Source organism: Vanacampus margaritifer, chromosome 2, assembly GCF_051991255.1.
Source record: "Vanacampus margaritifer isolate UIUO_Vmar chromosome 2, RoL_Vmar_1.0, whole genome shotgun sequence".
Classification (NCBI taxonomy): Eukaryota; Metazoa; Chordata; class Actinopteri; order Syngnathiformes; family Syngnathidae; genus Vanacampus; species Vanacampus margaritifer.
In genome coordinates, this window is record NC_135433.1 from 52293831 (window position 1) to 52415726 (window position 121896).

At 40.4% G+C, this 121896-nt stretch overlaps 8 protein-coding genes and 1 long non-coding RNA gene across 19 annotated transcripts in view; 5 read left to right on the plus strand and 4 right to left on the minus strand.

Moving 5' to 3' along the window:
• The window catches only part of LOC144042969 (uncharacterized), a 20209-nt gene extending 417 nt beyond the window's left edge, over positions 1–19792 (plus strand). Inside the window, 21 exon segments of the mRNA XM_077556115.1 lie at positions 1–34; positions 141–289; positions 1834–1962; positions 2049–2210; positions 3127–3262; positions 3344–3477; positions 4301–4460; positions 4533–4636; positions 4722–4817; positions 5265–5316; positions 7978–7994; positions 13843–13871; positions 14684–14937; positions 15581–15729; positions 15800–15925; positions 16024–16185; positions 17061–17241; positions 17378–17508; positions 17629–17788; positions 17889–17992; positions 18078–19792. The exon segment at positions 1–34 is cut by the window's left edge and continues 214 nt beyond it. Of these exon segments, the coding sequence (XP_077412241.1) occupies positions 1–34; positions 141–289; positions 1834–1962; positions 2049–2210; positions 3127–3262; positions 3344–3477; positions 4301–4460; positions 4533–4636; positions 4722–4817; positions 5265–5316; positions 7978–7994; positions 13843–13871; positions 14684–14937; positions 15581–15729; positions 15800–15925; positions 16024–16185; positions 17061–17241; positions 17378–17508; positions 17629–17788; positions 17889–17992; positions 18078–18181 (2573 nt within the window). The 3' untranslated portion in view covers positions 18182–19792.
• LOC144044835 (uncharacterized) lies at positions 9955–13325 on the minus strand. The gene is made up of 3 exons (XM_077559487.1): positions 12986–13325; positions 12746–12868; positions 9955–12586 (listed from the first exon to the last, which is right to left on the minus strand). The coding sequence occupies exon 3, from the start codon at positions 11005–11007 to the stop codon at positions 9955–9957; it is 1053 nt and encodes a 350-aa protein (XP_077415613.1). The 5' UTR covers positions 11008–12586; positions 12746–12868; positions 12986–13325.
• A 15964-nt stretch (positions 19793–35756) lies between the features above and the next one.
• LOC144042962 (E3 SUMO-protein ligase ZBED1-like) lies at positions 35757–43443 on the minus strand. Of its 6 annotated transcripts, none has more exons than XM_077556103.1 (7): positions 42901–43431; positions 42326–42381; positions 42108–42225; positions 41884–42020; positions 41326–41799; positions 40657–41248; positions 40260–40590 (listed from the first exon to the last, which is right to left on the minus strand). In XM_077556103.1, the coding sequence occupies exons 1-7, from the start codon at positions 43022–43024 to the stop codon at positions 40268–40270; spliced, it is 1824 nt and encodes a 607-aa protein (XP_077412229.1). In that variant the 5' UTR covers positions 43025–43431; the 3' UTR covers positions 40260–40267. The 6 variants fall into 6 exon arrangements, with proteins under 6 accessions (XP_077412233.1, XP_077412231.1, XP_077412232.1 ...); XM_077556102.1 differs by having other exon boundaries at positions 42326–42384; XM_077556104.1 differs by having other exon boundaries at positions 40439–41248; positions 42326–42384; positions 42901–43428.
• A 635-nt stretch (positions 43444–44078) lies between these two features.
• On the minus strand, positions 44079–46318 carry LOC144042966 (ATPase SWSAP1-like). Its single transcript, XM_077556112.1, has 2 exons — positions 45962–46318; positions 44079–45587 (listed from the first exon to the last, which is right to left on the minus strand). The coding sequence occupies exons 1-2, from the start codon at positions 46229–46231 to the stop codon at positions 45027–45029; spliced, it is 831 nt and encodes a 276-aa protein (XP_077412238.1). The 5' UTR covers positions 46232–46318; the 3' UTR covers positions 44079–45026.
• Positions 46319–46328: 10 nt separating this feature from the next.
• LOC144042970 (uncharacterized) lies at positions 46329–63113 on the plus strand. 2 transcript variants are annotated; one of them, XR_013291026.1, is made up of 3 exons: positions 46329–46749; positions 52227–52594; positions 62527–63113. It is a non-coding gene; the product is annotated as an uncharacterized LOC144042970 (long non-coding RNA). The 2 variants fall into 2 exon arrangements; XR_013291027.1 differs by lacking the exon at positions 46329–46749 and adding an exon at positions 46927–47002.
• A 2860-nt stretch (positions 63114–65973) lies between these two features.
• Positions 65974–77409, plus strand: znf653 (zinc finger protein 653). 2 transcript variants are annotated; one of them, XM_077556100.1, is made up of 10 exons: positions 65974–66304; positions 66460–66509; positions 67693–68004; positions 68089–68597; positions 70375–70552; positions 72449–72533; positions 72640–72751; positions 72818–72932; positions 73036–73135; positions 76533–77409. In XM_077556100.1, the coding sequence occupies exons 1-10, from the start codon at positions 66009–66011 to the stop codon at positions 76708–76710; spliced, it is 1935 nt and encodes a 644-aa protein (XP_077412226.1). In that variant the 5' UTR covers positions 65974–66008; the 3' UTR covers positions 76711–77409. The 2 variants fall into 2 exon arrangements, with proteins under 2 accessions (XP_077412226.1, XP_077412227.1); XM_077556101.1 differs by having other exon boundaries at positions 72482–72533.
• A 3417-nt stretch (positions 77410–80826) lies between these two features.
• tspan34b (tetraspanin 34b) lies at positions 80827–88548 on the plus strand. Of its 2 annotated transcripts, XM_077558374.1 has the most exons (9): positions 80858–80970; positions 82121–82203; positions 84297–84465; positions 85573–85788; positions 87050–87124; positions 87206–87313; positions 87385–87525; positions 87608–87700; positions 88078–88548. In XM_077558374.1, the coding sequence occupies exons 2-9, from the start codon at positions 82190–82192 to the stop codon at positions 88135–88137; spliced, it is 876 nt and encodes a 291-aa protein (XP_077414500.1). In that variant the 5' UTR covers positions 80858–80970; positions 82121–82189; the 3' UTR covers positions 88138–88548. The 2 variants fall into 2 exon arrangements, with proteins under 2 accessions (XP_077414501.1, XP_077414500.1); XM_077558375.1 differs by lacking the exon at positions 84297–84465 and having other exon boundaries at positions 80827–80970.
• Positions 88549–92595: 4047 nt separating this feature from the next.
• LOC144044190 (tetratricopeptide repeat protein 39A) lies at positions 92596–107344 on the plus strand. 2 transcript variants are annotated; one of them, XM_077558442.1, is made up of 18 exons: positions 92597–92981; positions 94805–94912; positions 97581–97712; positions 97989–98044; positions 98556–98623; positions 98697–98761; positions 99005–99104; positions 99188–99253; positions 99361–99469; positions 99571–99638; positions 102015–102074; positions 102605–102766; positions 103057–103148; positions 104956–105076; positions 105149–105260; positions 105353–105467; positions 105729–105845; positions 106914–107344. In XM_077558442.1, the coding sequence occupies exons 1-18, from the start codon at positions 92947–92949 to the stop codon at positions 107020–107022; spliced, it is 1695 nt and encodes a 564-aa protein (XP_077414568.1). In that variant the 5' UTR covers positions 92597–92946; the 3' UTR covers positions 107023–107344. The 2 variants fall into 2 exon arrangements, with proteins under 2 accessions (XP_077414569.1, XP_077414568.1); XM_077558443.1 differs by lacking the exon at positions 102015–102074 and having other exon boundaries at positions 92596–92981.
• Positions 107345–107466: 122 nt separating this feature from the next.
• Positions 107467–110292, minus strand: gadd45gip1 (growth arrest and DNA-damage-inducible, gamma interacting protein 1). Of its 2 annotated transcripts, XM_077558445.1 has the most exons (3): positions 109881–110292; positions 108379–108547; positions 107789–108013 (listed from the first exon to the last, which is right to left on the minus strand). In XM_077558445.1, the coding sequence occupies exons 1-3, from the start codon at positions 110279–110281 to the stop codon at positions 107936–107938; spliced, it is 648 nt and encodes a 215-aa protein (XP_077414571.1). In that variant the 5' UTR covers positions 110282–110292; the 3' UTR covers positions 107789–107935. The 2 variants fall into 2 exon arrangements, with proteins under 2 accessions (XP_077414570.1, XP_077414571.1); XM_077558444.1 differs by lacking the exon at positions 108379–108547 and having other exon boundaries at positions 107467–108013.
• Between the last annotated feature and the right edge of the window lie 11604 nt (positions 110293–121896).

The following is a 121896-nucleotide window of genomic DNA, read 5'->3' on the forward strand; positions in this document are numbered from 1 at the left end:
GCTACCAGTGGCAGAAAAACAGTCTGACGTACAGGTAAATCATTTTCTGGAGTACAACAGTGACCAACTGAATGTTGTGTTTCGTCAGATCGGATAAATTAATATAGTATATTTTTCATATTCTGTTTTTCAATCTGCAGGATAGAGAACTACACACCAGACATGTCCCGGTCAGAAGTCGATGACTCCATAATAAGAGCCCTGGACGTTTGGGCTCAAGTTACTCCTCTTAGATTCACGAGAATCTACAGTGGCACAGCCGACATCATGATCTCGTTTGGTCGCCTGTGTAAGTACAGAATCCTCATTTCAAAAGGGCTGCTTATTAAACTCAATTTGTTTTTAAGTAGACTGAATTAAAATATCAGTCTCAGTTTGAGCCATTCTGTGTTGAAACAAAAAAACTAATATTTTCGTTGGCAAAATTAAAATGTGAATGCTTAAAAAAATTAAATAAAAACATTCTGAAACTACATTTTACACTTAAAAAACTAACTTGTAGCAAAAATGTCTTATGTTTTCGTCTCTGTCACTTAATTTCATCCGTGAGCTATCAGGGTTAGTTTTAAACGTAATTATTTCTCTATTACTGTTTCGGTGTACAGAAGAAGGAAAGCCGAACAGTCGTTTGGGAATTGTAGTTTACATTATCATACAATTCTTATTGTGATCTTGCAGTCAACAAATACTGTGTAAAAAACTAAAACTAATACTAAAGCAAATAAAAACCAAATTAAAACAAAGCATTTAAAAAAAAAACTAATAAAAATCCACTCAAAAACAAAAATTAAAACAAACTGAATTAAAAAAAACTGTCAAAATGAAATAAAAAATAATAATTATAATGAAAAACCCAAAACTATTATAAACCTAACATGGATCACTTTTTCCAAGACACAATTTACTGAATATGTAATATACAGTACATATAGCAAAAAGACTATAGCCAGTCTACCTTTAGTGTGGTGTGATGTGAACATTATAAAGTTTTGTGCTTTGCCAAGACAATATTTGTTCCAAAATGTCAGTAGTAATTGTCGTTAAATTACTAGATACATACGGTACATCTATATAGTGTGATATCTAGGGTGAGCAGATTTTCAAAAAAAACGAAAAAACGGACACTACAATTTTGCTGAAAATCAAATACATGTATGCAATAAATTCTCACCAGGAACTATTTATAACAAATTGAATCCCTAGTCATCTGGTTGTCCCATCTTTTTTTTTTCTGGTTGTGCCATCTTGGTTGACAATTCAACAGCTGTAAATAAGTTAAAGCACTCGCCATTATCCAACCTTTATCCACGCCCGCTATATAACTATATACAGTATAAATATATAACTGTTAAATGCCTTTTCAATTATTTTCATATGAATCGCTATGACAACGGTGTGATTGACATGCACATGGGCCAAACAATGAGCTTGCTGATTGGACTAAAAAGCAAAGAACGGTCAGCGGGACGGGACTTAAAACTGTCTCATTTAAAACGGGATGCCTGGTTGGTTACCATAGTGATACAAGTATGTCATATGAGAGCAGTATTTTGATCAGCATTACCTAAAAAACTGTTGACTTGTCTTATAAGGCCAGGTGCATATTTAAATGACAGTTGTGTTTTCAAAGCATCACACCAATTAAACACTGTTACATAACACATTGGTTCACTCAACAAAAAGACAACAAGCTGGTGGCAAGTTCGTGCAGGCATTATCTGAAAGCAATTTCCCATGTTATACAAAAAGGTCGCACGGTGAATTTAGGAGATTGCGCAGTCAGTCAGTGTGTAGGTTTGTCACCTCTGTTCTAAATACATTAATTATTATCAGCACATGGTGATTATTACCCCTTTGATGGCCCTGATGGAACTCTGGCCCACGCCTTTCCTCCATCTGCTGGCATTGGGGGAGATGCTCACTTTGACGAGGATGAGACCTTCACTTTTCGTTCAATATCCGGTGAGTTTTTGAAGGTTGGGTTCATTCCAAAAATGCTTTGCTAATACAGTATATTAATGTCTCCCAATATGTTTGCTTTTGTGCAGGTTATGTTCTTTTTCTGGTGGCAGCTCATGAGTTTGGTCATTCGTTGGGACTAACTCATTCTAATGACCCTGGTGCCCTCATGTACCCTGTATACTCATACACAAACCCTTCTAACTTCCGTCTGCCGCAAGATGATGTCAATGGCATCCAGTCTCTTTATGGTATGTGACTTCGCAATAGTGTTAATTTTAGCCACCATTTTTAAATGTAGTCTTAGTTTTAGTCCAGTTTCAATCACGCTTGTTAGTTTTTATCATAATTAGTCAGCTTCATCCGGTTTTATTTAGTGAATTTTTTGTCGACTATATATCTAGCATTTTAGTCTTTATTTTAGTCCAAGAAAACATAATTTTATTCATCTAGTTTTAGTCAAAAACTGTCAACGTTTTAGTTTAGTTTTAGTCAGGAAAATCATTTTTACCCCTGTATATTTTTTTTTCAGCAGATTATGTTGAACGTTTCGGATCTAAAACTATTTCATATCATTTTTCTCTCTCATCTTTTTGATGAAAAACAACTTCACACACAATTACAGTGTATCAACAAGTGACTACTATTGCTACATGCTATGAGCTAGTAAATTAGCTAGCATTAGTTAGCGGTAACATTAACATTATTGTTGGAACGTTATAAACGTTGGATTAATGTTTTGTTATAACTATAATTTTTATTTTTTTTTAACATTCCTCCGTGAATCCGCCTCGTGTCTGTCCCATGTCTTTGTGCATGTTGCACATGCTAGCTGCAGATTTGAAAGGGGGTGTGTCACTGTGTGTCACATGACAGATTAGCAGAGACAAGATTTTACCTAAATAATTTTCGTCTCGTTTTTGTTCATGAACTAAAATGTACATAGATTTTAGTCCAGTTTTATTAAGTAAAGTACATTTTCGTCTCGTTTTCATTAGTCAATGAAAATGCACACTGATTTAGTCCCAGTTATTGTTTATTAATGAGGGTTTTAGTCTCGTTTTAGTCTGGTGAAAATGTAAAAATTAACATTACTTGGTTAAAAGTCATGCGCAGTCTGATATTTCTCTGAAAACCATCAAGTAATAGCACATATTTAATTCTCAGGTCCCAATCCTGATACGGATCCTGATACAAATCCTGATAAGCCTCAGCCACCCACTACTCCTGATGCTTGTGACTCAAACATGGTGTTGGATGCTGTGACCACTCTGCGAGGAGAGATGCTCTTCTTCAAAGACAGGTATCGCAGCAATCAAAAACAAATCATCAAACTAAAAACACAACCTATTCTGTAGTCAATTCATGTATTGTGCGGTTTTAGGTTCTTTTGGCGAGTCTACCCTCAGAGCAGGACACCTCAGCAAAGTTTCATCACAAACCTGTGGCCCAATGCCCCCAGTAAAATTGATGCTGCTTATGAAAGCCAACAGTCAGGAAATGTTTTTCTCTTTAAAGGTAAAGTATATGCCATTGGTCTAGTGAGATTATACCACTTTCTTGACAATAATATGTAGTAGATATGGTATTATGGTTAACTCATTTGCTCCCAAAAACATATAAAAAGGTTCTAATTTTAAATATTTCCACAGGCCCAAAAACGTATTTATAGGTTTTTGTTTTGTTTTGTTTTTTAAATGTTTTTTTTTTTATGCTAGAGCATACAGAAAGCTTTGATACAGCCTCTGACCTAAAGGGGTCGCTTAAAGCAATGGTAGTTATTACAAAAAATGGCCAGCAGGTCGCAGCAGAGTATAAGAGTTCAGGCAGGGCCATGTTACAACAAGCTCTTTTCCCCAGTGTTTTCAACAGGTTTGTGAATAATGATGAAACTTAGGTATAGTCTAATGCTAATTGCTGCTACTTTTTTCCTGATGAAAGAAGAGACTCTAATCTTTCATTTGGTAGGATCCATGTTTTTTTTTTTTTTTTAAGCAATAGAACACAATAATCTGTGGGCCTTGCAATATCAGTCAAAAATCCATTAAAACAGCCGGGAGTGAAGGGGGTTGCTTCAGTGAAAATGGCTGGGAGTGAATGAGTTAATATTGATTAGTGGAATATGAGTTAAGCAGCACAATCCAGTAGTTTTTATCCAAAACGGCTGGATTTTGTTCCATAACTCATATTCCGCAAATGTAATATTAAACAGAATGTCATGTTTAGACTAGTGAGGTCACATATAACAAATTATTGTTAAGAAATGTTTAAGGTTGACTTCCCCTTTAAAACAAAATATCATCTCCACCGTACATCTACTAAAAGGCTTTTCGTGTTGCAGGTCGTAATGTTTGGGTTTTCCGTGGCTATGATCTTGTTCAAGGATATCCTAAGCCAATAAAAACATTTGGTCTTCCCATAAAAGTGAACAAAATTGACGCCGCTTTGTATGATGTGGAATCAGGGAAGACGCTATTCTTTGTTGGCAAAACTTACTACAGGTAAGTTTTAATGATACGATCAGAATGAGGTGACTGTTTACAAATCGATCTAATTATTCTTTTTGTTTAAAGCTATGATGAAGTCAGTAAGAAAATGGACCAGGGATTCCCTAAACGTGTTGATGAGACATTTTCTGGCCTAACCGGAGAGGTGACAGCAGCTTTCCAGTACAAAGGTGAGTAAACACTCAATCAGTGTAAGCTGTTGTGTGTAACTCCAGTATTTTTATTTATTTATTAAAATGAGCTTCTGTTTTCTAGGTTTTACCTACATCTACAGTGGACCTCAAATGTTTGAGTACAGCCTGAGCACCGGAAGGTTTTTCCGTGTGTTGGGAAATAACTACTTCTTGCCCTGCTCTAACTTCTAGATCATCTTACTTTGTGTGAAGGAACTGAGGATCAAAATGAGTGTTGTATATGTTCTTTAACTATCCATATTTTTTTATAATATTATTATATATAATATTATTTTTCATAATATTTTTAAAATATTTTGTAACTTTTGTTTTTTATGAAGTTAAGTTAAAAAGTGGCACACAGAAGGTTGTATTGTTTTCATTGTACATGTATTTGTATGCCACACTATAGTGACCACACATTTGAATGTACTATGTAAATGCAAACACTGTGTCAACATAAGCAGAAAAAGAATACATATAATTATAGTAATTAATTTGCTGTCATCTCATTTTTAGCACATTATAGGACATTGTGTGGAGTAAATGCAGTCCCCTTGAAGTGATCTTTATTGCTATGTCTGTCTTTATCATTAAAAATTTGGGTCCCTATTTGCTGATGCAGATAGAGGTTTCTTGTTAGTGGCAGTCCTAATTTCTAATTAAATAGATCATATGCTCACAGTTAAATTTAGCATCCAAGAAGACAAACTTGCCAGAAATCTTTAGCCTATACAGTGCCTTGCAAAAATATTAGCCCCCCTCAAACAGGCTAACTTGTGGAGCCAATTGGTTGCACTGAGAGAAAAGGGGGTGCATAATTTTGCAGACCCTACTTTTAGTTCATATTCGTTTAAATTGCTCCTGGGCCTATCAGCGTGATGTTACGCCATCGTCAGCAAGTGTGGGCTTTCTCTGGCTATACTCTGGTTCGTGGCTATCCCCAAAAACTCACGACATTCGGCCTGCCCAGAAGTGTGAGGAAAATTTATGCAGCTTTCCAGGATGTGGAATCAAGAAAGACTCTGATTTTTGTGGGCAGTTTCTACTACAGGTCATTAAAAACCATAAGGTTGTTTTTTAACCAAACATTATACAATGAGCTTCTGTTTACAAAGGAGGAAATCAAGCAAGGAGCGGCACCGAGAACACAGAAACATAACATTTTCTGGTTTGAGTAAAGTGACGGCAGCTTTCCAGTACGTAAAGTGCATAAGTAAAACAAATGGATTTTACCAACAACAACAAACCAGATAAAATGATTCATGATAGAAATCACAAAAAGAAGCATTAATGATGGCATTTTGCATTTTTCCTTTATGAACAAGAGGAAATGGGGAAACTTAACTTTACAGACTGGAATTGGTGAGCAGATGTTTGACCCCAATTTTTTGTCATGCTACGAGTGTGTCAAAAAGGTTTCAGGATTGTTGTCACAAAAGATTAATCTAGACTCTAAATAAGATTTCCCCTTCAAACAAATCCCCTTGGTAGAATTTAACGCAGTTTCCGAGCCTTTTCAGCCACGCCTTTATGCACTCTTGAAATAATTCTTCCAGGATCCTCCACAACTCAACATTATGTTGTCCACATATTCAAAATGGGTCCCATTGTGGACTCCCTTGAGCTTGTGAAATAGAGGAAAAATTGTTATCATGGTGAAGTAGCCATGAGTTGATTATCGCAGTGAACGAAGATGTGCTTGGTCGCCTACATTGAAGGGCAAAACTCATTTGTGTTTGAAATGTATCTTTTGTGGCACCAGTCTTGGAACTTTTCTGAAACACCTTATTTGAATTAAGAAAGAGGGTGAATTATACATTTAAACAACACAATATGTTGCTTCATAAAACTTTTTTAGATTAATTCACTGTATGAATACATTTATGCATTACTGTATTTGTATTCCTGTCTTTATTTTTAGGTCACTTGTTGCAAATATTTTGGAGCTACTGAAACCCGAATGGATGTGCAGGAGATCTTTGTATACAACAGTGTTACAAGTTTCCAACATAAATTGAATTTGTATGTAAATCAAAAATTAAACTGAAGACCGTATCCCACTGAACGGCGAAGGATTTGCGAGGGTGGCGGATGTTGATTTTTCATCAGGGTTTGTTGTGGAGGCTATGTCGATAGCTGATTAGAACCGAGACTGTAAATCCGGTGGTTCAAATTTCTATTTCACCAAGCTGGGGGCGCTGGCCAGAATGCTTGGGAGGCACGTAAGGTAAGATGGCGGAATAAGGAGGAGGCAGGTATGTGTACACTTTTATCCAACAGCATGTGCATTTAACATTCCAAGTCCATTTGTGTTTATCCTTAATCAGTCCACACTCAGTCAGGAAAGCACAGAAAAAACGTGGAAGACTTAACACAATGCAGAAAAAATCTCAACTACGGCACGCTTCAACTGCTAAACGACGTGCTCGTTGCGGTGGCCCCATTTTCTCTCTCTCTCTCTTTCTCTCTCTCTCTCCCTAACCCCCTCCCTCCCTCCCTCACTCACTCACTCTCTCTCCGTCTCTCTGTCTCTGTCTCTGTCTCTGTCTCTGTCTCTGTCTCTGTCTCTCTCTCTCTCTCTCTCTCTCTCTCTCTCTCTCACCCGCAACGGCAAACTCACGAGGACCCAAACTTATATGCGCAAACAGTGCCTGCCAAATAAAACAAATTCTCTCTCTCTCTCTCTCCCTCCCTCTCTCTCCCTCCTTCTCTCTCTTGCTCTCTCTCCATCCCTCTCCCCCTCTCTTTCTCTCTCTCTCTCTCTCTCTCTCTCTCTCGCCCGCAACGGCAAACTCACAGGACCAAAATAGTGCCTGCCAAATAAAACAAATACTTGAGTCTTTTGTACAGGGTTAGTTCAAGGTCGCAAACGATTAGTCAGATGTTCACCAACAGTTTTAATGGTCGCAAGGAAGTTTTGAACAAAATACTAAATCATGTGTGACATTAACTGAGCATGCCTTCTTGTGCCACAGGACGTAACGATACATTTCTACACCAGTGGCGGAGCGATTCAGGAAATGAAAGGATTATAGCACACAGGAGATTTTTGCCCATAATGTGCTGGACAAAATGTACAATATTCGAACAATAAACAGTGTTTAACATGAATGAAATTTCCAATTTGTTTGAAATTAGAATTTTTTTTGTTTAAGGAACAAGTCATATTTTCTTGTTTAATTTTCCACACACCCTATGAAAAAAAAATGTTACTCCAAGCACTTTATTTACAACCACATAATGTTACTAATGTTATTATTTAATAATAATGTTATTACATCTTGCTATTAAACCCCCCACTTCTAGACTAAAAACATGGGGGCATATATACTAAGTGAGTACGTGCTAAGCTGTATTCTTCACTCTTCGCACCATTCGTAACCTTACTGTATATTTGTAAACTGAGAACCCATGTAATCTGCATAACATTGTTATGTTACTGGGCTCTCAGTGTGTTTTTTCCTATGTCTCGCAGTGCCTGGTTAACAAGGGGGGCGTGTCCCCTTGCACCGCACCCGTTTCGCATCAGCCACTACAGACTATAAGAGGACTGGTTTTCCAAGCTGCCACTGTCGGATTGTTACTCCGCTTGCTCACAGCCACAGTTTCTTTGTTTCTCATTGTCAGAGTTACATTTAAATCTTCCTCAAATGATGCAACTCCGTGAGACAGGAATAAAGGACCACACCCAAGTTTGTCTTTCTGGAGAAAGAAGGAAATGGATGGTCTCAGCACCAAAGGACTTCCTGCCTCCACCTGCTTGTTTAGAAGGCGGAACAAAAGGCGGTACTAAACTCACAATGATAAAAAAAAACATGCATCTGGAGTGTGTGTGGGTGTAGCATTTCAATTGCAGCAAACAGTAAAGTGCTTATCCATGTGATAACTTATTATACAAATTTTCCAACACTCGTCTTGTGACTCTAAAGCTCTCATTTTGGTATACGCAAGTTTTGCTACGTCTCTTTTTGTTCCCACCTTGTGTGGCGCGTTTTAATAGCTATAGTATTTGTGTTGATTTCTTGTTTTTGCAGTTTATAGCCTTTGGGTATTTTGTGTTTGTGTTATTTCCCTTACATACATTTTGCAAGCACCTTTTGTTAATCTTTTGTCCTGGCTTTCGACCAGCACTTTGTGTTATTATTCACGTGTTTTGGTGAATAAACGACAGTTACACGAGGGATCTGAGTGACAAGCAATGCTGGCGGTCGTTCGGGACTCATAGAACCGTAGTTAGTCGTTCTATTTCATCCCTCCCGACCGCCAGGTGGCGGTGCTGAAACAGCACGGAACGCGGAATACCAGCAATGTCACGAAGACCCAAGGAACTGTACCTCACAGAGGGGCCTCCGCAGGACCGCAAACCACATTCAGTGGATGAGGACAGATAAAATCCAAACTGTAGAATCTGGAGAACGTGCAAGGCGACGACCAGGAAGCAGCCGCAAAGACATCTTCCAAGGACACTCCTTTCAGAACAGCCCATGAGGTAGACACACCCCTGGTGGAGTGACTGCACACCCCAGGAGGAGGGGGACGACCGGAGACCCGATACGACTGCTGAATCTCCTCCCCGATCCAATGGGAGAGGCGTTGCTTGGACACAACAGCTCCTTTATTCGGGGCGTCGTAAGACACAAAAAGTTGGGTGGATGTACGAAAACCTGACGTAGCATCCAAATAAGAACGGAGCGCCCTCACAGGACAGCAAAGACCTGGAGCATCATCCCCATACATCGACATCGGCGCAAAACAAGCGAGACGAATAAGATGGTTGGCTTGAGAGCCAGACAAAACTTTGGGCACAAAAGCAGCATTTAGCCACATTGTGACCGCTGCCCCGTTGGGATGCCAACGAAGGCATTCGGGGCTAACAGACAGGGTGTGGAGATCCCCCACCCGCTTAGCGGATGCTATCGCAAGTAGAAACGCCGTTTTGCAAGACAGCCAGCGAAGTTCCCCTTCCGTCAACGGCTCAAAAGGGGACCCACACAGTGCGTCGAGCACTAGACGAAGGTCCCAGTCGGGGACTTGAGGCGGATTCCTAAAACAAAGGCAAGGGCACCCCTGAGGACGGAGGCCACTAGGCTATGGCAACCCACAGACTTGCCATCCACTGCAACATGGCATGCCGAAATGGCCGCCACGTAGGCCTTGATCGTAGAAGGGGAACACCCCTTATCGTAAACAGATTGGAGGAACTCCAGAACAGTGGCAATAGGGCACGTCATGGGATCCCTCCTGCAAATTTCACGCCACTCCGTAAACAACGATCCTTAATGCCAGGGCTCCGTCCACTTGTTCGCTGTATGCTAACAGGTGGACGGAGCCCTGGCATTAAGGATCGTATGCTGAACAGAAGACGAGCACTCGGGTCTCGACCCTTCGCGGCCAGAGACACAGATGGAGCCAAATCTGAGCCTGCTGTTGGGACAGTAGATCCAACCAACTGGGCAGGATCTACGGTTCGGAGGAGCAGACTGCAAAGGAGAGGGAACCAAGTCTGGGCTGGCCAAAGAGGGGCCACCAGCAACAATGTGTGACCCTCCAGAAGGACCCTCTGAAGGGTCAGATGAATGAGGGGGAGATGTGGAAAGGCATATAGCAGGCCCCTTGGCCAGGGGTGTTCCAGAGCATCTTGGCCTAGCGGGCTGCTCTGAGGAAAACCAGAGGGGACAGTGAGTGGACTCCTCGGAGGCAAAAAGATCCACTGTCGCCTTTCCGAAGCGACTCCAAATGGTGCTCACCACCTGCAGGTGGAGACGCCAATCCCACTGAAGCGGACTACGGCGGGAGAGGGAATCTGCCGACTGGTTGACAATGCCCGGGAGAAATATGGCCCGCAGGCTGGCAATGCGTGGGGCGGCCAATCTGAGAAGCCTCCGTGAGGCCCGTAGCAGCTGGGCAGACCTTGTCCCGCCATGATGATTGATTGGATACACAGTGGAGGGGTTGTCCGATCGGACCAGGACATGGCGCCCTGCCACGAAGAGCAGAAAATGAATGAGGGCCAGATGCACAGCCCCCAGATGCCAAACTGCACTCCATCTACTCAGGCTGGCATCGGTGGTGACCACTTCGTGACGTGAGGGTACCACCCGCAAAGGGACTCCCGTTGATAGAACAGACCGGTGACCCCAAGATGCGAGAGCACCCATGAACTGACTGGACACTCGGAGACGCTTTCGACGGTCCAGCAGCGGGTAGAGCCGGAAGTGGAGCAGCCACCATTGTAATGGTCGCAGCGACAGCAGGCCCAATGGCACAAGTGCCGTCAGGGACGTTAACTTGCCCAGCAGAAGCAAAAAAAAGGACATACGGCAGCATCCCATTGGCACGGAAGCGAGAGATGAGACGTAGCACATCGTCGACCCTCCGTGGGGACGGTCGAGCAGTCATGGAGGTGGTGTCCAATGACATCTTGATGAACAGAGTCCGCTGAGAGGGAACAAGAGAGGACTTCTCCAGGTTGACCTTGAGCCCAAGTCGTGACACATGCTGTCTCGGATTGCCTGATCCTTGGATGTAGCGCATATCAGCTAGTCGTCCTAGTAAGGGAGCACCTTTTATGCCTCTCAACTGCAGGGGTGCAAGTGCCGCCTTCACTACATGTGTGAACACTCTGGGAGAGAGTGACAGCCCAAATGGGAGTACTCTGAACTGCCAGTGGCGACCCCTGTACGCAAAGCGGAGAAACTTCCTGTGCTGAGGAGCAAAGAGGGATGTGGAAGTAAGCGTACTTCAGATCGATTGGCGTGAACCATTACCCTTGGGTAATCGTCCAACACGGCCGACGTAGTTAGCATACGGAAAGGCAACACCCTGAGGTAACGGTTGAAACCTCTCAGATCTAAGATAGGGCGTAGTCCGCCTGTCTTTTTTGGAATGAGGATGTAGGGGAAGTGGAATTCCCCCTGGATGAGCCAAGGGATCCACTGCTTCGATAGGGGACTTTGCGAGGAGGGTCACTAGCTCTTGATCCAGAGCTAGTGCCTTCTCTGGGTCGCTGATGACAGTCTCTCTGACTTGGATGGAGAGAGGGGGCTGGCGTCGGAACTGGATCTTGTAACCATGAGACAAGGTTGAAAGCAGCCATGGGTCCGAAGCAAGGGCAGCCCATTAGTTGAGCTGGCGACAGGAAAAGTAACTTGATTGCCGACCCCTCGGGCTCAATCCCTGGCCCTCCCGGATTTAGAGGTCCGAGAGGGATGGGGCGTGGTGCGTAAAACTCGGGGCTGACCAAGGGGCCCTCGGCCAGAGGGGCGAACCCCACGGGCGTCCGTGACATGGCCTCGTGTGGGATGACAAGGCCTGTATTCCCCGGTAGGCCGAAAGGATTGCCCAGTACGTGAAAGAGGGGCGGGCGGGAAAGCGGCTCCCCCCAAGTTTGACGGAGCATAGGGCCTGGCAAGGCTAGCAAATTTACGCCTTGAGTCATTAGCACGCACTGTGCGTTCCAGCGCTTCTGTCGCTGTCGAACCGAAAATTTGACCCGGCACCACAGGGAGGTGACGTAGTTCCTTCCGGGAGGGCTCTCGCAAGGGAGATTGATCGAACCACACCTAGAAGGTGGTAAAATGTAAGGAGGAATAATCCCTCAGCGCCATGTTACAGAACAATGTAACCTCATCTACTTCGTTGTCTCTCAAAGCTGCGGCGAGAGCAAGTAGGAGATGTGCCTGGGCGTTGGCCAAGCGTGCTACCACCGTCGCCGCGTTGTATGATTTAGTGACCACTTCGTCCATCAAGCGCCTCTGAAGGCTAGGGCATCTCACAGCTCTCTAAGGGCCTCCTCCGGGGAGACGATGAGTGAAGCCACAGAATACTCTATATTAGGCATACAGTCCAAACCAATAAGATTCAGAAACCGCATATTTGCCAGGGCACGGGCGTCCGCCAGGAGCCGAGGATAAACACTAGAATTGGACCAGCAGGAATGAAGGTCTGTCAAAAAAAGACGAGAATCAGGGATCCAAAAATACTCAGAGGCTCAGAAAAGCAAGATGTGTCCAACTTTAAACGTTGGAAGGCACTAAGCATAACAATGCGCACCAAAACATTCAGAAGGAGAAGAAGACGGGGCAGTGAAAACAGAGTCCTTACCCATGCCACAGAATCCCGGACGGAGACGTCATCCTCTGCAACGTCGTCTGCTTGGGAGGGCAATTGGAGTGTTGCATCCGGCATATCCACCAATGCATAATAAGGCAACTCCACTGCAGAGGCCTGAGAAACAGAAGGGTTTCAATCACACTCGCCTGCAAACGGCTCAACTGCAAGGCAAACTGAGAGTTCGCTCGACTTTATTTACTCCGATAGTCAAGGGCAGCAGGAGAAGCAGACCTGCGTTTTGACCGACCCCCGCGAGGGGAGGGGGAGGGGGGCCCATTGCCACCGCCGACGATGACCGCCCCCTGGAGAGCCGTGTTAAGCCTGGTGAGTCGCAACATCAGTTGTGTTCACGGGAGTGTGGTCCGCGACAGTCGAGACAGCAGTCAGTGGGTCCATCTTCGGGCAAGAAGGAACCGCCACAGTGCTTGCAGCGAGCGTCGTCGTCCATAGCAGCCGCAGATTGACGAGCAATGAGTGTGCGCAAGTCAACAGGCTGCTATCTTCATTTGGGAGGGGATGCAAAAAAAACGGCCTCTTCACCAACAGAACAAACAAATTCACAAGTGCTCACAGCAACGCCTAAGTGAACGTCTGTGTCGTCATAAGCTAGCAGAAGTCATGACAGAAAATATCAAAGCCATCAAACAACATCAAGGCGGCTGACGACCTCACGGATGGAGCAAGTTGCAAGGCAATACAAGCTAGGAAAGGATCCAAAATAACTGTACCAACACTAGCGAGTTGTAGTCAAAACAAGTCAAAGTAACCGTAGGCAAGATGTCAACAGTCGCTAACATCCACCAGGCATACTCATAAACTTGAAGCTGCACTCAGCGATGAGGAGCGGAGATCATGAAAAGATGGAAGGGGAGCTCCAATGTCCATACATAAATTCCAAAAGTCCAAATACATCGAGCCGTCGAAGCCAAGGGGGGCGGGGAACCCCGTTGCCCCGATCAACAAGGCCACCAGGGATGGCGACGTAGAATGGCGGTAAACGCCGTGAGTGACCGCGCGAGAAAGTCAAGGAGACTCGGTTCCGGCTACGATATATATATGCTCTAATTTATTTATTTTTATTTTTGCAGTTTTGGTCCTCCATACCTGCTATTTTTTTGTTTTGGAATCCAAATTCCCAATTCATTGAATTTCATGTAAATAAATGCCCCAAGTGGAATGGGTGTCAGATAGTTATAAAGCAACCAAAGGAGGTGGCCTGTTATCACTTATGTCAAAACACGTTTCCCTCCCTTATGTTCTCATTACAAGCACGAGCTTGTCAGGTAATTAACCCCATCTTAAAAATGTGTTTCCAAAGACAGATAGAAACTGTTGTGTTGAGGTATCAATTTCAAAGCTCCACACTTATACAAAGGGGCCTGTTGAGACAGTCACTGGAATGCTTCACTGCCCAGTCTTGCATTTTTCTCTGCTCTTAACCGCATATCCCAAACACCATCCCAGGAATTAACCAAGGGCTTTACGAGTGTGCAGAGCACGAGAAGAGGAATTGTTACACGCACTTAAGTCTTTAGTGTAGGATAATAATTATGGAAGGTCCATCGGTTGTCAAAGTTGTGTTGATTATGATGACGACAGTTGCGCTCAGCGGATCTGTGCCAACCATCCTAACCAGCGAAGAAGATCGCTCTAAAGCTCAGGTAAACACCACTGCAACTGAGAGAGTCAATTGTGATCGTATACTGAGATTCTGTACAAAACTTGTGTGGCCCAGAGTGTGACTTTGTCGCTTATGACAAGACCATTGATAGGGGTTTTAAGCTCTTAAAGATGATATCCCAATGAGAATCTGCATTCTACTACCTTTTCTAATTAACTAACTCATTGAAGATTGAAAAGGCTCATTTGAACAAAAAAATAATTTACAAGTTTTGGTTAAGAACTCCTGTGTGTGTTTCTTTTGTCTAGGACTACCTTTCTCACTATTTCTCTGAAGTGGGCGTCACCACTAGTAGCGAGACATGGCGTGCCGGCCTTGACTCCTTCACAGACACTCTCAAACTAATGCAAGAGTTCTTTGGCCTGGAAGTGACAGGACAGTTGGACACCAACACCATGGAAGTGATGTCGCAACCTCGCTGTGGTTTCACAGACTTGAATACATTCAAGTATGCCCACTTTGACGGGGAACCGAAGTGGGAGAAGAATGTGATCACATACAGGTTAGACAATTTTATATTGAAACTAGGGGTGTCAGGCGGTTAAAATTTATATTCGTAATTAATTGCATGACTTCAATAGTTAACTCACAATTAATCGCAAATGTTATATCTGTTCTAAATGTACAATGAGGTTTTCATACTTTTGTTAACATGAAAGTGGAATTAAATGTTAAATAGAAATATGGCTGCATCTTTTAGTCATTGATACAGTAATTTCAGAATAATTCAAACAAATTAGTTAAAATTAAAAAGATGTATTGTACTGTAAAAAACGAGTGTGATATTGATTTGTGTTGGTCATTTTATGCCACTAGATGGCATAATTGCATTTGTAAGACGGTGACAGCTCAGTGCATTTTTCTTTTTATATTCACACAAATATCTGCATTACTAATTTATTATCAAATTTATTACTGCTAAATTTTGACATGTACGTTTCTGCTGCGTTGAGACTGGAATCCCCCCAGTACATGCTATCCAAGTAAGGGGCGGTCATTAATCGCGCATTAAAAAAAATGGTGGTGTTAAAAGAACTTTAAATTAACTCAAAATGAATGCACTAATTTTGACACCCCTAATTGAAAACTGCAGTGACCCAACACTGAAGCCTGCAATTAGTTCAGTATGTGTTCAATGTTTCTAGGATAACTGAATATACACCGGACTTGAGTCAAAGTTTTGTGGATACCACACTTGCCAAGGCCCTACAGATCTACAGTGATGTGGTTCCTTTGGATTTCAAGCAGATTCAAAGCGGCACCGCAGACATAATGATCAAGTTCAAAGCTCATGGTTAGTTCCCCCTCTCACTCCGACAAACATTTTATTACATATATTAACTTGATGTCTCTTTCAAAACCAGATCATGGAGACTTTGCGCCCTTTGATGGGGAAGGTGGGGTCCTGGCTCATGCCTTTTCCCCTGGTGGGGGCAAAGGAGGTGACACCCATTTTGATGAAGATGAAACCTGGAGTCTTACTTCAACAGGTGGCACAATCAATGAATCATTACAATGCTAATCATAATGTTACAAAAGTAAGCATGCATGTACCCATTGTTTCCATATTAACTTCCACTGTTCACAGGAACCAACTTGTTCTTGGTGGCTGCCCATGAGTTTGGACATGCACTCGGATTATCCCATTCTAAGGTTCGAGCAGCCCTAATGTACCCCACATACCAGTACGTTAACACAGAGGGCTATGTGTTACCAGACGATGACCGAAATGGAGTGCAGGCACTATACGGTAAGAGTTTAGCCACATGGCTGCAATAAAATAATCGCACAATGTTTGATACATCTGGATAAAATCATGAGCTCTATTATTGTGAACGGCGTACTGCATATCCCGAAACTTCTACAAAGAGGCGGGTTAGAACCAGTACTGGTATTTTCGTAGATGAGTACAGGCTGGCGAAAATAGGTTTTGGACCCTATTGGATCTGGCAGCACCCTGCGTGGCAGCAGCCGACCAATGGTGTCAGAATGTGAATAGGTGAATGTCAGGCATTGTAAAGCGCGTTGGGCACCGTATGTTGTAGTTAAAGCGCTATATCAAATACACCAAAATCACGTTAGACCAACTGTCTACCCTGCAACGGCACTTGGACGTGGTCTGAGCAGACGTAAGTTTAGATCAACTTTCTGCTTGGCACATCTCAAATGACACACCCTAGGATCCGTAGGCATTTGCAGATGTGCTTTCTATGAAAATAGAGCCCGATGAGATTAACATTTTCTTCAAAATTTCTGGTCAACTGTTTTGTACAAACAGAACATGACCGCTATAAATAACGTTTCGTAATTGCACATACAACATACTGTACTGTTAAACTGATACATATGAATACACTTATCACTTATTCAGATTTTTTAAGCTATTGTTTAGTGCGTACATTGTGTGTTGTCCATTTTAGAGACCATTGCCAAGTAACATTATACACTAACAGTTTTGTTTCAGCTATGTTCTTCCATCAACTGAACAGGATAAACATTCTAGAAACTGAATGTCGTATTTTTCTTTTCTTTCATTTACATTTGTGTCAAATGCATTTTAGAGAAGCATCCTTGGGTTTGGTAACTCAGAAGGTGCAATATAAATAGAAGCTATTATTTCTATAGGAGTCCGATCATCAACTAAACCAACAATTAACCCTGCACCAAAACCACAACCTGAACCAGAACCTGGACCTACGAAAGGACCAGAGGCTGGACCTGCACAAGAGCCAGACAGGTGTAGCCGCAATCTCATTTTTGATGCTGCAACCTCCATTCAAGGTCAACTTTATTTCTTCAAGGACAGGTAAAAAATAAAATAAAATAAAAAGTATATTTAGGTTTCCTCTTCCCCTCTCCCCTCCCACAAAAATAAATAAATACTTTTACCAGAAAGTGTGATCAGTACCTCATGTATGGTAAATGTTCCATTTGTTTTCAAGACATTTTTGGAAGAGGAGCAGAAACTGGGATGGTGTCACTACAAGGACAATTAATTATGTCTGGTCTGGAATCAACAATGTTGATGCTGCCTATGAGAATAAGGCACGCAACACCGTTGTTTTAATTGAAGGTACACATGAGATGTATCTGCAGAGGCTGTATTTACACTCAAGTGATTTACAATTCGATAAGCATCTGAAGTAGAAACCAGTTTACAATTACAACATAAGTCGATGTTTTCTTGGCAAAGGGGACCACTACTGGCAAGTCAAAAGAAACACCGTCTTACCTGGCTTTCCCAAACCTATCAGCGACTTCGGCCTGCCTTCATCTGTCACCAAAGTTGATGCTGCCGTCCATGTTCCATTCGTAGGAAGAACCCTCTTCTTTGTAAACAACAAATACTGGAGGTGAGTAATCTGGATAATGGTGTGCCCAAAGAGGTACACTTTAAAGCACAATGACGATGATACTAGTCGGATTTTAATGTTGGTCATTACACATCCTTAGCTACAATGAACGGAGGGGCAGAATGGACCGTAGGAACCCAAGATTGATTCGCACAGAGCTCCCCGGCATTGGCTACAGAGTTGATGCTGCTTTTGAGTACAGAGGTAGGTCCTGTTCAAAGATAATCCTCTCTGCAACATTATGTTGTCTGGATGTATATGCAAATGAGACACCCACCCCCTTTTGCAGGATACCTGTTCTTTTCGTACGGATCCAGGCAGACACAATACAGTTACATTAGAAGAAGAGTGATTCGCACCCTGATGAGCAGTGACTGGATGGACTGTGACTGAAAAGTCACCCAAGTCTCTCCCTCTTCTATAAGCATTGACTTACAATATTCATCTATGGTTCATACGGCTTCTCATTCAATAGGTCATAAGGGATTTAGTAGAGTTGGAAACTTCTGTCTGTCTGTCAGCCCCCTCTTTTACGCACACCCACATTTTCGCCGAGTGCTGGATGGACGAACAAAAACATTCTTCAGTTGGTGCTCAGTCCGTGCATTTTTTTCAAGACTTTGCATCATAAAGCACTTGCCGAAAATGTGAGCATCCGTCAACGACGTGGCCGACGGCGAGACGGAAGTGCCCACCTTTGGGATTTAGCTTCTTAAAAACATATAATCAGATAGCAGTTATCAGCATGGGCTTAAATAATGCCAGCAAATGGCAGAACCAGTGTTATGTAAACTTTAACTCATTCAAACCCAAAACATACGTTTTTGAATACTTTGTTCTTCCCTCCCAAAAACATATTTACAGTATACGTTTTTTTGTTGTTGTTGTTTTTTTAATGTTTTTTTATGCTAGAGCATACAGAAGGCTTTGATACAGCTTCTGACATGAAGAGGTCACTTAAAGCAATGGTAGTTATTACAAAAAAACGGTCTGCAGGTGGCAGCAAAGTATAAGAGATCAGCAAGGCCCATGTTGCAACAAGCTCTTTTTGCCAATGTTTTCAACAGGTTTGTGAATAATGATGAAACTTAGCTATATTCTAATGCTAATTGCTACAAAATGAAAACAACAAATATATACTTTTTTTCCTGATAAAAGAAGACACTCTCATCTTTCTTTTGGTAGATTCCATGTTTTATAGCAATAGAACAAAATATTCTGTGGGCCTTGCAAAATCAGTCAAAATCCAGTAAAACAGCTGGGAGCGAAGGGGTTTGCTTCAGCGAAAATAGCTGGGAGTGAATAAGTTAATAAAGCGTTGGAAGAAAATGAAAACATTTAGGTGGTCAAATTATTTTCCTTCAGCAGCAAAAAGGCATCCGTAAATTCTGTGCTACACTGTCATTGATTCTTTAGCTCAGCATTGCAGCAAAAGGTAAAAAAGGTCAATTATTTTTGTCTACAGAGGAGTTTAAAGGAAGTTACAGAATACATATATTAGCTTATCTTTTGTAAATATGATTCAGCTTTTTGAATCGTTTAGTTCACTATGCAAATGATTATAAAGCCTAAAAAATATGTTTTGTTGTTGACGATGTAGAATCAGGAATTACATCTGCCAACTTGAAGAGGATGCCAAGGACAAGTAACAAGCTACTGCAAAGGCGGATTAAAAGTTTTGCGACCAAGTTGCTCTACCCTTGTTTATATTTTTTTCTCTCATTAAGTTAAGTTAATTCTGTCATTATGTTTTATTTCTTTTGATGCTCAAGGTTTAAGAGACCATTTTTTATAAAGTTTACTTGGACAGTATTGATAATAAAGCACTCCTTTCGTCTTTGACTCAAGGTTTAAATACGCTAACTTCAAAGCCACAGAAATTTTATTTTATTTTACTGTTGCACAATTGGAGGCCAATAACATTTCTAAATAATGATTATAAAATGTTGGCAATTTGTTTAGTTAAAAAATTAAAGGAAACATTAAATGACATTATTGACGAAACTCAGTCTGGTTTTATGACTGGCAGACATATTACAAACAATATAATGTTGGTACTTAAATTTTAGATTATTCGGACCTAGTAACACCACCAAACATTCGCACCTTCCATACACCAGTGTGAGTAGCGCTGGAGGCAATGTGTGTGAAGTGTCCAAGGACACAACGTCACATGAATTGGGGAGAGCAGGGATCGAACAACCAACCTTGTGGTTACTGAACGACCGTTTCGTCACCACGGTCGTCACACATGATTAATTGACAACTTTGTTCACTTAAAAAAATTATAAATTCGGTTCAACAGGGGTTTAATCTGGCTCCAGAGAGACTTATCCATAACCAGTAGAGTATTAGTTGCTAAGGTTAAAGGCCTCTCTAGGTTAATCTATAAAGCTTGGCTCTTAATGCATCAAATGACAAATACGTTAAGATAGATAACATTTTGTTAAACTTCATTTGGAAAAGTAAAATACACTACATCAAGAAGAATGTTATGAGAAAATACTTTATCCTGTGGTGGATTTAATGCTTTCGATTTTTCCTCTTTAAATGCTTCATTTAAATCAAATGGATCAAGTTAGATTTAAAGAACCCCAATTCAATATGGAACGTTTTCAAGTCAGTGGGAGGTTTAGATTTTTTGCTGAGATGTAATCATAATATTTCAAAATTATCAATTAAACTAGCAAATTTTCATAGTCAGCTTCTTTTGTCTTAGTCGCTGATATACAAATACAATTCTCTCCCCATAGATATTACATTTGGAACAACCAAGATATTAGGTATTGAAGGAATATTAAATTACTATATTAAGTGTAATCTTTGCGTGTCCAAATAATTGTATTCAGGATCTGATGAAGAAGTTTTCTTGCAAGAATTTATTTAGAGGCCTCTAAAGACACAGTCAGGACACCACATCAGAATGCAACGTGGATCCCCCCAAGTGTGTGACAATTTACAGAACATCCACTCATTTATAACCAAAGGATAAAAGGATCCTCCTCCCGGCTCTTGATTGAACAAAGGACTGACATGTCATCTTCTAGATTGAACAAAGGTATAATGTTGATGGTAAACAGACATCTTTATACAGTTCCCCTTCTTGATTGGGGGAACAGAAGTAATCAAAATCTGACCCCAGACCTTCAGTCCCTAAATGACAAGAGACTCTGACACATCATGCACATTGCCCCTCCAACAGCATTGAGGGTACGAAGATCAAATAAAGTTCACAAAATCACCATCCCACTGTATTCTTTTTAAACACTCATGATTATATCACATTGATATGCCTATAAGTAAATTCAAAAACAGTAAAACATCAAATTGAAAATGTTAAATGTCTTCAGTATAAAAACAAATCTTTATATATTAACAGGTGGGTTGATAATGGTATTTCTTTCGCTAGTCAGTTATGTCAATTATTTACATGTGGAGAAGTTTGCTCTGGGATACAGTACTTGTACCTGTCATGCCTCGTGAATACATTGTTTTTGATGCTTTATCTGAGGGTTCTTGACGGTAACTACTTTCTGCTCCTAAAGGTCTGAAATGTACTGCTCCAAACAACAAGACGTCACTCCTCAAGACAATTACCATTTATTGACATGAAGGAGCCCTGCAGAGGTGCAAACATATGATGGCTATAAACTCCAATAGAACAGATAGACAACATCAAGAATAACTACCCAACTAATAATAATATATGAAACATGTAGAGTTACATGAATAACGTCAGCAGCTTGGTATAAACTGCGAGTAGCACTGTGGCAATATGTCCCGTAGGCAACACAACAAAATGGTGAACTGCTACGAGTGACAGTGTTCTAAATCTAATACTCTAGTGACCCCTAGTGGCCAGAGGAAACCTCTACAACTTTATTCATTGGTAATACCTGCTTACTTTTAAGTGATTAAGCTTCGAATCATTGTATGAGGGCAATATTTCAAAGGGATATTGTTCCAAACCTGCAGCAGTTTTTACTGGAACAATTTACATAGATACAAGATATAGATTGGAAAAATACAAGGTTTTTGCCTAAAAAAATATCTGCTTCGAAATAAAGTGAGAGAAGTCACATTAAAGATAATTCACAGGTGCTACCCTGTAAAGACTATGATGCTAAAATACAAGGTTAACATTAACACTCACACGCTCATTTTGTACTAATTCAAAAGAAACAATATCTCATTTGTTTTGGGATTGTACTTAGTCTCATATTTTTTGGATTGTTTTAAATAATTTTATTAAAGGGGTTTTCCTGGCTCAAAATGAGGCAGAGGTGGTATCATCCTGACTATAATGGATGACAACCGATACCAAGTATCGGTATCGGTGCCAAATTATACCAGCCTTATTTTAAGGTATCGGTACTCACGCCGGTGACCTATTATCGGTCACCCTCCTGCAGCCATTTTATGATCAGGGACTAGAAATAAGAAATTATATGAATACAAAAATGCCATTGATTTTTGCCATTTTGTAACTACAATCATTAAAAAAAATCCTCCACTAGCACATATTAAATTGTAAATATAGTTCAGCATTGTTGTGAAACACTATTATGTTTATTGTATATACTGTGTGTAATGGCTGGAGCGCGCCATCTCTGCCTCACAACCAGGAAATGGGCATGTGCATTTCTTCTTCGGTACATTAAAGTTTAAAAAAAGAAGAAGAAAAAAGAATGCTGTTTCTTCTTTGGTTGTTGCTTCAGGTCTTTTCGGTGCACTGCTGTTGATATAGCGCCTCCATAATGGCGCAACACTTCAACTGCAGTTAAAATGCGTCGCTGCCAAGCTCAATCAACACAGCTGGAGTGCTGTGTTGAGGGATATCAGTGGCTCAGGCTGCAGATCTTGGAGTATTCCATGGGTTCACCTTTCTGTTGATACTGGCTATCTGCGACGTAATCACTCATTTAGAGAAATCACCTTCATGTGCTCGGATCTTTGGAATGGAATAGAATCCCAATGTACGCAATCCGTCAGCTTTCTTAGTACAACCATGTACCCAAAACGAAACAACCATATTGGTCACGAAAAGGAACACTTGTTTGCGGAAACTCACTAGCGTGCAGCGGAGCCGGCCGCGCCTTCTGCTAGGAAATCCAAATAATATGGTGGACGCACGACGCGGTGATGTCACACGAGAATCATCTATTATGGCGGCCTTGTGGCTTCAAAAGTCTTGGCCTATCGAATGTTGCCGGGTATACGGTAGTTATCGTATTTGATAATTTGTCCCTCAATGTACAATGTACGATCAATAATCCTACAAAATGGCAAATGTACAATAATTTGCCGTTTTTTGCGAACCCTGAAGGTCTCTGTTCTTATGTGACAATACCAGCCAATCGCGCTTTGCTGAGCTTGAGAAATGAGTGACGTCCAAGCATTGATTGGCTGAATGGTAAGCGCCCGCCCCAGAAGAACGCTCCCCAGACAGGAAGTCGAGCAAGATTCAAACGTGAATGAGCGGCAAAAGCAGAAGACAGAAGAAGGAGAAATTAACAGAAGCAAAATGAATGGCATTGAAGGGGATAGTGAGGAGGGACGAGAGGAGAAATCAGAAGCATCACATCCACAAACTTACAGAAAAGAGTGGAAAAGCCAGGCCCACTTTGTCGGTTGGCTGAAACCTGTTGCGGGCTCAGACGGTAAGGCCGTTTGCCGTTAATCAGCCAACACCAAGCTGCTGGCTGAATTAACGGGTTTAAAATTAAATCAAAAAGGCACATTGTAAAAATTAAAAAAATTGGTGCCTCCAGCTCTCACGATTAGCTCATTATAAAAAAAAAAAAGGGCATTTAAGAACCAGGACAGAGCCCAGCTCAAACTGGTTCAAAAAGAACTCAAACATATGCTTAAAGAAGCAAAAATGAAGCACAAAGAGACTATAGAACAACACTTTGCTGCTAACAACTCCAAGGAAATGTGGGACACCATGAGGAGGATCACCAATTTGACTCCTGCTCAAAAAGGTCTCAGCACCCTAAATGACCTCCAGAAGGCAAGGGAGCTGAATGACTTTTATTTAAGATTCGAAACCCAGGACTTCTCCTCTGAATGTGGGGAGGTCCTAAGGTCCATTTCAGTGAATGAGCAGGACTCAAGGCTGGTGATTCATTCCCATGATGTCCAATCTGCTTTTAGGTCTGTCTGCACAAAAAAGGCCTCAGGACCGGATGGGATATCTGCCCTTCTGCTAAAATCCTGTGCAGAGGAGCGCACAGCGGCATGGCAGCCCATCTTCCAGAGATCTGTGGACTCACACTCCATTCTCAGTCTCTGGAAAAAATCAGTAATCACCCCGGTTCCTAAAAAACAATGTCCTGTGGTCAATAATGACTTCAGGCCTGTGGCTCTAACTTCCATTGTCATGAAGTGTTTCGAGAGGCTGATGGTGACTCTACTCAGGGGGGAGGTGGATGCACACTTAGACTCCCTTCAGTTTGCCTACAAGCGGCACTGACGATGCTATCAACAGCATCACACATCTGGTCAACAAACACCTAGACGGCCCTAAAGCTTATGCACGTGTGTTGTTCATTGACTTTAGCTCAGCGTTCAACACAATGCAGCCGCACCTGCTTTTGGGTAAACTGAAGGAGATGAATGTGAACCCGTACAACTCGAGGTGGTATCACTCCTTCCTGACACAGCGCACACAGCAAGTCAGGGTCAACAGCTCCCTCTCGGAACCCAGATTGATAAGCACAGGCGCCCCACAGGGCTGCGTCAGCTCCCCGGTCCTCTTCACGTTGTACACAAATAATTGTGTGACATCACACGCAGAGAACTTTAGCATTAAGTTCTCTGATGACACAGCTATCGTCAGCTTGCTGCAGGCCGGCGGTAGCCCACTGGACTATTTCTCAGAAATAGAGAAATTTGTCCAGTGGTGTGACCAGAATCATCTTGTGCTCAATGTGGGGAAGACAGAGGAGGTGATATTTGATCCAAAAACTGTTGGTGACCACAGGCCAGTCGTCATTAAAAGCAACCACATCAGCCAGGTGGGTTCATACAGGTATCTGGGGGTCCACATCGACAACATACTCAGCTGGAGGGTACATGTTGGAAGTCTCTGCTCCAAACTCCAACAGTGTCTCTATTTCCTACGCAGACTTAGGGTCTATGGAGTGGAGCAGAGGATCATGCTGTTGTTCTACCGAGCTGCATTGGAAAGTATCATCAGATACAGCATTGCAACCTGACTGTGCAGTCAAGGTCACAGATTGCCGGTCTGGTGCGGACTGCCATGAAGATCATGGGGGTCAGGAATCATCCTTCCCTACAGATGCTTTATGAGCGGTCCGTCACCGGACTGGCACAGAAAATTGTTAATGACCCGACTCACATTCTGCATCATGAGTTCCAGCTACTGCCCTCCGGCAGGAGATTCAGGGCCTCCAGAACCAGGCTGAACCGCAACAAAAACTCATTCCTGCCGACATCCATCAAACTGCTTAACAACCAACATTAACTCAGTGCAATAAGATATATATATATATATGGTGCAATGTTGTGTACATACTCATGTGTGTGTATATATATATATATATATATATATATATATATATATATATATATGTATATATATATATAGGAGTGTGTGTGTGTGTATATGGGTGTGTGCAATGTACTTCTCTACACATGTATACTTCTGTGAAGACTTCTGGGAAGTCTTCTACTTATTGCTGCACTTCTTATTTAATTTTAATTTTATCTCTTTCTATTCTGTTGTTTTTTTCTTTACTGTAAACTGCAGCTGGACGGAGTCCATGAAAAAGTTCCCCACGGGGAAAATAAAAGTATATCGTATCGTATCGTATTGTGTTAGTTGTCACCAGTCATTTATTTGTGGGGGACAAATTAGTCTACACAGCTGTGAATTCACGTTAACACATTCTCTACTGACGCAACGAAGCCCTGAGTGCCTGTGAGCGGCGAGCACTATTAAACACTAGAACATCTACAGTATATTTGACTGTCGCGAATCAGTGGGCTTGTTATTTTGGTTATGATGGGTGTACGATAATTTTGACGTTGCGCTGGGCGTTGTCAGGTGGCTGGCTTCAACTGTCTCGGCTTGACTTTGTCTTTGCGAGTGAATGCTGGTCACAGTGATTTTGATGCCTATGGCGATGTTGTGGATTATTTTACGTGAGTCAATATTTATTAACAGTCAATTGTGAATGTCATGAAATCATTTGACTGCCTTAAAAGTGCTTTCCCACCACTTTTACGACACGTCTTTCAGCTTGCTAAAAAGGTGATCGTATCACGAAAGTTTTAGCCTACTAAGGCGCCTCAGCTAAACGTAGCTAACACAAGACATTGGGATTTTGTCCGGACGTGTCCACCTGCTCCTCGCCGGTTAGCATCCTGATGTTGTCCACTCGTGTAGAGGGAGAGGCAATGGAAATAAGTGTGGGGAAGTAGGGAAAGGGGGTTCTTCAGGGGTGCAATTACTGTTCACTTACTGTTCACAAATTATCACAATATACATAAACGACCTTCCAGACAGCTGTAGGAGTGTTAACTGTCAGCTTTATGCAGATGACACTGTCAGCCAAAACATCTGCAATGGCTGGGCAGCGGTTAACGGAGGCTTTACCCAAGATCTCTCAATGGCTTGAACAATCACGTCTAACTTTAAACGTTAAAACATTCTCAATGTATGTAATGTTCTGCCTTCTATTATTCAAGAAGAATAACCCTAAAGATCTAAATGAAAATATAATAAGAGAACATTATCAAATTCCAAAGCGTGAAGAAATCTTGAGTGACATGGCAGGTGCGAAGTACTTCAGCAAATTGAATGATTCACATGGATTTTGGCAGCTGAAGCTCGACCCAGAAAGCAGAAGGTACACCACCTTCAACCCACCATTTGGGCGTTACTGCCATGGAGTCAATCATAGAAGGGCTGGAAGGTACACGTGTGTACATTGATGACTTAGTTGTTTGGGGCAACACAAAGATGCCACATGATTAGAGACTTGAAAAGCTCTTGCAAAGAGTTAAAAAGAATGGACTAGTAGATAATGATATAACTGTTATTGTTACAATGTGTTTATTAGCAAAAGATTTTCAAATGGTACCTTTGAGGTTTCTTTAGAGCGTGAACCAATTATTGAGGTAAATGAAACAAAATAAGTGGGCGTTGTTTGGGATAAACATCTGAAGTTTCAAAGTCATGTAAATTATGTTCACAAAAAGGTTAATTCAAATCTAAATTGCTTCATTCGAAAATAGTTACCTGCTAACCTGTTGTATATGCATGCAATGGTTTTCTCACATCTTTCATATTGCGTTACAGCATGGTCACAAACATCCACCTCCATTTTGAAGCCAATAACTTCTCTGTATAAAAGGGCAATTCAGATTTTTGATAGGAAATCGATGAGCTGGCATCATTGTAAAATCATTCAAAGACACAAGCTTTTCACCTTTCAAAGTTTTGTGATTTTTTTAATACCGTAAAATCCGGCCTACAAAGCGCACCTGACTGAAGCCGTGCGAGCAAAGTTTGGGGAATACTCGAGTTTGGTCCACACATAAGCCGCACCCAACTGTAAGCCGCAGGTGTTATAATGTTACCGCACCAGTACATGAGGGTTCACGCTACCACAGAGGGGATTGTCGGGACAGAGATGACTGTTTGGGAACCCAAAGCATCCCATTTATTAACATCTGAACAGCATTTGTGAGGTGCACAAATAATACAGAGCACGTTCTTCAATCACAGTAGTAGTACAGCATAACAACAGAACAAAACATACAGCGCTTGACGAGGCAATAACGTCAAGTGGCTAAATAAAATCAGTTTTTAAATGTGCTTGCTAGTAAAGGTGCATTTATAACACGGCTGTAACAAAAATAACCAGCTTAATGTAGTGGAAAAGTCGGTCCTTACCGGTAATTCTCGTGCCATCATCTTCCTCTGCATGCTACATAAAACCTACGAACTCATCTTCCTCAGTGTCGGAAAAGAAAAGGTCCAAAATGGCCTCATTAGCCATTTCCCCCCTTTTGTGTCACTCACTAAACCAATAAACTCCTCATCCTTTTCGTCAGTGTCAGAATCGAACAGCCTCCGAACGGCTTCGTCAGCTGTTGCGCCGTCCTCATCATCACGCAGCAGTCCAGCTTTCCTAAACCCGTTGGTGATCGTGGATGTTTTCACACTTCTCCATGCTGTCAGTTTCCATTGGCAGACTTGAGCAAAAGTTGCTTTTCGCATGCAACCGGCTTTAGTGAATTTGTCACCGCTAATCATCCAAGTCTCCCACTTAACATGCAGTGCCACTTTATAAGCACGATTGACACTAATGATAGCGGCTGCAAATACTTTGTTGTCCCCCCAGGAATCATAGCTGAAAAAAAAAAATCCTCCAGGTCCCTTGCCATAACATTCATTCAGTCATTCATTCATCACACTTTCCATCATCCACCCTTGCTGGTTGACTTTTACAGAAATGTATTTCGGGAAATCTTCTTTTGGTACAGTCATCCGTTTAAAAATCACCATCGGTGGAAGTTTTAGTCCGGATGCTGTGCAGACCAGAACACAAGTGAAATTAGTTTTTCCATGACGGACGACTCACCTTCCTTGTTCACAGTCCTTGTGAGAGGCAAGTCAAAAGTCAGAGGCACTTCATCTATGTTTATTATTTCGTCCGGTCCGATGCAATATTAGTTCATCTTTTTTTGTGTGAATTCGCAGAACAGTGCTTTTTCTCCTCGCAGTCTGGAGGGAGTTGCTGACACAGTGTTGTCCGTGCCCTAATGGACAGTCCTCTTCGTCTCATGAATCTGAGACACCATGATGGCCCACCTCCAAAATAGTCAATACTCATTTCCTCTGCGGCTTTTTTGGCTTTCAGTCGGATCTGCGACGTGGAAGCACCCCGGCTGTCTGCTCTCTATGCACGGGCTCGGGCTTTTCATTGCTCTGAAGGCTTTTTTTTGTCTTTTTGCATTGACTGAGTTCCTCACTCTGCCGTCTCCATCGTCTCACCATTGACTCAATTGATGCCAAGGGTACGTGCAGCAGCTATTACCTTCTTCCACAGCCAGATTGATTGCATTTAACTTGAACGCTGCATCATATGATCTTCGCCGCTTCGTTTTGTTAACATTATTAACATTTTTACTTCTTTATTTTATATTTTAACCATGTTGAATTTAGTTATAGATGTGTAGAGCAGGTGAAATAATGTTAAACTCAATATAACGCGACCTTAACCTATCTGTTATCTTGTTTTTGTCCAAATTCCCTTTCAGTGTCCTGCTTGAGAAAGTTCAATCTGACATATTGAGATTCTGTTTTGGGAAGAAAGTACAAACTGGCACACTGAGAACTTGTTATGTCTAAAATATGAAGAAAGTGCAAGCTGGCATATTGAGATTCTGTTTAGTTCTCACGTGAAAGCATACTGTGAGAATGTAATCTGATTTTCGTATTCGATGGGAGGAGAAGAGGCGTTTTCTGTACAAACTCGGATTGTAATAAAGGGCTGTGTCTCATGGGGGAGGACACATTCCTGGATGACACTCTTTTGGTGATATTCAATTGTGTGACCGGAGATCTATGTAATAAATCATCCTTGCAAGGACCCTTTTCACTAAAATCTCATCTTTGATTTATTTGAACACGCAAAAGATTACAAATTATATTTTACGCCTTCAGTTTCCATAATGAACTTCCTCGCTCTTGTTCTGTGTCTCCTATATTTGTGCTCACTTGGATTTACTCTCGTCACCTCGCGCAAACCATCTGTCTCGCTCTAGCGCTTCCTTCATAGTGTGCCCCCTCGTGACTCGTGGTTAGCCGCTGGGTCAAATACAAGTGAAAAAAGTAGCGGTTTGTAGACCGGATTTTACGGTATTTTAAAACTGAGGCGTCAAAGTTTCTGTACATTAGACCGACCACCAGAGCCTCAATAAGTGGGGACTTTGGGCTCCCGCAGTTTTGGACAGTCTAGCTTCTGTTTTCAGGGAACTAAACTATGAAATGCTCTCGCCACTGAAATCAAAGTGGAGACGAATACAAGTGTCTTCAACAAAAAAACTGAAACAGTGGCTGAAGTCGGGCCAAAACTGCTCTCATTGAATGAGAGAGATTAGTTAGCACTATTAACTGAACAGGAGATGTACTCGTGTAATATTATTGCATATTGTTGGAAATTGATTTGGGATTTTAATGACTTTCATTTTAGGCTGTTTTTTACATGGGACTGCCAATGAAAATTAGCTTGACTTAACTAACTTGGGCACATTTACATTGTAAAAAGGTTAATGTGCATTGTCCCTTTCAAATGAATACATTCAAATTCAAGAGGTAAGTAACTGTTTTTTCATTCAGTCTCTCAGTCTCCACCCACAATTTCTCCAGAAATTGCATTATCTATCTTAAATATTAAAAATGTAGTATAAATACTATATATATATATATATATATATATATATATATATATATATACTACTAATAAGTAAATATAAAAATAATTGCTTTAATATTAAAATATTTGAAAATGGAAAGAAGCAAAAATTAAACAAAAGCAAAAACTTAATGAGTCACAATGGATTTAATTATGTATTTGATTTAATTTTGGCACTCTAGTGCACTAGTCCTCGAGTACCCCTATCCAGCTTGTTTTAATGTCTCCCCAGCCAACACAGCTGAAGATCAACACATGTGCTGCTTGTGGGAGACATGGAAAACAGGCTGGATATGGGGTGATCGAGGACCAGGGTTGAGAACTACTGCTCTAGTGGGTTCTTTACTATACATAGTATTCACTGACATCACGGGGTCGCGAGCCTGCCCCTCATGGTGGGGCAACTTTCCAGTGAAGTCAGCTTTGCTTCTATTGAGTTTACACCGAATGTTATTTTGTTATTGACAAATGTCAAAGCCAGCTTCCTCGTATGCAGAAGATTTAGCTCAACACTCTTTGCATCGGTACATGTTGAAATGTGTAGTTAGTGGAATCGATTGGATTACAATTATTCGCCGATACTGCCCGCACCGGATGACTTAACATATGCTCTAAGGTGGGATGGCTCTCAAAACACGGACATTCTTGCGTCTTCTGTACTGTCGGATTTTATTGGTTGCTATGTGCATTTATCAAATGTGAATTCGAGGTGAAGGATCTAGGGTTATTTTTAAACCAAGTAGCCAATTCCCCCGAATGCGCTAGCTACTAGCGCTAGCATGTGTTGGAAAACGATCCTTGAGTTTTCCGCGTGTTCGTAATGTTGATTTTCTGAATACAGACTGGAGATCGGTGAACAGGTCCTTCGAAGGATTTATTTTGCAGAAATTTCTGGACACAGACAAGATACAGACAAAATCGCTCTGTTTCCCCTTGTGTGTGTGTTTCTCTCCCACTTGTAGTTGTTCTTTATAGGTTTAGCATCCCAGCCCCCAAAAAAACCCTCCCCTTTCTCTTCCTCCTTTGCTGCCCTTAAGTCCAAAGACAGACAGTACTCAATACACATGGACAGATGGCCGATTGATGTGGAAATACAGTAGGTCAGACAACCTGGCACACCGACAGATCAAGCACAACTTTACAAAGGAATCCTTTTTAATACATTTTCTCCCCCAGAACAGATGGCTAATTACGTGAGAAAAAAGGAAGGAAGAATCTTCAAACGTTCCGTCACATTATTACACTCATCAAGCTTTACTGAGGAGGTTAAAACAGTTATGACTAAATCTAAACAGTTATAACTAAAATCAAAACAGTTATAATTAAATTGAAACAGTTATAATTAAATTGAAACAGCAGAATGTCAACACGTTACAACAAAAACAACAACAACGTTGATTCTTCACCTATTTTCGTACACTTTAACAACAATTTCAACTTTTGGGCTGCTAGGAAAGGAAAATACCTTAAGGAGGGTATTTGGAGAGATCTTAAAATCGAACATCTTGACCACAAATCAATTTTTTTGCCAGAGCTAGCCACGGCTAGCGGCTCACATATATCACAATCGCATTATGGTAAAAGCATTTTTACCATCTTAAAATGACACTTACCTTAATCAAAATGGTTAGGACAGACTTTGGTAGACTTTGTCGGTTGGAAATCTTTTCGATGTATCTTTGTAATTACGGACACTTCTTTGCCGTTCCCATTTGACATTCCATGGACCGGCACACAGATCCCTTTTTCCCCCCAAAGTTGTGAAAAGACCAGATGAAAAAACAATGGGCAAAAATCCCCAAACTGTCTCGACAAAAAAACAAAAAACACATACTTCAGGAATTAATTAATTAATTATTCGAGCAATGAAAATGGCACAATTTCAATAGCCTGGTCAGTGAATTCAACAACACAGTAGCTCATCTGTGAACGTGTGTGCGGCCGTGCTGCATCTTGTGCTTCATGCTCCGCTTAGATCTCTGCTCTTACAGTCTCTCTCACTTTAAGAATCACTCACCGCACCCGCTTCCACCTATTTGTGTAGGCCTCTCTCGCCACCCTCTGTAAATTCATTGTGAGCAAGTATGTACCTGTGGCAATGAATTTTTTTTTTTTTTAAATGTCACATATTATGTATCAAAAATCAATAATGAATTAAATATATGGGGGTAGGAATAGATAAGTTTATACAACCTCCTACTCTTTTTCAAACATTAAGCAGGTATGTTATTTCCTATATTTATTGATGGTTAATAACTTGTTTTGCTTTCTTAACTTTTTTATGGGCTTGATTTTGCAGTTTTTTTATGTGCCTTTTTCTACAAGTTACTGTATTATGCTGTCCTTAATGCATCTTCTAAATAAATTAAGGGAACAATTTATTGAAAAATTCTACCTTCATGTGGCATCGAAATTATGGTAAATACCACATGTTGGACTAGAGAATTGTACGTAAATGCCCCCTCATGTCGGATTTTCCACTGGACAACTGGGAATTAATTTTGATACCCGAGTTTCCGAGCTGAGAGAACTTTACACGTTTCAACATGGTGGACAGCGCGAAGGATTCGTGAATGACGTTATCGTCCGCAAGCATGTTGTTTCTACACAATTACGTAGCATACACAATTTAATGTCCTGTTCTTCACAACTTCAATGCGTACAATTAATTGTTTGGTTTTACGAGTGAAGAATACGTGAGCTGTATTTTTTGGTACAACAACAAAAGCACATGAACAGCAGAACTCAGTCGTAATTTGGAGTTTCCTAGTAGTAAGGTCCATCTTTCCCATAGCACGTGAAGGCAGGGTAATAATTTTGATACCAGAGTTTCCGAGCTGAGAGAACTTTTCAAGTTTCAACATGACGGAGAGCGCCGAAGGATTCGTGAATGGCAAGAAATATTTACACCTATAAGGGCGTTAGCTCGTTATTTACCTTAATTGTTCGGTTTAACAAGCAAAAGAGTACATCAGCTGCTATGTGTATTTAAAAAAAAATAATTGCTACAACAACAAAAGCACAGAATGATGACATGAACAGAACTCTGTCGTAATTAGGAGTGTCAGTCTTTCCCATAGCATGTGAAGGCAGGATGGGGACTTCAGATTATGAATAAATAAATGAGGATTTGGGTTTTATATGTTGTGTTTCTCCAAAACGGAAAGTAAACAGAACATGGTTTCCCTATAGGCGATTGAGGGAATTACGACTTTCTCAAACGCCAATCAAATGACTAATTCGTCGAAAAAGACAACATCAATTATCGCTACACAACAAATCTAAAGAAAGTTAGGACAGATAGCAATAAGAGGCTGGAAAAGTCAATTGCACTTACACAATTACACAAAAAAACAGCTGGAAGACCAGTTACCACTAATGAGATCCATTGACAACTTGATTGGAGTATAAAAAGAGCTTCTGGGAGTGGCAGGGTCTCTCAGAAGCCAAGATGGGTAGAGAATCACCAATTCCTCCAATGTTGCGCAGAGAGATAGTGGAGAAATATCAGAAAGGTGTTTTCCAGCGAAAAATTGCAAAAAGGTTGAAGTAATCATCATCTACAGTGCATAACATCATCCAAAGATTCAGAGAATCTGGAACAATCTGTGTGTGTAAGGCTCAAGGCCGAAAAATCCTACTGGATGCCCATGATCTTCGGGCCCTTAAACGTCACTGCACCGCAAACAGGAATGCGCACTGTAAGGGAAATCACAGAAAGGGCTCAGTAATATTTCCAGAAAATATTGTGGGTGAACACAATCCACCGTGCCAGCCGCCGTTGCCAGATGAAACGTTACAGTACAAAGAAGAAGCCATTTCTAAAGCAGACCAAGAAGCGCAGGCGTTTCTCTGGGCCAGGGGTTATTTAAAATGTAGTTTGGCAAAGTGGAAACCCGTTTTGTGGTCAGACGAATCACGATTGGAAGTTCTTTGTGGAAAACTGGGGCGCTATATCATACTGACGAAAGAGGACAAAGACAACCCAAGTTGTTATCAGCACTCAGTTTATAAGCCTGCATCTGTGATCGTATAGGTGTGTGGCATGGGCAGCTTCCACATCTGGAAAGGCATCGTCAATGCAGAAAGGTATATTCAGATTGGAGAACAACATATGCTCCCATCCAGGCATGATCACTTTCAGAGAAGATCTTGCATTTCTCAACACGATAATGCCAGACCACATGCAGCACCATTTACAACATCATGGCTGCGTAGGAAAAGGATCTGAGTATTGAAAGGGCCAGCCTGCAGTCCACTTCTTTCAATTCTAGAGCACATTTGGCGCATCATAAAGGGGAAGGTGCAACAAAGAAAGCCCAAGACAGTTGAACAGTTAAAGAGACGCGTGCATTCCTATTTCTAAACTTGAGAAACTTGTCTCCTCGATCCCCAGACATTTGCAGACTGTTGTAAGAAGAAGAGGGGATGCCTCACAGTGGTGAAAATGGCCTTGTCCAAACTTTTTTTTTTTTTAGATTTGTTGACACCATGGAATTTAAAATCAACATAGTTTTCCCTTAAAAATTATACATTTTCTCAGTTTAAACTTTTGACCTGTTCTCTATGTTCTATTCTGAATAAAATATTAACATTTGGCACTTCCACATAATTGCATTCAGTTTTTATTCACAATTTGTATAGTGTCCCAACTTTTTGGGAATTGGCTTTGTACGTTTCATCATGTGTGATTTTTATTGTTTAGCCATTATTTCCATTAAGAATTTTACAAAGGATTTTTTTCTCACATGCACGAATGCACACACATATGTAGGCCTGCACACACCCACTATAATTTTTTTTCCTCCCCCAGCCCCCATCGCATCTAAAATATTTGACTTCACAGAAAGTAAATTGAGTGACTTCGCGCGACCTGACTATTTCATGTTGATGTAAACAAAAATTCTTCACTTGAACCAACCTTAATTGTTTGCCTTGATCCGAATTATTTTCTTAACATTTTAGTTACTCAACCAAACTAATTTACTTTTAACTGAATTAACATATTCACTTTGACACCAGTAAATTAATGTATAACCAAATAATATTTCTCGTATTTTATTAAGTTAAAGGTTGAAGTATCACTGATTGTCGTCACGCACATCTAAATGGGGTAAAATGCATTTTACCCATCCACTGAGGAAGCAATGAGGAGCAGCAGGGGCTTGCACTCAGGGATCATGGGATGGTCATCTAACCCCCAATTCCAACCCGTAATGCTGTGTCAGGCAGGGAGGCAAATGTGTCACATTTTTATAGTCTTTTGGTATGACCCGGCCAGGGATTGAACCCACAACCTCCCAGTCTTAGGGAGGACTCTCTACCACTAGAGTCACTGAGCCATGGTTTAGTTTATTTGACTAAAACAAATAATTTGTATTTCCCATCTTATAAACCTGATGCAAAAAGACACTTGGCCAACAGTGTATACTCAAAATATATTTATTAAGCCATATGCAACATATAAACTAGAGATAAAGTGAGGATGAAGAGAGAAGGGGAGAAAGAAGATGATGGAGAAGGCAGAATATCAAGTTTATTATATCCCATGGGTAGTCTTTCAAAAGATGCCAAACAAAAAAACAGATTGTCTAACAAGCAAATGAGCCTGGACAAACAAACATGGTAACAGGCCTATACAATCTGAGCTGTAATTAAACATTAGAAATTTAGAAAGACTGCTTTCTGAAAGCAGTGTTGACCCTCAAACTACCTTACCCCCCCAAAAAAAAATTGCATTACCAAATTCTGCATGTAACAATTTTTATAGTGTATGTGAGCAAATCTGTCCATGCAATGTACCTCTCCTATGAGTCACTGCTCAACCTCAGACTCTTACCTATTGGCTTCCCATCGTGTACTAGCAGGGTAGGAACCAGTGGCGAGCAGGGTCGTAAGTTTGCCTGGAGACAGCTGGAATAGAAATGGATGGATGCATGCTTGTGTTGGTTTAAATAAACAAAGTTGCCTTTAAAAAAAACACAAATAAATATGTTGGACGTGTGCATCAAGTACTTGCCAACAGAAACTATAAAAGCAATCCAGGATGTACGCGGCTCCTTTTCACACTCACTATTTTTCTGCCTTTTTAAAAAACTGTTTGCATTGCGTTCTCATGGCGCCAAAACAACCTGTCAAAGTGACAGCCACCAAACAGTTTTTTTTAATTGACAGTATTTAAATATATATATATTTTTTTTTTTTTACATAACTTTGTCAATAAAATGAGCAAAAACAACATATATATACATCTATATATATATACATACATACATATATATATATATATATACACACACACACACACACACACACACACACATACAATCACATTCCAATTAATTCTACACAAGTAAAGTGTTTCTACAAAGTGTCATTAAATGACCGTTGCAAAATTCAATACCGACTACCAATATCAATACAGTGGTCCCTCGCTACTTTGCAGTTCACTTATCGCGGATTCACTCCATCGTGGATTTTTATTTGGGTCCATAACATAATTCAATCGCTACACTGTAGCGCCATTGCAAACAAAATTGCATTGAATTATTTAGAATACAATTAGGACAAAAATAAGCATTGATATTCACACTTGTATGCATAAAGTATAATCAAACAATACTTACAGCATTCCTGCTTGATAATTCAACGTGGATTGCATTTCCATACTGCTCCGTGAATATATGTTCCTGATTATTTATAGATTTTGTGTCACCCAGTTAGGGGAGCTGTTGGTTAATTTACAACTGTTCCACTGTTATACAGCTATTTAACAAACAATTCATAAGCTCGTTTTTTCCCCCGTTTATAAAGTTGGAGTGGGGTGGTTCGGTATCGGTGGCGAAAAAGACGTATCGTAGCATCCTTAGCACAAACAACCTCCCCGACATGTGTTCTTGTGTGTGATGTTAAATCGGATTTCTGAGAAATGCTTTTATCATAATCTAATTCTGAGCAGGCAAAGGGTTTTTCTCCAGTGTGTGTCCTTGTGTGTCTTGTTAAATTTGATTTTGAAGAGAAGCTTTTGCCACAGTCTGGGCAGGAATAAGGATTTTGTTCAGTGTGTATTCTTGTGTGTGTTGTTAAATCTGACTTCTGGGAGAAGCTTTTGCCACAATCTGAGCAGGCAAAATGTTTCTTCCCAGTGTGTCTTCCCGTGTGTCTTGTTAAATTAGATTTTGAAGAGAAGCTTTTCGCACAGTCTGAGCAGGAAAAGGGATTTTCTCCAGTGTGCATCCTTGTGTGTGTTGTAAAATATGACTTCTGAGAGAAGCTTTTGCCACAATCTGAGCAGGCAAAACATTTCTTCTCAGTGTGTGTTCTTGTGTGGATTGTTAAACTTATTCTGTTCAAGAAAGTTTTGTCACAGTCTGAGCAAGAAAAATGTTTCTCTCCCTGGGAGACTCCCATGTGTGTTGTCATGTGGCTTGTTAAATCTGACTTATTAGCAAAGCTTTTGCCGCAGTCTGAGCAAGAAAAAGGTTTCTCTACAGTGTGTGTTCTTGTGTGCACTTTTAAAGACCACTTTGAACTGAATGTTTTCCCATAGTGAGAACATTCCCAGCATTTGTGGTCAGTGAGACACGACCTATCACTTTCAGCGTATTCATCCTCACCATCACCATCATCATCAGTATCAGCGGAGTAGGACCTTATGTCATGATTTTGTGCTTGTGATGGTCCACAGTGGTCTGCATCGCCTTCTGTTGTCATGTGTTGTTTTGAGCTGTTCTCTGGAGGCTCGGCCCCTCTGTCGTCCTCACTCACACCCCTGTCTTCATCGTCACTCTTGAAAGAGGCACAGGTCAGTGAAGACTTGGTGATACGGTCCTCAACCTCCTCCTTTTTGACACGAAGGGGCTCTTCTTTGATGTAAAGAATGCAAGGATGCTCTTCCTCCTCCTTTTTAATGTGAGGGGACTCTGGCTCCTGTTGCTCAGGACGAAGATATTTTTCACTGACGTCTGCAGGACACAAGACAAACACATTTGGTTTGGTCAAGTCAAATATCAAGCATGACTGGATGTTGTGTATTGATGTTTCTACAGCGGCACATTGCCGTGTGCCCAATACACACGGTGCGACGCGCCTGAACCCAATAAAAAAATAAATAAAAATAAAAAAAGACAAGTTAGCGACTCATGGAATGCTTTGATCTATGGACACTCTCTAAGGTGAACCGCAAATGCCTGTATCGGCTTTTAAGGTGCACCAATCTCATCTCTTCGAGCCCAGCAAGTCTATTTGCTTCCGCAATGTTATACCTACTTGTCGGTGTAGGAATTAGGTCAAGATTTTATTGATTAATTGTTCTAATGGTAAATGGACTGCTTTGTATATAACGCTTTATCCACACCATATGGTGCCCAAAGCGCTTCACAATGCCTCACATTCACCCATTTACACACAATAATCAGGGTTCTTGCAGGAATCACAAAGTTAAATTTTTGACTTTTTTTAAAAGACCTTTATAGACCATTATGAGAAAAATTTTAGACCCACTTCAAGTCATAGCAAGCTGGTGATTGCTGGCTTTCGCGTGACTCGAGGGCCTTCACACCCAAAGTCTCCAACTCTTTTTTTTGTGTGCATACCTTGCAACGAGCCGAGCAGAGTGCGTATGGCCTGTACCTCTTCCAAACAGCTGGAAAACTCAGTACAGGGAGTACTCGAGTTGTGGCCGAGTTGCGTTCCTACGCTGGCGATGTAACCCGAATTTCACCGTTAAAGTCGATATTTACATCAAAATACTAAGTCATTTAAAAAAAAAAAAAAACATATTTATAATATATAGGTCTTTTTTTTTTTAATCTGTCGGGTTTTTATGTGGAAATTTTATATATCATAAGTACTAATGGTATCAGCACTTGGTATTGGTGAGGATGAAGATTTGAGTATCGGTATCGTTCTAAAAAAAGGTGGTATCGACATCCCTAATATATACACTATACAAATAGGGAGAATAATTTTTAATCTATGGTATATCTTGTTTAATCACTATGTATAACATGCCATCTTCCTATCAGTATTCCTACATACTTTATTAATAAATACAAAATAAAATAAATTTATTAATAAGTACATAATTTATATGTACTTAATTTACATAATTTGTTTGTAAAGCACCTTGTGCTGTGTTGCTTTGAAGGTGTAATATAAATAAAATGATTATTATTATTATAATAGAGAGATTAATGTTGAACGGCAAAACTTGCATGACTATGCAAACAGGTAAGCATTAAAACTGTCTGGTCAATATTTTGACCCAGTGCATCTGAAAAATAAAAAAAGTACCTCATATGAAGTGATCTGTGCATATCCTTGTATGTTCTGATGGTGCACAGCGGTCACATTGAAGATATAAAAGCAATCATGCTCGTCTTCTTTCACACAACCGCATCAACAAACACAGGTTTTCAATCACTGCCTGTATCAGAAATGAAGATTTCTTATCTATTGTTGCTCAAGGTAAGCGTTTTGAGCAACCATAAACAAATTCACCATTGTTAAGATCGCAGATTGAGCGACTATTTTTCTTCTCCCTTTTTTTTTTTTAAACCGTTTTGTAACTCACTCACGTCAACATCCTGTCCTCCAGCATGGTTGACGTTACACGAGCAGGGTCTATAAAGGGGCAAACGTCTTGACCACATTTTCCCAGAACTTCAACTGCCCACGTGTCGAGATCCTGTCTCCGTGGGCCTGAGTCCTGCATGTTTTCGAGGTTTCAGAAACCTCGATGGCAAAATGAAGCCCCATAAAGCAGCCAAGCCCTGCAGGCAGTACTTCACACACACACGTCGGTGCTTCAAGATGATTCATTTCCTCGACTACGCCATCATGTGGACAGAAAAATGTATAACATGCTTGGTTCATGCAATAAAATAGTGGGGTGTAAATCATGCTCTGAATACAAAAAAATATATATTTGAAGAGTGTTTTAACATGAATTGTTCTGTGTTACTTTGTCTATGTTTGTGCTTATGTAACAAGTGAAAATGTGAAATAAGGAGGTAAAATAAAGTGCTTATTCATTTTTATTTAAAAACAATATTTTTTCCAAAGTTTTTGGACTCAGGCGGTTTCTTTTTTTGCAGAGAATTTCACCTGCTTTTGAAAAAACTCTTTCACATGGTACTGATGAAGCAGGGGTGCATAGATATGAGATAGCAAGTTTGTATAAAATTGGAAGCGTATATTTCTGTGATTCCCAGTACTGAAGGGGACTTTCAACTCTGGGGATGTTTGGTGCTCCAAGATACTTTTGCACCTCAACTGTTGCATTTGCCGTGACATTTGTGGTTCTTGCTTGATGAATTGAGGTATCAAAATGATGCCACAGTTTTCTTCCTAGAGAGATAAACAGATATTAGTAATTATTATTAAATATTAGCACAATTAGGAAATATTAAATACCTCCAACAGACTGGGAAGGTTCTGATGATGATGATGATGATGTAGATGAGGACGCTGTGCGCCTCATTATAGCTGCGCATTCCATCGTGAGCCTTTTTTCTGCCTCTGCTGCTTTATTGGGACTAAAGAAGCCTAGTTTCTTAAATCTTGGGTCAAGCAGAGTAGCCAGAAACATAATGCTCATAGACTGGAGGTTGTCCAGCTTCTCTCTTAGTTGTCTTTGCAGAAACTCAACCATGGATGTGCTCTCTGGAGTTTGAAGCAGTCGAATCTCCTCTTCTTCCAGAGAGTGATGCAGCATGGACAAGAGCGGAATTACCTTTGACCCGGAAACCTTCTTCTCCTCAGACAGCTCAATTGTAGCATAGTTAAATGGCTCTAATACTTTTAAACAGTCAGCAATAATTCTGTATTGTTTAGCAGACAAGGCTGTCAGATCAGTACGTAGACCAGCCAAAGCTGCTCCGACAGGCTCTCTCAAAGTGTACATACGCTGAAGCATGAGATAAGTGCTGTTCCATCTTGTATCAACCTCCTGAATAAGTTTAAGCACCGGAAAGCCCATTTGAACTTGCATCTGAGTTAGTCTCTCCTACAACAAAATCAGGTGTCAAATCAATATATAGAAAAAAAATAAAATATGTTACATATGACAAGAAAGGAGCTTACCTTTGCTGTAGTGCTGCTCTTAAAATAACCAACTATCTTTCGACAGTTTGTCCGGATGTGGAATAATTCAGGACATTGTTCAAGAGCTTTTTTTATCAAAAGATTTAGAGTATGTGCCACACAAATAGTGTGACACATATGAAGCTCTCTGGCACAAGCTTCCATATTTGCTGCACCATCAGTCACTAGACATGTCACTTTTTCACTGATACCCCACTCAGACATTAGTGAAGTTTTCATAGAAGCCATGTTTGCTGCAGTGTGTGCCTCAGGGAAATGTTGCACCCCCAGTACAACTGATTGGAGAGACGTGGTTTCATCAATGAAATGACATGTCACAGCTAGATAGGCATCATCAGTATTGATGGAAGTCCACATATCTGATGTCAAACTACATGCAGATGCTTTTGCCACAATGGCTTTTGTTTTATCCTTGGTTTCCTTGTACCTTTTTTCCACCATGGCTTTCAAAGTCTAAAAAAAGTATAATTTATTGAATTGAAAAGTATTGAAATGGTTAATCCGATAATATAGTGCTTCATGTTGTGACATACATACCTGCCGTGTAGGTACAACGTTGGAAGGAGCTAAAGCTTTCATAAGCTTTTTGAATCCACTGCCGTCCACCAAGGAAAACAGCTGGGAATCCTCAATTACCATATCGACCAACAGCTCAGCCAAGTCAACCTTCTCAGCTAAATTAAATTACATGTCAGAGTTATAAAAGAAAACAAACAAAAAACATACAGTGTAGTGTGGGGCTATGAATATAAATGGCCTACCTGAGCCGGGTTCAACCTGGTTGGTCTCCTCGTTGCCATGCAAGACTCTAAAGTGCCTTAGCATAGTTGAGGTGTTATTATTATAACTAAGCACCTTGAAACACACCAGACACTTCACCTAAAAGTATTCAGAAAAGAAAAATGTGAATTTTATGTGTTGTCACATTTTATTTTATTTCATTATTGGAATCTGTTAAATAGTAATTGCAGTGCATTACCTTCTCAGGTGAGAGCTGCTCAAAGTGCTCCCAAACAGGGGAAAATCTCCTCTTTCCTGCTGGTTCCGTCACAAAAAAGAAGCTCGTCAAATTGAATGCTAAAAAGTAGCGCAATAAGGGACCCGAAAACACAAAAAGTGAAAGGGAATCCATAGCGTTTCTTTGCCGCTTTTATTTCGAACTACACTCAAACCTAGCGAATCATTTCCTGAATTAGTCACGTGGTACATCCGCTTCGCGGGGCTTCTAACGTCACCACGTACGTCATCAACACGCGCATCGACTCGCCGTTCATGAACCACTCATCTACATTAGTCCGCACACGCTTCAGGGATTCGACCTGAGAAGCACATCACTAGAATTAACAGGGTAATTATCAGGCTCCTGCAGAGCTTGCTGATGAGTTTAAATATGAATCAGCTGTGTTGAACAAACCTCTAAAACATGCAGGACTCAGACCCTCGATGACTTTGACACCACTGCTCTATACAGTAATGATTCCATTGAAATATAAACATGATTTTTTTTTTAACACTATAGTAAAGTAGTTCTTTAAGTGAGAGTAGTGTACAAACCTGCTGAGTGGAGCACAACTCGAGGCTGCTCGCAAGCATCGTCCAGTAGTTGAAGATGTTGCTCGCTCTCTTGTTTTACGTCAACAAGTTCCTCCTCGTACTTTGGTGTTCTTCTTAGATACATTTTGGCACAATAATGGCAACAAAGTCACACTTGGTCTCTACTCGACCTGTTCTGTTCTTGGTTAGCGGCTAGCAAGCTAAACTAAGCTAAGCTAGGCCGAGAAGCATCAACGCGCCCCCAGACGGGTTTATCCACACACAAAGATTTAATGAATTATGTTGTAGTCCTTGTAGTATGGAAGCTTTGGTCCGTTCAGCACGAAATCAAATAATTATTTTATGTGGGCGGCTGGTTCATTGAGTCCGGTTACGTGAAGAAGAAAACCGTGGCGTTAAAGAAGTAAAGTAGACGTGCGGCATAAGTCAAAAAGGACGCGCCCCACTGCGATGTGATTGGCTGCTGGAAATAGTCGGAGGCTTCGAAGCAAGCACTGTCATCGAGTCACCGACAGATGTCGCCATTTTTACTGCGAATTATTACTATGCGATTTCCCAGATCAATAACCTGAGGCACAACCGCGTCAACTCAAGCCTCATTAAAACTGACTTGTTGTAGTAGGGTCTTGTTACCTTTAATGTTTTGTTTTTGTTCCTGATATTTAAAGATTAAATGCCTGTTTAAATGAGACTTATTGAAAAGAGCTCCAGTTAATTTTGGTAAATGTGAATGAAGTAGGTTTAAAAATTTATCTCCAAATTTGAGCAAGTATTTTGTGATCAAATTAACGTTTATTATTGGGGATGAGATTTAATCATACTTCAGCCAAATGTTATGAGTTCAATGCATTGCTAATAAGTAATACCTAGTAATGTCCTAGCTCTAGCTACTAGTACTATGTGTGATACAGTATCTGATACTGATATTATATAGTTTACTTATATTATTGCTATATGCAATATTTGTACTGTAAGCAACACAAATTACAAATATTGTGGTCCAAGCTATTACTAAATATATTACAATACATACTGCATTATATTATTACTGTTAACCTGATGTGCTACAGAATAAAATGACGGCAGATTTCGAATCAGTGCAAACAAAAATGCAAACACGTTTGGACTTGTTCTACACATCAGGGCATTGCTTCTGCATAAAGATGTGTAAAAATCTGTAATTTTAACATTTAAACTTGCTTAATGCAGCTTTATTGTAATAGTAAGTTAGTCATATTTAATAATGTATCACTAAAATATGGGGAAAAAAAATGGGAAAAAATAATAGTAAAAAAATTGTTAAAAAAATAAACAGAACATCTGCGATTGGCTGGCAACCAGTTCAGGGTGTACCCCGCCTACTGCCCGAAGCCAGCTGGGATAGGCTCCAGCACCCCCGCGACCCTAGTGAGGAAAAGCGGCCAAGAAAATGGATGGATGGATGGATAAACAGAACATGCTTTTCTTAAATGTACAAATAATATTAGTGTAAGTTGTAAAACCTTATTTGCATACACATATATTGAAAAATAAAAGATAGGTATAAAGACCTACATATACAGTTATCTAATCAAAATATGATAAATTGCCCAATATTACTTGTTGTACATGTGTGGGCACATACAGTATGCATATACTCAAACATACACATGAGCATCTTTAGCTGATTTTTCTTATCTTTGTTTATTTTTAACCTTTTACGATATTACTTTGCATTTTAAAGTTCTCAAGTAGATCAGAAAATAAACGTGCAATATATATAATAATCAAAACCTGATTGTGTACTGTGTGTGTGTTCATAGTTTATTGTAACCTCTCAGATGAACAAACTCATAAACTATTCAAATGTAGCATCCTTCACTTTAACGACTAATTTACCGAGGTTATCATTTGTTATCTTGATAAAAATAAAATAAATCTAAAACCAATGTGGAAAGGCGAGCTCAAGTTTAATTTAAATATTAAACTCGAGTCTCCTCCAATTAATGAATGACTCAATCAATTATTTATTTTAATGATTAATTTACCCAATTTACTAATTACGAAATTTCAATGAGATGACGTTGCTACTCTTAACAATTGAACATAAAAAAGCGCCAATTAATCCCTATTTGTTGCAAATGCGTTCAAACTAACTGAAACTCCATTAGACCATCAGGATACATTAACAACTCCCACTCCTGTGCTGAACCTGGCCTGTCCTCAGTGTCTGTGGTGCAAGGGTCAAGGGTGATGCCAGTTCCAGAAAAGTAAACATGCCACACCTCCTTTAGCCCAGCTGCTGCAGCTTTGTAGCTTCCGTCTTTGTCCAGAGTACATCGGACTTGAAAGTAGCGGTCAAATGCGTCAAGAAGTTGATCCGAGACACCCGAGGATTCTCCACTTGGCTCTTTTGGCTTATAAGAGGCGATGACGCGACAGGGGGCGGGGCTCGAGGTCTGCTGCTCAAGGAGGCCCGAGAGAAAAGTCGCCGTGTCGCACAACAACGCTGAGAGGTGTGCAGCACAGGACTGCTCCCCGGGGTGATGCCCCATGTGGATGTCACCTGCAGGTCCACACAGAAAGTCCTCCAGTCTGTCCACGATGATCAGTGATGGAGAGATGGGAAATGTGCTTGTTGACTCATGAAGACCTGCCACTTGCTGGAGCAACTCCTCCAATGTCTTCGCATAGCAGAATTGGATTTTCTTACCAAAAAAAGGGGAAACGTAGGAAGGAATTAGCAACAGTTGAACAGCTGACAATCAAATAAACATGATCATTTGTGTAAAGGCAGGATTATTATTTTTTTGATTGGGGTCAATGGTTCATAAAGTTTGTGGCTTGTTTTGTGTTGTCAAAATGAAAAAGTAGGTCTACTGTGCTTTTTTTTCCTTAAATTTAATGAAGCTCAGTTGTTTCTTTTGGTAATTTCAGCTTTTTAAACATAAGGACAGGGATCTAATCGGTACTTACGCTTTTAGTATTTATTTTTACACAAGACATACAGTACAACGTACTTCTTGTTACAGAGCGTGGGTGGGTAGGCCTACTTGTATTTATTTATTTTATCATATCGTACCTTCAGACTCTCCGGGCTCACACTTGGAACACGTTTCTGCAAAGACACCGGCAGGCTTTGGATTTGCGTTTGAGCGAAGAACACCACCCTTATGCTCATCTGACAGGCAGCTGTGACAGCCGCTAGGAGCAAAATGGAGCGTCCGAGATTTTGCTCTCCAACGATTAGGACGCTGCGTTCTGCCGGTGCTGGAGGAGTAACACTGAGGTCCTTCTTTGAGTCCGTCTGTGACATAAAGTTAGTGAACATATGTGTTAAAACGTCTGCCATGACCGAAGTTTTAGTACAACGGCGGTGTGACGTTTCCCCACGTCTGTTAACATGCAGCACATTGGCGCTCGTGTCATTGTGGTCCGGGTAGCAACAACCACTATTTCTTCACTGTTTGACTGGGTTGTAAGTTTCGTGAATGTCGTCTATATTAAATGAGATTTAAGAGCGTGCTAGATGTTGGAAAAAATAGGTTTAAATCCGAACATGGTGAAAAAGAAATAGCAACGTTTTGTCTTTGATACTTCTGGTTAAGAGCCCGCACGTTAAATTCCGGTTGTTAACATTTTAGGACAAGCGTCAGGTTGTGTATTCACGTGTCAGCGTTCACCTACAACGTCACAATGTTGAAATATTTGGTAAAGAAGCGACTGATTGTAGCCGCCGACGAAATCTTCGGACTGTTTGAAACGGCAACCGTGTCGTACAAGGAGCAACTTTGTCGTGCGAGAGAGGAGACCGAGCGACACCGACAAGTGGAAATGTTTGCAAGACTCAAGTTGTCATACGCATGGAAGGTCTGTTCACTAAACTTTCACTTAACATTTACAGACGTTTATAATGGTGTGAAAAAAATACACTATTTGACTGTATGCACACAGCACCTCGCCGCATCCGATGTAATGATGCACCGAAATTTCCGGTGTCTGGGAAACTTTAGCTGTAGGTCTAATCTGTACGAGATGGAGGAGTAAGATGGCCGCCCCGTGGTTTCAACGGCTTGCACGGGCGTGTAAGGGCTATCTATCGGTTATCCAATAATGTATACAGGTCAGTGAATGTAACCCACTCCAAAAGAACAGGGTCCGCTCCTGATCACTGACTACCAGAATTTTAAAACTACTAACTTCATCTCCGTATTCCGTGAGCCGTCAAAATGACGGCATGAGGTCTGGCAATGACTTAATCGCCTAAAATGATTATCCCTTTGAGTAGCTCGTAAAGGCATTCAGTTTATTCAAATTCTGTTGTGAGTTATCTTTTAAAAGGGGTTCCGGTGCGTGCTTAAACGGTTCTTAAATCGGTACCTAAAAAATACAAAACTGCAATTTTTTTTTGTCAAAAACATTTTCACGGTTAAATTTAAATAAATAAAGGTGAAAGGAGTCACTGTGGTAACTTGCAAGCCAGAAATAAAGATATTAACGATACTATCAAAATAGTTTAGAAAATACACCTAACTCTTCAGGCTACTAGTAGTAGCCCATTCAGAATAACAGCTCACGACAACATTTAACAAAATGTAGGGATGCACCATAATATCTGTGGCCGATAATTATTAGCCATTATCGACCAGTTTGACGTCAAACAGATAAACCAGATACAGTGGTACCTCGGAGTTTGAACATAATTCGTTCCTGCGAAGTGTTCAAAGTCCGAATTGTTCAACCTCCGAAACATTTTTTCCCATAGGAAACAATCTAAATGCAATGAATCAGTTCCCAAACTCCAAAAACAATCTTGAGCTAACCTTTCTGTTGTGTCCCTGTGAACATTTTACATACAAAATAAATTACTTTTGAATTTCACATAAAGCGTAAAGTGAGCACCAAGTGGAAGTATACAGAGCCACGTACACGTTTGTCACACACATGTTGTTGAATGGCAACAGTGTTTGCTAAAAAGTTTAGCTAACTGAAGTTAACTAATATGCAAGATTTGTGATTGGCATTGAATGGTGAGCGCGTTAGTTTGCAGTGAATGTCCCTGGTTTTCTGTGAATGGTTGTACATTTACAAGTGGTTATAAGTAACACAAATGTGCACATTTAAGCCACTGCGTGGTCGCAACGCCTCGTCGAGACCACTTAGCGGCCGGTTAGCATCACAAAGTCGCGTCAACGAGCTGGTGAGTGGCCAGTCACGGCAAATTGACCACCGTGGATTGTATCTTGACAAAACAATACCGCTTCAGTATTATCCAACCACTGTCTGCTTTATCATGTGACTTCTTGTAAGAAAATAACTTCCACACGACAAATGTCGCTCCCACTTTAGGCATTAAACTATGGCACATCTCTAATTAAAAGGATAGGAAGGAAGGCTAAATCAAAATGTTAAACTTAATCTTTCACGTTTGCAGTTGGGTCACACACCGTTGGGACCAATCCATTAAACGAGTTGCAAATCCAGCTCTGAACAGGCTTTCATTAACAAAACAGTCCTTCAAGAAATGCTGTCGGTACACGTCCTTCAAAAAAAAAAAAAAATCCACTGTCTTCTCAAAGACTTGGGTGAAGGAAGCAACCATTTTTTCCTGATTGTTGTTTCCCCTCTCCACGGAGCGTTTGCAAGCAGGGGGGCAGGAGGAGGAGCAGCCAGCTTCTCAAATTTCTCAAACTTTTACCAGAGGCGGTGCCACTAACCTGAGGGGGCGGGGTCAAGTGCACTTCCGTGTCTTGTTGACGTCACCAAGTCACGGAAGTTTAATCTGCCCACACACATTTTAGAGATGAGAAAGATAAAGAAGTCGCGGACGGACTTTTTTCATACTTGTTTGGATTAGAAAACCCCACTAAAGTGCATTTTCATACTATGGGTCCTTTAAAGGTTATTAACTCTTTGACTGCCAGACGTTTTCAGAAAAGGGATGCCGTGGGTGCCAGCCGATTTAAGCATTTTGACTGATCTTTCAAGGTCCACAGAAAATTTTGTGTTTGGACTATGGAAACACACATACAGTACTACCAAATGAAAGATTGGACTCTCATCTTTCATCAGAAAAAAAGTTTGTTTCTACCTTATTCCGTTTTTCAGTAATCAACAATAGAAAATGGTTAGTTTCACCCAAATGCTCTGTTTTGAAACAAAAAACGGAGAAATCAAGCTTTTTGTGAAACGATATTATTTCATGCACTCTAGTGAATTTGACACCTTTTTTTTTCCATGAATGATGCCACAAACACCTAAACAGTGCTTTACTTCTGTAAAACACTACCAACAATGAAAAAGTGTTTTTTGATAGCAAAATACGTTTATTTACATTCAACAGTGTAACAATTTGACAAAACAATTTGGCAAACTATTTACAAATGTGTGCAACTGTGGTACTATTTACAATTGTGTGGATGTTTCAAATACAGTTTTTCTTTTTGTAACACTCCCCTGCGTGCAAGGCGACGCAGCAGGATTTGCACAACAGATTAGTTTCACTGCGATTGCAGACGCTACACTTTTTTGCTGGCTTTTTTTTCCCGGGGAATAGCAAGTATATACTGCAGTGTGTGTTTGGCCATGTTGCCATCAAGTCTACTCTCAGGATCATGATACGGTGACGTTACGGTGGTGTTACGTCTGGCTACCTCATGTCCTTCAGTTCCTATACTGGGTGGTAAGAGATGTTCTGATCCATCGTATCCACTCCATTCATGGTGGCATCGTAGTCCAGAACCAGTGTCTTCTCCGTGATCAGACTGTACCCACTCCTCCGATGAATATGCATTGGACTCGGGGTACTCTTTGTCGTCTGATTGAACGTCCGTCTGTGCAGAAGTGCTCGGTTGTGCTCCGCGTTTTCCGGCGTTAGCATCGCTAGCCGGTGAGGCTTTATGACGTGATCATAGCCGCCGCGTCAACGCTTCCAACTTCGACGTCAACCTCGGAGTCACCATCATCATCATCGATGTACTCTTTAGCACTGGTTGATGCTTCTCTTCTTGGAAAAAAACGATCAAGCATGAGCTGCTTGCCACCGGTCGCCATTTTCGCTTTCTCAGCTATTATCCCCTCAACACTCTAGCTCCGCCTCACGTCTTCTCCTACTGACGCCTACCCGATCTTGTCCAAAGAGAGTCATCGCTGCCATCTAGGGGCCAAAAATAGTCATTCTACTACCTAGATCTGCTTGATACTTTCAGCACAGCTGGCCAAGGCTTTCCTCCACCCATTTCCCAAAAAAACTTGGTGAACGTCTTTTAACGTCTTTGGCGCTCCTCCGTAGGATTTTACTAAACGTTATTTAACGTTTTTGGCAGTCAAAGAGTTAATTAAGGTAATTATTAATTCTTTGATAATTTGGAGTTTAAAAGTCTCTGACTTGTGTTGAGCCAAAAGAGGGACGGCCTTGTCACCCCCTTGTGACGGACACGTCCCGCAACTTTTAAACAGCAGGCGCGAACCTCGTTCAGCACTCTTGTTCCGGCCCTCTCATTCCTGCTTCCCCCTTTTTCCCCTTTTTCAACTCGTCTGGCCCAGAACTGGCAAAAGGACTCCCCAGTGCTGTGCCACGTTTTTCAACCACGTGGCATCTTTGTTCCCTGAACGACCAAGTGTCTCGGACTTGGCGATCGCACTGAACCGCCGCTGTGCTCCAAGCCCCGGCGCGAACCACCTGCCAGACAGACTTTCTGCTCTTTTTTTTTTTCTTTTTCTTTTTTTCCTTTTTGTGTTTTTCGTCCCACCTCGGTGGCATAAAGTCGCCGACAAAATTTTCTGCGACCACAATTTGGACTCTGGCAGCGCGCACTCCCCATGAGTCAACCCGTACCTGCTCCATCCTCCGAGTGTCCCGTCCCGTCGCGGCGCAAGCTGGTTCAACGGCTGGTCTCCCTCGGGACGCAAGCATGCAGCAGAGCTCGGCCTCAGCAGCTGGATTTGGGCAGCTGAGACGCGGACCTCCTCGCGCGCTGAGAGTACAACTCTGACTAAAGCCCCCAACCTCGCCTGAAAGTGCCATCCACCTTGAGCTGCACTGCCCCTCATCTGCCGAGAGCCCCAAGCTGTGTCGCACCTCATCTAACTGTGTAATGTTTAAAAAAAAATTCCCTTGCCTTTTTGGGAGCATTTTTTTTTTCAATCGACCTTCCCTCCACTAGCTCGATTCAACTCATTCCAGTAAGTTGCACGTCTTATAGCCAATTTGACATATCGCTGGTGCAACTTCCATTTCGAATATCTCACAGATTTGGCGAGTCAAACCTTTCCTTTCTACCTCGTTAAATTGCTCCTTTCTTATTTTTATTAGCTTCATTTTATTCCTTTTCTTTTCACCGTATAATAGTTAGGTTGGCAGTGTTTTGATTCTGTATGTGTAACCGTAGTGAATAAATGCATGTTTTTCTAAATTTAGTTTTAGAAAGGGCTCAGCAATATTTCCAGAAAACATTGTGGGTGAACACTATCCGCCGTGTCAGCCGCCGTTGCCAGTTGAAACTCTATAGTACAAAAAAGCCATTTCTAAAGCAGACCGAGTTATCAGCAGTCAGTTTATAAGCCTGCATCTGTGATCGTATAGGGTTGCATGAGTGTGTGTGTGGCATGGGCAGACCACCAGCAACACCAATTACAACTTCATGGCTGCATAGGAAAAGGATCCAGGTATTGAAATGGCCAGCCTGCAGTCCACTTATTTCAATTCTAGAGCACATTTGGCGCATCATAAAGGGGAAGGTGCATCAAAGAAAGCCCAAGACAGTTGAACAGTTAAAGAGACGCGTGTTAGACAAGAATGGGACAGCATTCCTATTTCTAAATTTGAGAAACTTGTCTCCTCGATCCCCAGACGTTTGGAGACTGTTGTAAGAAGAAGAGGGGATGCCTCACAGTGGTGAAAATGACCTTGTCCCAACTTTTTTGAGATTTGTTGACACCAAGGAATTTAAAAACAACAGTTTTCCCTTAAAATTATACATTTTCTCAATTAAACTTTTGACCTGTTCTCTATGTTCTATTCTGAATAAAATATTAAATTTTGGCACTGCCACATAATTGCATTCAGTTTTTATTCATAATTTATATAGTGTCCCAACTTTTTGGGAATTGGGTTTGTATATAAGCAATGTGTCGACTTGAAATCCTCCCACAGAGTCAGTTCGATTTTGGACCTTGGTCTTGAGGTTTACTTCGGACTTGCACAAAAGTAACTTAGTCCCACCTAATCCAGTTAAACGTGACAGTATTTCTGTTTGAAAAACATAATTTTGACCAGTCTGACTTCATACCACAGATCATATTCGGCCCATGTGAGCTGACATGTTTGTTTTGCTCGCATCCTGTAGATGTCCAGACGCTGATTGCTCATCATGCTCATCACCCTCAGCTACATGAGCATCCACAGCACACGGCAAAAGGAAGAGGAGGCCAGTGCGATTATGTTGCCAATGGCTGGCGACTCTGTGCAGGAGTGATAAGAGGAACCAGCCGAGCCTCGCAGTCCCAGTGGAGACAAGCGTGGAGACAAGCGTGGAGAACCAGTGCCAGAAGACCTCCAAGCTCCACTTGCACAAAGTGACGACATAGAAGAAAACGGTGCTTTGAGGAGCAACACAGACCGCGAAGGTGACGGCAGACCATCGAATTGCAACAAAAAGAAGACAAATCTTGGAAAAAAAGAAAACATCACAAAAAGGAAAGAAATTGCCAGCATGTAAGAATTTTTTTTTTTTTTTAAAAGTGCTCAAAATGAGAATAGAACAAGGCACGTGAAGTTACGTTAAGTTTTAATTTTATTTTGCAATTTAGAACCTCCCTGCTCTTATTTTAATGCATTAAATGGATGTATTTTTAATAGGCAAGGAAAGGCTTTCATACAGCACATTTTATCCATAAGTTAACTCGATGTGCTTCACATAATTAAAATTGAAACATTTCAAATAATTTACCGGACTTTCACGACTATAAGGCGCACTTTAAAGTCTTAAATTTTCTCAAAAATCGACGGTGCACCTAATAGTAAGGTGTGCCAAAATCTGACTGACTGTGTGAGAGGACTTCCCGCACACATTGCTTATATACAAGGTGGACCTGACTGAGGACAGACATGAGAGCACGTAAGAGTCAACTCCTCTCCCTCTCACCCTGCCCCACCCCCCAACCCCCACGTGTTTGCTCTGCCAATCGTGGCTTGTTGTGTTCAAACTTATGCCATGACCTAAAGCATGCATGTTCAGTGAGCATGTGTCCACATTTTTTTGTGTGTGCTTGTTTCAAAGCTTAACAAGCCACTTACAAGTTAATTGTTTGATTGACCCCCCCCCCCCCCAAAAAAAAAAAAAAAAAACAGAGCGGTCTGCTCGGCAGGGAGTGAGGGAGATGGAACATACCAAATGCAAAGGGCTGTCCGGGCCAAACTACTACATACAGTAGTGCAGAGGTCCCCAACCCTGGTCCTCAGGGACCGGTATTGTTAGATATTATTAACATTTAAATTCTTTATTTCATATATTAACCATTGTTATACATTATTAACATTTTAATTCTTTATATTAACCATGTCGAAATGTTTTGTAGAAGTGAGGTAGTGTTGAACTCAGTATAATTTGACCTTAAGCTGGAACATATTGTTTGGTCTAAAAAATTATTTCTCAGTGTTCTGTGCGAAAACACATTTAGTCCTTGAGAACAGAATCTGCTTCGAACACACACCCCTGACTCTGTTTGCGCCATCGCTCACGGAAATGTACCCAGAGAGTATGTTTTGTCTACAAATGAAAGAGAGGCGGTCTGTTTAACTATAAGAAGCCATTTTCCACGCGGAAGAGACACATTCGGCACTCTGAAATTCCACCTGTTACGTGATGTTTGGAGTCTGTCACTATGGCCAGAGATCTCTGTTTTTTTATTAAATCATTTTTGCAAAGGTGTTTTTTCTTACATTAAATCTGCCTTCAAATTTTTGGAACACGCAAAGAGGACAAATAAATTTATTCCTCTTCAGTATCCAGCCTGTTTTCCATGCCTCCCACAGCCAACACAGGTGATTCATATCATCAGCTAATCAGCAATCTCTGGAGAAGGCTGATAATGATCTCCACCTGTGTTGGCTGTGGGAGACATGGAAAACAGGCTGGATACCGGTCCCTGAGGATCAGGGTTGAGGACCACTGCAGTAGTGTATTGTTTTCTTTTTTCCTTTTTTAAATGCTTTATTGAACAACGTGCACTTACAGCAACATAAATCGCAAAAGTCACTTTGAAATAGTCTATACACAGTGTAGCTTAACAGATCACACCACATACTAAAGACACCAGATTGTTTTTTCCCACGCATCACCTTTCCTTCCTTATCTCCGTGACTCAAATGCGCACATCTCTCAGCCATTGTGAAAAATAAAGTTCGGCAAATCAACGTAGAGCTTGCTATCATTCCAGGAGGCTGGCGAACACAGTTTTACCAAGGCTACGAGGCAGCACCGTGCAAGTTATGCCACAATTTGTCAATGGATCGTGAATGGTTGGGCGAACGCAAAAGCCGGCATCATTTCTGAGGACACGACGAGACTGACTAACAATGAGACGGTGTGTTTGATGGAGAACTTGACCAGTTGTTTGTTTTTGATACAGAAGATCATGAGCAGGGGCGTGCACAGAGATTTTGGGGGGCAAGTGCTCCGGGGGGAAAAAGGGCACTTTTGTGCACAAGGAATATACCTTACTGACAATTCCGAGATGAGGTCACAAGTCAAGATGGCCGTCAATTTGCTGAACGAATTTGCTCATTGAAAATCGTTGGACTTTGGATTGTTGTAATTTGATTTGTGAGGATTATTTTGATTTCAAAATGTAATGAGATGTTTGCATAATAGTCACAGAAAAAAGCATTACAATCTGCCGTTTGTTTTCACCGTATAAAGGAAGCATTTGCATTGTGTTGCATTGGGGACATATCAGAAATGCCCGGATGTTCGGAAATGTCAATAGAAGTTTTTAAATAAACATTACACACACATAATAATAATTACTAATACCCCACTACAAACCCAATTCCCAAAAAGTTGGGATATTATACAAATTGTGAATAAAAACTGAACGCAATCATGTGAAAGTGCCAAATTTCAATATTTTGTTCAAAATATAACATAGACGACAGGTCAAAAGTTGAAACTGAGAAAATGTATTATTTTAAGGGAAAAATATGTTGATTGTAAATTTCATGGTGCCAACAAATCTCAAAAAAGCTGGAACAGGTAGCAATAAGAGGCTGGAAAAGTCAATTGCAAACCAGCTGGAAGAACAGTTACCACTTATGAGGTCCACTGGCAACTTGATTGGAGTATAAAAAGAGCTTCTCGGAGTGGCAGTGTCTCTCAGAAGCCAAGATGGGTATATAGAATCACCAATTCCTCCAATGTTGCGCAGAAAGATAGTGGAGAAATATCATAAAGGTGTTTACCAGGGAAAAATAGCAAAAAGGTTGAAATAATCATCATCTACAGTGCATAACATCATCCAAAAATTCAGAGAATCTGGAACAATCTCTGTGTGTAAGGCTCAAGGTCGAAAAATCCTACTGGATGCCCATGATCTTCGGGCCCTTAAAAGGCACTGCACCGCAAAAAGGAATGCTTACTGTAAGGGAAATCACAGAAAGGGCTCAGCAATACTTCCAGAAAATATTGTGGGTGAACACAATCCACCGTGCCAGCCGCCATTGCCAGATGGAACTTTACAGTACAAAGAAGAAGCCATTTCTAAAGCAGACCAAGAAGCGCAGGCGTTTCTCTGGGCCGTACTGACTAAAGAGGACAAGGACAACCCAAATTGTTATCAGCACTCAGTTTATAAGCCTGCATCTGTGATGATATAGGGTTGCATGAGTGCGTGTGGCATGGGCAGCTTCCACATCTGGAAAGGCATCGTCAGTGCAGAAAGGTATATTCAGATTGGAGAACAACATATGCTCCCATCCAGGCATGATCACTTTCAGAGAAGATCTTGCATTTCTCAACACGATAATGCCAGACCAACAGCAACACCAATTACAACATCATGGCTGCGTAGGAAAAGGATCCGGGTATTGAAATGGCCAACCTGCAGTCCACTTCGTTCAATTGTAGAGCACATTTGGCGCATCATAAAGGGGAAGGTGCAACAAAGAAATCCCGTTGAACAGTTAGAGAGGCGCGTGTTAGACAAAAATGGGACAGCATTCCCATTTCTAAACTTGTCTCCTCGATCCCCAGACGTTTGCAGACTGTTGTAAGAAGAAGAGGGGATGCCTCACAGTGGTGAAAATGGCCTTGTCCAAACTTTTTTGAGATTTGTTGACACCATGGAATTTAAAATCAACATAGTTTTCCCTTAAAATGATACATTTTCTCAGTTTAAACTTTTGACCTGTTCTCTATGTTATATTCTGAATAAAATATAAAAAATTGACACTTCCACATTATTGCATTCAGTTTTTATTCACAATTTGTATAGTGTCCCAACTTTTTGGGAATTGGGTTTGTAGTTTTAATAACATCCTATTAGGGCAACATCATTGCAAGACTTGCATATAAGTAACTTACAGTTATGGTTTGTACTAAATAATAGCTAATAATAGCTTCATGCCTGCTGATTTTAGTAGAAACTACTTTAAAAAAGATTTTTCAATACAATTAACCTTAAGGAGCAAATCAATATTAAATGGGATCTTAAAAAGGTGCTTTACTCTAGTTAACATGACTCTCTCTGGCCTTGACTCTGAGTCTGACCTTTCATGCATCTTTGATTTCATCCAAGAGAGCCGAGAGATGCTTCCCTTATCTGCTTGTTGTAGCTCCTTTTCTTTTCCTCTTTTCAGCCTCTCCTTTTTAGGCATTATGCTACAATTACTATATAAATCGACCAATTGTAACCAAACAGACTAATGACATGAGAATGAATAAGACTAACTGTTGTCATTACAAGAAGGAAAAAGGTTGTTTTTTTTTTTTTTTACAAGAAATTGACAATTCCATACATCCGGGCATTTCTGGTATTTCCACAATGCAACTTCAATCACCAATGACGTATTGGATTGTTTTTGCCTGTGACTACTAGCATAATAGAAACCAGACACAAACAAAAGTTCATCACATTTTCAAGTCAAATGAATCCCCACAAATCAAATTACAATGATCCAAAGTCTAATGCTTTTCAATGCACGGATCACAGAGAGCTTCCTTTCACCGTCATGAGTCTTACTAGGTGGTGCTTATCATGTTGTCTATTATTGAATTAGCATATAGCATTTTAAACTAGGTGGCTAATATCCGCTATTTTATGCTCAGTTGTTTGTGCTGTATGAGACATGCTACTTCACAACAAAATGATTATAGGTAGGAAATAGAGGGCAAACAAACAATACAATTTCACTGGATTCATAACACAGTTACCTGGCTGGGGTGGAGCAGCAGGGGAAGGAGATGCGTTTGTGTGTGTGTATCCCACACCGCAACCGTGGGTAATTAGCGTTTACGTGACAAAGGAAGCGAGCAAGCGAGAGAGCTAGGTCTGGTTTCCAAAAGGCACTTTTTTGAACGAGGGCAGAGGGGTAAGGATGCCTTTTTTTAAAACATGCGCTAGCACTAGCATATGTTTTAGCATAATAGCATGCTACCTGTATGTTTGACCGTACATGCGCCCAATAGAGTTCCTTTTAATCAGTGGGTGTTTAATCAGTGGCCTTTCAACACTAGACACCCTCATTAAAGGTGGCCAGCTAAAGGGTTATCACGCCTGAGTTTGTGTCTTATACCTAATCATAAGAGTTACCTGGTTTTAAAAGGTGGGGGATGGTGTTAGCGAGCGGACAGTACCGCCGCTCTTTTGAGCATAGTCAGGATCCTTCTGCTTTGTCCATATCCACCTGTTGCTTCAGAGATTGATCTTATTGTCTGCCGCAGAGCCTGTCCATGAATCCCAAGGAGCTTCAACAGGCTAATGGTGGAAGAAGCCACAAACCCTCTGCATCCCACTTCAGCCGAATAGACTTTTGTATTCCATCCTTGCTGCTGAGCGTCTGCTGCCAGGTCTGTGAAGCGCGGTTTCTTGCGCTTCTGGGCCTCTTGCGTTGCATTCTCCCATGAGACAGAGACATCTATGATGAACCCCGTCTTCAGTGAAAAGGACCAGAGTACCATGTCTGGCCGTAAGGTGGTAGCTACAATCTCGGATGGGAAGATTAACTGTTGGCCAATATTGACAAGTAGCTTCCAGTCTCTGGCCATGGCTAGTTGTCTACCTTCTGGTTTAGCAGATGGATGGTTGGGCTTTTTCTGTCCTTCTCGGATGAATGTTGGTGCTATGATAGAATTAGTCTTTCTCAGGGGCAGGGAGTTGATGGTATTTTTCTTGCTTTCAATAGCTGCTGCCAGACTCTTGAGGACCTGGTTGTGCCTCCAGGTGTAGTGGCCTTGTGTGAGGCTGGTCCTACAACCGGTCATGATGTGTTGCAGAGTTGCTGGAGATGAGCAGGGGGCGCAGGTTGGGTCTTCACCACACCACTCGTGGAGTTTTTTTGGAGATGGGAACACATCATAAGTTGCTCTGATGATGAAGCTGATGTAGCTTGTGTCCATTTCCCAGAGCTCTCTTCAGCTGAGTTTTCTTTTTTCCAGGCCCTCCCACCTCATCCATTGTGCTTGTTTGGCAAGCGAGACAGCCTTGGCGCTTCTTTCCACCTCCTCCTGACGGCGCACCTCTTCCACCATTTTTCTCCTCTCTGATGTTGAGGCCTTACGCCAAGTTGGTTTACTTGAAGCAAGGCCAAGGCCCCCTATTCCCTGGTGGACAAACCCCACAATGTCATTGTGCCTCAGGGCCAATGTAGCTTGCAGCACTGCACTGGATGGTGACCATTTTCGTCCAGTTACCAGGGGTGATTCAACATTACTGATGGTCTGGTCTCTAAAATCCTTCAAGGTCATCTGGAGTTTTAGGGTGCACTCACACTAGGGCCATTGTAACGTGCCCAAGCAACCAAGTCCGGATTCTATAGGTAGTATGAGCGCAATCAATCTGCGTCTGAGTACGGTTCGGATCCCCAGTTTGGCGCGATTGGGAGAGGTGGGCCAGAAAACGGTACGGTTGGCCACACATGCGCACAGCTGCAGCGAGTAGTTGCAGCGCGAAATGCAACCATGACGTCACGTGCGTACGTACGTACGTATGTACGTGCGATATATATAGCGAGCAACCATTCGGGCAGCACGCCTGACTGTGAAACGGCGTCTCACACAGTCTATCAATGCAGAAATTTGGGAGAGTTGACGATTTAGCAGAGAAGTGACAAAAAAAACATTAACGTTAATGCAACCGTGTTGTCGAGTTCGCTCTCCATAGCGCTGAGCCGTCTATACAACAGTCCCCCCTATGATGACGTCTTCTTCTTGCGTGAATCAACGTGATGACGTATACTGTATTTCGGATGCGGTTTGGTTAGAGTAATGTGAGTGGGGACCAGAGGGGTGCAGGCGAGGGGGGGCAATCAGGCTTCATTACGGTACGGAAGAAATGGCCCTAGTGTGAGTGCGCCCTTACTTTAGTCCACTTGTACTCTTCGGTTAGGCTTGTTTTAAGTTGTTCAAGGACACCTTTGCCGTAGAAGTTGCTGTTAGTCAGACAGCGTGGGACCCCAAGACATTTTTTAATGTATGAGGTCATTGTTCGCTCCATCTTCTCCACAGTTGTTATTGGGACCTCATAGATAGGGAGAGGCTACAATACTCGATGGAGAATTACAAATTGTAAGCACCAGAGCTTTGAGTTTTCTTGGCAATAGTCTCTTATTGTTTTCCAGACCGTTGGCGATGTCCTTCCTTAGTTGTTGTATTTGGTCCTTGTCCCTGAGACTTGCCTTGTACCACCTGCCTAGGCTTTTTAACGCGTTGCTCAGACACTTCATTGTCATTCATGTCCTCTTCCAACTGTCATTTTTTGCAAGATTTCACTCAAGTTGGGATTGAATTCATCACGCTACAACTGTGTGTGTGTGTGTGCCTTTGTCTTTGCTACATTGTGGGGCCCATACACCAGGGGTGGGCAAACTTTTTGACTTGCGGGCCACAATGGGTTTGAAATTTTGACAGATGGGCCGGACCAGGAGCATTTGGACCTCATAGCACAGTAAAAACACACCGATAAATGTACAACTCAATTTACTTATAGTGTGCACTTAGGACTGCGTTTTTCAAATGTGCAAAATCCACATATTTAAAACAGCTTTTCCAATAGCTTCATTTTTATTGTTTTAGCTCAACTTTTGCTGTGTTTTTATGCTTTGTAAAGTGACCTTGGGTGTTCTGAAAGGTGCTGTTTTTAAATGAAATGTATTATTATTATGATTATTATAAAATAGCCCTAATCCAGGTAGTACGTTTGCCTCAATGAATATGCAAGATGCGGCATTTACACACTATTTGGCAAAGCGGGAGGAGAAATGTAAATAGATTATAATAGCACATACACTGTGATCTGTCAAACCTGGTGACTGCATCTATTATTAATAGATTTCAATTCAAGGCGTAAAGTTAAAGAATTTTTTTCCATTGGCCCACCCATTTTTAACCCGGGCCCACAGTACGTGTGACACATGCGGCTGCATGATAGCCGCTGCTGCCTGTCACGGACTGAGGACAAAGCGCGTACATCCAATCCATCTCTGACCACTTTTCCATCTCCGTGGGGGACGCATAGCACACGGTGTTTGTGCAGCAGCTCAAAAAGAAGCCAAAAGCCAACGAGGAAACGCTCATAGAAGTGCTCGACGCACGCCCCGGGGATGTCTTCATCAATATCAACAGTCTCCTGCATGCGCGCTCCTCACCTCACCCATGACAACATGTAGAAAGACTATCTTCAGCTGTCAAAAGGATCAAAACACGCAACAGTGCCACAATGTTGACTGATAGACTGAACTCTTTGTCCCTGCTTTCTTTCAAAAAAGAATTGACCGATTCTCTAGACTATCAGGACATTATTGCTGTGTTCAACACAAAACCGTGCCGTCTCCTGCTGTAAATGTCCAAATCCAGGAAGAATTGTATTTTTGGAATCAGTTATCTTGAGTTAAGCTTACTGCCATTCTCCCGTTTATTTTAATAAATTGCAAACGTTGTTATGAATGTACCCTGCGTATCTTTCTGTCCCCTTTCTGTGCGTAAACGAGCTTATCAGTGAGACCCCGACCCAGTGATCATATTTTCCGGGTGTGTAGAAGTTATATAGTCTAGTATAGTCTTTGGTATGACCCGGCCGGGAATTGAACCCAGGACCTCCCAGTCTCAGGGCGGACACTCTAACTATTCGGCCACTGAGCTGAAAAAAAAAAAAAAGATTTTTTTTTCTAGCCTTAATGGATAAGTTCGGCGGGCCGGATTGAAACGCATAACGGGCCGTATTTGGCCCGCGGGCCGGGGTTTGCCCATGTCTGCCATACACGCATGTTTTTCCCAGGTTTAACTACCATTGTGGGGACCGACTTGAAATTGTGGGGACATTTTGGTGGTCCCCACAAGTTCAGACCTCTTTTTGAGGGTCAAGACTAGGTTTTGGAGTTTTAAGTTTGAATTGGGTTATGGTTGAGGTTAGGGTAAGGAATGAGGGTAGGCAATAATTTTTGATGGTTAGGGGAAGGGGCTAGGAAATGCATCATGTCAATGAGATCTCTCCACGATGATACAAAGACAAGTGTAGGTGTGTGTGTTCGTGTGTGTGCACTGTGGCATGCCGCTGATTTGTGAACTTAAAAGCCCTTAAAAAAAAACGCAGCTTTGACGATCTCGAAACCGCACTGTCTTTTACATTTTGGAAGGTCAGTATCCGGCTTGAAATCAGGAGGTTGAATAGGCGGGATGTGTCGTTGTGCCTTTTTTCGTCACAGTAGACCCTTTGTAAATGTTATTCCAGTTCCTGCTTTGGAGTTTTTAGGGTTCCGCTTTTTTCGTTAGTGAACAGGTCATTCACAAACTTGAAGGGTTTTTGTAGAACCGTGTTCTTGTATGTTCCTTCTCTTACGACATTTCCTCAAGTTCTCATTTTTTGCAACGTTGTCAACTGGTATTTGATGTCCCCCCTGGAGCAGCCTTCCTCCACTGCTTTCTTAGCTGCCTTCTCTCTCACTCTTTATAGTGAGTCATGAGTCTGTGTGCAATGTATGGAATCTGTCAGTCTGTATATTTTTTTGAGGCTTTGCTTCATAAAGCACTTGATGCAAATGCGGAAACGAAGCACTTGATGCAAATGCGGAAACATTCCCCGTGGTGATGGGCCGATGTTACGTTAGATTTAATTATAACGTCCAATATGTAAAGTGGCTCTGGTTGCTGCCTTTGGTAACAGGGTACATAGGATTGATTCATTGTCATGGCAGATGTTTTAGGAGTCAACATGGGTCTGAGAAGAGTTGAATGTCTACTCCTGTAGTGTTAACTCTGCTTAGTGAGTTAAAGACGTACTCTCTCCCAGTGTGAACTATTTTCACGCTATCTTAAAAGTGCTGATTTAACTCTGGAAAGTGTGGCGCTATATAAACTCTGAAAAACTGTTACAATCAACTCTGAGTGTCACTGCTCTTTTTGCTGGGAAGTAACAAAATTGACTTCTGTCCTTCAGGCATCCAGCAGCTGGTAGGCCGTCAAGAACTTCCCCCTGAGCCGCATGGGGAGAGCTCCATTTTGGGGCAAAAGTCTCCACAAACCACCCATGTTAAAATGGAAGAAAGGGATCCACAGCCCCCCTTCATCAAGGAGGAAGCTGCAGCGCCACAGTTCCTCTATGTTGAAGAGGAAGAGGCTGAAGTGGGGACGTTTCCACTGACGGGTGTTTCTGTGGTGAGTGAAGACCACCAAGACAAACCACCCGAGTGGTCGCAGCTTCATCATGACAGCCCAAGTGTAGACGACTGTGGAGGACCACTACCAGACGGCCTTTTCGCTCCACTGTCTGACAGTGATGACATGGAAGAACATTTGAGGAGCGACACAGACTGTGAAGGTGAAAACGAGCAGTTGAAATGCTCTGAAAAGGAGAACATTGGCTACGAGAAAATGACGCAAATGCAGAAAAAGGTTTTGCCTGCTCAATATGTGGTAAAAGTTGGACAAACAAATCAGTATTGCAGCAACATATGAGAACACATACAGGAGAAAACCCCTTTAGTTGCTCAGTTTGTGGTAAGAAATTCTCTACAAAGCATGTTATGGTCACACACACAGGAGAGAAACCGTTTAGTTGCTCAGTTTGTGGTAGGAGATTCTCTCGAAAGCAAGATGTGATCAGGCACATGAAAACACACACAGGGAGAGAAACCCTTTATTTGCTCAGCCATTGGTAATAAATTCAGTGAGAAACGAAGTATTATCAATCACATGAGAACACACACAGAAGAGAAACACTTTTAAGTGTTCAGTTTGTGCTGTTAGGTCTACTTTGACTGCACACATCAGGATACACTAGGGAGATGTTGTAATGTTTTATAGTTTTCCCCGCCAATACCACCGATGTGTCCGATGCAGACCACATACTGTTTTTTTTTATTTCATAGTTTTGAAGATCTGTAATGTGCCTTGTAAACGTATCCTCCGCCTTTTGCACCATTCTTTGTGAAAAGTACAAATAATTGTTTGTCCCTTACTTTGCTAAAGATCCGGTAGCTAAGGCGTTGGTCTCCCATCCTTCAAAAGATGATGTTTTTCCTCAAAAGAAAGCCGTGAAAATAGTTTTATATTCTCCAGAGTGGTGTCATCTTACCGCCTTGCTGTGCACTTAGTGCGTTTTCAATGGGCTCCAGGTGGCGGAGTGGTACCGTCACTTGGCTACGATGCAGGTTGGCGTGGGTTTTGCAGCATTTTTGCCTGCAGGCCAGATGAAAAGTCATTTTTAATTGAGGTATGAAAATCACCAATCACTTTTAAACCTATACTGTAGGTAGTGTAGGCTTTCTGAAATAAAATAAATAATTAAAATAAATGGGAAAAGCCAAACGGTTTGAACTTTCATTTCAGCCTGGGGCAGGCAGTGCCTACTGCACGTCACTTTGTGTGTGTGTGTGTGTATTAGGGGTGTTAGAAAAAATCGTTTTTGACAATATATCACGATATTACAGCGCGCAATTCTCGAATCGATTCGATATGCGGCCGAATCGATTTTTAAACATACATTTTTTTATAGGAATATTCAACAAAACGTCTTACTTAGGGATAGGATTCACACATTAAGCATGGAAGAATGTTATATTAATGGAACATTAAGCGTTAATATTTTATTTCAGTGCTGTTCAAACATGAAACAGACTGCAACCTGTTTGTTAAATGCAGTGGCTCAGTTATAAGCCTGAATATTCAGATAAATAAATACATTTTCATACAAATCTTACAGTGTACATGTACAAGTTTACTGATTAGTATTTTCTAAATTTGAGTTAAAAAAAATCGCAATATTCAATTTATAGATTTGTATCGGGATTTTTCAGTGACCTATGAATCGTAATATGAATCGCCAGGTACTAGGCAATTCACACCCCTAATATATATATATATATATATATATATATATATATATATATATATATTATCTATATATATTTTATGTATTTATTTATTTTTATTACAGGACACCCTTACCTATGTGACCTTTTTTTCCTTTACGTGTAATGTAGTTTATTGCTTTGAATTTGGTTGCTAGCCTTGCTAAATTTATTTGGAATTGCTTGGTAGTAAGCTGGAAAAACACATCTGGATAAACGTTCGATTTAGGCTAAATAGATTTGGAAGATAATGACTATGCCCTGTTGGAGCCATAAATCAAGTTGGGACTTACACTGTTTTATTTTGTTCTCTATATTCAGAGTTTGATTCTACTTCTTATTCTTTGTTATATAAACAAACTCCCAAGACATTTTATGACAGATTTGATTGTCCATTATGCTCATCTGACAGGCAGCTAGCTGTGACAGCTGCTAGGAGCAACACGGAGCGTCCGAGATTTTGCTCTTTGACAACAATTAGGAGTCGGACATTGCATTGTGCCGGTGCTGGAGAAGTCACTCTGAACTTAGTCCTTCTTCGAATCCGTCTGTGACACAAAGTTTGTGAACATATGCGTTAAAACGTCTGCCATGACAGAAGTTTTACTATAAACTAGTGATGTTCAAATGAAACCGGTAACTCGAAGCGAGCGTCAACCTTCCTGAATCACTGACACTGCTTTGGAACTTGTATCATTCTGCAAGTATCACGTGACCGATGACGTTTGAAGCTTCATACGTCACAGTGCGTATTGACGGCCCGAAACACCTTTGTGGCTGGTGGCCCGGGAAATCACGAACTGGAATTTATGCGGTCCTTTGGCAAAAGGTGCCGTTAAGTTCAATGGTGGTTGTTCTCGTCTGGGTGGTTATTGCAAAAAATATATATAGCACAAGGACACAAAGTTGAATTATTTTGTAGAATTGTTACACTGAAAGCGTCTTGACCGCTCGCTGTCATTCATTTTGTTTTGTTTTTTTTCTTTTTTGGTGTTGATCAGGTTGATCAAGTTTAACTTCTTTCTGTCCCCTTTCATTTATTTTACTTTACTTTGAATTTCAATATTGCTTCATATTGTCTTTTTTCTTTTACAAATGACTGAAATAAAATAATTGAATTGAAATTGAATTGACTTATTTTGTCCACTAGATTCCTATATGTTGCTTTCACTGAAGCACCAAAGCTCCGAATCGTTTTCGGCACGCACAAAGCTTCACCCGCTCATCTACTATAAACCGAATTAAAATGCCGGACTGACATTTCCCGCGTCTGATTACGTCTTGCACATTGGTGTTCTTGTCATTGTGGTCCGTGTGGCAGCAACTGATTTACCAGTGTCCATTACATTCCCGTCATTTTGTGTGTGTTGACTGGGCTGGAATTTTCGTTGATTTCGTCATATTGATTTAATAAATACGATTTAGAAACGTGTTAGATGTTGATAAATTAGGTTTTAATCCGGACACGATGCAACAGAAGCAGTACATTTTTTTCCCTCCTTGCCCCTAAGAACTTCCGGTTAGGAACCCGCACAACTTCCGCATAACAGCATCAGCTGTTGTTGTCAAGATGGCGCATAACCTGGCAGAATTAGAGGATCAATTCGTAGTTGAACCGTCTGGGGACCGAGGGAAGGGTGTGTTAAGGCGATGCAGGGGGAGACCCAGGCTAACAGAGTCAGACCGAGCACAGCGACGTCTTGAATCTCGAAAGAAGTACGACATTCGGAGGGTTTACCTGGGGGAGTCGCACAAGCTCTGGAGTGAGCTCCGAAGGCGCACAAGTCTGAGTGATGCGGGACTGGCAGCGTATTTAATCGTTCTTCATTCCACATTTGGAGAGAAATATCAGCAGAAAAACTCAAAGTGAGCGTCCCTGCACTTTCTTTGGACACCGTCGACACCTTAACATCCTCACCAGTGTGCACACATTTCTGTTCCATACATGCTTTTCATCCATCCATTATTCGAGATGGACCATCTATTCATTAAAATAAAATTAGAAATGTTTTGTATTCCAGGAAAACTATTACCCCAGAGGACCCAGAGGTGTCGGTATATAAGAGAAAAGGTGAGTTACACAAATTACAGTGGCAGGCATTGTATTCAGTACATGGTTATTCTCTGGGGATTTAGATAAATTAATCCACCTCTTAATATCACCACTATCAGATATGCTGATTATTAAGTGGCAACTAGGCAGTGGATATTTTGCCGTGACCGGCAACTCTTGCTAGCGCTAGTTTGCTTTGAACGGCTCTGGTTGGTTAACTGACGGATTGAGTCATGAACTCAGTGTGTTTCCTGCCGCCTTGCTTCACACCATTTCACGAAGTTTTTATTTTGTTATGCCACCAAAGATAGACTGCTATCAACATTATCAGCCTAACCATATTCCTCAGAGCATATAGGGTGTTGTCAAATTGCAGTAAAACAGAAAAGAAAAACAAATGTACAGAGTGGGATTCAAACTCTTGACCTCGTACTTTCGGGGTGACCGTCGTAACCATTATGCTTTGCGCTAGTATGCATTAACTGGCACAGAATTAGTACTTGTAGTTCTCGCACAATTCACAGCAAAATAGTGCGGAGTTGGCGTCACACAGCAAAATAGCCACTTCGATATTGCTTGGTAGATTGCTGTAACAATTTTGGTCTGACCAACCAATCGAGATGGTGGTGAAATTGAAATCACATTAGTTAAAGGAACAGTCCTATTGATAATATAGTTTGAAGATGCTCTGCTGTAAAAAATGAGCACTTATTTTATAGTTCTAGTCTGGACTTAAAAAAAAATATGTCTATTTAAAAAAAATCCACCCAAATTACTCAATGGTAATTTTGTTTGTTTTTTGATGGTTTTTAGGTCACTTTTAGGTCAACAACTGTGACATCAGGTTGACATCAGCAACAAGACATGCCTTTTTCCCCCGCCTATAAACACACAAAAAAAAATGTTTTTTAAAGCATATTGTCAACACAATTTGATGGAACAGTTATTAAATGTACGTTAGTGTGTCTGAATGTGTTTAGACTAGAAGAGAAGGCCCTGGTTTCACACCACTGAGTAATTATACTAACGCAGACAAGTTTAACAAGGCCCCTAAATTGCTTCAAAGCGTGATCAATTCCATGCTATCATCAGTTCAAATATTTTTTATAAATAGTTAATGAATTCATCAATTCTTATGTCCATCCCTAATTAGCATATTTGCAAAACCTTTACTCTTACGTGCCTTTTGCCTGTTTGCCAGTTAAGCGGGAGCGTGAGTCAAGTCTCCAGAGCCTAGTGTGTTGGTACCAGGAGCACTTGCGTTCCTGCCCTCATGAGCCCCAACTCAGAGCTCTGGAGCCCCAGCCCAACTTCTCTACTGCTGCTGTCTGGCAATGTGACTCCGACCATTCATTTGTGCAGCACCTTTTCTCTCCGCTGAGGGAGGCAAGTGAGTCTGAGCAGGAGGAGAGAGAAGAAGGAGAAAGCGATGGTGAAAATGCTGCAAAAACAGACTTGATGGTGCCTAAAAGATTATCAAGCCGGAAGAGAAAAACAAATACCCTGTTAAAAGGTGAGTATTAAAAATGTATATAGTGATTTACCAATTCTTGAATTTCTTGTCAGTCATTTTTCTTTCCTAATCTGCTTTCTGCAGATGTAGAAGAAACATCGGCTGTTTCTGAGGTTCAGCCCACAACCACCAATGAGTTTGAACACACTGAAGCTCTAACACAGCATGCGAGTGTAGAGGCGTCATCCAGTGATGTGTCCCTGACTGTCCCGCCTGTGTGGGAAATGGCGATGGTACTGGAGCGACCACAAGGCTCCCCTGAAGCAATTTTTCACCCCCTCACTTCCGAAGAGGAGACAGAGGATGTGAGGCAAAGCCAAGATGAAAGAGTAACAGAGAAACTTGGAGAAGTGCAAGAAGGAGAAATAGGGTGTGATTACAAGTGTGTTGTGGTAGGAACATCTTTTGCTGATAAACTGGGGAAAACGGATGAGGACTTAGGAGATTCAGTCCCACCCTCCCAGCCGGAGCTGTTGATCTCGTCTCCCGTTCAGGCTGAAGAGAAAGAGGAACTTTTTGACCCTCACACTTTGCAGACGGTGGTGACTAGCTGTGTGATTCCGAACCAGCACACGGCTTTAGAAGGCTCACAGGTCAGTATTGAGCGTGTGTGTGTGTTTATTTTGCTTTTTCAAGTCTTGAGACTACAGCGTTCCCCCGGCTTATATCACACCCACGCTATATCATGTTTTCTTTATGCAGTCATTTATATGGGTTTTTAAAGTATGCAATTACAAGCGCCACGATACGAGCCAGGTGATTTTATTATTTTCCCCTTGACTTGTGAGCAATGTCTTGATATAGGAGTGTGCTCTAGACCAGAGGTCCCCAACCCTGGTCCTCAGGGACCGGTATCCAGCCTGTTTTCCATGTATCCCACAGCCAATACAGGTGGAGATCGTTATCAGCCTTCTCCAGAGATTGCTGATTAGCTGGTGATATGAATCACCTGTGTTGGCTGTGGGAGGCATGGAAAACAGGCTGGATTTCCAACTCATGTCCTGCTATGTAGTTAGCTAGCTTCCCTCCCCAAAAAAACAAGTTCGCAAACGGTTTTATTTTTAGATATACCGGATCTACCTTGATGCCAATGCATGACTTCTTGTCCGGCTCGTGTAATTTCTTCAGCCTCTTGAAAATTCGCATACGGAATCCGGAAAAAATAGAAAGCTTGCGGAAACCTTCCGCAGGGCAGCATGCGATCCGCACCGCACTGCAGCTGGCCTGAATTGACACGCAGACTCAAATGCTTTCTAATCCGAAGCGGCGTTAGTACGGATGCCACTCCGCGTCTGTTCCGCAGTCAGTGTGAATTGGGTTTAAGGCGAGACCTCTTAACCAGGGTTTGCAAACAATGCTTCCCAACATCTACACGGAATGCTCAGTTTTGCTTTTTCTCATACAGCGTAAATGTAATTTGATTCATGTGTCATGTAATTCAGGTATATATATTTTTCCCCTGTAAATCAACCCTTTTCAGCCGGTATTGAACACCCGGAGAAGAATAAAATATAATCAAAATGAGCACACACACATAGGAGCTGCTGTCGGGCCGGGCCGTCATATGCATACTTCCAGGTCACCCCACTAGGCCCCACCTCTTAAAAGCACATGCATGTACACAGATTCTACAATACGTCCAGCATTTCTCCATTTTATGTAGGGCTGCTCGATTATAGAAAAAAAAATAATCTTGATTATTTTGGTAATAATTGAAACCACGATTATTCAAACAATTTATTTTTGGGTACAAAACAAGAAAATGTTTAAACATTTAAAATAGGGCTGCTTGATTATGAAGAAAATATTAATCACAATTAAATTGGTAATAACTGAAACCATGACAATCATTTATTTATGGTACAGAACAGGAAAATGTTGAAATGTAAAAAATATTAAGACAAATACAATTATTTGAAACACAAAATATGCAAGTTCCTTTTGGATGAAACTAAATTTGTCAAATTAGTTTTTTTAAAATAAAAAGGTGCAAATGTATACATTTAAGCAACTCAAACAACTAAAAAAATATTTTTTTAATGATTATGCTGATTTTGTAATTGTGGAGTGTAATAATTGAAATTTCAATTGAATTTCGGCAAATTGCACAGCCCTAATTTTATTTTTACAATGTTTTGTGTTCAAATGCATTTACAATGTGCTTATTTTTTTTCAAACAAGTCTGAATGCGTTCAAACCGAGGGAGAGGTGTAAATCTGTAAAAAAGAAAAGAGAAAGAAAAAAACACACAAATCCTTAGGTGCAGAATTTAATCTAAAGCGGGTGAGTCTGGAACTCATCAGCTACCTTAAATGGGGTAGTACTGTATAATTGAATCAATCTGAGGGTATCCTTAATCTTTGTTGACAGCTAATTATCATAACTGGCCCCACCTATGAGGCTCTTGCATCGGATGGAATTCAGCTCAACATGGGTGATGGTAATGTGGCACAAGACTCCTGTACTGTCACCGGGGACATCACCTGCAACCAAGTTTTTGAGCCTGAATCAAAACTCCAAGCAACAGAAGATGAAGACTGCATGGCAGGTGAGTTTAGTGAGTTGCAGTTCCCTCGGTCCTTTCAAGTGTCCTTGAGCAGGATGCTGAACCCCAAGTTAGTTCTGATGCTATGTCATCAAATTTTTAATGAGCTATGAGCTTACTCCCTTTCCTTTGTAATGAGGCAACATTTTGAAAGTAGCTTGAAGGTACAAAGGTATTATTTTAAATAGTAACAACAACTAGAAGCATTCTTGCAGAAATTTAAATGAGCCCGATTGTTACGTGATGCAAATCTCTGGCGTTGGGCCGAAACCTCGTAAGTCACAATTTGGCAATTTTAAATCTATATTTTTGGTCAATCCATAGGTGTGTGTGTCAATTTGACAAATTATTGACCGATCTAAAGCGTTGAAAATGGCTTGCTCTCTTTTTATTTTGGGGATCTCCTGAAAAGTGACGAATTTGGAGGTACAAGGTTTCGGCCCGACGCCAGCGAAATATGAAATGCATTTGTGAGATATTAATTGGGAGCTTTGGCCCTTCAAAAATGGAAATTCTTACAATGCTAAAAGCTAGCATGATAACCCAAAAGATGCTAACAACCTGTGTATGGTAATCTTAATTACAGTACGTGCCTTGAAGCAACACCTAAGAACTTTCTGTTTTCGTTGATTATGGTGGCACTTTATAGACAAAAATGTTAGTGATTTGCCAGAAGGAAGACCACATTTCCCATGAGGACTACTGCATAGTGTCGTGAAATTTTGATGGAACTGCGAACTATCAAACTGATGGCTATTTATTGCTACCACGCAAATTTCTGATAGCCAGCATTATCATTTTGATTTGAGCATCGAATGCTACTTACTAGTCTAGCAGGAACGGAGCCAAGGCAGCGTCAGTTGGAAATCCTTCCTCGTCTTTGACGTCATGCCAGTGAGTGAAAGCCGGGCACAATGTTGATCCATGTAGCCTCCCTTTTTCTTTTTTCTTTTTTTGTCTCCTTAGACAAAACATTTAGCAAGCAGCAATCGTGCGTAGATGTTCAAATTGACTTCCGTCTTTGTTACTAATGGGGGAAGGGGGAACTGACAAAGGAGGAACGTAAAGTAGTCGCACATTTGTACCGGTAGTTTATAGTGTGGCACACCCTCCTTAAAGTTGCTTAGTGTTGGTAAAAGCAATACAGACCCCCCCGAGGCCATGACAAAGGTACCATTCAACTAGTTGTAAGTCAACGTTTCATCAGAAGAGTTATTCAAATATTTTATGAAGGTTGAAAAATTCCTAAAAGTTGCTTCAATTACATGTTATCGTGCTAAAGCCAGTGATATTATTAGAAGGCTCAGTTAGAATCAGTCAATCAATCAATGCTGACATGCAAGCAGTTGGTATGCTAATGGAAAAGCTAACTTGCTGAGTACAGAAAGTGCTAAGAAAGGTTGATAAGCATTTGATAACAAGCCCTGTAGTTTGTGGTGCTATTTCTAAGAGCTGATCAAATGCCATTATGCCAACATTCTAACAGTTGGTATGCCAAAATATGACAAGGTAGCAACCAGAGTAACAAAAGGCAGCTCACTGAGGAATTTGTCCTGTATTCAGGTACTATACCATTTAATGAAATGCTAACAAGGGAGCAAGTTGAGTAGAGCAAGCAGTAAGGGACATATTTTCATCGTATTAAAGTGCTATTTGTAAGTGGAACTGATCTAATGGTAACATGCTAACAGTTGATTTGCTAACGTATGACAACCTGAGTACCAGAAGCACTTTAGTGGGTAAGGAGCTAAACACTTAGAAGTTATATTTGAATCGGATGGAAAAGTATGCAAGGATGAGATTAATTTATAAGATGTCTGCATGAATTTGTGTATTTCCTATTAGTACTGCAATGTGTTTGGGTAGAATTTGCATTTTACTGTATTCTGCTCTGTGCAGAATTGAGTGACAAGCAGGTGTTACAACCCACAGTTGACACTTTGGAGCTAGGCAGCAGCCGCGGGGTGCAGAGGAGTCTAAGCAGGTTTGTTGGCTGTAAAATAAATACATAAATCTGCATAATAGTTTCAAGTGGAGCTATGTTGTAAAAATATATATATTTTTAAAAATTGTCATCTTTGTCTTGCCAGGTCAAAGAGGAACAGACGAGGCCCAGTTGTTGAGGCTGATGGGATGCTCAAGATGTTCCATTGTCCATATGAGGGCTGCAGTCAAGTGTACGTCGCCATTAGCAGCTTCCAGGTGAGATAACAATTCATTCATATTTAACATTTCAGCTTTAATTTTAAGCACTGACACTTTTTGTAGAATCATGTGAACCTAGTTCACAGAAAAGGCAGGACCAAGGTTTGCCCACATCCAGGCTGTGGCAAAAAATTCTACCTGTCTAACCACCTACATCGACATATGATCATCCACTCAGGTGTGACTACTCTTGTAAAATGTCATCAGGATCAGTAAATCATCGATTTGTTTTCTTTGTCTTGCATATCAAATTGCTAACAAAAAGGGACATTTCTCTCTAGGGGTGCGTGATTTCATATGTGAGACGTGTGGGAAATCATTTAAGCGTAAGAATCATCTGGAAGTTCACAGACGGACTCACACGGGAGAAACTCCTTTACAGTAAGATGTTTATGTTATCGGTGTGGAAGCATGTAACCTTCAAGTTTTCAACTTTTACACAAAAACATGAAGCATTACCACCAACACCAATGATGCTAGTAGACCACATTCTATTTTTTTTGGCATCCTCCAAAATGACCAAAGTTATCTTTATTATACTATACATTATTGTTAAAATATGTTGAAATTGTTCGAACCGGGTTTTATTATGAAAACACAACCTCTTTGTAGGTGTGCAAATATTTAGATCACATAACGGAAAATGGATGGATTGATTTTGATCACCTAATTTGTTGTTTTTTTCTTCCTCCTGCTAAACACAGTAGTAACTACTATAATGTACTGCGGTGGTCACCAACCTTTTTGAAACTGAGAACTACTTGGGTACTAATTAATGCGATGGGCGACTTGTCTGATACACACTTCTGAAATAACAAATTTGCTCAAATTACCTTCAAATCAAATGTTTTTATTGATAATTCGTAATATTTATTATGTGAATACAATTTGTTGATTATTTCTCATGACAATAAGGAAAGAGGTAAATATCAATGTGCAATTTGATTTCAATAGATCACTGTAAGTGTTTACATTCTCAAATGATCACTTCAACAAATATTCCTATACAATCACAATGTCCGATCACTGGTAGGGTATTTTTTAGAACAGGCCCGCAGGCTACTTCATGTGGTCCGTGTGGGCTACCTGGTACCCGCGGGCACCACGTTGATGAATTCAGTTTCAAAACAGTCGCTAACCTAAACACAGAAAAAGCAACAAAGCAGGTTAGCATAAGAAGGTCAATTCAAATGAAACGAAGAGCGTAACTTTAGATGAAACTGTCCGGTTTTGACCCACATAATACGCTTTCACACAGAATATTAACATGATCCAAATATCACTGACTGTGACCTGTGTCCTGCAGACATAATCTCTGCGGTGAAGTAATGTGCTTGCAAGGAACAATAATGCTGAAAGCCTGAGGAAAATTGAGTCACACTTCCAACCTCACTGAATAATTTCTCAGTTATGACAGAAGTCCTTTTTGTCTGGACATTACATGTGGTCGCAATAAGAATCATCTTTAATGGCTATTTAAAAAAAACACACACATTATTGTTGCCATATCATTACTATTTTACTGCATTTCTACAGTTTTGTAGAATGTAATCATAATGATGATCTTAACGATGAATGCTTCTTGCTGAATTTGATCATCTATTAGTTGACGAGGAGTCGTTGCAGCTTTAAACTACAATATTTTAAAAGTTCACAGTTGGTATGCTAATATATAGCAGGTAAGCATCCAGAGGAAAGAAAGCACTAAAAATATAATTAAGGATTTAACTTGCCCTTAACGTGCCCAGTGATCAACTACTGTTGTGAAAGAGAATTCTGTACTGTACCTCAAATGCTAACCTGCTAATAGTTGTTTTGCTAACGTTTAGCAAAATAGCAGCCTGACTGGTAGATCTTTTTTACACAGACTTGAGAGGGTTGCAGTTACTTTGAAAATGTATTCCGACAGTCACTGTAGTTAACTGTTAAAAAAAAAAAAAAAAAAAGTTAGTAATCTAGATACCATAGTATTAAAGCAATGTAACCTGACTTCTTTTAAAGAGCAACTCAACACCCTACCGGACTCTTGCTCCACCCCTAACTATTATTTGAAAACGGCGCCCTATGGGTGTGTTGCCTGGAGGACCCAATGTGGACTTGCATGGACTTGGGCGTGGTGGCTGTGACTGACAGCAGCAGTGAAAACTACAATCTAAATCATTTATATGCTATGACAAGCTATGCTAAATAAACTAACCAAATGCTATGCTAATAAATCACAAACCTGAACATCGATTTAAAGATGTTCGCAAACGCTAATATTCTAACTCCAAGGACAAACAGCCAAATTGTGCTTAGCCCACTGTTTAACCTGAAGATGGCGCCACACAGAAGGTTTTTGCCTCAAATTCAAGCATTCAAATGTCAAAATAACTACTTCATGTACACAGCATTAGTAAACACCTGTTTATAGAGTTATTCAGCAAACAAAGTTCATTAGGTGTTGAGTTGCACTTTAACTTACTTTTGACTTTAATTACACCAACACCAAATGTGCTAATGAAGCGAAAATGTGGATGCCTGCAGCGTTATTTGCGTGGGATGGGGACCAGGTCACGCCTGCAAGTATCAAAATTCAGTTTATAATTGACACCCATTGAAATGCATGTACAGTATTTATATACATTTATAGATAGATAAGAGTGAGCTAGATTGGCAGAGATTGATTGATTCATTGATGCCATGTCAAACAATTGTTAATTGCGTGACTCATGAGGCAAGCTTTTTTCAAGCAGTCCCCGAAGGCAACATTTGCAGTGGTAGCGTAACACCCCACTTCCCACCTCCATCTTACCCACACACACGCGCATGTTTGTGCACACATACACCGTATTTTTGATTCAATGATGACGACGTTGCGTGACCGTGAAAATACACTTTTATCCCAGTCACAAGTATTTGGGGAATTGCATCATCATTGTAACACGCACACACACACACACACACACACACACACACACACACACACACACACACACACACACACAAATCTGATCCAAGTGTAGCCAAGATCCTTTTTTTTATATCTCCTTTGTAGGGGTATAATAAACAGTCCACTATCCCCTTGGCAACAGTTAGTGGCAGTGCTTACTCCACATTAGGCCTATCAATTAACTTAGCTTAGCAAAAAATATTGTCACTCATACATTCTTATTAGGACTGGGTTTAAAAAAAAAAAAAAATCAATATCGAATCGTTTTTCTTTTCAAGCCTGATATCCATTCATAAAACCAGGAATCCATTATTTTAATATCCCGTTTTCCCATCAATTCATAAGAAAATATCATTTTAAAGGCCAATTTTTATTTTTTTGCATTCCACTGTTCTTGAAATTTACTGTTCACGTGAATTTAAAAGTATTTTCTTACATTTATGAAAGACCTTATTGCACTTTAAGACAACTCAGAATCTTTTTAATTTATATTTACAATTATTGAATTAGAATTATAAAAAGAAAAATCATCTCATCCTTCTTGTGTCAATGTTTGTGTAACATGTTACTTTCATTAATAAACTAAATCATTTAACCAGTTACTGCCGCTACAAAATTTAATTTGGAATTTAAGTTTTTATCATGTCCATCCTTGATATTTAAGAATTGATGTTCCAAAATTAACCAGCATTGTATTGAATAACTAATTGTGAATTGGATCAAATTGAAAAAAAGCTAAATCGAATCGATTGAGGAAATTAGAATCAATACCCAGTCCCAATTCTTATTACCGTGCCAACGATCCGTAATCTGCATCATTTTTCTTTTACCGTTGTCATTCTTTAGATGTGAAATCTGCGGCTATCAGTGTCGTCAGCGCGCGTCCCTAAACTGGCACATGAAGAAACACACTCCGGAGGCCCACTACAACTACACCTGTGAGTTCTGCGACAAGCGCTTTGAAAAGTTGGACAGTGTTAAGTTTCACAAGTTGAAGAGCCACCCGGAGAAGCTGTCCTCCTGACGTGTTCACACGATGGCTTCAAGTAAGAGGAAGAAGATTTCTTTTGTTTGTCAAGGTGGATCAAAGGGACGTTCACTTAATTAAACAGCTGCGCCGGTCACAGCAAATTGCAATCCTGGATGCCTGCAAATTGAAGCTCTTCCAAATTATATATATTTTTTAACCATTACATAAGCACCCCAAGCTTTAAGGAAAAAAATATATGAGAATAGATTTTTAAGACACGTGAGAAAATCTTCATTACTTTGTCATGGTGTGTAAGTTTTGATAAAATCATGTTGAACACAAGAGTTGTTCTTCAACTATGAAGACCGATTACTACCAAAATGAATAATGTGAGTATTAAAATAACATTGAGTTATGTAAATGCTTAGTTGAAATTAACAGCAAAAGAGTGTCACAACATTGAGGTTCTGGTTAAGTGTCTGTCTCACACAAAATGCTTTCCGTTAGTGACTAATTAGGTGATGCGTGTTTCTTCAAAGGAATCACAATCTTCATTTATTGTTAATTTTATATTCAGTTGTATTTACAAGTAAATATTGTAGAGTAAATATACTCTTTCTCAGGAAATAATTGTCGTGTGTCAATGTTATAGGCCTAATGTACTGTACAGTGTTTAATTTTTTAAGCTGATGCACTTTTTCTTCCCTGTCAGTCTTCTCACCTGATGATGATGATAAACCATTTTAATACGTGGCCTCCATTCACACTGAAATCATTCTTTAACCAAATGACATTTGACTTGCATCAATGGCTAACAGACGCATCGTGTGTGTGTGTGTGTGTGTGTGTGTGTGTGTGTGTGTGTGTGTGTGTGTGTGTGTGTGTGTGTGTGTGTGTGTGTGTGTGTGTGTGTGTGTGTGTGTGTGTGTGTGTGTGTGTGTGTGTGTGTGTGTGTGTGTGTGTGTGTGTGTGTGTGTGTGTGTGTGTGTGTGTGTGTGTGTGTGTGTGTGTGTGTGTGTGTGTTACATAGTGGGGCCAACATTTCGTGTTTTCGCAGAGTTGTGGGGCATTATGTCAATGAGATGGCCCCACAAAGATAGTAAAACAAACCTGTGTGTGAGAAAGTCACGTTGCCTTTTGAAAATGAAATTCAACAACATAATTTAAATAAATTGTGATACAATATCCTTGGTCATGAGATCCTCGCAGTTGATGTCATACACTAGTGTTCGTACTTGATGTTATAGGTTTGACTTCTTTCTGCCCCCGTTCATCTCTTTTTTTTAAAGAATGAAATAAAAATACTTGCCAACTTTCCTGATTCACGGGCGGGACACCTAATTTCAACCCTATCTCCCACTTGGTTCCCGATTATGTCATTTCTCCTGCTAATCACCTGATTTTACAGTGAATAAACAGTTTACGTTGTAGGGAATGTTTGACACTTTATCTGGCAACATGGTGAGACGGCAAACTTCAAAATAAACTTTACCTCACCAGATAATATGTGGCGATAAATGTCTTGGAACGCTTATATTTTCAATTTGTTCCCGGCAGCGTGTCGTAGCGAAACGGCTGACTTGACCGACGTCAACAACACAACTTCGTGCTGAAGTCACGTTTAATCGCCAATTGAAGGCACTTCAAAAAAGACGTGATTACGCTGACATATGGCGCCTGTTGACAGGGTTAGCAGCAGCTAACTGCGCTAGCGACTAACGGCGTTAGCCATCGGATGACTTTTTAAAGTCAGTTTTATCGATGTAAATGACTGCACACTTTGATGCTGACAGCCTGACACATTTGCCGTTCCTACTGATCTCTTTAGCGAACCGGGCTTACTCAAATGTGATGTTTTAAATTGCAACTATGGTTCTGATGTCGCTTTTTCTTATAGACCAAAATTGATGGGGAGAGATTTGTCTAAAATCTCACTAGTGTTTCTAGAGAGGAAAAGAGTGTGCTGCTAAGCAAAGTTAAAATTTAAGTTAAAAAAAAGTTTAAATGTGTTTTTTGTCTTCAATATTCATAATTGTTCTTTCACCAAGCAAAAATATATATTTTCGATATTTGAAACCCGAGAGAGGACTTCAGCACGCGGCAATATACCGGTTCATACAAAGCAGAACTGGATAATGAAAGAGATGACCAGACATCCGACACCAGGGGTGATCTAGCCATCCAGAATTCGGAAGTTTCCCGAATGGCTGGTCCATTTCCGGGCCGGTGGGCCCAGTCAATATATATTACTTTAATTGGTGCATGTCATCGGCTGCCGTGCGCACTCCCTTCCCACAGCAAGGAACGGCAAATAGTAATTGCTGGATGTTGGTCGAACGTCCACCCTCTCCCCCATCGATGAATAGGATTGTAAGATAAGACTTATGCTAGACTAGATATATGCTACGTGCACTCCACTAAAATGGTAGGCAGCAGTGAAAAGTAGTGGCAGAGAAGTTTAACAGTTCATTTACAAGAGGCTGAATAAAGTGTGTTGGGAAAACAAAGGGGATGAATAGCGCAAAAACTTTCAAAGAGACTTTTTTTTTTAACTAGGCTTTTGCTGACTTTTAGCGCAGCAGTTGGCGTGCTCCACTTCCAAGCCAGCAGCGAGATGTTGGCGTGGGTTCGAATCCCAAGTTACACATTTGCCCCCAATCCCTCCTTTTTTATTTTTTATTTATTGTTACGTGGAGCACCTGCCCCTCCAAAGGTCACTGCACACCTCTGATGGTTAATAATGTGTAATGTGCCGCTTATGTAAAGCGCTGGCTCAAGTGTGGGTGTGGACAAAGACATGTCACATAGTCATTCAGTGACTGATACTGAACCTTTCACTCTGTATGACATTCGACGGGTCTTAACGATACTTGTGTTAACGGAGAATATTGGGAATACTGCCTGCATGTGTTGTTTACTTTGCCAACGCCACTTCATAAATGACTTATACATGTTAACTCGCCGATGACAAAGCAAATTAATTTGTTTCCCTCTCATATTAATCATTTATATCATTTTCAGTTTAGTCGGTTTCACTCCGTCACTCTCGTTCTTTCATCACAGTGTGAAGGTCAGTTAAAGTCATTCCCCAAAGGAAATACAATGCCCAAGTACAAAGGAAGGACTTTCACTCTCTGACTTCTCACATCCACATTTTGTTTCATTATTCTTAAATTAATTATGTAATAATACATACATAATAGATCATTTTAAATTTGTGATGTAAATACAAATATATTATTACAGCTGTATCAAATATATTGCCTTTACAAAGACAATGTTTAGTTTTGAACAACACTGTCAGTTACAGTATTTGAAAAGACACTAGTCAGGTTTCTATTCAAATGTTTAGAAATTTTTATGCGAATTTTGTGAAAATGCGCAAAACATTTTTGTTTTAAGAATCAGAAACATATGCTGTATATATATATATATTTTTTAAATGAATACATAAAACAGTTCACATTTTTTATTAGACAGAAATACCTGCAAATACACAAATTTAACCATCAAAAATATTTGCTGTCCAGTACATTAGTTATGTTTTCTATTGGATTTTTCAAAAGCCGCGGTCATTATTTACAGTAATGATATACAGGTATACAATTTTACTTGATTTGTATTTAACCCATGGCTTGGTCAGAACCAACAAAAAGCCAAAAAATGGTCAAATAACGGCCAGGGGTTAAATAGAACATTTTAATTGTGATCAATATGTTTCCTCTTCTAATTGGTTGCGGAAAATCGCATTGTTCTACTGTCTTCTATTGATGTCTGGTGTCCATTTGGACTCTAGTTGAAGTTACCAAATGTAGTTTTTGCGGTAATCAACAAAGTTGTCTGATGAGTACGTCAAAAGGTTCATGGGTCGCCTCCCAATTGCCACTCGTTCCACCAATCCTGAATTTTTCAATCTTTATTGAGCCAAGGCACATCATATATAAGTGAATGCGTTACATTGGCTTCTTGCAAATCTTTGTTTTGAAAATGTCTCTTGACGACTAAAGTTTCCACCCAGGTGATCCCACAGCCTCCTCCCCCGGGGGTAACAAGCACCAGTCCAGCTCCATGGTGATGTGTTACTCAGCGGCTTTGGTCACGCCTACCTCCCCCCCTCCCTCTTCAGTACTGCACTACTTAGAAATGAACTCAAATAGCTGGTGACAATCATCAAAAGCTCTGACACAAGTAACCGCACGAATAGACTTTTGCCTCACAATTTTCTCCCTTGCCTTCCATCAACTGGAGTCGAGGAAGAAACTCCCTGTAGGTGACCTGACTTTAGAGTACTCGCTTGGATTGTTTTTCTCAGAGGTAAGCATGACTTGAATTCACTTGAATTGTGTTAATTTTGGTTTGTTTATGATTAAATATACCGCCTATGAAGTCATTCTTTAGCCTTAGCTAATTATTTCTCTCTTCCTCTTTTGAGACCGTTTAGGATGGATGTGACTTAATGAGACTAGTATGATCTCCATAGAGCAGGGAATGGGGTAGCATTTGAACATTTGCATGTGTGCAGCTTTAATTTGCATTGGATGCAGCCTGACTCCATGAGGAAGAGGAGTTTGATTAGAAATGGGGAATCAAAGCAACTGTATGAGCATCACATGGCACTAACCTCTGACCACCAAATGTATGATTAACTTGATGTAGACCAGCGGGCTTACCAAGCTGACAAGTTTTTGTTTCACTAATTATTCTTGTATGTTAGACATTATAATGAGTAAGGGGGCAGTGATACAAAACTATTGAATGAGGAAGTAATCGTAAGACGATCACGCACAAAGAAAGGGGTTGTCTTTTGTCATTCTCGGCAAGGATAACAGTTCAAGTGTTGTCTGACACCACACAAAGGCCCAACTGGGAGGTCACCACAAACAGAAGGTCACGCTTTTCTAACACTGAGACAAGATGGGATGTCAGGAGATGATGTACAAAGATTTAGAAAGAAAACAAAACAATTCAAACTTCTCTCATCACACATCTTTTTCAAGTGCCAATTTAACAGAACATGCATGACTTGCACTGCATTACCGTTTGTTGTTTGGGTAATTCATTTGTCAGAAACACTTCTCCCGAAAATCAGCTGGTAGACTTCCTCCTTGGTTTAATTTTAAACCAAACAAAGCCGCCAGACTAATGCATGTAAGCTGATATGTTTGTTCAATGTCATGCAGGATGAATTGAAAAGCATGTTTGAGTTGCAAAGGTTATTATGTTCAGGATGTTTAAAGGATGGTGGGGAAAAAAACAGCAGGTGTATTTTGTATCTTGAGCCGCACCCCTGTTCAGCGCTCCCACTTGAAAGAGCTTACAGTCTCTTTAATGTGCCATAAGTGAAGTGTATTACAATGTTGTTCTGTTGAAAAGGGGAAATTGAAGTAGATATAAAAATCTGACCGCAAACTTGTTTTTGTGATTGCTGGCCAACAACATGCTTGTGTTTTGTTCCTTTCTGCAGGTTGGACACAGCGGCTGCGAACCAAAATGGGATGCTTTGGCTTCCTCAAGTTCATGATGATTGTTTTCAATGGTATTATCTTTGTAAGTTGATGCTTTTAATACTTAAAGAGGAATCTGAAGTATAAGATATGGACTGCATCTAATGCAAAACACATCTTGAATGCATACAATTTATGAACACATTACATGTACCTGTGCTGCAAATGAATCACTACATTAATAGGGTAACACTATTTAATTTGAAGCTTTAGTTATGTAACTATACACACACGTACTCATCGTACTCATTCTTTTCAAACTATATTTATTTGAATACATTCCAAAGACAAGACATACTGCAGGCCTTAAGCCCTATAATGTTCAAACTGATCAACTTGATTGTTTTTAAAAATGTTGAATTTCAAGTCTGCAACCAAAAAAGCTTGGACACGGGCATGTTTACAATGTGTTACATCACCTTTCCTTTTAACAGCACTCAATAAGCTATTGAGAACTGAAAACACTAATGGTTAAAGCTTTGTAGGTGGAATTCTTTCACATTTTTGCTTGATGTACAACATCAATTGGTCATCAGTATGTGGTCTCCACCTACATGTTTTGTGCGGCATAATGCGCCACATATTTATTTTTTATTTTTATAATGGGAGACAGGTCTGGACTGCAGGCAGGCCAGTCTAGTATGTGCACTCTTTTACTATGAAGCCATGCCGTTGTGGTTTGTCATTGTCTTGCAGAAATAATGAGGGGCATCCATGAAAAAGACGTTGCTTAGATGGTAGCATATGTTTCTCCAAAACCCGTATGTACCTTTTAGCATTAATGACACCTTCACAGATGGGTAAGTTGCCCATGCCATATGAACTAACACAGTCCCATACCATCACAGATCCTGGCTTTTGAATTTAGCATCCATAACAGTCCAGATGGTTATTTTCCTTTTTGGCCCGAAGGACATGACGTCCACAATTTCCCAAATCAATTTGAAATGTGGACTCGTCAGAACACTTTTCCTTTTTTAATCAGTCCATCTTGGATGAACTTTGGTCCAGAGTAGCCAGCGGCATTTCTGGGTCTTGATACATGGCTTTTGCTTTGCACAATAGCATTTTAAGTTGGACTTTACGGATGTTAGAACGTATTTACTGACTTTGGTTTTGTGGTGGTGGTCCTGAGCCCATGTGATGATTTCCTTTACACATTGATGACGATTTTTGATGCACCGCCGCCTGAGGGACCAAAGGTCACGGGCATTCAATGTTGGTTTTCGGCTTTGCCACTTTTATGTGCAGTGTTTTGTCCGGATTCTCCCAACCATTTGATGATATTACGGACCGTAGATGATGACATCCCTAAATTCCTTGCAATTGTATGTTGAGGAACATTGTCCCTAATATGTTTGACTATTTTCTCACACACTTGTTCACAAAGAGGTGAACCTCACCCCATCTTTGCTTGTGAATGACTGAGCAATTCAGGGAAGCTCCTTTTATACCCAAGCATGGCACCCACCTGTTCCCAATTAGCCTGTTCACCTGTGGGATGTTCCAAACAGGTGTTTGATGAGCATTCCTCAACTTTCTCAGTATTTTTTGCCACTTGTCACCGCTTTTTTGGAGCATGTTGCAGCCATCAAACTCTAAATTAATGATTATATGCTAACAAAGTTGATCAGTTTGAACATTAAATATCTTGTCTTTGTAAGATATTCAGTTAATTATAGGTTGAACATTATTTGCATTGTTTTTATTCATGTTTGGGTGGATAGATAGTTTGACACAACGTCCCAACTTCATTGGAATTGGCTTTATACTTTTTTTCATTCTCTGCGGATGACATAAAAGAATGTACATATGGATGGATCTTGATCTATTGTGACAGTAGGAATTTTCATTGGGGCAAAATTGGAGCATCAGTGACACAGACAAATGTGAACAGGGAAAATTAATGATGGTGACCCAACGGTTTTGGAGAAGCAAGATATTCCCCACCATTACACCCCTCCTCCCTCCTTATTTTTTGGGGGGATAATTTGTGGTGAATGTGTTTTCTTTTGCCTTCTGCCTAAAAACCACCATTGCTTCTGGCATTCAAAAATTATCTGTGCATTCTGAAAAAGCACATATTATACATATTTTTTCATTGTTATCATAAGGTAATGTAATGTTTTTCTTTAGGGAATTCATCATTTTTATAACAAACATGCCTGAGCCAATGCTAGATAGCTTGTGGTGGAAGGAAAGAAGGAGAGGGAAGGATGGAAGGAATGAAGGAGCGAAAGAGAAAGGAGGAGAGACAGACAGACAGGAAGAAGAAATGTTTTGTTGTGCCAAGTTATCAAAACAGGTATTGTATATATCGTTAGACATTTAGATATTTTTGTACTTAAGTACATTTCAGTATGTACTTTTTTTCCTATTACTTTGTAAATGAGCCAAATCAGTGCTTCTTTTTTTCAACCAGTATTTGTGTACTTTTGCCACCTCTGCAAAATGAAGTCTGCATGCCTAAGGCAATGACCATAATAAAATGATCTATATTATAGTGGTATGTTATTAGGGGAATATGTATTTGTGATACAAGCAATTAAAAAAAATGAAATTGTAATGAAATGTAATTTTGAAATAACCCAAGTATCTTCAGCAGAGTCGTAGCGGTTAACATGATACAAAGCCCAATTCTAATGAAGATGGGAAGTTGTGTAAAAGACAAAGAAAGATGGAATACAAGGATTTGCAAATCCTTGTTTCAACCTATATTCAATTGAACTACTAAGACAAGATATGATTTTCAAATGTCACCCTCATCAAAAAAAAAAAAAAGTGGGAAGGCTGGTACTAGACTGGCGTGCCTGCAGTCCAGACCGGTCTCCCATTAAAAATGTGTGGCGCATTATAACGCTTAAAATACGACAACAGAGACCCCGGACTGTTAAACAGCTGAAAGCCGAATATCAATCAACAATCAGTGTCCTCAGTTCCCAAACTTTCATTGAAGGTTGTGCAAAGAAAAGGTGATGTAACACAGTGATAAACATGACCCTGTCCCAGCTTTTTTGAAACGTGTTGCAGCCATAAAATTCCATGTTAATGGAAAACAAACAATAAAGTTGATCAGTTTGAACATTAAATATCTTGTCTTTGTAGTGTATTCAATTAAATATAGGTGGAATGTGATTTGCAAATCATTGTATGTTTTAATTGATGTTTAATATGTACCAACTTCATAGGAATTGGGGTTGTAACAGGCCTCCTTGGGCAAAGTATGGAGTACAAATATAAAAAGTCATCTGAAAAAGAAGATTCCCAATTACAAATAACAATATACTTTCTTACTTCCCCAATGCAGATGTTTTGACACCAATTTAAGATACTTACTAGGTTTAAAAAAAACAAACAATAATAATAAAATAAAAAAGGTTACTATAAACTTTTCCATTAAACTGTCCCACAGTTGGCGGGTGCAGTCATCCTGGGTGTTGGCATCTGGGTGAAGGTGGACAGCGGTTCCATCTTGGGCTTCCTCGGGATGATTGAAAATGCCCCCACAGAGCTCAGCCAGGTGCTCAATGTGGGATACCTGCTGATTGCCGTCGGAGCACTTCTCGTCATCATTGGTTTTCTCGGCTGCTGTGGGGCCATCAGAGAGAGCAAGTGCATGCTATTGCTGGTAAGTGGTCAGATATACCTTGTTGACTAATTTTCAGGGGATGTTGCTATAAGTGGGTCTGTTGTTTGCCAAAAGTTGCTAAATGACATTACCGTTGCATGATGTCATTATTAAGAACATTAGGAACATTAAGAATACATATTCACATGAGATTAATTAATCATCACTTGTTTTTATTTCTAAAACTAATTTAAACAAATTATAAATTATTTTAATGAATTCCGTTTTGAGTTTGAGTCCCTTTTAAAAATTTGCCAAAGGTTTCCTAACAAATTTTTCAGTTCACAACTATTTTGTGCTGCCTCACATTTGGGTGCAATTTCATTGTTAACCACAAGGCGGCAGCACACTTCATTAGTTTGACACTGTATAAATTGTAAATCTAGTTGTATTGCGGCAGCACGGTGGTTGACTGGTTAGCACGTCCGCCTCCCAGTGCCGAGGACGTGAGATCGAGTCCGGACTTCGGTCTTCCTGGGTGGAGTTTGCATGTTCTCCCCGTGCTTGCGTGGGTTTTCTCCGGGTACTCCGGTTTCCTCCCACATTCCAAAGACATGCATGGCAGGTTAATTGAACACTCCAAATTGTCCATAGGTGTGATTGTGAGTATGGTTGTTCGTCTCTGTGTGCCCTGCGATTGGCTGGCAACCAGTTCAGGGTGTACCCTGCCTACTGCCCGAAGCCAGCTGGGATAGGCTCCAGCACCCCCCGCGACCCTTGTGAGGAAAAGCGGTCAAGAAAATGGATGGATGGATGGATGGATAGTTGTATTGCATTGAGTCTACAAAATTTTAGTGGTCTTACAAATTTTGTATGACGATGAAATGTTTAATACAGCATTCCAAATATTTTTCTTTTGAATAATTGTCTTGCAATGTGAGAGCATACAAAATAGTACCATTATTTTTAGTGTATTGTAATGATTTTTTTATTCGCTCATTTACGGGTGTTTTCGAGGCCAAGGTTTAAAGGCAAATTTCTTAGAACTCCTTTCTCATGTATCAATGTAACAATGAAGTATCAGGAGTTGAGACAGGACTAGTAGTTACTTTATTGATTACTAAGTTATGAAATATGAAATGTGACCTGTCTGGTCCATTAGTAATAATGACCACTGAAGTAGGCTAGCATGCGATGACAAAGTTTCCGATTCCCTTATTATATACACAGTTAAAATAATTGTGATATTGTTTCTTCAATGTGATCACGTGTTTTATTACAAATCCAATATGACCTATAACATTGCCATATTTTGTCCTAGTTCTTCATCATCATCTTGCTGGTCTTCCTAGTAGAGGTTGCTGGAGCTGTGGTGATTTTGGTGTTTAGACCTTTGGTAAGTTGACACTAGTATATTTCCACACTGAAGCTTGTTTCTAGCTGGCCTCTAGTATTTGGATACGCAATGTTTGTACAGGCCGAAGACGTATTCCGAAGGTTTGGCACTGCGGCAGTCGAGAGCATCAAGAAGGACTATGGGAGTAATGCTGACATCACTGGACTGTGGGACACTACAATGAGCACAGTGTGTAACACTGATGAACAATTGCTCACTATGGAAGGGTTGTGTAACATAACCTGTCTTTGTTTCCTCAGTTAAAATGTTGTGGAATCTACAACTCCTCAAACTTTGTGGACTCTCCATATTATGTGGACAACAACAATCAGTACCCGCCTCCGTGCTGTCCAGATGCGAATAATAAGCCCTGTAATCAAACAGTGATTGACAATTTCCCGGTATGGGCTCTAATGGTATTCTGAAAACAAAAATAGCACCCGCAGTATGATCAAGTTGTACCTCACTCTCTACTGTTCTCAGGCGATCCCCGGTTGCTTCGTGAAGTTCACGCAACTGATTGATGACAACACAATCGTGATTATTGCTGTGGCACTAGGAATTGCAGTACTTGAGGTATGAAAGTGCTTTTTTTTATTTTTATGAAATGTATACTTTGTCTAAAAGTCCATCTGAATTATAATTTCACATTTTGCTTGTGTAGTAAATATACTAATACTACATTGGACTTAATTACCCCATAATAGGTTATTGTAGGCCAGATATTCTTTAACCTATCTGTTCTACAGTTCTTAGGATCCAATGATATTTTAAACATACTGTAACTAGAAGGTTTTTGCATTTTTCTCTCCAAATTTTTGTTTAAAAACAAGTATTCTACAGTACAGTACTCCTTTGTGCAAGAGCCTTTTAAATGAGGCCTCATTCATACTTAATAGTATTGGCCATTCTGTTTGCTCTTCTTACCAAATGTACTGTATGTGTCTCTGCAGTTATGTGCCATGACTGTTTCCATGATCCTTTACTGCAAGATCGGTTCAAGGTCAGCCTGACAGCAAAAGTCGACAGCACCGGAAGGATAATTTTAATAGTGCTACTTTCCATATTGCTTGTTTAAAAAAAAACCCGACTGCTTATGTACAAGAATGTCTAATCTGCTCAATCACGAGGTATAGGACGGTATGACAAAGCTATTTTAAACATAGGAAAAAAGGAATGAGTAAATGTGACTATGCCATTCAACAATGATACTGCAGATTGATGCTAGTGATTATTTATTGTGTCTTTCCAGCCTTTGACACACGACAAGGAATTACGTGACGACTGATATTGTAATAATGACATGGAGGTTTAAATTTATGTTCGAGATTTAAGATGGTACTTTGCAATATAGCTATATAACTATGAAATTATTATATGTTGTATTCAACATGATTAAATTTTCAAATAAACATTTATCTAGAATGGTGCATGTTTGAGCTTCTTTCATTGAGACGATCTTCCTATTTAAAATGGGGGATGTGCATAATTGGAATGGGAAGGAGAACAGGTGATAAAACTTAAAATACCTCAGATTTAGTTTAATTATGTTTTTTAGATGAGCAAATAAACATGATCAATATGAAGTGAAGTTTCATTGGATTTACACTTTAAAAAGATGACTATTGAATATTATTTAAATTTAGGGGAGATAATATTTTCAAAACAATATTTCAATCCTCAATAGTTGGTTGGATTCCCTTTTCCTTAACCACTGCTTCGATGCGTCGTGGCATTGTCTGAGGGTCTTGAAAGTACGGGCTTTATTGATTCTTGCTGTCAAATCTTTGTTTTTGAGTCTAGTGGCCCTCATTTTCCTCTTGATAATACTGCATTACAAGAGGAAAACAAGGGCCACAATATAGTACTATATGTATACATTTGTACGCACGCACACACACGCGTATATACACGTGTGTACGCACACACGCGTGCGCGTATACACGTGCGTACACACACATGCGTGCGCGTACACACACACGCGTGCGCGTATACACGCACGCGTATACACGTGTATGCGTATACACGTATATACACACACACGCGTATACACGTGTATGCGTATACACGTATATACACACACACGCGTATACACGTGTATGCGTATACACGTATATACACACACACGCGTATACACGTATATACACACACACGCGTATACACGTGTATACACACACACGCGTATACACGCGTATACACACACACGCGTATACACACACACGCGTATACACACACACTCGCACACACGCGTATACACACACACGCGTACACACGCGTATACACACACGCGTACACACACACACACGCGTACACACGCGTATACACACACACACGCGTACACACGCGTATACACACACACACGCGTATACACACACACACGCGTATACACACACACACGCGTATACACACACACGTATACACACACACGCGTATACACACACACACGCGTACACACGCGTATACACACACACACGCGTACACACGCGTATACACACACTTGCGTATACACACACACGCGTATACACACACACGCACGCACGTGTGTACGCGCGCACACGCACGTGTGTACGCGCGCACACGCACGTGTGTACGCGCGCACACGCACGTGTGTACGCGCGCACACGCACGTGTGTACGCGCGCACACGCACGTGTGTACGCGCGCACACGCACGTGTGTACGCACACACGCACGTGTGTACGCACACACGCACGTGTATACGCACACACGCACGTGTATGTATTGTCAGTAGGGTGGGGGCTTTAGGACCTAGATGCAGGAAGGCAGAGGTGCAGTCCAAAAAAGAGGTTTTAATTTCTAATCAAAAAGCTAACTTCAAAGTGCAAAATAAACGGAACTAACAAAACATGAAGCTAAACATGGCAAAACAACTTAGGCAAAACTAACAGCATGACATGGATCCTGATAAAGCAAAAAGGTCAGCGTGACGTGGCGAATGACTTACGACAGTGGCAACAACAACAAAACATGAACTTGAACTATGACTTGGGAGGGAACAAATAACAGGCAGCATGACATGAGGAAAGACGTACAAATCACAATGAACCGACATAGACAGGGGGGAGACAACCGACTAAATACACCAACACTAATGACGTAACAAGACACACCTGGCTGAGGGCACTGATTGGATGACACATGAGGGTAATGGGGGACACAATCAGGGTTGACAAAGACACCAAACAAGGAAGGGCAAGTGACCTGAAACGAGAGGAGTCAGACTTTTCACAATAAAACAGGAAATGACAAGACAAGGGGAAAACACAAGCTAAACATGACGGAGTAAACAAGACTGAAAATAAACATGACAGAACCCCTCCGTCGAGGGACGGCTTCCAGACGTCCCTTAAAAAGTTCAAAAACAGGGCGGGCGGGAACCTGACACATCCCTCAAGACTAGTCCGGGGGACGTCCCGGACGCCAGACGAGGGGAGCCCGGCGGCGCCGATCCGGAGGGCGCCCCGGACGCCACACCGGAACAGGCCGATCCGGAGGGCGCCCCGGACGCCACACCGGAACAGGCCGATCCGGAGGGCGCCCCGGACGCCACACCGGAACAGGCCGATCCGGAGGGCGCCCCGGACGCCACACCGGAACAGGCCGGCCGACGAGGTGCGAAGACTTGAGGCGGCCGACGAGGCGCGAAGACTTGAGGCGGCCGACGAGGCGCGAAGACTTGAGGCGGCCGACGTGGCGCGAAGACCTGGGGCTGCGGCGGCCGACGTGGCTCGGAGACCTGGGGCTGCGGCGGCCGACGTGGCTCGGAGACCTGGGGCTGCGGCGGCCGACGTGGCTCGGAGACCTGGGGCTGCGGCGGCCGACGTGGCTCGGAGACCTGGGGCTGCGGCGGCCGACGTGGCTCGGAGACCTGGGGCTGCGGCGGCCGACGTGGCTCGGAGACCTGAGGTTTCGACAGGCATGGTTTGGGGACTTGGGCCCTCGGTTGACGAGGTTCGGAGACTTGAAGGTGCGGCAGGCGTGGCTCGGGGACTTGAAGCTGCGGAGCCGGAGCCTCATCAGCCTGCCACCATGGGGAGTGAGGAGCAATAGGGAGACTATAACCCGAGGATACCGAGAGTGAAGGATCGTGACGTAAACTAACGGGAGTGGGTAAGGAACCAGGTAAAGGGGAAACTATGTCATGACGTGGCGCTAACGGTGGGCTATGAGGTGCAGGCGATGGGGACCGGTGTGGTGAATACGGCGGAGACCCAGGTGAGGAGGGGTGACATGACCCGGTGTCGAAATAATCCCTAAATGAAAACTGTGAAGAAAACATGTGGGGAACTAAGGTGGTGAAAAAGTCCAATTCGGAGTCAGATTTGGAACTGTAATCCGTAAGTGCATTAATGGGAAAGGGACCTTCATTTTCATCATCGGAGATGTCAGAGTCTAAAAAACATTGAGGCGACAAAATGGTGTCGTAGGGCAGAGACTTGAGTGTGTTCTGCTGATCGCGTGAAAGGGGAAGAGAAGACAAATACCACGAAAAGGAGTTTACTTGGATGGAATGGGATTGGATGGCAGGCTGACGGTGCTTCCGTGTCGACCGACGACGAGCCGGTCGCCTACGGGAGCGTCCCGCTGGGTCTGATCTTGGTCGGTTCATTCTGTCATTAGGGTGGGGGCTTTAGGACCCAGATGCGGGAAGGCAGAGCAAGGAGGCAGAGGTGCAGTCCAAAAAAGAGGTTTTAATTTCTAATCAAAAAGCTACCTTCAAAGTGCAAAATAAACGGAACTAACAAAACATGAAGCTAAACATGGCAAAACAACTTAGGCAAAACTAACAGCATGACATGGATCCTGATAAGGCAAAAAGGTCAGCGTGACGTGGCGAATGACTTACGACAGTGGCAACAACAACAAAACATGAACTTGAACTATGACTTGGGAGGGAACAAATAACAATAACAAATAGGCAGCATGACATGAGGAAAGACATACAAATCACAATGAACCGACACAGACAGAGACAGGGGGGAGACAACCGACTAAATACACCAACACTAATGACATAACAAGACACACCTGGCTGAGGGCACTGATTGGATGACACATGAGGGTAATGGGAAAAGGTGGACACAATCAGGGATCAGGGTTGACAAAGACACCAAACAAGGAAGGGCAAGTGACCTGAAATGAGAAGAGTCAGACTTTTCACAATAAAACAGGAAATGACAAGACAAGGGGAAAACACAAGGAAAACAGAAGCTAAACATGACAGGGAGTAAACAAGACTGAAAATAAACATGACATGTGTATATATATATATATATATATATATATATATATATGTGTGTGTGTGTGTGTGTGTGTGTATATATGTATAAATATATATATATATATATATATATATATATATATATGTATGCACACAATATTTAATGCTATTAATACAATACCATTTTTGTGTGGCAATGTCGTCAGCTGCTTCAGCCAACGTCGTGCCCGTGCCACAACTGGCCAGCCGGTTGGACCGGACCACGTTGGACCAGTGACGTTATTGTACACACTCGATTATTCTAAGATCTCCTACTTCATTTGCCGTACGTGTGAAACAGAGGAGGAGTTAAGTGCTAAGTTAAGTGTTAAGAGTTAACACATGACAGCGCTGAATACCTGTGCTCCCGACTCGAGCTCATACAACAGGAAACTGGCGAAATAAATGCCAACACTCGGACTGCGTTTGGACCCGCTCGGGAGCTTGATTTTAAGGCGCAGATAAAGTGATCAATGCGTCTTGGCTGGCTGCAGTGTGTGAGAAGTGCACAGGTCCTAGCAGGTGTAGCAGCTGGGAGAGAACATGTCCAATGGAAAACACGAGAATGCTGCTCACAAGTGAGTACAACTCAAAAGAAAAGTTCAAATCCACGAGAGCTCGACTTTCTTCACTTTTGTGCAGTAGTCGTGGCATTTAGGCTTGTGCTACCTGCGCAACAAGTAAAGGAAAGAACGTTGTTTCAATAACCGGTAACCACAAAAGGCTGTTTCCTGCTTATCTGGCAACGCTCAATGTTTTCTTGTTCCACATGCCAGATAAAAAATAATACATCAACTTTAACTCTTTGGCCGCTTATACCGTTAAATGATTTTGTATGTTTATCGTTGTGCAGTGGGGGACGTTAGTGCTCATGACTGACAAAGGCCCTACAAAATAGTACAGGGAACCCGTTTATTCTGCCGGATACGTTCCAGACTCTCCTGTATCTAGTACAAATCCGCCTTTAAATGACATAATTATAAATCATTGTACTCATGCCTCGCAATATGAATCCTCGCACACGCACTAAAAAATTTCATAACTACATTATTTTTTTTGTATACAATTAATACTTTTAGAACAAATTTTTCCACTTGCTGTCGACTGAAGATGGCATCACATGTGCTGAAGAAGTAGGTAACGACCAATCATAGCTCACCTGTTTTCTGGGTTTAGTCAACAATGTGAGCCATGATTGGTCGTTACTTCCTCAGCAGAGGTGATGTCATCTTCAGTCGAAAACAAGTGGAAAAAATTGTTTTTTAAAGGTGTTAATTGTTCATGAAAAACAATAATGAAGTTGCCACTTTAATTATAGACAAAATATTAACTTTTTACTGCTGAAAATAGCTTAATGAGTCTAGTATCACTTTAAAGGAGATAGGTTGGCGACTTTTTCTGCCGCCTCTTCTTGCTCTTAATTGAATCCATGCTACATTTCTTCCAGTACGTCTCATTACTGATCAGCATTTGTGACACAACGTGGTTCCACACTGAAGAACCACAACTCAAAATTCGGACTTGCTTGTATACTGTGAAAATGATTGCTTAAAAATCCTCCATAAGAGGAGGCGCGAAAGATGAAAAATATAGCAAGGGAATCATTGCGTTTTCAATTTGTGCCAATGACCGCAACGCAACACAGCCGAGATGTAACGGGTTTGACTATTCGGCCCTCCTGAAGTGTCCTCTCCCTACTTGGGAACTGAAAAAGTGAAAAATACTAATATATATATATATATATATATATATATATATATTTTTTTTTTTTAAAGTGTGCAAATTATTCAACTTTCAAAATGCAATATGACGAATAAATACCGAAGTGTTGATTATAAACGGCATTCATACTCACAATGCACTCCGGTAGCACACGTGGGTGTGTTAGGAAATACACTCTAAGCGTGTTCCTTCATTCAGACCATTTGGAAACTCGGAACGTTGTTCAAATGTGCCATTAGGGTCTTCACAATGTCACGAAATACGGAGCCTGTGCATTGCAGCTAAAGGAAATTACATCAAACCCACAAATGCTTGAATAATATTTTCTATTAACATAAACAATAATAAATGTTTTTTTAAATCATTTTTTCAAAATGAACTACAAAATGCCCACCTTTAGTTGCACTATTACTTAAAGGGAGGCTACAGGAACATTTTAATGTGTACTAGTACTACATAGACAATACAGTACATGTAGATATTCTACAGCACAAATGAAAATTGAGCATGATTTCAGCTCTTGCCTTGGATGTCTTTAAATTGCGCAGGTGTGCTCAATGTTGCGGCCGGTGAGTGAGCATTATAAAAATGGATCCTCTCTTTATCTTGTGTGCATGTATGTGCACAATCATAAATTCACAGTATCCATCCTCATATCCCCTTTTTTGTATATTTTTAGCAACTCCTCGCAGATGACCCTAGACGAGAGCCTGGATGAGTGCATGGAGGCCCTGGATCTCTTCCTAAACAATCACTTCAATGAGAGTCTGGAGAAGCTGCGGTCCAAGTACAACAAAAACTGATTTAGATGTTTCTACTAACTTTGGGTTGAGAATACAATCACGTGTTAGAAGGAGGTTCATAAATTGGGCCGCAGGTGATGCTAAGAACGGTGATATACGAAGCAATGCGCCTTTTGTTAGATGGCTTACAAGTGTAGCTCAGCTAAGCGTCGATTCTCCAGGATATTATGTGTTTGCTGAAGCTGACGCCCGAGGTCTGACTGATTCAACAGCCAAAGAACGGCAGCCCTGTTAAATAAACATTATGCTGTGAGATAGCAGCAGTGGTGTGACACCTTCAAAGAAAATTACTATTCATTTAAAAGGTTTCAAATAAGTTTTCACTAACCTTGACTAACCAATCCAAAGTCTACCTCATGTCTTGCCCAAAACAATTTGAAATGCGCGCCAGCTCGCTTGTGACGTGCTGGAAAAATGATGGATCGATGACTTCATGGATTTTACCATGCAACATACTTTATAGTACAGTCAAAAACTATAACTAATGCAGTAGCTTGTATGGAAAACCGTTGTTGTTTTTTTAGAATGTAAATTGATAAGCAGGGCTGGATTGGCCATCTGGCATTCAGGGCAGATGCCCGGTTGGGCCAGCCTCTTTTGGAGCCGATGCAGTGCTTTTTAATTATTACTTTTCTACATTTTCCCCAAAGAGACTGGCCCACAATTTAGAGGGACCAGTCCGTAAATCCATTTCAAATATAGATAGCAAACTGAAACATCATCTGGCAAGATTGGGCTGGGCCGGGGCTAAGTCAAAATGCCAGGGTCGATTTTTTTGTGTGTGTGTGTGTGCTAGTCCAGACCTCTTGAAAGGTATAGGAAAGGTGAGAAAAAGCAGCAATGAATATTTGGGGGTTTAGTAAAAAAAAAAAAACATGACAAGGTGTCAAGGGAATAGCTGTTATACTATATAAGGGAATCTTGAGTGGCAGATGTGTGTTAAGGCCTAGATACACCAAAGATGTGATCGATGTGGTAAATAGACAGCGTTTACATTTAAATGTGTTTTTTGTTTTTTAAATAGTCGCCGTTCCTCCACCTCGGCCCGACGTCCTCGGAGCGATAGTAATTCAATCATAGCGGTGGACTCACCAGCGACAGTCCAGGTCTCCGTTAAGCAGAGGAAATCCAAGTTGTTGGAATGGAAAAATTCCCTCAAAATAAACGTTTTGTTTGTCAATGACCTCGCATTTAACAGCGCTATCCTTGTGGAAGCAGCACGGGTGCATGGCCCTTCTGTCCGGCAGTCTCGAGGAAGCTCCTTTAGAAGCTGGAGGTTGGCACTGCGTCCAAAATGTGGAGGGCAGCACGGCCGAAGCTTTTCAGGTGAACCGACGATCGGTCGAAGCCAGTAGTCGACAGGGTCTAGGATATGCCACAAAGGAGTACATCCATGCGTTCGGGAACGAGTAGGGGACGGAGCTTGTTCCAGCGCCTGTTTTCACTTTCAGCTGGCCGCCGCATTTACCCCGGCGCCGCTGTCAACACCGGTATAAGATTTTCATATCTCGCCCCCGTAAAGAGGTTGCCTTTAGAAATAATGACTACCACCACTGATAATAGGGAGGGGAATTACTTCGTGCGCATGCGCTGAAGGTACGTAATAGTCTGTGTCAGTGTGGTGTATATATAACAGCTGGATTTTGGAAATATGCAAAATCCAGCTGTTTTTAATTTATCTCAGTGGGTGGCCATTTTGCCACTTGCTGTTGAGTGAAAATGACATCACACAACGAATGGATAGACATAGTATATGAGATATTTAAGATGGAAAGAATACATTTTAAAAGTTTAAATACTGTACTGTACTGTAAATGTAAAAATATAAATTAAAATAGGAATTTTCTGTTTTTGGAGCTTGGGAACAGATTAATTGCATTTACATTGTTTCCTATGAGAGAAATATATATTTACTAGTGTTGTTTCAATACCGTTTTTTGGCCCCTGATACCGAATCCGATACCCAGCTTTGCAGTATCGGCCGATGCCGATACCATACCAATACCTAAGTTTTTTTCTCAACATGAAAAAGCTGTCCTGCTATTGGTTCAGAGCATTCAAGGGCCAATAGGATATCTTAGCTCAGCATGCAGTGAACATGTCACACATCAGTGAATGTCGTGCATGAACAAGACACAAGATGCTGTATCCAAAGTCCTACATTAGCATCAGAATTAATGGTATCGGCATGTTACTTGTTAGTACTCACAGATACCGATACCACTGTTTTAATGCAGTATTGAGGCCTCTGCCGATACCGGAACAACACTAGTATTTACATCATTTTTCTACACGACGTGCCGACGTCTGGGTGAACGCCACAGAGGGTAGGCGTCGGTCACATTTGGCCGACGCCTGATTGGTGTATCTAGGCCTTTAGACGAGTCCAGAACATGTATGAGAAAGTTAAGACAGTAGTGAGATGAGCTGCTGGAGTGATGAAAGATTTCAAAATAGAGGTGGGCAGATGACATTGTGATTGCTGTTGGAAGAAGGTAACAGGTGGAAACAACCTAGAGAGGACAGAACATGGACAAAGATGACCAAATTTTGTCTTCGTTTTAATGCCTAGTTCCACTAAAGGTGTATTATGTGACCAACAGAAAAGAAAACCTGCTTTATGATATGTCTGTTGTTGTATTTCCTATGCAGAGTGTCTGAGAGTATGTACCATGCGCTCATCTATGCCACAATCCTGGAAATGCAGGCCATGATGACTTTCCAGCATGATGACATATGCAGTGCTGGAGCTACCATGAAGAGTGCTCAGGATGTCTGTCAAAGGTCTGTTTTTCTCCTCAATCTAAAATAATGTAAACAGTGCTTGTTTACATTTGAAGAGCACATTTAACAACTTGACTGTTATACTATATTACAGAGCCATCATGATTCTGTTATATAGGCTATAAAAATCAAATCACACGGGTGCAATTATAATTACTCCAGGCGTGCTATTTGGAATGCTTGTATGGCAATACACAATGGAGCTGCAATGTGAGTGAGTGGCTTGCATATGGTATCGTAAGATACATTTGTGTTGATATTGTAACACTGTTTCAGGTTTCGCCGTAAATCTCCAAATTTAGTAAAGTCAAATGGGGAGCCGATCACTGAAGGTAAACAGTAATTATTTCATTTTTTAAGTTTTCCCCCCTACAATTCAGATGGGAAATAAAGTCAAAAAATGTCTTTACCCTTGTAAAACTCCACATCTTTGTATCTGAATTCCCAGATGACTTTTTTTTTTCATGGGTGGAATATATTAAGGTGCATTTCCCTTTTATGTGGAAAATTAAGCATAACAACCAACATTATTGTTGTTTTACAATATTTGTTGTTTTTTAGTGTTGATTTTTGTAAGTTATGTTCGATATCAGACACACAGTAATATACAATGATGGCAAAATATGCAAATGAAAACTATTATTGACGATTCCAATAATGATGAAGCCCAACAGGATATGTATATTTATGTTTCAACATGAAAAAACACTGTGTGCTTTGCAATTATGAAAATGAATATAAAGCAGGCAAATACTTAGGATACTCATTTGTTTATACGTAGTGTAAGTCTTTGTAAGTTTATTATTCTATTACTGTGTGTAATATTCTTCCATGCATGTTTAGAGCAGCTCCATGCTGAAGTGTGTTTTGCAGAATGCCAACTACAAAGAGCTGCTCTCACCTTCCTACAGGTATAGTGAGATGTCTTCATTTATCTCAATTAGCCTTAAGAGCCAAATGACAGCACAAAATACGTCTTTGCAGGATGAGAACATGGTGAGTTTTATCAAAGGTGGGATCAAAGTTCGCAACAGTTACCTGATTTACAAGTAAGTAGCTCTACATGCAGTACATACAATAATATGTAGTTCGAATATGCACAATGCAACTGTGAATGTTGATCTACACGATGGGCCTTAAGATAAGATGTAAGACGATAAATTTAAGATCTGGTCTGATTAGTTTGTGTCCTAATACTTTTGTCATATCGTGTACACAGTTCCTTTATTCAATTATGTTAAATGCTATGCTGCTGACGGCCCTTTTCTGATATTGTTCACTTTGTCTTCCAGAGACTTGCATTCCTATGTCAAATCTCAAACATGTTTTAAAGGAGCCAGCCACAGTCACTTAGAGGGTGGGATTTCTTTTGGAATAGGAGCATTTAATTTGGTATGATTTCACTATACCGTACTTAGATCTTTTGAATGTATTTAACTTATGCATACTTAATTTTATTTTCTGACTTTTTTTAGACACTTTCTTTATTTCCGCCACGAATACTAAAAGTATTAGAGTTTGCAGGCTTCTCAGGCGATAAGGTACGTGACAGATGCATTCCATCGTGTCCAAAGCATGGCGCAACTCTCATTTTCATATTGATGAATGTATAGATTGCACAGTGATCTCATCCATATGCCTGTTTAAGGAATACGGTTTGTCCCTGCTTGATGATGGTGCCACAGCCTTGAATCTGCGTTCCATGCTGTGTGCTCTGCTATTGCTTTGTTACTACACCTTCCTCACGTTCATACTAGGTATGGCTCCTCCCCATATAATCCTTATATGTCTATCGCTCACTCCTGTTTTGAGTGATGTGTAAAAAGTTTCATATCTCCTCCTCCTCTTGCGCTCTCAGGAACAGGTGAGGGACATGTAATAGAAGCTGAAAGACTGCTGAAAATATTCCGGCTCCGCTATCCACGGGTGAGTGCGGAATCCCAAAGAGCTTGACCAAAGACAAAAACCTTTAGCATTGTGGAGTGGGAGAAATAATACCATTTTAACTCATTCACTGCCATTGACGGCTATATACGTCTAAAAAAAATCATTTTAACTATTTCTATTAGTTTAAAATTTTTCCCCAATTTTGTTAATAAGAGTATGAAAACCTAGGGGGAAAAATATTGTACATTTAGAACGGATATCAAATTTGTGATCGTGAATTAACTAGTGAAGTCATGCAATTAATATACGATTAAAAATGTAATTACCTGATACCCCTAATTTTTAATAAACTTTTCTTTAAAAAAAAAAAAGAAAAGAAAATATTATTTAATAATAATAATAATAATAATAATAATTAAAATTACTTCTTTTTTTAAAGAAGAAGGAAAGATTATTAAAAATTAAGGGCGTCAGCGATTAAAATTTTCGTAATTAATCACAAGGCTTCAGTTAACTCACGATTAATCCCAAATTTTATATCTGTTCTAAATGTACCATATATTTTTTATTAGGTTTTCATACTCTTGTTAACAAAAGTGGAAAAAATGTTAAACTAATAGAAATAGTTCAAATGAATTTTTGACATCTATAGCCGTCAATGGCAGTGAATGAGTTAAATGCAATTCTAACAGACTAGATAAACCCTGGCCTAGATCCATGTTTTTATTCTAATGTTCACCAAAGTGTAAAAGGATCTTTTCTGTGTAACCTGATAGCTAACTAATTAGCTAACTGTTAAAAATCCGGAAGATAGACATTGGGATATGTGATTGTTGCGGTTGTCAATAATTACTCACTTCTAGTTCTATATAAGAGAACGGAGTAATAAGACAATAGACATAAGACAAGGCATGGGCCGATATTAGATTCTGACAGTATGATAACCTTGAGCAAAAATATTGTACTATCATGGTATTAAAATAACTCAAAATTACCATAAAAATAAAAATTTAAAAAATTGGTCAGTAAAAACAGCATTTAAAAAACAAAATATAGAATATTTAGTACAGAAAAAACATGTATCATGATAACGTTAAATAAATTAATAGATGTTAACATTCTTCTAAGTCACAGGGTCCCATTGCTGGTGATCTATTTTTACAAAAGTCCCAAAGGGTATTCGTGTTGTCCCCAGGGCTAACTAGTACTGGCTGGCACCTATTTTTTTTCTTAGTTTGTTTTTAGGACAATGCACATTAATCAGTGCAAAAAGGCATCTATGTTTGCAGTATCTCTGTCTTGCTCCCTACCCTCTCCTCCTCCGTTACGCTCCAGGAAGGAGAAAAAAGTTACCATAATTGGAGGCAATTAACTTCAAATAGGCGGCTTTTTTACTCAGCACTGGGTCATTGTATGTCAATTCACACACTCTCACCGGGGATGTCAAAAGAAAGAATCCAAAGTCTCCTAGTTTAAATGGTTTACAAGTTATGGCCTTTCAAAATGTTCTTGCCACGCCCACATTTGGGATCCAAGAATTCCACACAAAATTTTGGACCATATTGGAGGCTCTCATCATTTGTTTTAGGACGTGTACAGATATGTAAATTGTTATATCTACTGTATGTATTCTGACAATGTCTATCATCTGCACTTAAAAAACTAGCACAGGTGTACAATTTTTAAAGATATTAAGCCTTTAAAAGTGGATTTTTTAAATAAAACAATACATTTTGATTACATTTAGGGGGTCCATATCTTGGAAAAGTTTTTCGTTGGTGGGGTTTGCCTATTCATGTTTCTGCAAGTAAAAACAGACGCACCTAATTAAATACTGAATAGGCTAAATATCGTTTAGCGTTCTTTTAACATAATAAGGCACTAATCTAATGGTATAAAAATCAGGCACATTGAAAGGATATCACTGGGGAGGTTTTGGGGATTTGTGTGAATTGACACGGAATGACCCCTCTGCAAGCAGTCAATCATGTCTTAAAACCACGGTAAATTGTCAAACCGGTAATTGGCCTATGCCTACACAGATTTGTGTTGTGGTTGTCGTAAGCCAAACCAAATGATTCAGAACATTTCTGAGAATTCCTAATTTGAGATTTTCCACACCCTGATTCAGCTTTTTTTTTTTTTTTTGCATCGTTATGTAATTTCCCTCTTTTTATTTTACAACCTGTTCAACTCCATGTGACTTCACAATCCTTGTGTCCGCTCCTACTGCACACATGCCTGCCCATCCCACAGAACAAACTTGACATTCTGACCACAATGTGTACAAATTCATGGGAATGCCATTAAATACATGAAACAAATGTACACTAAGGTGTGTGTTCATGCAGTAAAGTGGCTGCTGGTGGATGACTAGTAGCCTTAATTAATATACAAATTTATATTTCTGCACAGGGAGCAATATTCCTCTTCTTTGCTGGCAGGGCAGAGGAGATGAAAGGAAACATTGATGAGGTGTGTGTATGTGTGTATGCCTTTGTCGTGAAATCTTCCAGGAACAGTTCTGAAAAGAAAGAATTTCCTGTTCTTGTTCATTTCCTGTGTGCCAAAGAGTCTGTTGATCTTACAAAAGTTGCATTATGTTAGCCACTCATCCACCACAACATTCGAATGAGAAGTTCAATCAAAATGTCTGCCTTTTTCAATGACAATTATTAGTATTGATTGATCAATGTGTGATATTTTTTTTTGAGTGGTGCTTGGCATCTTTGCCTCACATTTCGGAGGTTGTGGATTCAAATCTTAACATGTTCTCCCCCCGTGCTCGCATGGGCTTTCTCCGGGTACTCCTACATACCCAAAACATGCATATTAGGATAATTGAAGACGCTGCCTGTTGGCACGCATGGTTTAATCATATGTTAGTAAAGGCAGAAATGAAACACAAATGTCAGCTTTTCCAGTTGTAAGGTGAGCTGCACACAGCTTAAGGATAACATGAATGTCAAATGAAATATGACTTTTGCATGTCCTAATGTCACCAGGCGGTTGCTCTATTTGAAGAGGGCTGCAAGGCCCAGCAAGCATGGAAGCAGTTCCACCACATGTGCTACTGGGAGCTGATGTGGTGCTTTACTTACAAGCGAGCATGGAAGATGGCCTATTTCTATGCCGACCTACTGAGCAAGGAAAGCCGCTGGTCTAAGGTGCACACAAGAAACCAATATTGTTGTCGTTATCCTATGCTAGTGCTACTTCTTGGCTACTGCAAGTGCAAAGGGGTACCAGTTTCATACACACTTCTGAAATCAAACATATACTCAAATCACCTTTCATTTTCAAATAATCACTTATACAACATTCCTAGAAAATCACAATGGTGAGCTATTTTTAGAACAGGCATGTTCCTTAGGGCTACCTGACACGCGCAGGCCCCATATTGGTGGTGCCTGTTCTAGTGACTGTCACATCTAAGAATGCAATTTGTTTGTGCTAGGCCATGTACATCTACATGAAAGCTGCTTATCTCAGCATGCTGCCAAAGGAAGAGGAACGCCCCTTTGGAGAGGATGAGGTGGATCTCTTTAGGTTAGTGATTCCCAACCAGGTTGCTTTGACACCCGAAAGCCCGTATCCCACTTGATGGGCAAACATTTGCAACGCAGGTGGCAGTGTAGGCACTGTCTGGATGTGTCAAAAACATCTCCCACATCCATCCACGGCAACTACAGGACAATTCAACAGCAATGCAAAGGAAAAAAGCTACATTAAGGGACAGTGTGTAGAATGTAGTGCCATCTAGTGGTGAACTAATAGAATGCAATGAGTAAGGTTAAAGGGGAAGTCAACCCCCATTTTTGTGTGTGACAATAATATGTTCTATATGCAGCCCCACTAGTCTAAACACGACTTTCTGATTAATATTGCATTTGTGGAATATCCAAAATCCAGCTGTTTTTAATCCATCTCAGTGGGTGGCCAATTTGCCACTTGCTGTTGAGTGAAAATGACATCACACAACGAATGGATAGACATAGTATATGAGATATTTAAGATGGAAAGAATACATTTTAAAAGTTTAAATACTGTACTGTACTGTAAATGTAAAAATATAAATTAAAATAGGAATTGGGAACAGATTAATTGCATTTACATTGTTTCCTATGGGAGAAAATATTTCGGAGGTTTAACAATTCGGACTTTGAACACTTCGCAGGAACGAATTATGTTCAAACTTTGAGGTGCCACTGTATATGTATATGCACTTCGGGTGAGGATGTATGTATAAATGTGTATATACTTTTTTTTATATATATATGTGTGTATATATATATATGTGTATATGTATATATGTATGTGTATATATATATATGTGTATATGTATGTATATGTGTGTATATATATATATGTGTGTATATATATATATATGTGTGTATATATATATATATATATGTGTGTGTGTATATGTATGTGTATATATGTGTATGTGTATTTATATATATATATATATATATATATATATATATATATATGGTAAACCCCACTTGTTATGGTTCAACGTGTTAAGTATTTGCTTTTGATTGTTGTGGAAAAAAACAGGATCCTTGTTAATCTGGATTTGTTAGTGTTGAATACCTGTTTATGTAATTGAGATAATTGTGATGTGTAACATTAAGTGAAGGTATACTGATTGATTGATTTGGATCAGTGAAACCAAATAATAAAGTAATTTAAAAAAAATAAAAGAAAATGACATCACAGCTGCTCCCGTCTCAGGTAACAACCAATCACAGCGCAGCTTCAGAAAACAGGTGAGCTGTGATTGGTCGTTGCCTGAGCCCTGAGCAACATTGGTCATCTTCAGTTGACAGCAAGTAGCAAAATGGCTGCCCCCTAAATTGGATAAAAACAGCTGGATTTTGCTTCATAACTCGTAGTCCAAAAATGTAATATTAATCAAAATGTCATGTTTATACTAGTGAGGTCACATATAACATATTATTGTCAAGAAATGTTTACGGTTGACTTCCACTTTGAAGGGTGTGCACTACAGGGTCTCAGAGAGATCACACTTTGCAAGCACACCACCAATTACTACGTTCAAAGTTCTTCTCATTTGGGTAACTGTAGCAGCAGAAAGATGGCGGCGAATCATGTCAGCTTCCGGTGAAGCGCAGTGCAACAACCTAGGGAATGTATTTAGTGATTAGTAGACCTATGATTAAAAAAAAATGTTCGTTGGTGCTAATGCTATAGCTAATCGTGACCAGTCCAATCAATCTTTTTTTGTGCCATGGAACATTTCAAATGGTTACGTATTAGTTTTGGTCATGTGGTCTTATGCATATGCCTCGGATTAGCCCTGCTCAAACCCAAGCCTTCCTCTTCTGTTTAGACAAGTACCTGCCTTCAAGCAGAAGATAGCAGGGAAGTCTCCCCCCACTGAAAAATTTGCTATCCGCAAAGCGCGCCGCTACAAAGCCCAGTGCCCGGTCAGGCTAGCAGTGCCAGTGCTGGTAAGCCTTCAAAAACACAGATTCTGGAAGAGAAAAAAAAAGCCTTTACATGTATCCACTGCTTGATTCCAGGAAATGATGTACATGTGGAATGGTTTTAGCATGATCAAAAAACGACCAGAGCTGACTGAAGGCATGATCCAGACTCTAGTGGAGGCTGAGCGTAACCTATTGGAGTCTCCAGGTCCTCACATGTCCCTTTAATTGAAGTTTAACACAACCCCCCCACCCACAAAATATCACATCTATGCTGTTTCTTGTCTTGCATCGTCACAGAGAATGAGTATTCACTGGATGACCGTTGTGTAATCCACCTACTGAAAGGAATGAGTTTGAAAAACCAGGGCCTCCTCCAGGGTGCTGAAGAATGCTTTCAAAAAGTTTGTTCCAGGTGAGTACTTGTTGCTTCCCTTTCAAAAGCTGGTTATTAACACTCCCTCACCACATACCAAGAAACAAGATAACTGTAACCGGAGGGATATTTTCGTCTCCGTCACAAGGAGTTTTGAAATAAGTCGTGAAATAGTGAACACTTATAAAGAGCTTAGCTATCCTTTATATTTTTAAGTCTACATGCGGCTGTTTACAACTTTTAATAAGGGTTCAATTGAATCTTAAACACAGCTGTTAGGTTCTTTCTTTCTTTGTTCAGTGAGAAGAAGCTCAGGTTCGACCACTACCTCATTCCCAACTCCATGGTGGAGCTCAGTCTCCTGTACATTGAACAAGGCCGAAGGGATGAGGCCATCAAACTGCTACACAAGGCCAAGTAAGTTACTTCTATTTAATCAAGTTAGCTGTTCGTATACAGTACTAGAGCAATGCCGTCCGTCATAAGGACAGTGCCTAAAAACAGTGGTCCTCAAAGAGTGGTACAAGTATCACTAGGGTGTGGGAAGCCTATAGTGTTACACAAAAGAATCACTGAATTAAATGTTCAATTTGTGGATAATGTTACAGTGGCTTCAACTTTTTTTCTTTTTTTTTATTCAGTGCAGTACATTTTTTAAAGACATTCAGTTGTATTTATCTTAGTTTGTTTTTCAAACATTGTTTTAGGCACAAATTTTACTCCATTTTTATGTGAAATATATTTTAATTGAATCATTTATGTAATTTGTTTTACTTTCCGATATTTAAGCACAGTGTTAATGTTCAAATGTGCAAATGCAGTGGCTTACAACAATAATCTTAAATGGAATAAAATCACTTATTTTTTTGTGAATACTTGCACTGACTCCACCACAGTATTTTAATTCTGGTCATAAAGGTGGGAGTTGGAGAGCTTAGTATATATATATTTTTTTTAGGTGGTATTGGTTTTAAAAGGAAGGGTTTTTTTTTTTAAAGTCTAGAAGTTTGCCGGTAATAAAATCACTTAATTACAGTAATATTGTCTTCATTTGTTTTATTTATATGAATACAGTGATTTATCTCCCAATAATCCAAACTCCCCCCAAAAAAGTTGAATTTAGTAGGCTTAATTAAAAGTTTCACAAACTAATCAGTATGGGGGTGACTGCCGCTTTGGAGTCCACTGTGCATATCAACAGTTCCACTACGAAACAGTAGAGGGCAGTCTCTGCCTGTTACATTTTTATCAGAGTACCGTACCCTTATGGAACACAAATGTTGCTATAGCATCACGGATTATTTTTTTGATTGGACGCAAATTGACATTATTGCTCATAATCTTCTGTGGTAGGATTTAAAAGTAGAAAATGAATTGTACTTGATGGCAGTTGATTCAAATGTAATACAAGCCACAAATGCCATGTCCCTCTGCCTATTGTATAACCATTGCCATGCACTTAACAGTCCTTCTTTCGACTTGTAGACACAACTATAAAGAATACTCTATGGAATCTCGTACGCAATTCAGGATCCATGCCGCTCTGGCCAAACTGAAGGCTGGCTCTGTCAACGAGGACCAGACTTCTCCGTAGCGAGACACGTTTTATCCCTGGAGACGCTTCATCTGCACCCATTACGACGCTTCCACCGTTTTAGCCAATGCCCACTTTTATTCTTCTATCCATTTTCTTCAAGTAAATGCTGGGTTCAAATTTGGGTTAGTCTTTTTTTGACATTTGATGAAGGTAAGACCCAAGTGGCATCAAACGGTAGAAAAATGTTATATGGTTTTGAATAGAACTTCACTTTTATAAAAGAATACAACCTTATCTATAAAAAAAAACGACATTTCATTGTATGGACTATGTTTACATAACTTGCTTCAACTGTTGATTAAAGCCACTTTAAAGGACATTTACAGTAATTGTATTATTCTGATGATTAATAAGAGACAAGTATACATAGTACATAATCTGAGGTCAAGATGTGTTATGGTGTCAAAAGGTATTACAAAAAGGTAAACGCTCACTCTTAACTCATTTACAATGTTTTTTATTCGATTTATTACACTAATAACACCATAAAGGGCCTATTTGGTTTTCAGGTCTGTTAACATTTTAAACAAAATGCATTATGTACAGAAGTATTTATTATAGTGACAGACTCCACTTTGTAAATTGAGAAAATTTAGCTCTTGTAATTACAGATGAAATTAGAAAACAAAATGAGCACTTAAATGGGCTCATTAAGCGTATAAAATAAAATTTATTAGTAAATTCCATCAATATTGGCTGAGTCCAAGTTTACTTGGAGGTGAAAGGGACTCCTGCCTGCTCCTCTCTCAATCTGCGTTTCATTAGTTTTCTCTTTTTCTTCTCCTCTTTTTCAATTTCGGCAACCATTTCCAAGAATTTGCTGCTGCGGGGGTCCACTGCAAAGCCAAAACGTTCTCTGGCCTCAGCCAGCAACATCTCACGACGCGCCTTCTCCTCTTTTAGCTTCTGTTTAGCTTCGCGCTTCTCTCTGCGCCAGTCGGCGATCATCTTGGGCATTTTGGCCATGTTTTCTGCGATGAGCTTCTCCCTGTGATGGCAACAGAAACGATCATTATAACAGACGTTATTGGAGCTCATCGTTCGATTGACAGTCACCTATTGGATGGCTATTCGTTGCACTTGGATGAACTGCAGCTGTACTCTTTTTAAATACAGTACTGCTATAGCAGCATTTAAGTTGGTCTATGCAAATAAAAAAAGTGTTGAAAGACAAACCCACGTGCTATGATTCAAAAAGCCACATTGTTTATTACTGTGTATATATTTTCATTTTTGCATTCGAAAGTTTTACCTTTTTTGGGGAAAACTTAATAGATTCTTACACCTGTCTACTTTTTTAGTAAACCCATGCACCATTGAAATCAAGGCATCTTGAAAATTAAAGTCCTCCACCTGACTCACAAAGCCCTCCATAACCAGGCTCTCTGCTACCTCTGGAACCTGCGCCATCACCACACCCTTTCCCGTAGCCTCCGCTCCTCTGTTGCCAACCTGTCTCCACCTCAACGGACCTGGGGTGACCGAGTCTTCTCCAATAGCTGCTCCCACCCTCTGGAATGCTCTTCCAAAACATATCCGTAGACTGTAGTCAAGTCAAGTTTATTTATATAGACTTTAATCACACAAGAGTCTCAAAGGGCTTCACATGCCCACAGTTGACAAATATCAACGACATTCCCTAATCGAGCCACAAAAGGGCAAGGAAAAACTAAAAAAAAAAAATAAAAAAAAAACAGGCAAAAAATTAGAAGCAGGCAAAAAATTAGAAACCTTGAGAAGGGACCGCAAATGAGGATGATCAGGTTGCAATGGATGCCCAATGGGCAAACATTTTCATAGTTTTTTATACTAAACATTATTAACTAGAATAGTGCAAAACTCCATTGAAGAAATTGAAGCACAGCAAGAAGACATCAGGGAAGTGGGTCCTCATCCAAATCAAGCCCGCCCCAAATCCAGTACTGACATACTCTTTGAAATCTAACCTCAAAACCCACCTTTTTAGAACTGCCTTTTTTTGGTCCTATGACTTGTTTCTTCTGTTTATTCAACAATATACATTGTTGACGTGTTTTTTTTAGTTGTAAATATTTTTGAAGTCCTTACATTTTTCTTTTGACTTCTTTTTTATCGGTTTTATTTTTGTAAAGTGTCTTAAGAAAAGCACTATACAAATTAAATGTATTATTATTAAAAAGTTAAATTCTTTATATATATTTTTATGTCTTCAATGATGCTAAAATAGGTTATCATCTGGTATAAGCAAATTATACAAATACCAAATTCAGGATGGATGGTTTTGTTGTATACTAAAAGATGCATTACATTTATTTAGTTTCCTTCATGAAAAAAATAGCTTTTAATCCAAACTAAAAACTTTTTTGTTTAAACTAGACGCATGTGTTTAGCTGCTTATGGGCCTTCCAACAGTCATAGGTCATTAAGTTATCAACAATTTTCCTAGAAGCTACACGTCAAACTTAAGGTAACGTTTATAAAAGGCTGTGGATATTTTGCCGTGATTGGCAACTCTCCTAGTAGCGTTACTTTGCCGTGACCGGCTTTGATCGGTCAATCAATCGCCGGACGTGGTTCCTGCCTCACTTCACTCATTCTGTGTCTGTTCATTAAATTTACATTTTGATTTGCCAACTGTTATCGTTATTACTGGCCAAATCATTACCTTCAGAGAATATAGGCTGTTGTTAAGAAATTGAAGTTAAATCACACGATTCACGGCAAAATAGCGCTAAGTGGCGAGTAGCCGGTTATGGCAAAACATCCACTTCGTTTATTTAAAAATAAATAAATAAAAAGGTGGCAATTGGTTACACGGCATGGGGACAGGTGTCCTGCAACAGAAGCGGCGCTATAGCTACGTTAACATCACTCACTTTGCCATGCGTTTGTCAGCCTCCTCCTTTTGCTTGGCCGCGATATTCTTCAACATGACATCTAACGGAGGATGCCATTCATTTTCCTCAGCGATAATCTTGTCCAGTTCTGCGTGGCTGGGCCAAAGCGACGCAGGGTCAATTCCGGACGCCAAGCCGTAGCGACCGTACAGCTTCATATCGTATTTGCTCGTCTTCTGCCATTCCGGCGTCCTCTCGCTGCTCTTGTCTGGAATATAGGGATCGCGAAGATTCCGCTTCAGAGGTTTTGGGTTATACGATGCCGTCTGCAGTAGAATCCCGCTCGGATAGCTCGCAGAATTTAGAGTTTTGGGTGCTGAAATCCCCTTAAATGTGTTACAGATCACCAGCGTCCTCCTGCAGAGAACGGACGCGGCCATTTTCCTTTAACCTCACAAAGGACCCTGCGCTGATAGGTGGCTTCAAAAGTGCCTGTTTTTTTTTTTTTTTTTTACATTTTTCACCGCATTTTAGCACATTACTGTATAGTATATATTGTAGACAGGACAGTAAATATAAAAATAAATCTTACAAAAATAATTCATGTAGATCAATGAAAACTGACTCCATAGTGTAACAGTTTTCTTTAGATTATTTTAATCAATGTGATTTAATAAATATAAATACAATACAGTACTGTACAGTCAATTTCAATGGATATTCCAGTTTTCCTCCGACATTACTGAATTACAGAGTGGAAATTATAGTACATAAATGACAGTGTCAGTAGTAATACTAGATAATAACTTTTTGAATACTAGTCATACCTAATTTTGTCATCAAGTAATTTTTATTTATAGAATGATTCCCTACTCTCGGACAGTGTTTCACAACCTTTGCGGGAGAGTATTAAGCATATTTTAAACATTTGCAAAATATCACGGCACACCACCAAAATAAAATGTCAGGAAAAAGTATATAAAATGAAGTAATGATGATCTGATCTCAATTCATTCACAAATGTACTGTGAAATCTTGGCCTGTTTTGTCACACAATGCCATGCTATTATTCTGTTATATAATGGCAGCAGGTGCATACATGAATTATATATTTTGTCATCTAGTGGAACAGCATTTCATTGTTCTGCAAATGTCACTGGTGAACAAACGTTTTTTTGGGGGGGCGCTTCCAACACCCCTTGTGTTCTTTTGGGGCACACCAATGTGCCATGGCATAGTGGTTGGGAATTACAGACCTAGTAGAAAAAATGAACACATGAAAAAGGGTGTTGCAAGTGACAAAAATGATTAATTGCTGTGTTGTATTTTAGAAATTATGAACGGAAGAGTATGAAAAACAGTGTACATTTTTAGAAAAAGGGGTTTAAGCCTCTGCCTGAATTACTTAAAGAATCTTTGTGCAGTTTGTCACTTTTTTACTCGCGACTGCCACCTCTGACCCAAAACATAACTGCAGCATCTGTGTCAGGCACGTTCATGGTGCGCATGCGAGTACGTGCACGATCTTAAAGCGACAGCCACAGTTCACAAACGAAGACGTGATTTCAAATAAGGTAAGAAAAACTTTGCCCCTTCCCTCTCCAAAGAAACTGTGGAGTGCGTGCATGGGTCCGCATACTCTACTATAAAGTGAAAAGAAAAGCTGATAGGTGCAGTCAGAGTAAAACAGTCAGGGCTCTTTGTACTCATCTGGGCATTGGTGGATAATGCATGATGTAGAAAAAGCTTTAATATTACCTTTTTAAACGGCACAATGCACCTTTGAACATTTGAAAGGTAAACATAAAATTAATTAATTCTCAGATGCCAAGATGGGAATAGACTACTGGTATAAGAAAGTGACCAAATGTCAGGCTTTCCCTGCTGGAAAAAAATATTTGGCCTGCAGGAAATACATTTTTGCATGAATCCCTGAGGTTTAAGGGCTAAATTAAATCATAGAGGAAGCTTACAACATTATATCCTTCACTTTGTGGCTGAATATGAACTACATTAAATTAGAAGGTTTTACAGCACAGTGTGATGGGTAAAGATCAAGTGTTGTGCAGTTAAGGGGTCAAATGAAGTAATGGGAAGACAATGTTTGACTCTCACAATTGTTGTTTTTCGATTTGAAAACATAGATGTGAATATGCGAGTCCAAATAACAAAGAAAGGTCAGCAGTCGAGGCTCCGACAATGCGAAATCTTAAATCAAAATAAAGGATATTTGTTTTTCGTCTCTGCTCCACTTTCTTCTTCTTTGAGAAGCCACCACGCTAAAACTTTGATCTGCTCGTAGCGATGCAGCTGTCATTACTTTTGTGTCCTGGGAGCAAACAAATAAAATATTTTTTAAAAAAGCTCCATTAAATATTTACGGTTCCCAGGGTCTGAGTGTTGCGGGAGGCTGGAGGTGGGTGTGGGCATGACACAGGCTTAATTTGTCTTAGGAGCGATCTGGTGCCAAGCTCGGGGCTTAAGGGATCATATCAATGTCAGTCATAGGCAAGGAGGCTCCTTAGCAGTTAGACGGGAGAGGATAGTGGCAACATGACAGATCTAATTCTGGGTGCTTGAGTAGGAGGCTTGTGTGTGTGCTCTGTTTAACACATTTTGGGAAGTTGTACTCAACAAAATCATCCATCCATTTTCTATACTACCTTCTCCTTCCTCATTAGGTTTGCAGGTCCCAGGTGACTTTGGGTGACTGGACGCCAGCCAATCACAGGACATACCGTAGATAAACAACCATTCATAAATGGCACTCATGCCTATGGACAATTTAGAGTCTTTAGCTAATCCAATACTGTAATTTCCAACCACATCAGTTTTGTGAGATTATCAGATGTGCCATAAGAATTTATACAATTTTAATTAATTGGATTAAAAATACGTTAAATACATATTTACCACACATATTGAAATACATACTGTAAACATTGTCTGTCGCCATTGTACAATTTTTATGTTAACTTAATTTTCCACTTTCCCATTAAAATTACAAAATGGACCCAACAGTTTTAAGGGTCTTCCTAATGTACATTTGGCTAGAAAGCAAAGTGTGGAGAGTCTCTGTTGACGAAATACATGGGTGCAAACATGCCGTCAGAAGATATATAATCCGTTTTTGCCAACAGCCTTTAAAAAAATATCAACTCTCCCCTTTTTTGTCTCCCATTTGCTCTCTTTCTGGCAATCTATTCCTTCCTTTCCCAACTGCGCAATGTTTTTGTGGTTTGAAAATAAATAAATAATGTACAGTATATTGTATGTGAAGCCTCCAAACCTGATACAGGGCGATTTTTTATTTTATTTTATTTGTTCTGTTGCAGTGCATGAGTAGATTATGCAGTACTCTCTTCATTGGTGTACAGCACTCATTGTGATTTCCTAGGAATGTTGTAGAAGTGATTATTTGAAAACTTGCAGAGATTTTTAGAAATATTGTTGATATTTATATTTGTTTCTTATCTTGTTAAATCGCTGGTGGGAATTATTTATATATTAGTCACTGACTCGCTCACATTAATTGTATTCACATAGATAATTATTAATAGGTATTTTGAGTTCATTAAAGTTTATTAAAGGTAATTTAACCAAATGTGTTATTTCAAAATAGTTGCCCTTTACATTTATCAGTATATACACGAAATAGCTTTTGGTTTAAAAAAGGTATGTGACCTCTAATTTGGGGTAATGTATCCTCAGATCTTGACACACCATACACACACACACCGACACACGAAGAGCAAAACTCAACTCAGTATACCACGTTCCAAACTATTATACAAATATTATTTTTCTCAGATTTTAGTATTGATGCAAATGAAGTCACTACAATTCAAGTCATCAACTACCGGAGTATTCAGTGTTTATTCCTTTATTTAACCAGGTAAGAAACTCATTGAGATTAAAAATCTCTTTTCCAAGAGTGACCTGGCCACAAAAACACACACATTGTTACAACAATTTAAGACAAAAAACAATATATATGCATGCACAAAATCCTCAACATACTATCAATAAATTCAACAAATTTGCTAAAACTTTAAAAACAGTCACATTGCTCAATAGCATTTGTTTAGCGTTCCTTTACAATGGTCTTGAACTCAAATTTTGGAACAAACCACCCAATCACAAGAGTAATATTTTGTGAAATAAAAAACTTACAATGCACTGTTCCAAATTATTAAGCAAAATAGAGTTTCAAAATGTTCTATAGCTTGGAAAGAACTGAAAATGAGTTTGGTGTAATAATTTGGAGTAGTTCATTTTAAGTACCATACAAAAAAAAAAAACTTATGTCATTGTGAGGTGTGTGTGGGTAAATATTTGAATTATGCTCTTAACAGTTTGCATAATCATTTTGAAAGATAGGCAGCCATACATAATTTTTGAGTTAACGTTTTGTGTACAAAGGCAATAACAGGCTGGCGGGGGCCATAGGTAGGCAATAGTGGGTGTGCAACCATTTTGAAGAACATCTGCTTGTATCCTTTTCCCCTGTAACACTGTTAAACTTTCTTGGAATGAGTTAAAGGCCGAAACGGCTGAAGATTTGTACCGTCTTCAATTAGTCTTAAATATACTCACTACTTTTTATTAAACATTTTTAGTACCAGTCCAGCTTTCCCCCCCAATTTTATTATTGTGCAAGAATACCCCCCCGCCCCCCTCCATGCACACAGACAGAGCAAGCCAAGTCAATGAAGAATTTTGCCAAGACAGCATTAACAATTTGCTGACACAAAGAAGAAATGATAATAAATCTAGTCTAATTTTTAACTCTCTTCTTGGCCTGAACCAGTGACGATGTTTTACTCACAATTTGGCAAGGACTTTATGATTTTTGTCACCCAGAAAAGGGGATGAGGGACAAAATCCAACTAAAAGAGAGCTGAGCCAGGAAATATCACAATTTCCTGGTAATGACACAACCCTTTGGTCCACACAGCGTTTGTGATGGATTACGTTTTTCTCATCTCCCCGAAATCAATATTCCAAACAAATGTTGTCCTTGGCAACAGGTACATCCCCTTAATTACCCACAGACAATGTGAGCTTGTCTTCAAACGTGTTAAAAATAGAAGCTTTGTAAGGGATTACTGTAGCTCCGTTTGCGCTCGACAGAAAAGACCATCACAACAAATCGCTCTGATTCATCGTGCTGATTTTTTCACTGCACTGCAAGGTTCAGCTGCGTTCATTCGCGCAGCTTGCGCAAACTCATGCCAAATAATGTTAAACTTGGATTTGGCCCAGTTGAAAGCTGCATAGCGGCTGAGGCGAGGGAGGATGGATTTTGGGTGGTATTGTTGTGGACTGAGGGGAACCATATACTAATGGATGTGCTTTGTGATCATTTGGCAAAAGATGCTAAAAAAAAATGTCTTCTGAAAGGTTTAACCACTACGGCAGAGGGCTGACGGCAAAGTGAGGTGGAGTTTGGGGACATGTAGTGGCACGTAAGAGCTTTTATTTTGCATCTGTAGCACAGAAGTGGGTCGCCCAGAGGCCCCAGGATAATAGATGTAACACTTTAACACAATTATCTAGATTCACAAATCTTTATTTGTAAACACATAAGTGGAAATATTATCATAAATATACACACACATTAGGCTAATGTAAGGATTTGGTTTATACACAATAATGGCAATTTAGATTCCCATCTCTGCCAATGATATACTAACTTACCAATTTAGCCTAAGAATGATCCAATGTGCACAGATTGTAATTACAAAGCAGATATCTGGCCAATTAGACAGACTAGTAAACAGTGATGATGGCCTCCCTATAGTGTTTATGATGGAGCTAACAGTTTCTCCTTTCTCCCTGGGAGTCCACAGACCCATGCAGTCCAGCGCACGGTCCTCATGAGATGATGAATGAGAACACACAGAATGACGCAGGTTGGAGATCCACTGGTGACCGCTAATTCAAGGGGAAATTCATCAAAGTGGGCCTGTCCTCACGTGCACCATCGTATAACAATGCTGGGGTCCGGTGAAGATGAATGGAGGTAATTATCTTCTCTACCTGGTCAGAACAATCTTCTTCTTCTCTCCAGCTTCCTGGGCATCCAGCCTCCAATGCAGTCTGCACAAAATGCTGACTTAAAAAAAAAAATCTACTAACACCTGATGAATTGTTTTTGTCTTGCATGCGAAGAAAATGGCCTCATAAATAGCCTAACACATGGTAACACTTGCTCCAATGCAGTGTAGTAAATTTGCTTTGTTTTATTTTAAGGTTTATTTTTGACACACTCCTAGCCAATGGGTTCAGAGCTCGCCCACCACACATAATATTTTAACCTCTTGCACAGTTGCATGACATAACTGTGATTTAAAAAAAAAATCTTAGATAATACACAAATGAAATAATGCTCTAAGAAGTTAGATGGGAATCCAATCACAGAAAGGTGCTCATTATTATTATTATTGTTATTATTATTATTATTATTATTATTATTATTATTAGTAGTAGTAGTAGTAGTAGTAGTAGTAGTAGTAGTAGTAGTAATAGTAGTAGTAGTAGTAGTATTGGTATTATTATTATTCTGTGTAGTACTGCACTGTATTATACTTGTGCATAATATATATTAATAATAATATTTGACAAAGCACTTGTATCGGATCTCATTGTATGAATACGGATGAGTGTAATATTCTGCACCAAAGTTCAATTTGTTATTAATCTGTCACAATTTACTACTTCAATTTATTTATTTACTGTATTCCAATTGTCAAATGCTAATATTGTTCTTTTGTTTGTTTTGTGTGTTTTCTTTTTTCTTGTGTCTTGTTTGACAGCATCGTTCTGATTTGTGTGCTCAGTTTGAATTGGATGTTGGAGTTTTAATTAATAAAGAAAGTAAAAATAATAACAACTAACATTCTTCTTCTTCTTATTATTATTATTATTATTATTATTATGCAGATTTTTGCTTTGGACAAACAAATACAGACAACAATCTAGATAACAATAATATTCAATATTAATTTAAATAGATTTTAATAGTTGTATGTATTGTGATTTTTAGGATGTATGAGGAAGCAATCTTAATATTTTGTCTATTGACCATTAGGGGGTTTATAATCAACAAGCTGAAGTCATTTACATTAGTAATAGTCAGGCCATAGTGCAACAACTTCAGACGTTTGTTATAAATAATTACGTTATTATGATGACAGCAGATGTTTTGTTGTTTTGTTTCCTCTTTACATTATTGTTCTCTATTTCATCATTCAGTCCTTTATTTATCTACAAACACCCAATAGTCTTTTTAAGGTAATTATTGTTTGAGTAACGTGAGAGTAGATTTTAAGAAGGAAGACAAAATCAGTGTTTTTTTTTGGGGGGGGGGGGGGGTTAAAAATATTTATGTATTTATGGTTAGATAGATAGATAGATTGATTGATTTTTCCTAATGCACTCCAATGGGTGTCAATTATAGATACAATTAGCTTTCTGTGGCCTTTTGATGATGGGTTTTCCTTGTATAGAATGAAAAGAAGTCCAGACTTTTATGAAAAGCAGTTGCTGAGTCACATCACGCCGATAAAGACATCACACAACGTTCCGTTTGGAGACTTTGTGTTGGGGGGGGGACTGTTGAGTACAACGGGGGAAATTAAGAGGTGGGGGGTGGGGGTGTGCATGTGGCAGCAGCCTGGCGCAGACATCCTTCCGTTGCTCCCTTCGCCGTGCCACCACCATCTGTCATTTGCGCGAACATCTGCACACCCAAGGTGCCCTTGTCACCCAATGTTAGAGCAGTATGTTTGCTTTTTCTATTAAGGAAACCTGGAGTGATTCACCAGAACAAAACCAATTAGACCGTTGGTGTAGTGGTGAATCAGGTGGATTGCAGAGCCATATGAAATACATAGTTTCATCCTCCGGCAATCCTGTCATCATGCCATTTTATAACCGAATCATCATTTGCCCTCAGTTGGTTGTCTCTTGGCTTCTGCAGCTTCTTTCGACAATTGCTAATCTTACTGCAAAACAAAGAGATTTTTTTTTAGATCCACATTTTTCATTTGAGGTTGGATTAGATAGACAGTATTTGACAAAATTTCACAAATTCAGTAGCATACTACTAAATTGGGGCACGGTGGCTGACTGGTTAGCACGTCCGCCTCCCAGTGCGGAGGACGTGAGATCAAGTCCGGGCTTCGGCCTTCCTGGGTGGAGTTTGCATGTTCTCCCTGTGCTTGCGTGGGTTTTCTCCGGGTGCTCCGGTTTCCTCCCACATTCCAAAGACATGCACGGCAGGTTGATTGGACACTCGAAATTGTCCATAGGTGTGATTGGCGAGTATGGTTGTTTGTCCCTGTGTGCCCTGCGATTGGCTGGCAACCAGTTCAGGGTGTGCCCCGCCTACTGCCCGAAGCCAGCTGGGATAGGCTCCAGCAACCCCCGCGACCCTTGTGAGGAAAAGCGGTTAGGAAAATGGATGGATGGATGGACTACTAAATTGGGGCATTGATTGGTGCCTCAATTATTATTTTTTTGTCTGTGAGGAGACACATTGCAAATGCAACATCTGCCCAATGTGAGCAAATGCTGTCAAACATTATGATATATGATTTATGATATTTGAAGACTAATAATGGCATGACATACTATCCCTTCATTGTATTTTATAATAGTTTTATCACAACTTTTCTTAGCCTATTTTACACAGCCAGTTCAAGCTGGTATTCCTCCAACTTTTTTTCCCAGTTCACTGTTCTGTATAAATATCACCGACATGGAATCAGGATGACGTTGTTCCACCAATATTTGCCTTCAATGGTATTGTAAAGTTTCAGACTAAACACTCAGTTGTGTTGAAAGCATTGTTGCCATCTGACAAGAATTCATGCATCACACCAGATGTGATCAAGCACACACATTTGTGACAATAGGCCTATCTTGCCTTCGCTTGATTTTGTGTAAAAATCAAAAGTAGCTATTTTGTTCTCCTTATAAAGGAAGCTGTGGATTACCTGGGGAAAAAATAAAATATACAAAAATACGAAATACAGTAATTGCCCTGTAATAGAAAACTGGTGCATCAACTTGGAGTATCTATAGGAAAAAGTATTTTTTTTTCCCAGATTACTCGAGGATTTTCTACTTGTTTCTCTCCCCCATGAACAGCAAAAATCCACCACTTATCTATTACACAGTTTAGGCGTTGTGGTAGGAAATATCAAACCAACATACGGAAAATATACTTCAAATACCCCAAATATTGTCCTCTTGCACGTTCACATTCATTTTTGTTTCCGTTTTAATACATTGTTTTTGTTTGGTTTTTTGACACGATGGCCAAACATTGAATCAATACTGTGCATGTTCTTCAACATATTATTTTGAGATTACAAAACAGCAAGTGAGTTTAATGACATAACAAAATGTACTTAGCTGGGCCATGATTGATCGCGATGCTGAGGATTGATCTCAAGACTTTTACATTTTTTTGACATGCTGAGTCTCGAAACCTTTTGTACCCTGGCTAGCTGGTTTTAGCATAACTAGCAATTGTTGTGTTAGCTTCAGGACAGAGCTGTGTGACCATCAGATTTACTCTATTATATTTACTCAAGTAACTTTTGGCATAAATTGTATTTGCCAGAGTAGTTTTCATGCAACATACTTTTTAGTGAATACGTATTTACTCTTACTCAGGTAATTATTTGGAGGACTGATTTTTACTTTTACTTGAGTTATATACATTATTCAAAAGTAACAGTATTCTTTCATGAGTGCAACTTTTAGCTACTCTACCTAGCGCTGGTGACCTTTGAATGGTCACTTGGATGTTCACGGGAGTTTCTTTTTGGGGTTAGGCAGTTTCACACATCAGCGTTGTTTCCGGCCGCGTTCCAACACTCGCACCCCCACCCTTGCTCCCCCCAACCACGCGCTCCCGCCCTTGCAGGGCGTCTCAACTCTCTGAAATGCTTCGGACAACTGAGACAGACACACTACACGCTCGCACCCGTCGACGGGAACGCGCAACCTAGGGGCACAAGGGTGGAAGCGCAAGAACTGGGACGCGGCTCACACTTCGCAAGCAGGAAACGGAAAACAAAGCTGATGTGTGAAAACCAGGAAGTCGGAAGTCCCGCCTCCTACGTGGCATATACTCCATAGCAACAACACAGAACTCGATAGTCCATGGGAAATGTCGAAATGTACAGGCAGGAGTTAGACGGTTGACTTAAAAAAATAAAAATAAAACAAAGGTACGTAATGTGACGTTGCATTTAATGTTTATAACATTAATGGAAAATGAAGCGTCTATGCTACTTTGCTGTCCCAATGTGAACATAAAAGTAGCTTGACCTTTAAAAGGCTATTTGGTGTAGAAAATAGTGAGAGCCAGTCTGCTACCAATGCAGTCCTTGATGAACGGATATCCTGCCGAATCGGTTTATTGATCCCACGGCAACCCCAGTAAAAACTGTTTTTAGAGGTAATCTGCGCATCTGTGCACACGCAAAATATGTCTACTCTTCTTCAGATGTTTTTAACCACATTGGCGCTGTTATCTATCCAACTTTGAAGGCTGTGGCACTTGCCGAAAAGTGAGGGAGTTTTGCTGCTAAAGACATTTTGGAGATGGGGGGTGATGAAGGAATTTTATGCAGTGTCCCAACAAAGGCAGCAGAAGTTACAGGGCTTTTCTTGACTTAGTTTCCATGTCTTTGTCATTTTGTTTTAGGTTGGTGCTTATGTCCACTGAATCTGAACTCCATATTTTCATTCCCTGTATGTGTAGTTGTAACATGTACCAATACTTTTGTCATACATTCATCATCAAATAGTTGGTAGCAAGTGGACTGTTTTGCTAAGCGTTTTCGGGTATTGTTCTCTGGAGTGTTGCTGTTTATTGCATATGGTGCCGGGCTGGATTACTGCACCCAAATCACTACAATATGTCCATTGTCCATCATGCTAGCGTATAATCTGAAGGATTATTCCACTGATGAAACTAACTGCTGCTTTTCTGTGTTGTTGTTTTTTTCTTTTTCAACATGGCAAGTTTCACATGGGCTGTTCTTTTTGCTACTGGCATGAAGCGGGATGCTGCTTTACCACAGCTGCCTCTCCAATGAAGTGGACACACACTTAAGCACAAAAACACATTCGCGAATACAAAGCTCACTACCATCTGCTTGTGTGAATTAGAGAGGATGTTAGTTGTGTATTGGAAACAACAGCTGAGAGGACACACTGTGCACTGACCACACACCACTGTTGTCCGGCATCTGACACACTGATGGATGTGCACACACATGCTCTGAAAGATTGTAGGCCAAAACAGAAGAAAAGATTTAAATGCTGCATCAGCATGAAAGAAAAATGATAGAGGCACTAATTTAGAGTGTTTGGAAAAGGGGAGTAGGTATCAAGCAGCCATAGACAGTGTATCAGAAAAAAGAAGGCAAACAAACACCCTGAGAGCATTCAGCACGGGCCAAGAAGTGTCTGGCGGAGTGGACCCTCCATTAAAAAGAGCACCTGCATGCTATAAGAGTGTGAAACTCCAGTCTCAACAACTCTTTACATGCTTTAGCGCCTCTGCTTGTCAAGAGAAAAACAAGTTCCACGCTGTAGACGGGACCCACAACGCTAGCAATTTGTCGCTGACTTGTTTACTTTTTCCTTCCGCTAAATATATCTTTGTCCTAATGGGCTCAATGGAAGTAGGCTGGGCCCAGCACCACCACCTTTCTAAGACGAGCAACACGACTCCGCCGCGCTCTTAAATGAGGCCTTTTTTTCACCAGCCAAAAGTATGTTCTCACTTTTACATACAGTAAGACCATAACTCAACTTATTTGCTAATAAATGTGTGACTTTTTACTGCAGCTGTTACAGGAATTGAAATTTATTTCTGTTGGGTTCTTTGTTATGGTTGTAGTCAGTTACAGTTGCGTACGAAAAGTTGGGACACTGACAAATCATATTATTCAGGACCAAATTATGTCCAATATCCTGCAACTTTGCTTGGTCTGTATTTCATAGTAACATACAGTGAATGCATTTA

What these genes read in the sequence shown, in the direction of transcription:
- LOC144044835 (XM_077559487.1), bottom strand. Translation starts at nt 11,007, where the DNA reads ATGTGCTACGTCTCATCTCTCGCTTCCGTGCCAATGGGATGCTGCCGT.
- LOC144042962 (XM_077556102.1), bottom strand. Translation starts at nt 43,024, where the DNA reads ATGTATCTAAGAAGAACACCAAAGTACGAGGAGGAACTTGTTGACGTA. An exon ending in AGTTGTGCTCCACTCAGCAG is followed by an intron (nt 42,385 to 42,900) that starts GTTTGTACACTA and finishes TGACGGAACCAG; the next exon opens with CAGGAAAGAGGAGATTTTCC. An exon ending in ACGTTGTACCTACACGGCAG is followed by an intron (nt 41,800 to 41,883) that starts GTATGTATGTCA and finishes TACTTTTTTTAG; the next exon opens with ACTTTGAAAGCCATGGTGGA.
- LOC144042966 (XM_077556112.1), bottom strand. Translation starts at nt 46,231, where the DNA reads ATGGCAGACGTTTTAACACATATGTTCACTAACTTTATGTCACAGACG. An exon ending in TGAGCCCGGAGAGTCTGAAG is followed by an intron (nt 45,588 to 45,961) that starts GTACGATATGAT and finishes TTTTTTGGTAAG; the next exon opens with AAAATCCAATTCTGCTATGC.
- znf653 (XM_077556100.1), top strand. Translation starts at nt 66,009, where the DNA reads ATGGCGCATAACCTGGCAGAATTAGAGGATCAATTCGTAGTTGAACCG. An exon ending in TATCAGCAGAAAAACTCAAA is followed by an intron (nt 66,305 to 66,459) that starts GTGAGCGTCCCT and finishes TTTGTATTCCAG; the next exon opens with GAAAACTATTACCCCAGAGG. An exon ending in AGATGAAGACTGCATGGCAG is followed by an intron (nt 70,553 to 72,448) that starts GTGAGTTTAGTG and finishes TGCTCTGTGCAG; the next exon opens with AATTGAGTGACAAGCAGGTG.
- tspan34b (XM_077558374.1), top strand. An exon ending in GTGCCAAGTTATCAAAACAG is followed by an intron (nt 84,466 to 85,572) that starts GTATTGTATATA and finishes ACTGTCCCACAG; the next exon opens with TTGGCGGGTGCAGTCATCCT. An exon ending in TTTTGGTGTTTAGACCTTTG is followed by an intron (nt 87,125 to 87,205) that starts GTAAGTTGACAC and finishes ATGTTTGTACAG; the next exon opens with GCCGAAGACGTATTCCGAAG.
- LOC144044190 (XM_077558442.1), top strand. Translation starts at nt 92,947, where the DNA reads ATGTCCAATGGAAAACACGAGAATGCTGCTCACAA. An exon ending in TGAAAGGAAACATTGATGAG is followed by an intron (nt 102,075 to 102,604) that starts GTGTGTGTATGT and finishes TAATGTCACCAG; the next exon opens with GCGGTTGCTCTATTTGAAGA. An exon ending in TAACCTATTGGAGTCTCCAG is followed by an intron (nt 105,261 to 105,352) that starts GTCCTCACATGT and finishes GCATCGTCACAG; the next exon opens with AGAATGAGTATTCACTGGAT.
- gadd45gip1 (XM_077558444.1), bottom strand. Translation starts at nt 110,281, where the DNA reads ATGGCCGCGTCCGTTCTCTGCAGGAGGACGCTGGTGATCTGTAACACA. An exon ending in GCTGACAAACGCATGGCAAA is followed by an intron (nt 108,014 to 109,880) that starts GTGAGTGATGTT and finishes TTGCCATCACAG; the next exon opens with GGAGAAGCTCATCGCAGAAA.